Below are 102252 nucleotides of genomic sequence, written 5' to 3'. Positions count from 1 at the left end.
AATAAAGATTAGAACCCTTCCTTCTTGAGCTGTCTAAACTGGTTGACCAAAATCAAAATAATTTCAACTCGGCATTCCTGGTAAGGGTTCGAAAATGGTTGATTGAAATCCAATTATGGACAACCAGCAAAAGGAAAAGTTCAATATTGGTTGACGAAAATCAAAACAAGGGCAAACGGAGAAGGAAGGATTCGCAACTGGAAGATTTAAATCAAAATAAGAACAACTGGAGGAGGTTTCGTAAATCGGTTTATTAAAGAATATAACTGGTGGAAGAAGGGTTCGAAACTGGTTGACGAAAATCAAAATAAGGACAACTGGAGAAGGATGGGTTAGAAATTTGTTGACGAAATTCAATATTCAGGAGGTGGACGACAATTTATACACTTTTTTACGAAAACAAAAGAAAAAATGGCTTTTGCACAAATACTTATAAACTTTCCTGTTATAGTCGGATGATAATATCTATTCAAAATGAGATTGCCGATTAATATTGCTTATCTATGTTTAGGATTAAGCCGTACTTTGGCGGGTGACCCTAAGCTAATTTGTTAATACATGTAATTAAAGGAAATTAATTAAATCGACCGACAAAGGGCTATGTATTTATGTGTTGTAAAATTCAATGGCGTAACAAAAGATCTATTTATCTTTTTTTTTTAAATATTTATTTGTGACATCTATATAAAAAATCTATACAACTAAAATTTCAAAGTTTGTTCTTATTAGTGCCCGGGGTGTTTGAATGGTAGAAGTCGGGGACGCCTGAGGAATACTTAACACAATATCTCTGCACTCGAATGAGATACGGAGTGGAATTAAAGTCGATGTAATGTAGTTTTTTAACAGTAACATTGTGGTATACAGTAGTGGATGGTGAAAGAAGTCGGAGACGCCAGAGAAAGACATTAGCAAAAGCGAAGAATTGTGGGGTCGACTAATCTCCAAATAGTATAAAGTAAAGTCGCCATCCAAGTCCGCCTATTTGTGCGCTCAGTTCTTCTAAACTACGCAACCGATTTTGATAGGGTTTTCACTATCATTTAGAGAATTTTTATAGGAAGGTTTTTATATATAAAAAAATATAGAAAGTTGAGAACAGTCGATGTTTTTGTAAATTTATTTATTCGTAAAAAAATATTTTCGGACGCTTACATTGGCTAACGTTGGCTAAACCTTATGTGATACAATAATGTACTACGGAATTGTATATCTCAAAAAGGTCTACAGAAATGTCCACGGTTGTATTTGTATTCACAACCTCAAAACTTTACTCCAAATCAGACTCAAACAAAATCTTCAAAACACTAGACGTCATGTCAATAAGACAACTTTACGCCAAAACTGCTCTCCTACACCTCATCCATAATAATCTTCATATTACAAATCAAGCAAAAGCCGTAATAAAAACCAGGTCCTCAACAAATAAAACACTGAACATTCCGATAACGTACACTACACACGGACAAAGACACTTTCAATACTAGGTAACCAAATTCTTTAACAGTAGGCCCATTACTTTGAAACAATTAATGACTACAAATACATCTACAAACTTTCTCAAAAAACATATCGTAACCTGGATAAAAAATCAAGATATTGACTTTATTCAAAAGATTATAATTCTAAACCAAACATAAACAAAATATAATAAGGAAAATTAAATTTTATACACGTTCTTCAATAATTTTCAAAAAATACATACACTCACATATAAATGTGTGTTTTCATGTTTCAATATATGTCTATGAAAAAATAAATTAACTTTCTACTGCAACACATAAATACCTGTCACACTTAATCACAAACACGTTAATACCTCAGCACAGGTTCTCCCAGTGAGGTGTTCACGTTACATACAATATCACCCACACACAGTTTTACCTATGTTCTTTATTTTTTATACTTTTTTATGTACTTCAATATAAACCACTGTAATCATTTGTAAAATGTGTATTTAAGAATAGACATAAATAAATAAAAAAATAAAAAAATCATTCACAATCCCGAGTAATGCCGGGTACAAGTTAATGTGTAAATGTGAATATCACAGAGGAGTTGCAACTGCTCCCAACTGTTAAGGAGGCTAGCCCAATGAAGCAAGAGCGTCGTTCCGTCTTGCCATGCTTGCTACGAAAAAATCGGTTTTACCACTCTAGGCGCGACAAAAATAGTTTTAAATTATTCCGGACATTGCATAATAGACCAGTGTAATTGGTATGGCCAAATTGCAGAAAAAAATGTGGATACCGTTTAGGTTATGTAGTTTAATTCTTATTACCATTGTACGCCAATGCTATTTTTAACCGTGTAAAATTGGGGTTATGAGTGTTGCCAGGCAACAAAATAACACATTTTCCAAAACTACGCAGCAACATAATAAAGTGCTTTTAAATTATGAAGGGTGAATAATTTATCTATCACTGAGTAGATACCTTTGTAGGTAACACAATACTTGGGAAACCTGCTAACATCAAGCTTCCTGATTTTTGCGATGCATTTTCAGAAAACTAATTTATCGGGAACACAAAATAATATTTATTGTTAGTATTTTAAAATTTTCAACTAACTCCCTTTGACCCTTTCAGGCTGTTACAATTCTTAAAGATGCTATCAGAAAGTCTGAGAACTTGTGTGTATTTCCACTTCGCAATAAAATCCAAATAAATGGATTATTTCTGAACGTATCCGAAAACTAAAAGCTGTTTTTGAAAGGTGATGAAATACGCCTTCGTATTTTATTATTAGAAATAAACATATAATTTATAAAATATTACAATTTTGAAATCAAACATAAGAAGTTTTTAAAATGGCTCACGTTTCGTTATTTCGTCTAAACACTGAACCAAAATTAATTAGAACGAAAAAAAACATTTACATTAGATAAATGTATTATAAACATAACTGGTTTCTCATTTTTAGTCGTTGCATATTAAAATAATTAGTTAAAAAATCACAAAGATTCATAAATTTTTCTCAAATTGTGGTCGGAACTTGATCCTTTCGTTCATTTTAATTATGTTGTAGGTACGGATAATAGCTGTTTGTTAAAATAAATCAAACAAATTAGCCTGATGTGTTAAATGTACAGAAAGCTAAAAATATCTTCAAATTTTCTTGCAATTGACAGACAATTGTTCTTAATGTTGCGAAGTCCAAATTTTAGTACACCTCTTGTATATATCTATTTGTCTAATGTTGCGAAGTCCAACTTTTAGTACACCGCTCGTATATATCTATTTATCTGTGAAGAAAAATGTTTTTTTTATATCTTTTGTTTATATTGAAATATTCCCATCTCCTAAAGCAGAATTTTGATGCTTTTTGATGAAATTTTGCACACTTCACGTTCAAAATAATAGGAAAAGTATTGTCTTCATCTGATTTCGAAAAACTCTACTCCGGGAAGCCAGTATGAAATAAAACGAAATGGGGCAAGAAAAGTAAAATTAATATTTGTATGAGACGATGCTCTACCATATCCACTATTTTTGTAAAACCCTTGAAGCCAAATTTTTAGAGAATGTTATTTTCAGTGTTTTCATTTAAAATCGTCTTCAAAGTACGATATGGTAAAGAAATAGTTAGCTAAATTTATTTGTAATTTATTTTATTAGATGAAATTACTCAACCATCAAATAACCCATATTTATAAATAGTATTGTAATTATATTACATCATTTTTTTGAAAATAAATTGCCACAATGGATTGATTTTTAATTATACGTATCTGTAAATAACGGTTTTTATCGTCTCATGTAAAATTATCATGTTATGGCTTGAAGGGTTTTACCAAACCAAAGTGTATTTTTTTAGTTTTTTTTTAAATGTGAAACCGCATAAGAGTCCCAACTGCTCCCAATCGTCCGGAGCCAGTGAGACTATAACATCCCCAATTAGGGTATGTTGTGAGGCTGAATGTTAATGATATGGGGAAAATGAAGGTGGGGAAGTACCCGGATATTCAGATCTGGTCACCAAACACGGCTAAAGCCATTTCAAGCAATGTTTAAAATTCTGAAAAGTGGTCCTACAACAGGGTGATACTGAGCGTAGCTTCCACTCTGCAACGAGCCGCAAATATGCAATACATAATTTTAAATGATTAATTTGTGAAATAAAAAAAAATCAAATAAAATTCACTTGCGCACGCCGGTACTTGAACCCGCGACCGCCAGCTTGCTAGTCGAAAGCCTTACTTGAAATGTCATATTGCCTCTTCTTGAACGATGGTTGTTCTAAGAACGAACAGGGGTTGGAATAGCCGCCCTTTACAGGGCTATTCCACACAGATAAAGTATAAATTAATTATATAGCTTGTGACAGGCGATGCGAAAACACAATGCATAACGTTAATTCACAATCAACTTACCGGGAGGAGATGGTGAAATCTGCATAGTGAGCATCATCTGTCAGCACTGGAACATTTAGCGTGGTTGTTAGCACTCGTTATTTTAGATTAAATTGCGATAAAAAATACGTAAGATAATTATTTCGATAAGGAACCGGCAATGTTGTTATGACGGGACGAACGGTTTTTGTGCGACTGCTCGGCCCACGGCCTCCGTGGATCCAGCTGACATGTGCGAAATTTAAACTATACAGTTTAAATTCTGACGGTACGATTGGCTAGTACACAGCCTGTCAAAAGCAATCAGCGTTACGGAACAATGGTGTTTTTTTCTGATAGTTCAGATTAGTGTGATTTTCCGATATTCGAGGTACGCCTGTACTAAACTTACTTATATCAGGTTGGTAGGTATATAATATGACTTGGTTCCGCTTCGTACCAGCCGGCACAACCCACTCTTCGAGCTGACTTCAATAAATAACCCAACAAGGTCACGCCAAGGTCACACTTAAAGGTCATAGGTTACAGGTCACGCCATAGCACACTTTACTTAGGTACGTTAATCTCTCTATCAAACTTTAAAAATAAAGTTTAGAACGGTAAATTTTCTAAAAATATTCGTTTTATTGGCGATGGCAGGTTTATTGCCGTTTCTACCCCAATGCGTGTCTGTTGTTATTCTTGGATTTAGAGTATAATTAATAATATTAATAATTTATGTTTTCTGGGTAGGTTTGGATAGCCCGGTTTATCCCCTAAAAAGTAAATAACCAATGATATATTTCATCGTGGATCTAATTAAAAGATTCTCAATTTATGAGAAAAAAATAAATTAACAAAAGATTTAAATTTTGATATTATCCTCTCCAAAACATGTAACTTTGAATTAAAATGTAATAATTCAATCAGATCAGTTTAATATAACAACAACAGTATAACATACATTATTACATTTATTAATCATTAAAAACTTAATTAATAGCCCTGCTATCGTCGCCACCAAAGATACCAATAAGGGTGAGAGAAGAGAAATAATATAATAACATAACACAAAAATGTAACACCACTTTTGCTCAACAGCATTACATATATTTAGGGAAAAAATACTTCAACACTACCTCCTCCTTTAGCCAACGTTTCGGACAGCATTACAGTGTCCTACATCCGAGCAGATGTGTCAGATGATGTGGCACATCTGCCCTGATGACGGATACTGTAATGCTGTCCGAAAAATTGGCTAAAGAAGGGGGTAACTCAACACGGCATAATAACCCAAAAATAAATCACTACAATACTTTTGGCCGTATTCTCAAATCATATAAAAAAAACACGTTTTAAAATATAAAATTATTAGTTAATACAAAAAAAAAATCTGATTAAAGGTGTACCTACCCACTTTATTTTTGATTATTTTTTTATTTTTTTTTTTTTAAATACATAAACGGCTATACTGCCATTTATAAATAAACATATAATAGAGTACAAAAGTAAGAAAAATAATATCATTACATAAAAGTTAGTAGTTTTAAACTTAAAAATAACATACAATTATTTTGTGTATCACAACCAAAAATAACAATAAAGTCCATAATGCGTATTTAAAGTTACATTATGGAAAAATAATTTTTGAGTGCATGTTTATATTGTGCTAATTTTAAGAAATAAATGTCGCCGATGTTGGCATGTTCATTTCCCAAAATGTGTAATCGACTGATTGGTGAGTAATAATGTGATAATGTATGTGTGTTATTATAGTAGAACGGTAGAGTCAGTCTATTGTTAGCGCGACCAGGGCAATGAAATCGTATTAGTTCTATTAAATCAGGGGTATCCAGGACCGAGTTAATTATTTTATATACTATTAATAGATCACAGATTTTTCTGCGATCTGATAAATTTACGAGATTAGTCCAGTTTAATAACATATTATAGTCCACGGATTCTCTTGGAATACCTAATTTAAAATTTATATATCTAAGGAATCTATGCTGGACTTTTTCAATCGCTTGAATATGGATATTGTAATGTGGAGCCCAAATCGTAGAGTTATATTCCAAAATGCTTCTCACTAGCGTTATGTATAAAATTCGAATAGCATCAATGTTACAAAATTGTTTGGTTATTCTAATAATAAATCCTAAAATCTTCATTGCTCTATTAATAATATTAGTTAAATGGCTAATAAATGTAAGTTTTGAGTTAAAAATAATACCTACATCATTTATTGTTTCTACTGAGTTTAATATAATTTTGTCAAGATTGTATTCATAAATTGTCGGTTTTTTTTATTTTATAAAATCTTATTATTTGACATTTACTAATGTTAAGAATCACTTTATTGCATATACACCAATTAAACAAGTTGTTTATATTTTTTTGTAAAATTATGCAACAAGAAATATTTTTAATTTATTTGTATAATTTTAAATCATCAGCAAATAACAGGATATCAACATCGGAAAAAACGTCTACAGTGTCATTAATAAATAAAATAAACAGTATTAGTCCTAAATGGGAGCCCTGTGGCACACCACTAGTGGCAGAAAAGGCATTCGATATTACGTCATTTAACTTTACAAACAGTTGCCTATTTGTTAAATAACTCTCTACCCATTTAAGAAAATTCCCGGTTATACCCATACTCCTTAATTTATTTATCAATATTTTATGACAAACTTTATCGAACGCCTTGCTGAAGTCAGTATATATCGAATCTACCTGACATTTATCTGCAAAGGCATTCGCTATAAAGTTTTCATATATTAGTAGATTTGTCAGAGTTGATCTATTCTTCACGAAACCGTGTTGAAACCTTGTTATAATCCCATTTAATTTAAAAATAATTTTATCCAAAATAATTTTTTCAAATAATTTTGGAATAGTTGACTGTATACACACAGGTCTATAGTTGCGTATATCGCATTTGTCACCTTTTTTTAAATATGGGTGTGATGTAACTATTTTTCCATGCAATTGGAAAATATCCCGATGACAATGACATATTAAAAATTAAATAGAGGGGATACGACAAGGCATGTATACAGTGTTTCAATAGAATTGGTGGTATTTTGTCAGGACCCGAACTTTTTTTTATACCTAATTTGTTAATATGGGTTTTAATTTCATTTATATCTATGTGAATGTTAGAAATTTGTAAATTGATGATCATTTTTATCGCTTGTCTGAATTCACACAATAAATTTTGAAAATTTGCATGCAAATATCACAGAGGAATATTTAACTTTACCCAATGATATCGAAATAAGTATTTTTATTACTGCCAAAAATCATGCTCAAAATCATCTTTGGTTCTCCCCCTTATCGTTGCAATGCGTAATTTTGCATTTAAACATGGATGCTAAATTTAGAATGTATCTGAAATCACAGACAAGTGACACGCTTATCTAATGACGGAGAGATAAATATCATATTATATTCAATTTTCTCAGAATATACATTATACTATATAACTCGTAAGGCTTGGTGAATGTACGTACATCACTTTTGGAGTTGATTTTGTGGAAATTACAACTTTTTTATTTGAGTTTTCGTTTTCGAGTAAATCAAGTTCGTAGTTGGAATTTTGTATGTCAAATTTTAAAAGCAATCGCTCGCCAGGGTGTTAATAATATCAGCTGTTTAGTATGTTTTAAAATGCGTCGAAGCGCAGAACCATCTAGAAAAGTTTCAGGTAGCCGGTAATGAAATGAAAAAATATATACATACAAGGCGTCTGGGAACTAGTGTTATAAATTATTTTTTTTTCAATTTGAAAATTACGAATTTTAAAGTTTTAAAAAAATGTTGGAGACAAATAGTTAAAGCGAAGCTTAATGCTAAATCACTATTTTGATTAATATTTATAACGAATTGGTGTACATTATGAATACCAAAACATATGCTTTAGATAAATTGAAGGTTTTCCTATCGTTTCGCTTTAGTAGAATACAAGTAAAATAAAAAACTCAATTAAAATATAAATGTAAACTACTAAAAAATATATTTTTTCAATAGAAACGTATGAACTCATAAAGGAAACAACTTTAAAAAATACAGTATTATAGCTAAGATTATCTGTGACAGTTTCACTTGATTAATTTTTTTGCTTTCTTATAAAATTATTTACAAAATAAATAAAAACCAGTTTTGTGCTTGAAATCGAACGTTTCTAGACTCCGTTTGTCAAGCGTTTTTAATGCATATTACCTACAATATAAGGTATACCAAGAATAAACACATGTTTGGCTTGTAGCTTTCTCTTAAATGTAAAATTAAGTTGAATTTTTGGAAGTGGAAATTAACCCACTTCCCGACATCCGATCGAGCTGAAACTCGGCAGATAGACTCGTATCTAGATGACAATGCATTCTAGTCAAATTTGGTGACACTCAATTATTTTTAATAAATAAATTTTACAGCAGTTAAACCTGAAAAAATCTCTGTAGTATCCGATTGGAATTTGGCTTAGTTGTTAGCGTTGTTGACTCCAATCTCTGGGGAGGAAGGTTCAATCCTCAGTCAACCCAAACTTTTTTTTTTTTAAATTTGACTTAAAAAATTCCTTCTTCGGATTTAATTTACTCGATTCAAATCAAAAATGTTATTTCATGACATCGACATCAAATGCGATATAGGTTCACCATTGTCACGCTTCTACCAACAGTTTCCGGACATCATGTATAAAAATTTTCACCAAAATTACTGTTTTACTGTATGATTTTCTCATTAGGGAATAATAATACTAATAATTTTATTTTAAACGCGTTAGTCTAGTAGTCATATTAAATAGACTAATCTATAAGCCACATTTGTTGCTGCAAGACCACTCTAGTACAACCTTCAATGCCACAGACATATCCGGACTATACCTAACTGAACTTATGGATGCACGTTTTTAATATCGATCAAACAAGATCAAATATTGCAAAGCACGAAAAATAGGGTGACCATGATAACATAATCAACCGATACACTATCCGGAATATACAGAATATTGTGAGACTGAAAGGACTAGAGATGGAAAGGAGATGAAGAAGAGGAAGCTTAGGTTTGTCTGTATTTAGCACATTTCCAATCTTATTTGAGAATACAATAAAAGGCAAATTATTTTACGGAGCGCATGTCTGAATGTATTTGTGAACACCGATAACGGCTCAAATTGGTTCTAAATAGTATTAAATGCTCGCCGCAGTCCCCTCTTACCCCGCAGTAGTCCTACGATATACGATGATTTTTTAAGAAATGATTACATATTTTTTGTATCTTCTATTTTCAATAAAAAAAATGTTTACACTATTTGAATATATTATGAATTATAATATCCATACTACTAAATTTTAATCTAATGTAAATGAAATCCTCAGCACGGGAGATCCCAGTGAGGATATCATTATATCTATTTGTTACGAAAAAAGAAGATAGAAAGACATATTATAATCATTATTAAAATTAAACTTGAACAAACGCATCACATTATAATTGAAATCTCAGTGCGTATTTAATTATAATAATGAATTTTTCGGAAATTCTAGATACTTTTAGTATCACCCTGGTGAAATAATTGAAAATTTAACAAATATTTAGAGATATGTTTAGTGATAAAATGTATGTTACCAGGTGCTGAAATTTACTGTTTTTTTGTTTCTTCTCCGTGTCATTTTTCCCTTCCGCCACATAACATCCCTGGCTATTGCAACAAACCACAAGTGCATTGCATAGTGGAAACCTTTTTGTCTTCTATACATAAAGATATAACAATTTCATAAATAGGACCCGATTCAAGAACGTGTGGTATTCCGGTGAAAGAATGATAATTCACCTGACATTGGCTTCAGTAGAATTCTAAACGTTCGGCTATCAACATTCTACTCAAAATTACTCAAACAAATACACGATAAACGAAAAAGGCTAATAAAAAGTGAAAAATATAAAAAAATATATATTTTACTATGTTCAGTTATAAAGTGGAGTAAGAAAAATTAAGTGTTGAAAATTTATAATGTAAGTAGTTTTAAAACATTTTTGTCTGTATATCTTTTTTTATTCGTCTTTATCGTTAAACTTTCTTTTTTCCTGGAATATTCGGAAACCAATTGCTTGTTCTTTAACATATATTTTGTTTTATATTGGTTATGTGGTTATATAAATTGGGAATATTTGGCTGATTCGGTGACCTTGGTTTATTGTGGGTTCAGTCCCTGTTTTAACAGCATCTCTGTCTGTTTTCTACAATTTTTACTTTTCTCTTTAAATTCCTCTCTCAATTTACATTAATTTGGTATTTTTTGTTATGTTCTTTATATTTAAATTATTCGGTGACCTTGCTTCACTGTTGGTTCAGTCCCCCTTTCAATGGCATCTCTGTCTGCTTTCTTTCAGTGTTTAGTTGTATCTTTAAACTGTTTTTAAATTCCTCTCGAAATATAAACAATTTTGTTATATTTATCATAATTCGTCCCTCCTATGTAATAGACCTTGACATTTGATCTTCTACTAAGGGTGGTAAACGTTATTTCATCAGTTTTCAACACCATCTGTTGTTTGATTCTTTTTTGATTTCGTGTTTTTGGATTTTGATTTGAAGATTTTGCTTCAACAGCAACACCCCCATGTTCCCAAGTGATCTTTTTAATAATATTAATTACACCTATTAACTACACCTGGACACTATCATATCAAATATCTCTGAATTCAATAAGTTTTCGTAAACGACGATTTTGAGGATAGTAAGCCTTATTCTAAAACTTTCGACTAATTCTAATTGTTTGGTTTCGGTTGCCTCCTTGTACCTTTTAAAATGTCTGCTCAGAAGATTCTCATTTCTGAGCACAAACTGCCTCCTGTTTTATTTTATGTTTTTAGTTTTAATATTCTTGTTTTGTCCTGTCCTGCTGTTATTGTTATTCTAAGTTTTGTCATCACTTTGTATTAACAGTATATTTAGTGTTATAATATTAGATCTGTATTGGGTAAGGCACACTGTTGGTAATTTTATGAACATGACCACTAATACTAAATTACCGTTTTTAAGTTGCGCACTTGTAGTGAAATGACACTAAACTGCGCCATATAAATGACATGTTATTATTATTGTATTTTAAATGATTTTATGTTCGTCTCCAATCTCTAAATATTATAAAACAAAGTCGCAATCCGCGTCTGTCTGTTTGTGCGCTTCGTTTTTCTAAACTACGCAACGGATTTTGATGGCGTTTTCACTATCATTTAGAGAATTTCTTCAATTTCTTAAAGGTTTATATATTTATAGAAAGTAGAGAAAAGTCGAGTAACGCCGGGTACACGTCAGTTAGTTAATAATATACTTTTGACCACTACCTACGACCTACGTTTCTTTGATATTTGTATTTTTTAAATTTATTTTTATTTTTTTGTAAGATAAGGAATATAGATACATAAATATTTAACAATATTACACTTTAGATCATCATTGGTTATGTATACCTTATCAGAAAAGAGGAGTTCTTGTGTCTGATAAGGGAGCCACGATTCTTACATAAGTTTTATGTTATAATAATATTTTTGTATAGAATATTGATTTTTCAATGTATTGTTTAATTTAATTTTTTTTTTAAATTTTTCTCATTTCATTTATCTGTTCTGATTGGTTGACAATACAGCGCAGTTCAGAAGGGGGATTATTGTAGTTTTTTTATGGCTTGGTAAATATAATGGTTTTGCATTTGTGTTGTTTTAAAATAAGGTGTAATAAATTGATTTCCATTTCTCATTAGTTTGTAAAATTCTTGGTGTTCTTTGTTATATTTTTCTTTACACATTTTTATAATGGAAGCTTGCTTAAATATGTTCTTGACATTTGGTACTGGAAACAATTTAAAAAGTCTCTGCTGAGAAGGTAGAATTTTTTTTAGTATTACTTTTATGATGATTCTTTGTGAAACTTTTACAGAGTTTAGATTGTTTTTATAGGATCCTCCCCCAGCCTATGATTCCGTAGAGAAGCAAAGAGTGGACAAGGGCATAGTACACATTTTTGATTATTTTCACATTTAAAATATTTCTTAACCTAACAAATATATATATACATTTCCTTATTCTCTTGTAGTGTGTAGTCTCTTGTAGCTCTGTAATGTGGCTGTTCACTTTAGATTTTGATCAATGATCACACCGAGATATTTAACTTCAGAAGAAGAGTTGATTACAGTACAAATAGGATCGTATTGTTTACAGTTTACATTATCATATTTTCGTCGTGGATTATAATACTAACTTTCTGATTAGGTATCTTTGTTTTCTTCCATTTCCGTGGATGCTTTTGCTTTTATTGTCATTTTGCATGTTTACTTCTACTTTTAGTTTACCCTTATTTAGGTTTATAGTTTTTATTGCTCTAATTTGTCTTAATTCTGTCTTTTTCAAATATCTATAAAATTAAAACGTTTACAGTTTGTAGTTTTCTCGGTTCGGAGCTTAACATTTCCGAAGTGGTTTTAGAGCGTCTTATGTTTGTCTGCTCTTCGGCAGTATTTGAGCTAGTATGAATGTCATCAAAAAAATTATCATCGATGATATAACCCCTGGAGAGTCCTTTTACTGATTTAAGTCCAATTACCGCTTTTGGGAAACATTTCCACTCTTGTTGATTTCTCGCTGCCTTTTTCTAGTTCCATATACCCAAGTATTGACTTCCATACTGTCATGCCATCCAGTTCTCCTAAATCTGTATCAACCATATCACTTTTACAAAATCTCTGGGGTTCAGCGATCTATTGAGATGCATATTGTTCCCTTGTGCTCAAATACCTACGGATACTTTATTGTAATTAGCAATTGTTACTGATTTATATTTTGATTGTATTTTTTGAAGACTCGAGAAGGGCAAAAATAAGCAGCCGCCATGGACGACCGAACAATTGACCAGATTTTTGCCGGCTCCCTTAAATCCCTTCCACCAGTTAGCTCTAAGATAGTGCGGATATTCACTAGCTCGACCTTCACGGGTGAGTCTAAACTTCGTCCAAACCTCGTTCAAACCTCGTTCAAGCTTTGTCCAAACTTCTTTGTCCAACTCGCAACCAAACCTTGTCCAAATCTCATCCAAACCTAAACCAAATCTCGTCCTAATTTATATATTATCCAAGCCTCGTCCAAACCATAAATGTTCGCGATTATAATAATTCTCTCTCAAAATTTGCTAAAAAAATATTAGAAGCAAACAATTCTGTTAAAGTTTAGGGTATGGCAGCAGATCGATTGCCATCTCTGATGCACAAACAATACGTTGAATCTATTTTGCTGGAGTTTCAATAGAGCCTGTTCAGATGAACTTTCAGAATGAATCCCTTGCACACTATTGCACCAGCGAAAAACTCATCGGATAAGAGCCTTTCACAAAATATATGAGTGTCACAATTGGTACATTTTTATCACTCTTTATCATTTTGCAATAATGCACAACCAGATTTGTTTGTTCATTATGTAGGTACATTTATTGCGGCCCAATTTGATAAAAAATATCGGTAGGTATGGAAAAGTTAGCAACATATCGTTCGGGTGATGATTCTCAAGTAGGCTAAGAGATGTAGGCTTGGTATATATTTTTTATTTAATACGTTTTACACCCTGAAAGACATGCAACTGAAATTGTTTTGTACTTATTGGAGAGATGCCATCTATTTTTCTTAGATTTATCCTGTAAGCTCGATGTTTCTAAAATAATATTGCGAAAAATATTAGTATACCTACAGAAAATATAAATTACAACGCTTAATGAAACAATAAAAATTATAAAACCTTGACTTAAATTATGAAGACTTGTTCTAGGCATGAATTTTATTTTTAAACTTATTAATAGAATTATAGACAGTCCTGATTTACTAAGCCTAATCTCCTTTAACATACCAACTAGAACTACTCGGTCGAAAATTCTTTTTAATTGCAACAACAATAGCAGGACTGAGTCATTTAGATTCTCGCTTGTACCTAGATTGCATGCAGTTGGCAATAATTTAGCTGAAATTGTAGATATGTTCAACAAGAAGGCAATATATAAACCCAAATAATAATTACGGTTAGCGTAATACTATTCTTCTGCATGGGTTCTAAATAAGAAAAACTGTTCCTCTAAATTATTATGTAAATCACGTGTTTTTAAGGGTACCTAAACGCGAACCGTACCACGAATTACGGGAATTGAACGAATCAACTGCAAGCGGGGTTGCTTCGTTTCTTTCTCATAAGTTGAGGTTCAGTTCTGCAGTTCGGCTCGCAGATGTATACGTAGCATAAAAGCCCGTATGGGCGTATAATATGAATACATTATCGAACGAATATTTTAATGCAATGATTTGTGTTATAGATACAACTATGGAAAGAAACACATTGATGGCAAAATGTTATCCAAGACTAAAGGATTACTGTAGAGAGAAGCACGGACTGGAATTTCAGGTAAGTAAAATTAGGTCAGCCATTGAGACAATGGCATCTCCAATTGGGGTATGTTATGAGGCTGACGGTAGTGGAGAGGGGAAGGTGGTGGGAAAGTACCTGGTTATACAAATCTGGTCACCAAACCGGGTAAAGCCATTTCAAGCTACGTTTTGATTTTGTTTGGTGATCTTTCACCAGGGTGATACTGAGAGTATCTTCCAGTCCGGAACGTGCCGCCAATACACTAGACTAGCTTTTACCCGCGGCTTTACTTGCGTGGTTTTGGTGAGAAATTACTGTACAAAGAACGAAAAGTTTTTTTGGGACGAAAAGTAACTTATATCACTTTACAGTCCTGCAACTACTTCTATGCAAAAAATCACGCTGATTGGTCGCTCCGTTGCGACACTGGGCGTTTTGACTGGGTTTGTTGATGTTGACCGTAAAGTTTGAGGAACAGCTTTGATTTTGTTTTGCAGCCATCAAACGAGTAATTAATTAAATAATTGACGATTGATTGCAGGTGGTGGACATGAGATGGGGAGTGAGGGACGAAGCGACAGACGATCATATGACCACAGAACTGTGTATGAAAGAGATTGAGAATTGTCAGAGATTGTCGATGGGTCCCAACTTTGTGGTGTTCCTGGGACAAAAGTATGGATACAGGTAAGTCTGACGGTGAAGGTAGTTCCACCAATTCAATCTTTTAGCGATTTTGAAAGATGAAAAGAAATTTGGAAGATAAAATATTTGCCCCACGTTAAGCGCCATTTGTTAAAATTATTTTCTTCTGCAGGCCAATCCCGACCTACGTGCTAAGCTCCGAACTTCAGCTTTTGAGGGACGAACTTGCATCTGGAGGTACAGATGTTATCTTGCTGGATACTTGGTACCGTAAGGACGCCAATGCCGTGCCTCCTATATCGGTTCTTCAGCCCATCTCTTCGATTCTGGTCAATTTCAACAACAAGGTAACCTAGAAAAAAAATCTTACATATAATTTCTCTCTTCCAGACTAAGATCAAATCGTGGTCAAAATCCCACAGTCCTTAAAAAGGACCTCGCGCAAAAATCCTAAAGATGTTATAAACCGCATCTACACCAAGTTCGGTCTTTAATAAAGTGGTTAAAAACAGTAATGCTTTACGGAAATCATTTTACTGTTATAAGATTAAAAACTAGTCCCATTTAAAAATTTCGTTTAAAAGTTATATCCACTTCTGGCTTCTGATCAAATATTAAAACAGTCCATATTTTTCTAGAGGGTCCCAAAGCTTCAAGCAGAAGACCAAGCCGTTTGGTGGGACACCTTGAACAAAATGCAAAAGCTCTTTAGGAAGGCATCGCTGTCACTCTTCAACGCGGGAAAAATATCCAGAGACACAATGCATAACTATTTCATGTCAGGTAAGTTTACTGCAGAAATAAAGAAATCTAAACAGAAAAAGTCCATGTCTCCATCTCTTTGAACCTCGAAAGACAAATAATCTCTTCAGCGAAGTGATTACATGACTTCCTAAAAATAATTTTCAGTTACGGAGCGAGAGGTGATAAACGGAGTTTTGAGCGTGAAGAACACGAAGAACCATTGCTTGGCATACGTCCGGTATATAAACAACATCAATCTGCAGAATTTGAAGAAGGCCTCGCTGTTCGTTGATATACTGAACAGGAGTTTGGACACCGAGTCTTCTAAACTCTTGGCGAATCTCAGAGATGAAAGACTGCCAGCCAAAATAGAGACCACAAATATGCAAAAGTATGTAACTGTCTGCATTTCTTATACAAATATTACATTGAGTATCATATAAAACATTATCGTATACGAGCAGTGGCCGTTTTCTCTAAGGTGCTTGTGTGAAGTGAACTCCCATACAATTGATAAGAAAGTAAGATATATTTGTATAACAGCGCGCCATTCCAATTCAGTGTAAAAAAATCTACCCAATATATTGCCCAATAGCGAGTCCGAAATGAATACCATTTTTGTGCATTCTTGTGACTTCTGTTATAATAAATAGTTCATACAAAACACTAGTGGCGCCAGAGCGGTAGACGTTCAAACATTGAAGTTATTTAACACCAAATTTGTACGGAATCGTATTTTGCGAGATTCAACAGATGTTACCTTTTTATATAAAAATACAGTTTCTTGTGTAAATTGTGACTCTCGTATTAAAAACCATTTTTGTTACCTTCGACATTATATTCCTTAGCCACAGACATCTCCAAAATGTGTTTTGTTATGATGATATTCCTTCCTTTCTTTAGGACCTCCGGGGTTAATGTAAAAAAAGATTTGGGAAATATACATATATAAAATCGAAAAGACCAACATAGGATTTTTTCATATATTTGAGGGTTTTTTTTTCTCCTTCTTTCGCCGATTGAACTCCCAATCAAATAGGCCATGAAGCGCAACTGTAGGCACAGGAGTAGCTCCCGTTTTAAGCATGCCTGTGAGAATCTGAAAATTTTTTCTTTTTAATCTGCTCGTCTTTCCAATCTCGTATCTGACTCTTACTTTCATTGAAAGTTGAGTTCGCGTTATAAAATGATACCACTCGATGCAATAGCATTCCTCTCTATATTAACTACAAATTGTAGAGTATAATTGGTTATATAAGCCTTCTTGTTTCCAGCTTGGGATGGGTCTAACATCTCCCATGATTCTTGTCGGCTCTCATAATTCAATGCCGACAGTTCTTTTAATGTAGTCAATCCATCTCATCTTTGGGTCACTTCTGTCTTTAGCACAAACAAGCACGTAAGTACTCTCCGAACTCAATATCAAACGTGTTAGTCAATTTTGCTACAGCGTTCATCTATATGTTTATTTTTCACTAGCTGTACCCCGCGACGCATTGCTGTGGCTCAGTCTGTCTGTGCAGATAGAGTGGAGTGGTTGACGATGCATGAGCATTGACTGGCTGTCAGTTGGTTGATGATTCATGAACATTGACTGGCTGTCAGTTGGTTGATGATGCATGAGCATTGACTGGCTGTCAGTTGGTTGATGATTCATGAGCATTGACTGGCTGTCAGTTAGTTAATGATGCACGAGCATCGACTGGCTGTCAGTTGGTTAATGATGCATGAGCTTGACTGTCTGTCAGTTGGTTGATGATTGACCTTATTCCAGATACACAGTGGAGTGGATCGGCCGTGAAGGTCTGGACCCGGACACCCACGGAGAATACCTGAACCACTTCATAGCACATTTCTACCGAGGTATAGTGAAGCTGGTGGACCGCGCCATGAGGAGGGAGGACGGTAGCGCCCAGGGACAAATTGTTACGGAGCTTTTGCAGCATCTGCACGCGTGTAACAATTCCGTTAAAGTAAGAATTTTTCCCTAAAATAAGGTTATGTTATTTAGGCAGATACTAAAAATGTTAAAATATTCTTGACCAATAGCTTTCTTGCATACCTAGTAAACTAAATCACATCACGAGTGGCGTCAAATTAATACAAGAGCATCCATGATTGGATGAAAAAAGGAAGAATTTTTATTCTTTAAGAAGAACAAGACAATCAATTGTTATATCTCTGCCTTTACTTGCAGGTTTCTGTGTTGGTAACTCTTGATAGAGTAAAAGGTTCTTTACAATAATTGCGTTTATTAACGTTACAATAAATTAGTCTGGATTTAGCTACACTGTTCATTACCCGAGGGTTGATAATTCTCCGTTTCTAAAAGCTTGAAGTCTGACAAGGATACCCCACAGGCAATTGCTACACTCTAGCGACATCTGTCGGACTCTGGAGTAAGATTTATGACTAGTGTCATCTATTGCTTGAATACCCAACTTATTACCATTCATCACAGTGATTAACACCGCTGGTGAAAGACTGCAGGAGACTAGCAGAGGTACATGCGTTTCATGTAGGCGATCAGGATAGATCTAGGATCTCTAGGATCTAGAAATGTCGTGTTTTTTCAATACTATCCAGTCACCGAAACATTCATAGGTCTCTCAACTCCTTATTGTACTAGAGTTTTTTTTTTAAACAAGCTTAGCTTTCTTCCTTTCATGCCATGTGTCCCATTGAAACATCACAGTTTTTAAATCTTGCGGTAAACGCCTTTAAAACCTACCCCTTAAAACGTCTGTATACCATTATCTCAGGTTTTCTACGGCCGCGAGCCCACTCTGCAGCAGATCAAGGACTACATGCTGGGTCCTTCCTACCAGCCGCTCGTGTTTTACGGCGAGGGGGGATGCGGCAAGACCAGTCTCTTGTCCAAGAGCGCCGCGCTGTCAGCCGAGGACTGGTTCGCGGGCAGGCGGCCTGTGAGCATTATAAGGTTCCTCGGGACCACTCCAGATTCAAGTGCTCTGACGCCTACTCTGATTTCGATCTGCCAACAGGTAATGCTAATATTTTGGAAATTAATTTTGTTTACGTTTAGGGTCGCAATCGAATCAAGGAAGCTTCTTTAATTTTTGTGAGTTTTAAATCTTGGGTGTGCAATTTAATCCAATTTTATGTTGTGTGTACAACAATTGGCATCAATTATGTCACAATAACCACCATGATGCGAGACGGCAGACCAACCTTTGGTATCTCCTGCTGATGTTTTCCCCCGACAATTGGTGTCTAGCCATTCGTCTCCATGGAGAAGATTTTACTGAAATACTAAATAGACTAAAATATTGCGAATTTATTAAGAATCTCTTAATTTTTTTCGTAATCCGGTTAAAAACGGGACTGCAGGGCCCTTAACGGATGAATAGATAGGTTTCCTGAAAACTTTTATTAAAAAAATAATGTACTAAGTATCGCGATGTTGGAACACATGTTCACAAAAATCATTATGTTTTCGCATTCCATCATTATCATTATCATCATTATCATTATCAGGGCAAATGCAGGTGCATGAAAACGTGTTACGAAGTATTAGGAATGCACTAAAAGTTAAATAGGAAACGTGATGCCTGCAATCCCGTTTTTAACCGGATTTTAATAAATCAGTAATACTCATTTATCTCCGTGCAGTGCTCCTAAGTTGCTCCATCCTTATTCCACTCAATCAGTTGATCTTTTCGTCGAACTGCCTATCTAGATCATTTCGACTAGTGCACCCACTTGGTTTTTCACAATTTTCGGTATCCCGACATTTGGCGTTCTACATGGCAGTTCATCGAAGTCTCTGTTAATTTTGAAGATTATTTTATCCAGTAAATGTCCAAGAATATTGCCGTTTTGGTCACAACGTTATTGGTGAGAGTGCAAATTCATGCTGCAAACGTTGTAAGTACTGATATTATACATTTATTGAAAAGCGTTTTCAATGATTTTTTTTCGGGAAATAAAGGAAGTTACGTAATATTATTTATATCGTTTTCTTTTAGATATCCTACAATTTCTCTCTCCCCTTCGAGAACATCCCCGACGACCTGGTGCCTCTGACGGCACATTTCAAGCAGCTGCTCTGCTGCGCCAACCAGGAGCAACCGCTGCTCCTCTTCCTGGACTCTGTGGACCAGCTCACGGGGGCGCAGGACGCCAGCAAGGTGTCGTGGCTGCCCACCAGACTCCCAGCGTTCTGCAAGGTACATAACTTTACCTACAGTAAAGTAGACTAACCTAAAATCCATCAGACTAACCTAACCTAACCAATTGTTTGAGGCCCAGTTAAAAATAGAATTTGGAAACAGGAAAGCGAATACATTGTATACGGTGGATGGCAAATAAAAAATCGATTTCCAAGCCAAAATGAAACAAAAATTCTAAGGCACCGTAGTAAATTTTATAGGATGTGTTTTAATAGGTCGTTAATTAGAGGGTTTCCTGTACCCCGTTGACCACATTCGGTCTTTTTGTAACATTTGTGATATTTTCAGGTTTTGGTGACATGCGCTTGTGAAGAATCGAACCCAGTAGTATCAAGGGAGTACAATCTGTTGAGGAGGATGATTGACAATGACAATAACTTCATAGAGGTCAGCGCTCTTGGCGAGGATTTGGCTATGCAGGTCACTAAGTAAGATATCAAAATTTAAGATATATTCCACATCGTTAGATTTTTCTAGATATAAATACAAACACTGCCAATATCATAATATGTCGTGAATAAATAAATTTTAGGCCAACTTTCTTAAAAATCTTTGTTCTACTCGAATGTGAGCCTTATTATTTTGCTGGTTCGTTGCCGTGTTCAACAACTCTTGTATTTTTTTGTTTGACTAATTATTGGTAAAGACCTTGGGTCTTTTGAGATTTGAGATTTTCAGGGCCAAAAGTAGTATAGTGTTTTGTTTTTGGGTATTATACCGTGTTGCGCTACCTCCTTCTTTAGCCAACGTTTCGGACAGGATTGCAGTGTCCATCATCAGGGCAGATGTGCCAGATTACACTGCAATGCTGTCCGAAACGTTGGCTAAAGAAGGAGGTAGTGCAACATGGCATAATACCCCAAAAACAAATCACTATAGTAGAGACTTTGTTTTTTTTTTGTGATTCGTTATTTTTTCGCGTAACTCGCAATTTTCGGGCAAATAATGCCAACATTCGTATTTTTCAAGAATTTCAAAACGAGAAAGTAATATTTATTTGTCTATGTTTTTTTTAAATTTGGCCAAAAATATCGCAATTTTCGATGAAACATAACGCGGAAATATCAGATTATTTTGCCCTCCCCTCTCTTTTTAACATATCACATTTTTACAAGCAGATTTCAGTACGTTGTCGAATGTCTTCAATGTCTTTAATTTTTTCCAGGATATGGTACCAAATGACCTGAACCAACCTGTTTTCCTCCTTCTGTCACAAATCACCTTTTAATTTCCAAGTATCGCTGCCATTCAATAAGTGTAGAGAATATTGTTTTGTCTGTTTCCAGGATGTGGTGCAGCAACCAATTTGTAGTATTTATTCCCATCTCTTTCAGGTTTTGAGCGCTGTTCAATAATCTTTGTATTTGGTTGTTTGTCGGTGTACAGGATGTGGTGTCGCACCGCCTGCCGCGACCTGAATAACTACCAGTGGCGCCTGGTTTCCAACGCCATCACCTCCTGCTCATTGCCCATCTTCGTGAAGCTCGTATTCGCTGAGGTCTGCCGCTGGAGGAGCTACACGAGGCCGCAGGAGACCAAGCTGGCTGCCACTGTTATGGACTCCATCATGATGCTGTTTGAGCGGATTGAGAAGCAGGTAAGTGTTTTACTTCCCGACTGTAACATTTGTAAGATTTTAAAGATTTTGTAGTATTTTGTACGATTTGTAAGATTTGAAGATTTACAAGATTTGTAAGATTTTATAATATTTTATGGGATTTGAAGATTTATAAGATTTGTAAAATTTATAAGATTTGTAAGATTTTGTAAGAGTTGTAAGATTATATAAGATTTTTAAGTTAGATATATTTGGAAAATTTATAAGATATCTGCGATTTATAAAACTTGGAAGAATTGTAAGATTTTGTAAGATTTTGTTAGGTTTGTAAGATTTGTAAGATTTAGAAGGTTTATAAGATTTATAAGATGTCATCAGATTTTGTAAGGTTTTACATACACACATTCCATACTTTCTAGCATGGTCGCATCCTCGTATTCCACGCTCTCGCCTACATCACAGCAGCCAAGAGCGGTCTCTCGGAGAGCGAGTTGGAGGACTTGATCTCTTTGGATGACAAGGTTTTAGACGATGTGTACCAATACCATCTTCCTCCCACCAGGAGAATTCCGCCACTGCTTTGGACCAGGTAAAACTTCATCTTTTTGGAGCGAAGTCAAGTATTTATGAGGGTGGTGTAGTGCAATATCGGCGAAGATATTTTATGGTCTCCTGTCGCTAGAGAGCCATAATGACAAACATAATTGACAAAACACATAACTACTTCTATGCCTTCTAGGCAACCATATTTGTGAAATGAGTGAATATACAGTCTACTTTCACTGCGATGGAAAGTTTCCTGAAAGAGAACCCTTGTTCCATCACAACGATAACAGAGATGTGCTGTGTGTTGAACAGTATACTCTTTTGACATTGAGATCAGTGTTGCAAACTGTAAACTGTGCGGATGAAGATAATACGGAACATTGACACCAGTTGCAAAATATCTGCTTTGGTCATACTTTTTTTCCCTTGTTCTCTATGATAATCTTTCATTTATGATTTCTGATTTTGTAATTAATTTGGTTATATTCCTCCCCCTTTTACTATCTCTTGAGGGCATTTAATTTCTTTATCTACGACTTTCCTTTTCAAATTTCCAGGATAAGAAACGATCTTCCTAATTACTTGTCGGAAAGGGAGGCCGATGGAGTGAGCGTCATGAGCTGGTACCATCGGCAGTTCAGGGACGCGGCCAGAGAGAGATACTTCAAGAACATGAACATGGCCACTTACTTCCATTCCAGTATTGCAGACTACTACCTTGGTAAATATTACAGAAAAAAACCATGTTCCCCTCCCTAACAAAGAAAATAGTGTAGTCCTAAATCAACGGAATTAACAGGTAAAAATGCCATGGAGAACACACAACTCCCCGAGAGTGATAGAAGACCAAAATACATGGAAGACATGTTATTCTAAAGCAATGCAGAGATGTGTCGATCTGTAGTCATGAGGATTTAAAGGATTTTTGGGATACTTCGTGGTCCTCTTATTTCTTTTGGCAACATTTCAGAGAGCCTCAATCGATATGACCATCAATGTGTTATCATAGATTCTTCCTCCTTTAATACAGGAATTTGGGGTGGAGGCGTACCCAAGCCTTTCAAATACACCGAGATTCAACGTCATCGCTTTGGTCTCACGGATAAGGAAGGCGTTGCCGACAGGAAGGTTCCCCTTCAGCCTCTGGCCTTCGTGTCGGCTGATGGCTGTGCATCGAGATACAACCTGCGAAAGGTAAGAAACAACCTTTACAACAGCTGATACACCATTCTTGTCATGTCAATCAACAAAACACTATATGGCGTCTCCTTTTCTTATGCTCGTAATAACGTTGTGAGTTGAAAATAATTGGGTTTACGTAGAAATTCGAGACCGAAAAATTTATGCGAAATTCATGTCGTCAAAAGAAATCGTTCGAGAGGTGTGACTGTTTCAATCTACAATTGATTCACACGATTCCAACAAGGTGGGGTACTTAGTAACAGTCTATAGTAGATGAACTCTTCACATGAACTCTTCTGCGATGCTCATCCATAATTTTTACAGTATAGATTGATTTTTAATTCATCCTTTTCTTATTACTCTAGTTTGGCGAGCTACCATTTCACCTGATTCGATCTCGCCGTTTCAAGGATCTTTACGAGCACGTTCTTTTCAACTACGATTGGCTTCACGCCAAACTCAAGTCCTGTCCCCTGCAAGCCTTGCTCGCAGATTTCGAGGATGCCTGCTTACACATTGAGAACAAGGAGGCCACCAGGTGAGCCTATGTCTTTACCATTACCACTTGCTACGGCTGTAAAGGTTATTTCATGATAAATCTAATGAACAATCAATCACATTGTTAGTGCCTATCTATTGTGAGATGAGTTGAGAAAGGAACTGCCAGAAGGATGGTTTTTGAACTACGCGGATTAAGCCAGGAAAGAAATACAAATGCAGGCGACATCGGTTATTCTGCTCTTATCCGTCAAGTTAACCCAACTCTTTACCATTCCAGGGAGTTGGTTCTGGTTGCAGACGCCCTGCGTCTCGGAGGCGCGGTCCTAGGCATACACCCAGACATGTTGGCTCCGCAGCTACTGGGGCGCCTTTTGCCTGAGGCGGGGGCGCACGCGGGACTGCGCTCGCTGCTCGCACAGTGCGACGGGCCCGGCCGGGCTCACTGCGCCTTGCTGCCGCTACACCATTGCTTACATACTCCTGGTGGGCCTCTCAAGGTAAGTTTCTTTATTTTTTAATAAGCGTAACGTGTGGTGTGTGAGAGGAATTATAGCTGTTGTTTTTATCATCGCACAAGGGTTCCAATTGCCTGAAGCCAATGGGATTATGGCGTCACCAGTTTGGGGTGTGTTGTGTAAGGTGAAAGAAAGACAAAAGGAAAGGAAATGAGAAACAAGATGGGTGGAAAGTAATTAGCTATTCATATCTGCTCACTAAACACGGCCAATGTCATTTTAAGCAAAGTATAGATTTTGAAATGTGGCCTTAATTAATATACTCTGGGTATCTGCCACTGTATGTAATCGACCAATTTAACTCTGTGAGATAAGAGCTTGTTCTGTCTTACTGCCAGCATTCTACCAATGGCACTTTTAGATATAAAAATGTGCTTTTCACTGTGGTTACACTAGTTTAACGAGTTCTCTCTCTCGGAAAACACGAATAATATTGAAATTAGTTCTCCAGGGCATATCGATGCTGAAATAATGCAACTTTAAATCTTATTGACCGATGAATGCATCCAATTGTAGTATCCGTTACAAAACAAAGATGAACAAGCAGTCTCGAACTTGTTCTCGGTGCATATAAATCTTGAGAGTAGTGTAAGGTCCTCATACTATCCATAATCTTCAATCGTCTTTTCAGTACTCCCTAGAAGGCCACCAGTTCGCCGTGTTCTCGTTCCGCCTGACTTCCGACTACCGCTACATCGTGTCCATATCCAATAAGCTCATCACCTGGGACCTCTCCACGAGCGACCTGGCCAGGGACATCTGCCCTCAGCTGGAAGGTATAATGCAACAGCTGGCGATCAGTCCAGATAACAAATGGGCATCTGCTTTCACGAATAATAATCAGGTATGGTTGAAGTGTTCCACAGCTGGTGCTTGTAATTTTTCTTATCAGTACGACATAATATAATCGTGACTTAATATATTTCAATCGCCCATTTTTTATCATTACATTATTTTACCAAAATATCCCCTACTTCTACCAGAAAGCTACCCGAACCAGGATGATAGGTTTATTTTAAGTCGAATCACGCGCTTTATGAGGAACTTAAAACATAAATTTGGATCTGAGTCCAACATACGCAACCAAACTATATACGTTGGGGCACTCGTATGTCGAGGTACCACTGTAATTGTATACTAAAGTATGGAAAATATCTAGTAGATACGGATATGTGATATTTTATTTAATTGTTTTTTAAAATTATGATATAATGGCCATTAAAGAATTCGGTTTTTTCATTACTTTGGAGGCAACATTAGAATTTTTGTGAGTTAACTAACTAACTAACTAACTGAACTAAGCAATTGTGCATTTTCAATTTTTGACACAAAACCCGCTCCTGAGTAGCAAGTGATCCTCAGTATGCTGCCAAGCAAGTTCACTACCCTATTTATTTTGCATTTTCTGCGTAACCCTCAAGTAATTTTCCGTTCCCCGGGTCATTTACTTTGCACATTAATCTCTTAACTTGTGATTGTATGCCCTTGACCAAAGATATATCAATCTCACTCCAGGTGGTGATCCTCAATATGTTGTCCAGCGAGTTTGTGACCCTGGATTGTCCCTTCACGGAACAGGACGAGAAAGTGAGCGGCGTAGCGCTGCTCGACCACAGGCTGATTCTGCATGGTACCAGGCACTGGGGTCTCTGGACTTTGCAAGGGGAGCCTGTGAACATCTCAAGAGCGCCCGACACACAAAACGAAGATGGCGTGGATAGTCAGTGGGAGATTTTAAGTAAGGAGGTTTAAAATGCCATAAAATAATGCTTTTTCCTCTCAAGCTATCGCCTTTACCGGGGGCGTGTATCGTACAGTCCTTGGAGGCTCTAAAGCTGTGAATACGATAAGAATATTTAAAAGGAATGTTGATATTTTTTACTTTATGAAAACATATTGACGGTTTTTGTAAAGGAGCTTTGCCAACCTCCTAAAGAAATCTGTGAACCTTAAGAGACTTTTGGAGTCCCCATGCCTAAGATTGTATTACACATCCTTGTAGATCGTTAGTTTTTATGGCTTTTTTAGTCGAGTTTGTACTTTAATGGAAGACTTGTTGGTAAGATATCTTTTGTTGATTCGTTCCAGATCGGAAAATCTTTTCAATCCCAATTACGTAAGTAAACTCAAACCTCTTAGTTTTTTATGATAATTATATGTTTCATTTACAGCTATTGAGCTATCAGACCTGGACAACTACCACATAGTCCTGTGGACCGGTAAACTGGAGGAGACAGCTCTTAAATTGCACGCTTTCTGGGAGGGCAAGCCGGTGAAACCCATCGATATCAAGTCTGCGATGGTGATGGGAAAAGCCAGAGACCTGTTTTATTGCTGTGATGAGGTTGGAGTTGCCAGGTAACCTGACTCAATATTGCGGTATCACACCAAAATTTGATGTAATTAAATTGAAATTATTATTTTATATTTACATTATTATTTTTTTTTAAGTGTTTAAACAAGCAAGTCGTTGATATTTCAATAACTACAATTTTAATAACTTGCTGTGTTGGTTTAAATTGTAATCTGATTTTTTAAAGCTATTATAATCAACAACTTTCATAAAAAAATAACTAATATAAAAATAATATCCAGGTATCGGTTGGACAAAGAAGATGTGGAATGGAAAAAGGAATTGGAACTGCTCTATGAACTTCCAGAAACTGCTGATATGATGCTGCAACTGAAATTAGCATGGGATGAACAGATTTTATTGGGTATGAAATTTTTTGAATAAATATAAAAACTTTCAGATCATTGGGTGATAATGATAATGGGCGCACCACTTTCCAGACTGTGTTTTCCATGGGGTCTTCGGATACTGTCCCCCCTTTTCCTAGATACATAAGTCTTCTCAGGGAAAAACAGTTCATCAGCACCCTTATGCCCTTGGAAGAGTGTCGAAGACTGGAAAACTTGCATTGCACTGATCCGGGTGGCCCGCCTGGGGGAGGGGCGGACGCCTGTCCTGGAACAAACTAACATTCATTTTTTTAATCTTTTTTTCTCTATGATTAGGTTTTATATGCTCCTGCATCTTGAATTGGGTTCTGCTGGATTATATTCACTCGACACTATCGTAAGCAATGAAAGAGAACGTACCCATATTATTGATTAGTTCTTCATTTTTTATTACAAATATTTTGTGGAGCGTTGCAATTGTTATTTTGTATTCAGGGACTTCCACCTACAGCTTCACTGTGTGGGACTTCAACGATCTGATCCAGTTCTCACAGCAGCCTGAAGATCTGGACTCTGATCCAAACCCCTCGACGATTGGTGCTGACAACATCAGAGAGGCTCTGGTGCTTCAACTCCCCCACACCATCAGGAACATCTCCACCAAGCTGATGCAGAGTAACTCTGCGATGGTCAGTTCGGATAAGAAATATGCCGTAGCAGGCGTTAGGTAACGATATATTTCATATTCTGTCAACAAACATTCCTGGTCTATGAATAACTTGACGATATTTAAATCCTCCATACCCTATTATCATCATCGGTCGCGCAAAAAAGCGAATAGACGCCCCCAATTGTCTTCCTCAGGCGCCCTCGAAATCTTCTGCCATTGAAATTCGCGCAATACACGTACGTATATTCTTTTACGCGTTCATTCGCTCTACATTCCCAAACTATCTCAAGTCATCCATCATGCATGGTTTTACATGAGATCATATTTATGAAGCAATCACTCTAAATTCATCCTTCCTCTGCCAGTTTCTTGTCTCACTGCATTACATCAGGGTATGTATCAGCTCTCCACTGTGGACTGCTAGCTTTGCTTCTTTGGACAACTTTTATTATCGCCAACCGCGTTCGGTCCACTATATCAGCCAAAGAGTCTCAAATCACGATTTTCTCAAAGTCATAATAAGCATGATGCAATCCAATTATTCCCTTTTCTTACTCATTTTTCCACTTTCTTACAGAAAGAATCTCTACGTCTGGAGCCTTCTTTCAAAGCAGCTAATCAAGATACTTGATGCTCACTTCGGCAGAATTGTTCAGTTGGAACCACTGACGGTGGGCCGTTGGAACTCAGTAATCACCTCTTCTATAGATAGATCCGTCAAGGTGTGGAACATAGACAATATATTCGAGCAGGTGCACGTAATTGACAGGCAAGAGTTGCCCATCGATTCAATCAGGTAAAAGAAGAATACAAGCGTAATATTATAAAACTTACTTGCTTATGGTCGTGAGAAGTGGTGACTAAAGAAAATAAATTAGCAGCAAAATTGTCTCCCCGCCCAACGCCTTGCACCATAGTAGGAGAGGTGGATTCGTACGTCTGTCACTCCTGGACACACTGACCCTCAGATTCCTACTCTCTCCTCATACCTTTTCCACCACAGAAACTCCTCGTCTTGATTTCAATAAAAGACCCTCCACAGAGCATCAACAAATTGTAAGAATGGAAACTGATAACAATTTAAGATTGAAAAATTTGTAAGGTTGTAAGAATTCATGGATGTAAGAATTTAAGATTGTAAAATTGTAGAAATGTAAGATTGCAAAATTAAAAGATTACAATAATTAAGGACTGTAAAATTTTAAGATTTTAATATTACAAGATTGTTAAATTATAAGATTTTGTGGGTCACAAGATTTGGATGGGCTGTTCACGTAAAAAATAATGGCAGACGATAGAAAACCATAGATCCCGAAAGACACCCCACGGGGAACTACTTTGAAGCAAACCAAGACTAACTGTGTGGAAAAAGAATGACGCATGGTGATGAGGAAAGATTTTTATTTGAGTATTTTTTTGCAGCTTGTGCAAAGAGCAACCCCTAGCCGTCACAGTGACCAGGGGATGTTTCGGAATCTGGGATCTGAAGAAAGGGAAACTTCTTGCCCAGCTTTCAGACAGCCCGCTAGGTGCCATTGTAACGCACGCCGAAATAACGCCCGATGGAACTTATATCGTCTCAGCTGAATCGGGGAACTTCGTCATTTGGGAAACTAAGGAACAGAAGGTAAAATAAAAAAAAAACACACTGGCATTCTTTCTTCTTCTTGACTTTCTTCTATCCCTCCTTAGAGAGGAATCCGAAGGAAAAGGCACCACTTAAAAACAATTATATAAAATGTACACTCTTTAAAAAATATAAATATAATCGTATTGTTTTCTGACATGTCGCAGTCACAGTCGCTGAACTTTATATCTACTTCGCCAATACGGGCACCTTTGAAGTTCACAGGTGAATGTGTCTTTTAAAATTTAATATCAAAATATCTAAATATTAAATAGCAGGTAATCCTGCTTATTTCTTCATATTTACTATTCTGAACTCCAAATTTCTAAACACTTCTCTATGTCATATGCATTTTCCTTACATCATATTTTTGAAGGGAACCCTCTACCTTACAACTTCAATAAGAGTCATCCTCACGATTACTATTTCGAGTCTTTGATCTTGTCTAAAACAGTTATTTTTTTAATGTCTTCGGCATTAAATACGTAAGAATTTCCAGACATTTTGTTTTTGAGGAGTTTTTTTTTATAGTGTACCTACACTTGTTACAAGAAATAATCATAAATAAAACACTTAAACTGAAGGCAGAATATGATAAAGAAAGTAGGTATCACGAAACTAAAGCGTCTTGTATAATTTCAGGTGCTATTCCGAGAGGAACAGGTGGGCATTAAACAGGTCATTTTGATGGAACAAGGAGCGCAATGCCTGACTATATCCAAGCCGCACAATGCCATCGACGGCAATGATGGTGGAAAACTGACTGGAGTTGCTGTTCTTCGAACTGTACCAGGTAACAAAACACTTCATATTATATGGAATACTATCCAAAATATTCACAGAAAGAACCCATCAATTTTAATTAAATTCTGGTTGGTAATAAGCTTAACAGCATCTATAAATATGACGAGATGCCTCCTAGACGTTCTGCTTCACCTTGGCTCTTTCAACTCTTCCAGCCAAAATGTTTATATATTTTAAATGCTTGATAATTTCTAAAAACGCTCCTTTTTTATGTGACACCTCACAAGAGTGTCCCTGCCTGTGCAGTGTACAGACAGGGGAACTATGTCACCACCCGGTTCGGCGGCGTTGTGAGGCGGAATAAGGTAGGGGCTGTAGGAAGGGGTTTGTTAATGCGGGCCTTGAAGAGGCTCGGATTATAGGAGGGAGGAAAAACAGGGTAGCTCGTTCCACATACGAGCCGACTTACACAAAAACGAGTCGTAAAAACGGCCCGTTCTCATGAAGCCAACGTCAACCGTGAACGGGTGTTCAGCTCGTGTCCGTCGAGTTTCGCGCACGTGCACCAGTGCATCAGGAATCAATGCTTCTAGCTCCTTGGAGCAGGCTCCATTGAAATACCTGTAGAACAGACACAGCATGCCTACATTGCGTCTATGCATTAGAGAAGGCAATCGGTCTGTTAACAACGGATTGTCAATCAGACGGATCGCTCTCCTTTGCACAGATTCAAGCAGGTTTATCAAGTATTTTGGGGCACCAGCCCAAAGGTGGCTCCCAAATTCAATAGTTGGGCGGACTTGAGACTTGTACAGGGTCAGCAGCTGGTCTCTGTTGAAGAATCTCCTAGCCCTGTACAAGACGCCCAACTTTTTGGAGGCCTGATTTACTCGGGCTTCTATGGATCCCCGATCAACCTTTCCCTGTCCAACCTTTGTGAATATATCTCTAACTACTTAATAATTAAATTTACCTTCCTCAAAATCGCAAGTAACTGTATCGCTTTTGATATTCCTATCCAAGAGGAATCTTCCGTCAAAGTTTATGCTTGCGTTAGCTTTTTCATGTGACTTTAAATATTTCACAAATGGTCTAAGTTTCCAACGCCCTTTCCCAGACGGCGATACCATCTTCAAGGTGGAATACCCCATTAAGTGTCCTGCTGGAGTGGTGTTCCGAAGTGCGGCGGTGACTGCGGATGAGCTGCACGTGGTGGCTCCCAGCGTGGACAAGACGGGCAGGGAGTGTTTGAACATCTACCACGCCAAGACGGGCACATTTGTTCACAGGTGAGTTGTGAAAAAAGTTAATATTTTTATTTAATTAGCTCCACACTAGAGGCCCTAAAGAAAATAATTTCACTCAAGGCCTATGTCACCTTTGGGGATGCAGCGTAGAGGGATTTTTAAGGAAAGGTAGGGAAGGGAAAGGTATGAGGGGTGGGCAGGAATCTGGGGGTCAGTGTGTCCAGGAGTGACAGGCTTTGAATTCATTACTCCCACTGCGGTGCAAGGCGATGGGTCCAGAGTCTTGCTGGAGAGGTAAAAAGCTCTCCCTCAATCAATCTCTCCAAATACGGTCCGCCATATAGTAGTATCCGCCGCCAAGACCTGAACAACCCTCACTCCAAGTCACCAAACGTAGCGAACCACTTGGGGCGACATATGGCAGAGAAGTGAAAAGTGAAAACGCCTTGACAGCATACCTGGTCTAATGGATATTGCTCTTCTTTGTCTTTACATATCCTCGATGTCTTTCAGGTTGTCTATGATAATATGTCCCAGGTATTTAAGCTTCACATAGATTCCTTTTGTTTCAATAGGTCCTGGAAAATGAAATTTTGGGCCGCGAAATTTTGTCTTTGATAACGGAAATTGGTACATTTGAGTGGATGCCACCAGATTATCGAAAGGCCAACCTTGTGATGGAATCCCCTTGTTCCTTCATTTACCGCATTGTTTCCCCTTTGCGCGCATTTTGCCCTTGTTTCGCATTTGCTTGTTGTTGAACGGTCGAAATTGTATTAAGGTTCTACTCCTTCCCCAGCAGACAAAAGGATCGGAAAGGTGAATGTTGGGAGGATGTAGGTATTTATCCAAGAATAAACGTTGCCCGAACACCTTTTATTATTGTTTTGTTTGTTTTAGAATTCCGATGAGGAATTGTGGCATCAAGGACATGACTTCTCTAGTGGCAATGCCGCACAAGCCACACTGGGTGGCTGTCATAGGCGCCGACAGAGGAAGCATCCTGGATATTAAAACCAAAAGACACGTCAGGTGAGATGTCATTTTTCATTTGCCAATTTGTTTATACAACAGATACGTTATTTACCCTTCCATTCTCAAATACCTAGCTAACATAGCTTTATAAACGAACATTTTGAGTAACGTATCTAGAGATGTGTACGTTACTGAAAACGTATGAGGTTACTCTAGACGGTAAGTTGGGCCTTTTAGCACCCCCACGAGCATGAGTAGCACACCACCTTATGCCAAACTTCTATTTTCAGGTTCATCCCTCGCTGGGGCGGCCAGGTCACAATGGATGGCAAGTCAGGCCTGTTCGCACCCCCTCGAGGTGGACTGGAGCTGCTCGAGCTGAAGCGCGGCCAGACCGTGAAGACATTCATCCCTCGGGTGGCGGAGGGGGTGTTTAGCGTGCTGTCCACCTTCTCGGCCACCAATGAATATGTGCTCTACTACCATAGCGGGAGAAAGACGTTGAGGGTATTTAGGTATAAACATACTGTATAATGTATAACATGTGGATGAAGAGATGGGATGCGTTTAGGACGAGAATTTGACCAATTCATCAAATTTCAAGTTCTGTTATTATATTACTAGCCAGATGTTTCACAAAACTGAAATATTAACAGAACTTCATTTGAACCTTCACGTAACTTGAAAATATATTTCAAAGTTAATTTGGTAGTTCTGTGAAAGTTATTTTGAGGTTCTGTTATTATTCCAGTTCTCTCAAGTAACTGGCCTATAGTGATATAATATCACAACTTGAATAGGTCTTTCACGGAACCCGAAAATGAACGTTGATATTTGATGAATTGTTCAAATTCTATGAGACAACCCATACTAGAGTCATTGAATCAGAGTAAAATCGTTACTTAGTTTCAGATGCCAGGTGTGCGGCTCCTGCAGGGACTAGTAGAGAATTAGAAATGTTTTCACTATCTTTTGAATCGTACAATTTATGCTATGTAGCTTTTAATTTGACTTACTTTGCTTCAGTTGTTGTACTAACTGCATATTGTATAAATGTTTTTAAATAGGTTATATCTTAATAAACTGCTTTGCTTTGACTGGCTAGAATTGTACTGCTTCTTCGTCTGTACTGTTACACCCTCTCCATAATGGGGTGGAATAGCCCTTGTCCCTGTCTGGCAAAGGTGGTGCCTTCATTTTCTCTATTTTGTAAGCGCTTAGTTTCCTGCCACTGCGCCACCTCTCATGTAGCGGTAGTACTGAATAGGAAGGTTCCCTTCGCCCCTGATCTCCAGTTTTCTTGTGGTCCTGTTAGCTCGATTAAGTTACTTAGTCCTCAAGGTTCGTCAGAAATCTTTTCTCTACTATACCATCATCTTCACATCTGGCCACTGTGCTGATGGGGATGGTGCAAGGTGTTCGAAGGACCACCTCCCATCCCAGTGCTCACTGTCTTGTTAAGTGTATGGTCATTTGTCAATTGTATGGTCACTTGTCAATTGTATAGTTACATTTCAGGATGGAGGACGCAGTGCAAGTGGCCGAATACCGCGTGCCCGCCGAACTGACGGCGCTGGGCAGCACTGTGGGAGGGCACGTGACGCTGGGCACGCTAGATGGTGCGCTGGCCGTGCTTGTGCTGGCAGACCCGGATCTGCCCGTGCCTGAGGACCTGGTCGGCAGGCACGAAAAGAAGGGGGACAAACATTGAACATGATATTCAAAAGATTTCTAGAAAACTACTCTTATATTTTTTACTGTTGCATTGTCAAATATTTACTTTCCGTTTTTATTTGTTTATCATAGTTTTATTACCAGATTTTTCAGTCTCGGTTAGGGGTAAATTAGGTAATGATTGCCCGCTTAAGGAAATTTTCATTTTGAATTAGTTTAGGTTTGCTCCTAACCACCATATTACAAAACAATAAATAGTTGCAAAATATTTAATTGATTTTATACCAAATCGTTCCATCCATAACCAAATTATGTTTTTTTTTTAACTGATCAATAGAACAGCAAAATTTTCAGTAATTGCCCACTTGTTCATAGTGATTTCCACAATAATGAGAGTGATTGCCCTCTTGTTCATAGTGATTCCCACAATAATGTCAGCGATTGCCTACTTTTTCATTGTGATTCCCACATAAATGACAGTAATTGCCCACTTGTTCATAGTGATTCCTACAATAATGACACTGATCGCCCACTTTAGTGATTCGATAAAAATCGTTATTAAAGAACCTGAAAATGGTGCACACTTATTTATTTTTTTATAATTATTAATCGGTGAAAAATTAAGATAATGTAAGAAATACCCGCAACATTGAAAAAACTTCCAAGTGCTTCACAAAACCTGATTTCATTTTTCAACAATGTAGTTGTGCCTTGTTGAAAGTTGTCGATTCGCATTAAACTTTTTTATTTTAAAATGATTACACTACCCATACTACCCGTACTACCCATTTTGAGAGCAACGCTTGTGTAAAAAGACGGAAAAATGAATGAAAACAAAGTTTTTATAATAAAGTTTTCAGAAATTAACTTATATTCATATAGAGAAAGAGAGCAAAGAAGACAACAAATTTCGATTTAAAATAATATGAAATTGCGAATAATATTTCGATGAAATTTTTACAAATCACTATTTTGTTTAATCTTTAAAACGAATTGGTGTGCATTATGAATTCTGAAAAATATGCTTTAGATAAATTGAAGGTTTTCCTATCGCTTCGCTTGAGTAGAATACAAATAAAAAAATAAATGACTTATTAAAATATAAATGTAAACTACTTACTCCAATTGGAGACACGATTGGTTCCGAACAGTTGGGAATATTTTGCTGTATTCACATTGAAAAATGGTATATTAATAAAAAGATAATCTTAGAAAGATTTTTCAAAAAATAAATGTTTACTCCAAGTAGATATTGTACAAAAAATACCCATAAGGCTAAGGACTCACGGAGCGATTTTTACCCGCGCCCGCCGCGGTTGCGGGCCCGCAGCCTCTGTAGAATGCAGATATTCATGTAAAAAATTAAAGCACATTTCACGACGCGTTTTACGCCCGCGGCGTGTGCGATTGTTTGCGGGGCCCGCTGCACCCGCGGTCATCTTGTACCGGCGGCGCGGGCGCGGACCCGCGGCCGCGGCGGGTTGCTCCCGCGCGCTCTGCGATCGGTTGGCGGGCGAGTTGTGGAACTCAAGTCTTGCAACCGCCCGTCTTGCGATAATCAACCGCCAAGATTGCGGGCGATAACCGCGACCGCGGCGGCTGCGTTACCGCAAAAAAGAGCGGTCTCGTGAGTTTTGGAAATAAAACTCCATTCCGCCACCGCAGCGGGCGCGGGTAAAAATCGCTCCGTGAGTCCTTAGCCTTAGTTAGATATTTAAAAATAGGTAGACTTGATGAATCATAATCAATATTATCTAATTATTTATTTGCATAAGTTCTTATAAATGCCTAGAATAGTAAAATGTTGTATAAATAGTATTTAATAGAGCAAGACAAGCAATTACGGCAGCCACCTATGGGCTGGAGTTCCAAAATACCTGAAAAAAACTATTGACTGCAGAAACGGGCGGTTCGTGTGATAGGTTAATCTATCCTGATTGCTAGCGTCCTTGTTCTACTGGTAATTCAATGGAAGGTGCTTTTGCAGCGGAACTTTGGCACCGGTGCATAGTCAGGAAACATTTGTAGGCGATTGACATTGGCAAATGAGAACGGGTCAAAAGACCCTCCACACATCATCCCCAAAGATGACACGAGAGAAATTACTTTCCTATCCTATCCTATTCTATCCAGAACGAAATGGGAATATAAAGGTAATCAAATGCTTGAGTAAGGTCATTAATCAAGAAGTGTGTGTCAGGAGTGATTGGTGTGATTTTCCACCTTCTCTGTCTACCCATGTGGAGAAACGCTATAATGCTTAGGAAGTTATTAGTAAAGTTATAATTCTGGTAACTAATTTTGAAATTGTTCTGATATTGATAATACCGCTGAATAAGTTGACCAAGCAAAATACGTTTAGGATCATTTGTATTGGTGCATATCATTTATGTACTTTTGTACATATACTCTTCCGACAGTAATGCATTTGTGTTTATTGAATGGCAGGTAATCTGGAATGCTCGAATCACCCGTTGTCGCTAGTGTAGCTGGAGGTCATGCTAGCTGTCAATCTTTGTTTATTCCTATGCATCACCATGCAGTGACGAAAGTTTTTTTTTAAATTACGTAATGATTGTAATTGAAATGCTAGAGAACTTCTGGACATTGGTTTCCACGTGATGAACAGTTAAGAAACAACTGGATTTTGCTAAAAAAATCTTCAAATTAATTAATCAATTATCGACTGAAAAATGTAATTTCTGTCGTACGCCGCCAACTCGCTAAAAGAGCCCAGTTGTTTCGCAGAAATCAACGCGTGACAAATTCATCAAATGACCATTGACTTATGAGAGGTCCCCGTTCAACGGATTCTAGGTGTGTTTCAGCTTTCTATCAATTTGTAATACGCTGAAAAGCTTAACGACATGATAGATGCCCTCTTCTACTAATCATAATTATTTCAAAAGCTGAAACGAATTTCCGTGAAACAACCACTTTTAAATTTCAATTCAATTTGGGCGGCGGGTTTGAGTACCGCCGTACCGTGAACCATTTGTTGGATAACCAGCACCTCTGCCATAGGTCACCTCAGGTGGTTCACTACGTTTGGTGATTTAGGTTCATCGGATGAGGTGTGTTCAGGATGCGCCTGCCCACGAACTGGGTGGCTTGCCAGATCGGCAGACGCTGGTTTGGGGAGACCCTTTGACCTCTCCAACTGGTCATAGTCATAAATGATACATTCGTCACTCCTGGATACACTGATCCCTAGATTTCTACCATCCCCCATACCTTTTTATTTTTCAGAACTTTCCCTCCTTTCTTTCCTTAAAAAGACCCTCCACACAGCATTCCTAAAGATGACACTGGCTGTGTGGGGTGAATAAAAAAAAAACTTTTTCTCAATTAACTCTTTGTCATTTATCAACCAATTAAAAAAACCTTAAATCATTTATTACATGTCATGCCATGCAAATGACTTCCGACCAACCAGACCACTCTAGTACCACCTGCTTCGAGATTTCCGAATTACCTGCCATTAAATTAACCTTTTTTCAATTTACAAGTTTGAAATAAGCTTTATGCATGCAATTTATCTGTGTAAGTATCCTGTTCTGGTTAACTTTACCTACGATACCTATGCTCCATATGGATATGAAAAATATAGAAAGAAAAGGAAAATTTTTTATCAAATGGTTTTCAGTTGGACATTTCGATTTAATTCAACTGTTTTATAGTGTGTAGTAACTTGGCGATTACAATACGTACTCAAAAAAAAAAATTACTTTTAATATTTATTTAGATTAGTTAGTAAAATTAATCATGTACCTGTTTAAAATTGTTTTTTTTGCATTTTTGATAGAAAAAAATAATAGCTGGATTTGTCTCGTCTACTGAACAAGTAATCTCTACATCGGTTTGAAAGAAAAGTGATGTTATCAATTTACACAAGATTTTCGACTCCTAGGCGCTAGACAGGCCAATGAAATTGAAAGTCTGTTCAAGAAATAATTTGGTATTTGAAATTTTTTAATAAATTATATCCGAAAGTAAAGAAAAATTGAGCCTACTTTGGGCACACATACACGCCCAAAACTATTTACATCTTCTGTGGTTAAATCCAATCAAATTGTAAGGAAAATGCTATTTTATGTTTTTGAAATAAATCATATGAATAATATGTATTAATTTTTTTCCACCCATTAAAGAAAAAGAAGAAGTTTTCTTCTTCTTCTTGTGTATTCTCCTATCGGAGGATGCAGGATGCACAAGGAACATTTCAATGGAACTGCACTCGTACCAATCTAGTAAGTATTGAATCCACGAATATGTACATAAAAAAAAATTAAATTACTTGTAATAAGCGTCCCTCTCTGTATCATATTAATTATGCATTTATTGGTTTTATTATTGATAACACCTTGTAACACGCTTAATAAAGAAATAATTTAAATTTTAACTCAATTGCCCTGTCATTAAAAGGTTAACATTCCAATTTGGGCCATAAATTTTAATTTGTACCAGTCATGTCTTGAATACACACAATGACCATTCCCATCGACCAATTCATAGATTTAAGTGTGAAACGGACGATTGGAATGCGAACAATTCGAAATCTAATTTTCTTGCTGGAGTCGAAAAAAACCATTCCAATCCCGCGTTTATAATAATCTATACTGAAGATACGTTTGGAATGTTACCAATCATCGTGACAAATCAGTCGTTTCGATGCACTGAGTTCGCACACTCTAAACGAAAATTTGATTCATTTTATTATGAGGGTAACGCTTGGAATGTGACTGTCGACTTGATTCTTACAAAGTTTAGAATAAACCCATTCCGATGCGGATTTTAGTTAGAGAGCGATGCTTATTCACATTTGATGCAGGAAATTCACACATTCCAACCGATAATGTGTTAGTTATTAGTTAGATATTAACGTTTAGAATGTGAGGAATAACAAAAAACTCTTGTCGGTATTAAATGGCAGCACCCATTCCAAACGTCATTACTACGGATTTTAGGGCTGTTGTTACGATTGGATTGTGAAGAATGAATGCCAACAAAACATTCCAAGCTACAGAATCATTATTCTTTGTGAGAAAATAGCATTTGGAATGTGAACCATGCAACTGATAGGGGGTTTATTAAATTCAATTAACCTTTTAAGGTGATGCTCCACGTCATGTAACATTTGGAATCGGGCCGCTAGCAATAACAGTACTTATGTAAATGGAGATAAGGTTTAAAATCCCGCAACACCAGTCACCTGTTTTCATTTATGCAAGAAAAAAACATCGCCAAAATGTTTTTTTTTTTTTTATATTTGACATAATGTGGACTTACATGCGTTTTCAGTATTAATTTGGTTCACCAAGGTGATACTAAAAGTATCATATTGTTATCTCTAGACAATAGAGAACGGTCCTGAATCGTCTCCAGTTCTTGGGTTTTTATCACTGTGTCAATTTGTTTTGCGTCCACGAAATGGCAACTGTATTAGGGGGGTTCAAAACGTCCAAGTCGTCTCAAACATTTCTTCTTCAAGGTCGTTTAAGACAACACCCTAAAATAAAGTTGAAGTCTTAGCGACGTAAGTGACGAAGTCGTGTACAAAAATATTCACCGCGCGGCCCGGCGCATTGGAGGGACATACGGTCTAATTTACTCTAGCAGACTTAGAAAAATAATATATTATCTCCATATATAGTTGGTAATAACATAGATCATTGTAGAAATGTATTATATATTTGTACAGCGCCCTCGAGGTGATTTTGCACAAAAATGGCGCCATACAATTCATCCAAAAATTATTATTATTATAAACGTATTACTAAAAACTTAGATGTTTATAACATAATACCTAGGGAAGTGCATAGTGTAGAAAAATAAAATCTCGTACTTGCCACTAATTTTATAATTGAAAAAAGTTTTACAAAAATTTTCTAACCGTTTTATATAAAATATTTTTAAAATTAGGCACTGTTTTTATTAAACTAAAATATAAATAACTTAAATCCGCAGGTAAAAAAAATATCTTTGACAAAATTAGCAATAAATTATTATTAGTTTTTCCATAGAAAGCCGACAAGTTTTTTATAAAAAACATATTTGCCTCAGGATCCTTTCAAAAAAAATTAAAATTTATGACTTTTGTCAAACATTCGAACAAAAGAAACACACATTTCAAATAAAGAATTTGCTAATTAATAAAATAATTTTGGATCCTAATTTATGGCCTGTCTGATATAATGATTTATACTTATCAGTTCCAATTTCAAAAATTAAAAGATCAAGAATTTGAACGATTTTACGCACTGCGCAGAATTAAGTATCACTTCAAACATGCACCCATGCACTGAGAACCAAAATTTCCCGCCTTTCAAAATAAGAAATTTACCTTTCAAATTTAAGTAAATTTGAAAAATTACGACATCTCTCAAACATTTAAACTAAAGGTATACACATTTCAAATAAAGAATTATTAATTAATACAATAATTTTTACGCATTACGCTAGAATACAATCACTTCACGCATGCACCCATTCACCGACAACCGAAATTATTTAATTATTAATAATTCATTTTTAATATTTATTTTGACAATTTTTATTACTTTGCCAAACATATTTACATTCTCACTTTTTGGAAAATCCTAATTTATTTATTTTTTCCACTAATAATTCTGGTTGGATAGTTGGACGAAATTGCCATCTGGTAATAAGTTCACATTTTTTTCATATTAATTTGTAGTAAAATATAATTAATCAACAAAACAACAATTAATATTATTATTTATTCGTCATTTGAAATTTGAACCACCCTCGTAAGAAATTCCCGCCACTGCTTCAGTAGCGCTCAGAACTTCGAGGTGCAAGTTGTTCAAACGATTTCGCTCTAAATTCAGAAATTCGATTCGAATTTAAAGTGGTAAAACCACCATCCTTATTAAAAAAACATTAATTGGGTTTTTATCACAACAGAAGACATTAAAAAGTGACTTTGATACAAAAATAAAATAAAAAAATGTAAAAAAAATATGAAAATTTTGTAAAAAATGTGAAATTTTTCGCAAACTTTTATCACAAATTTAATGAAATTGTGTTTCTTTAAATTATTTTTAAAAGGCGGTTTTCAACAATTATTTGAAAATGTTAGTCAAAAAGTGTCATTTGATAGTACTGTTTGCTGTGGTTCTTGCAATAAATGGAGCGGATGAATCCGAAGGTATGTGGCTTTGTTTATTTAATTGTTAGTATTTTTATCTCCTTTGTTTCTGTTAATAACCTTATCTTTATCTTGTTAGTTACTTCGTGGGGTATTTGAACATGCACATTGTTAAATGATTAATTTTCTGTAAAGAAAGAAGCAGAAATTACTGAATGATATTACCAAATAAAAAAAGTAAAATCATCGAAAATTCAGGTAATTTCTTATATATTTTTTTTGATTTACAAAAATCAGATGAACATTTTTTGAACGCAGAAAACGGAAATGTTACAAAAAATTAAAATCGTGATTTCGTTAATAATAAATTAAACAATTTTGTGTCAGGGTCTATGTCATCCGTGGGGATGCTGTGTAGAGGAATTAAAGTAGCGATCTTGTCTTTTGAAGAGACCTATGTGTTGTAGGGCGAGGGTGGTTACACAAAAGCCGGCAATTCATCAATGAAATGATCATTTATCGTGATTCATATTTGGGTTGTTATGCCTTGTAGGGCTTCCTCTTTCTTTTGCACATAATTAATACTACACCAAAACTAAATTTAGTAAACCACATAAAGAGAATTCAAGTTTGCTACCCGGTATTACCTCTGCCTACATAAACACACAATTCACCATCATCTGATGGACATCTGCCATGATGATAGAAACTGTTACCCTGTCCGTAACGTTGGATAAAGGAGGAAACACAATACTGCATAATAACCCAAAATTATTCACGATTATTCTTTTGGCTTTTAAATTTAACATCATATCCATTCAAAATGACGTTAACTGTGAACACATGTTAGGCACGTGGTGGGCCTATCTACCGGCTGCGCCAATGTTGAAGGGACCAATTTTAGTTCCATTGAAATATCAGTAGAATATACGAAGGATTCTCACATAAATAGTCCTCACTGCTCAAAATCAGTGGAATTATGTCATCCCTAATTTTGTGATATGTTGTGAGGCTAAAGTGGTGATAAAGGGAAGGAGATGGGGCAGAACGAAGGCTGGGAATTACCTGGCTATTCAGATCTGGTCACTAACCAGACCAAGGCCGTTTTAAGCAAAGTGTCGATTCTGAATTATGGTTTTGCACCAGGGTGGGTCTGAGGTTATCTTTCGCAGATACTTTTCCTGTTTAATACGACCTCAATGAAATAACAAGTTGAATATTGTCTTTGGATTTTTCGGGTCAGAATTTTTACGAACCTGATTTTCACTTCTTGACATTTATATATTATACTAGCAAAAGTCCCCTGCGTTGTATGGGCTATATGAAAAGTTTTTTCTAAATGAGATTCAGATAATAATTTTAAATTTTCAATTTTCCTCTTATTTTGAACATCAAGAGTGCAAAATTCATCAAGAATCATAAAAATTCTGCTTTAAGGGGTGGAAAAGAGAAAGGGGTGGGTTTTTGAAAATCTTATGTACACAGTGACCATTCCACTTGTTTTGATCGTCGCGTTGTCACAATTCCATCATTCTTAGGGTAGGTTTGTATAAAAAACAACGCCACCCTACCACAGACTGTCCTCTTTATAATATAATATATAGTGCTTATAGTTTTATTTAATTCCTTAGTAAGGAGTAGACTTGAAAGTGGGTCGGTGATTTGGAGTCCACACCAGGTAAAGTATTCTCTCATGCTGGAGAGAGTTCAGAAGAAATTCTTGAGATTTCTCTACATGAGGGAGTATGGCTACTACCCGTGGCTCTATCCAACTGACTTTATTTTGGGTATGCTCGGAATTAACTATCTACGGGTCAGGAGGGATGTGCGCATTGCTACACATTTCTTTAGACTGATTCGTGGATGGTTTGAAAACTCGGTCATCATGGAGAGCATTCATTTCTATGTTCCCGATGGTTATCTACGTCACCGACAACATAGACTATTTTATCTCCCATCCTGCAGGACTAACTTGCCAATGGTCATGCCTGTGGGGAGAGCAATCTTGCTGTTGAACAGAATCAATTCGGATATCGACATGTTTAGCATCAATGAAGCTTCCTTTAAAAGGCAAGCTCTGTTATTACTGATATAGTTGATATACACACTGTTAATATTAATCTAAGAATTCTTATTACAAAAATATTTTAAAAACGCATTGAAATCAACAATTTTGTAATGTTTTTGAAATGAATAAACAAAATTGAATTGCATTGAATTGAATTGATAATAATACTAACTGAATGGCCCGGCAGAGTTTTTCTTAATCAGAAGACCGTACTTTTCCTCTTATTTTGAATGTCAAGTGTGCAAAAAATCATCAATTATCAACATTTTGCTTTAAGATTGGTGGATGGTTTTTCGAAATCTCACTTATCCAGTGACCTCTAGTTTTGAAGGATATATATGTATATGTGGAACATCAGCTGAAATATTTAAGATAAAAACATATTTATTATATATGTGGAACATCAGATGAAATATTTTAGATAAAAAAATTATTTATTATTTATGTGGAACATCAGCTGAAATATTTTTAGATAATTTTTTTTAAAATTATATATGTGGAACATCAGCTGAAATATTTTAGATAAAAATTTGTTTATTATATATGTGGAACATCAGCTGAAATATTTTAGATAAAAAAATGTTTATTATATATGTGGAACATCAGCTGAAATATTTTAGATAAAAAAAAAATTTATTATACATGTGGAACATCAGCAGAAATATTTTTGATAAAAAAATGTTTATTATAAATGTGGAACATCAGCTGAAATATTTTAGATAACAATTTTTACGTAAAAAAACTGACATTAGTTATTTCTTAGAATCCTTTGGTAGATATTATTGCAAGGGTGATAACGAAATATTCTGAGAATTTCAAGCTCTTCTACAAAAACATGTAAATCTTGTGGTTAGCCCCGACTGTTTAATCTATCCACATCCGTTTTTTTTGTTTTCAGGACAAACTGAAATCATTTTATAGGCAGTTACTTACTCAATTAACTCCTTATTTATTGAATACATTCTCTGGCATAAGAAAGTTTGAGAAGTTTCATTTATATTGTATATTCCGCTTCTCTATAAAATTAAAATATATGGGATTTTTCTGAACGTATCCGAAAAATAAAAAAAAACTGTTGTCGAACGATAGTCGAGAACGATAATGAGAAATTAACATATAATTTATGAAATATTTGAATTTTGAAATTAAAATATATGGGATTTTTCTGAACGTATCCGAAAAATAAAAAACTGTTTTCGAACGATAGACGAGAACGATAATGAGAAATTAACATATAATTTATGAAATATTTGAATTTTGAAATCAAACATATTTTTTATATAAAAACGGCTCACCTTACGTTGTTTCCTATAAATACTGAACTAAAGTTACTGTTAACGAAAAAAAGTAATTTTTACTACACAAATGTATTGTAAACATAACTGTCAACTCACTTTTTGTCGTTTCATATGTATAAGAGTAATTAATAAAAAATTCACAAAATTTTATAATTTTTTTCTCACATTGCAGTCGGAACCTTTAGTTTTATAGTGGTGTACATTGTAATTATTCTGTGTTTAACTTCTAGATTTGAATATAAAGCTTCGTATTTTTTTTCTTTCTAACACAGTTTAGATCATATTTCTAACTATGATGGCAAGTGAAACACGATGATTTCTATGAGATGAACTACGGATGTTAAAAAAAACAAATATAAATGGTTTCCTCGTTAAGGCGATGCCATACGTAGTAATGCAAAATCATGTGTTTTTGGTTTGAAAATTTGTTCGCCTAGAAATGTTTCAGATGCTTTAATTAAATACTGCGAGTAGAACACACCTTTGAAATAATCGAATATTTTTTAAATAAGTCTTTTTATAAGCCCAGAAAAAAATAATGTATGAGGCCTCTGAAAACTGCTTTAAAGTTCAAAATCTCTTACTTACGAACCCATTTTCGATTATGATTTTATTGTATAATGTGGCAAATTAAGTAATTTATAAAATGATCGAAAAAAATTAAATATTTATGACTGAACATCCACAAAATAAAATAAAAGGCTCTTTTTTGCCATGTTTTTTTCTTACATAAATCAAAAGAGGCGGATAGTGTTAAGCGGGAATTTAAACCTTATCGCCATCTACATAAGGGGAGTTATTGATAACGGCTCGATGTAAAATATTACACGACGTAGTGCATCGCCTTAAATGATTTTTAACAACTACTGTCAATCAGCGATAACTGTTTATAATAATAACCAAATGGAAATCCAATCATATTTCTGTGCTCCTTGTATTTTGTTCTTGTCGGAAGGTTCACGTTATGACTTTTGTTATAATTTTGTATATTTTTATATTATGTATAATTGTGACAACAGTGCCATGTCAGAAATTAATACAAATTACCCTATGACTTTTCTGTGCCTCTGGTATTTTGTTCATGAAAAAATTACGAAAAAAATGTCATTAAAATAGTTTTCTGTTAAAATTTTATTATAGCTTATCTGAATTCTCCAAAAAAACAATTCCAATTTTGAAAATGACACTTAAATTCAAAGCAAAAGTTCATTAAACCGGAGTTACAGTAACAACCGAAATTAGTATTTTTAATGAAGAGTAATCAAAAACAAAACTAAAATTTTTCTAAATATTTCGATCAAAATTAATAAAAATTGTTATTTTGGAGTAAGTTGAGTTTGGGCACTTTTTGACATTCTAAAGAAATATAAAAATTCGTTTTTTCAAGAGAACTGGAAAGTTTTTCAGAATTTGCACACGGATGGGTGTTAGGAATAATTACACAGGTAATAGGTACGTGCCTTCAAGAATGGGCGGACAGAATGGAGAATGCAATATAATATTATTTTGTCACAGTGCGTTCCCCGAATAGATCTGATAAGCCAGGTACTTGTGTACATTCTATCTGCTCTTCTAATTCCTTTATTCAGCCGCACAGCATTCCTCTGTATGTCAATGTATTGTGGATGCTAAAGAGTACCATAGACCCACTGGCTCCGGGCAGTTTAGACATATTTGAATTCTTCTTACTACCATAATTATAAACAGTAATGTTGCTAATGCATTGATGGAGAAAACAGGAATAGAAATAGGAGGTGTGGATAGGATCCTAACTAGCTATGGGTTATGACTACAAAGAGTCGACTCAATTGAACAACGGCTCAATTGAACGACGGCTCGGCAATACTTCGATATTTTTAATTTCGTTAGTTTTCTAAAATATCTCCTGATTAAAAGACTACGCAGTACGAATACGGCTCTTCAAAAAGAGCTAGATCAATTGTGATGAACCGCTGATCGATTATCCCTACTCCCGTCGCATTTGTCCTCTCAGTTACTACTAACCTATCAGATACGCATCACGACTTCAGCAGTGTGATGTATTTCATGAAACATATCAGTCCACTTGACCGAGTAACTTATAAGTGACCTTAAAGAGTCCTGTCATAACAAATCATCCACAATGAGGATACATTTTTCGACAAGATGCATAAAATCATATGATTACAGTCAGCTTCAGAACAAAACAAATACCATTATTTATTGTGCATTCTACTATTGTATTTCGTAGCTGGGCATTTTCGCCAAAGTTTGTACATGTTTTTGTGCATCCCATTTCGTTACTTTTAAAATCGCTTAAAAGAAATACGTACAAAAAATTACTAATATTGAATATTGCTAATTTGTTAAAAATCTTTTCAATTTATTCGTAATCGATCCGGTCAAAAATGGGATTGCAGGCCCCTAACGAATGAATTCATAGGTTTACTAATAAACTTTCAGTATAATCTGAATGTATTTTCAGGTGTTCATAAAAATTCAAATATTTTCGCATTTCGTCGTTGAATATTATCAAGGGAAATATAGGTCATGAACAAGTGTTCCCATATAGTAGGAATTTACCAAAATTTTATCAGGAAACGGCCTGCAATCCCGTTTTAAACCGGATTACCAATTATTTGAAGATATTCGCAATACTCATTTTTCTCCGGGTGGACTAACAGATTCTATGTCAAAAATGTTAAACATTTTCAATGTTGCTACAAATTTAACTATATAATGCAAGCTTTTTAAGACTCGACAATTTTAATCTTACACACTACAATTAATTGTTGAAGTATCAGAGAGAGGTAGTACCATCGTACCGTCGTATAATAAGCTTTCTAGAATCTTCGGTCTTTTTTGTTTACGTACAAAACGTGTGAGAAGGAAGAGGACAATTGTCGGTGATGTTCGTGTGATTTCTTTCTGGGACTACTATTCGAAATCAGACGTTAGTTGAATACAAAAGTTGGACATGATAAAAACACACTACCCATTGATCTTAATAATTGATCAAAATATATATAGGTTCGACAATTGTATTTAATTGTAAATACTCTTGATTCTAAATACCTTAAAAATCCACATTTTCTTCTGAACAAAGGCAATCGTCTGATTCTCATATTTAAAAAAAATATTTCTCATTCTTACCCTTACATCATTTTTCATTCTAACATATTCATCTATGTCATCTTTGGAGATGTTTTGTGGAGTATTGAAACTGGGAATTGAAGAGACACAATGTTATGTTGGGAGAGAGGACACACACAATAATTTCACAGTCGAGATGTTGACCGTAAGTACGAGTCGTTAAAACGAGCAGTTTTCATGCTACACATATTAAGGCGAAGCTTAATGCCAAATCACTATTTTGATTAATCTTTATAACGAAAGAAAACCAAAAAATATGCTTTACTTAAATTGAAGGTTTTCCTATCGCTTCGCTTGAGTAGAATACAAATAAAAAAATAAATTACTCAATAAAAAATATAAATGCAAACTACTACAAAAAATATATTTTCAATAGAAACGTATGAACGCATAAAGGAAACAACTTTCAAAAAATACAGTTTTATAGCTAAGATTATCTGTAACAGTTTCACTTGATTAACTTTTTTGCTTTCTTACAAAATTATTTACAGTAAAAAACAGTTTTTTGCTTGAAATCGAACGTTTCTAGACACCGTTTGTCAAGCGATTTGAATGCCTATTACCTACAATATAAGGTATACCAAGAATATACACATTTTTGGCTTGTAGCTTTCTCTTAACCATGTACAAATGTTGGGTAGGCGTTTGGCGTATATCCTGACTACCCCAGTGGTAAAGTTTTCAATGATGGTTCTTGATTCAATAGTTCTTCGGAACACTTTCAATTAAAATATTTGAGCACTACTCTGATGATTATTTTATAAGGAATGTACCTATATGTGTTTTTGTTACATAGTCATTAATTTATGAACATTACTGTTAGAAGTGTATTATTATATAAATATCCGCGTAACACTTAAATATCACCTTGACCAATTTAGTGCTAAATTCATTTTTGTTTCAATACAGGACGCGTGACATGGCCCTAAGACCTAAAAACCTTGGACAGAGCATTAGTGTGATTTTGTATATGCATTGAAGCCAAATCTAGGGTGATGGGATATTGCCAGGGAGCCATCTTGCATGACAAACTTTTGAATGTTTTGTATACAAAGTGGTCCATAATGAACTACAGGGTTTTCCAATATGAGGTGTTATTTTGATATTCAATCGTAAAAGATCTATGGTTTTGTTGCTTGAGCCCCTTGGCAAACGGATCAGTGGTAGGTAACAGGTATGGAGTACCGCAAGGCACGTCGTTAAACCTGAGAAATTGTGGTAAAAACCTATTTTCAAAAATCTTCGTTTTTGGAAGTGTGGCACGTAGCGCCGTCTTGTTGAAAGTAAACGTTGTCCAGATCAATCCATCTAATTCCGGCCATAAAAAATCATTAATCATCTCTCGATAGCGCAATCCATTCACCGTAACTATTGCTCCAGCCTCATTTTCGAAAAAGCAAGGTCCAATGACTCCGCCGGACCATAAACCGCACCAAACAGTCACACGTTGAGGATAGAGAGGCTTTTCAACAACAACTGTTGGGTTTTCCGAGCCCCAGATGCGACAATTTTGCTTGTTGACGAAGCCACCGAGGTGGAAATGGGCCTCATCACTCAAGATGATTTGCATTTGATTCACTCAAGTGAATTTTAATGCGTTGTTGAAGCGTGTATCATTCCATTTTTATTAATGGCGCAGATTCTACTTGTCAAATGTCAAAAAATAACAGCTTCAAAAGTAACATCTACCGAATTAACGGGCTATTCAAAATAACACCTCTTATTGGAAAACCCTGTATTATAATTTTAATTATTGGCGAAAATTTTAAACAAAAAAATCATAAAAAGATACACATCTAGGACCCATGATCCTTGTCTTGCCGGGGCACCGCTCTACCAACTGAGCTAATGTGACCCTATCTCCTTCGGTTATATTTAACAGTATAATACTTCTAATAAGAACTACCAACGTTTTCTTCATTTTCTCCCAGCACATTTTTATTGGCTGCTATAATTATGTATGTCTTATGCTACGTATACATACGCGAGTCGAACTGCCGAACTGAACCTCAGCTTATGAGAAAGGAATGAAGTAACCGCAAAACGCCGCTTGCAGTTACTTAGTTCCTTTCCGTCAAAGATATTAGAAGAACGAGATATGCTATGTTGGCCGCCGGACCGTAGCCGGAGTACTACCTAATTAGGGCACTTTGAACGGTATCGGGACGTGTACGCACAGAAATCTGTTCTATGTATTAGTGCGGATACCTTAGCGATGCCTTAGCGTAAGCGAAGGTGTGCAGTAGTATTGGTGAACAAAACCGGCGACACTCCGCAAAACAATTCCACTCAGTACGAACTGCGCATAGCACATCTCGTTCTTCTAATATCTTTGCTTTCCGTAAATCGTGGCTCGGTACGCGTTTCGGTTCGCAAATGTACCATTAGATGTGACCGTACCTTTTTTGTTTCAAATTTTCGTTTAAGTATCGCTAATATTGTCTTCAATAATTAAATATTACAATTTGATGTTTTACTAATTAAGTGATTATTATTTGATGGGACAATAAGGATATGTCGTTAAAAAAATTTAAGTAGGTTTTGACAATTTTCGTGCATCTTCAAATTGTTCAAATGCATCTAATGAATACAAAAAAAAAGTAATAATACGTAAGTAATAATTAATAAATAATTCTTGTAAACTAAAAATAAAATTAATAAATAAATTGTTCTAATATCGAAACCTTTAATTCATGGTAAAATTTCATTATAATATAACTTTTCAATACGGCCGGCGTCCGGAAACTCGTAGTAGAAGAGTGAAACTTGTGAATCTACATCACATAGACTACATAGAGAACCAAATTTTTTTTATTTTTTAAAAACTTTTTTCATTTATTCGTTTTTAATTTTTTCATAGTGTTCGGCAATTAAAGGGTTTAATTTTATAAAAAAATTAAATTTCGGGCTTTGACGCATTTTAAAATATATCGAACAGCTGATCCTTAGAGAACGATTTTTTTTTCTAATTTCAACTTCAAACTCGATTTACTCGAAGACAACAGCTCAAATCATAAAAAGTTGTACTACAAAATTGACTCAAAAAAAGATTCACTACTACGAATTTCTGGACACACAAGTTATAAAGGTGTATTTTTATCCAAAGAGAAGTTATATAAAAGAGTGCAACTTCGTTTTGCGTACTAGACGCACTGAAGATACCACGAATAGTCGTTAATGGTTTCAGTGTGTACGGTAATTATAGCGATATTAATGAGTGTCCTATTTGACTAAAATAATCTTCAGTGTATTCAATTCTGTTCCTATGGTTACGTCCAGAGTAAATAGACGCACAACGCACTAGAGCCGCACCCAACTAGCAAGCAAACAAATTATTATAAGCAATTGAAAATATCTCCTGAGTAAAAATAAATGCCGCCGACGGGAATTGAACACTTCTAATTGCCGATCAGATGTTCTGAACCATTAATCTACGTCGGCTTATTCCCAACCCTCCAAATAATTCAATATGTACTAGTATTTCAATTAACAATTATTGCTTATCATGTTTTTATTTCTTTATTTTTGTAGGAAAGACTTTGTTAGTGTTGATTTTCCCACTAGATGGCGTCGGGACACATTATATCTACATTTGTTGGTGAAATATTTTGACTTCAAATATTATTATTTTTTTAATGATAAACTAATGTTTATAAGGCAAGGTTTTTTATGCATGGCACAAAGGATAACAAATTATTATAAGCAATAATTACTCGTCCGAAATATCAATGGATTGATTTCATGCACTTTATTTTGCCCCTTTGGGTATAATCAATGTGTGTCTTATTGTAAGGTTTTCATTTACATCATTTTAAAACGCTTTTTAAAAAGCTTCCATACTGATCTCAATCGAGAGTTAGCGATGAAAGATTTTTGCTGTCGCCAAATATTTAAATTTAACTTTGTGGCCCAAGGGTTGTGGCGCCAAGTGCGATTATATTCTAAAATAGACCATTGTCCGTTCCTTGTGTGCTTACATCATCAAGCGGGGAGGGGGGTCTGATAAGAGCGCGTCCAAACAATCAACCATTACTCCGCAACGGAAAGGGTTACTTACTCGAGTTATTCGTACGTCGTCGTGTAGATCTTGAGGTGCTGTAAAAAGTAAGCTGATCAGAAAAACATAAATTATGCTAAGTGACGAAAAAAATACGTTTTAACCCAAAAGACCCTGGGGAGGAAGGTTCAATCCTCAGCCAAACCATTTTTATTAAATACACCAATTAATGAAATCATTTGTATTATAGTAAAAAAAAACTTCGTTTTCAGGGGTTAATTTTTTTATTTATTCAAAATACTCATTTTCACTGGTCTTGCATTCACATTGGGATTTTGAAGGCATGCAGGGTGTATTGGCAAGTACCCGACAAAATTTAACCAGCTATTCCTCAGCACATTTAGAGTAAAAAATGTTATGGGCGCTTTGCTGTCCGGTAACATTTTTTTTCCATTAAAAACAAAAAATAAATAAAAAATCCACACTCCGTCACTATCATTTGCATTGTTTCTCGTGTTCAACAGCTGTTATTAGCAAGTGTGTCAAAAAGTGTCCTCGCTCTTTCGTACACACTAAATAATAATAGTTAAAAATGAGACGAATGGTGCCGTGCCATTTCGTTGTGATTGTAAAAGCGCGCCAACGTAGGTACATTTCAACGAAACTCGAACAAAATATTGCCAGACGGGTTTTCAAACTTTGACAAAGGATAAAACATTGGTGACATGTGGTGAAAATATGAATAGTAAATTTTTATTAAAAAAAATGTTACCGGACAGCAAAGTGCCCATAACATTTTTTACTCCAAATGTGCTAAGGAATAGCTGGTTAAAGTTTGTCGGGTACGTGACGATACATCCTGTATAGTTTGTAGTTATATATTTTTTATTATTTTGTAGTTATAAAACACATATATAGTTGGCACCCGGTTTTACCCGAGTTAATTTTGTTATGTACCTATCGCAAAATAATTTCAGCTGCCCGGAGCCACCTACCTTGTGAGGCTGAAGGTAGTGGGGAGATTGGGAAGAGCAAGGTGGGAATGTATCTGACTATTCAGATCTGGTCATCAGACACGATCAAAGACATTTCAAGCAACATTTCAATTCAGGTCATTCATCGCAGCTTTCTGGAACACCCTTTAAATGCATGTGAAATGGATCCATGTAACAGAGATGTCCATATATCTCAATTGAGTCTACGAATGTCATCCACAATATTCTCCACAATTACAATCGTTCATTTTAACACTTCTCACTCCTATATTGTTTTAACCTCTAATGCACTGAATAGGTTAAAATTATTTTCTAAATGCATTAATTATTATGTACAGCGGTTATAACTACGCATTAAGTTTATTTAAAACAAGTACTACTGTGAACCTTAGACCTCGTGTTCAAATAAGTACGTTTCTATTTTTCTCTTCTCTAAATAGTATAAAACAGTGTCGCTATCCGCGTCCGCTTGTGCGCTTAGTTCTTCTAAAATACGCAACGGATTTTAATGTGGTTTTCACTATCATTTAGAAAAATTTCTTCCGAAAGGTTTACATATACAACACATGCACATTATATTTATAGAAAGTAGAGAAAGGTCGATTTTTTGTAATCAAGTCGGCAAAAAAATATTTTTGGGCGCTTACATTGCTAACGCTGGCTAAACCTTATGAGATACTTTAAAATAATGTACTACGGAATTGTATATCTTGAAAAAGCCTACAGAAAAGTCCTGCATTGTATAAGTCTATCTCCTAAGGATAACCCCCAGTAACGCAGGTTACACCTCAGCTATTATAGTATTTAATATATCAAAGTTTTCTCTGATATCATAAGATTTGTAAGTTGGTAGATACATAATACCTACCTAATTAATTATGAAGCATCGATTTTATTTATCGTGTCTTTAATTTCATTTCTGACGGCCTCCGTTGTCGAGGGTTAGGTTATCGTCTAGTAATCCTAAGGCCGCAAGTTCAAATCCTGGCGTCCGCAAGTAAGTTGTATTCGATGAATTTGTGTTATTTCACAATTTATTAATTAAAAATAATATATATTGTATACTTGCGGCACGTTCCACAGTGGAAGATACCCTGGTGTACCCAATGTTGCTTGCAATGGAATTAGACATGTTTGGTTACCAGATCTGAATAGTCAGGTAATAATAATAATAATAATAAAATGTCATTTATATAGCGCAGTTAAGTGTCATTTCACTTCAAGTGCGCTTAACTATAACAAACTTAAAAATGGTAATTCAGTATTAGTGGTTCGTAAAATTATTCCTAAAGTGTGCCTTACCCAATACAGATCTAATATTATAACACTAAATACACTGTTTATACAAAGTGATGACAAAACTTAGAATAACAATAACAGCAGGAAAGAACAAAACAAGAATATTAAAACTAAAAACATAATATAAAACAGGAGGCAGTTTGTGCTCAGAAATGAGAATCTTCTCAGCAGACATTTTAAATGGTACAATAAGGAGGCAAACGAAACCAAACAATTACCAGAAGTATTAGAATATGGCTTTTTATAAAATATTGAAAATTAGTTAAGATTTACGAATGGTAAGATTTTTTAAATAATTTTGTTTTTTAAATAATTCAGCCAAATTCTGGAGATTAGTAAGAGCTGAGGGAAGTCTATTCCAAATGAGCGGGCCTGTTACACTAAAAGAACGATCATAGTAAACGGCTCGATTTTGACCCATTATCTTCAGCATCACAACATACTCCAATTGAAGATTCCATAGTCTCACTGGCTCCATACGATTGGGACTCTTGTGCGTTGTTCACATAAAAAAGGAATCTATATACTTTGTCACTATCTCAATGACAATTCTTTTTTCCGATAGATATCACAATATTGAAAAAATATGAAAAAGGAAGTCCAAATGAACACGAAGATTTCATACTTGAAAAATAATCTTTATTGAACCATTAAAACGGCCACCATCTTGAAACGGAAATGGAACGTGCAAACAAATTTACAGGCAAATGAACTTCCGCCTAATATACATGACTGTGAGGCGTGGAACTGGCATAGGAAGAATGAAAGTAGACTAATTTCTGTAGAAATGAGATCCCTGAGGCGTATGTGTCCGATTATTATGTATGATGGATACGATTAAGAAAGGGAGGCTTACATGTTTTGGGCACGTAAAACGGATGCACACATAGAGTTAGTGAATCATATACGATGTATGCACGTGAATGAAGCAAGGAGTGTGTGTCAATATAGAGTTATGTATCGGTCTATCCTCTCTGCTTACCCCTGCAGGAGGTGTGATGTCAATTTACTCTGATTTCATAAAATAATAACAGCAATATTTTACATGTGATGTTCAGTAATTAAATATTCATCATAACAGTAATATTTGTTTAGTCACAGAATTCCCAGAAATCTTTATTGATAACCAATAAAAATAATAGCAATACAAGGAAATTATTAAGTGATGCATTTCAAATGCAAGTGTTCCGTTATCCATGGTATAATAATTAATCAATACACTGATTGTTCTTAACCCGCAAAAAATTGGATTACGAGATAAACGGCCACGAATGTTAAAAAAAATGTTGATGTTTTTAAAATTATTATGTTAGTGATTAAAGATTTATGTAAAACCCAATCATGTATTGCATAATGTAAAAATCTCAAGAAAGCCCCAAAATACTTGGTAAATTCAATTTGGGAGGTGGGTTTAGGTACCGCCGCCCAATACCTCTGCCATACGTTTTACATGTTTTGTGATTTAGCAGGGGTGTCCGGTTATCGTGTGAGGTGTGTTCAGCATGCGCCTGCCCACCAACTGCGTGGGGTGTCAGATCGGTAGAGGCTGGTTTGGGGAGACAATTTGACATATAAAACTGGTCTCTCGACTCATCGCTTTGTGCCGCAGTAGGAGGGATATTCGTCCGTCACTACTATATTTATTTATTTATTAGATACAAATAATTACATACATATTAAGGAAGCTTTGGCTGTCCAACTAGGAAATTTTCCCGTTTTAGGACAGCCAAATTGCCTGGTTTAGTTAACATTTGTACACGCTGCTGTTATGAATTATTTTTCCATACTTTACATTAATAGTTACGCTAGTAATATAGTCTATATACATATATATTTATCAAAGTAATAAAAAAAAAACTTTTTCAGACATATTTGTACACCCGCATATTAGTTTTTTTTTTAAGAAAACACCTGATAAATTTTATCAAGGTACATCTAATAATATGCAATTAAGGAACACTGTATCAGGGTACATGATAACATATTGGATTAATTAAAGAAAATATTAGGTGGGTTTCTTAATTTGATCGCTGTTACTGTGCTGTGTATTAATTTACATAATCAAGGTACATATGGCTTAGATGGTTTGGGCATGTAGAGCGAATGAGCGAAGAAAGGAGTGTAAGGAGAATATACGATGCAAATGTGAATGGTAGCAGAAGTCGGGGACGCCCGAGGAAGACATGGCATGACCAAGTGAATCAGATACTTGAATCGGGCTATGTCAAGAGTCAGAACAATAGAAGAGTATGTATGAGACGATGTATGAATGTGAATGAGGCAAGGAGTGTGTGCCAAGACCGAGTTGTTTGGCGGTCCGTCCTCTCTGCCTACCCCTGCGGGGAAACGGCGTGATGGTTAGTTAGTTAGTTAGTTAGTTAAGGTACATATAATATAAAATACATATTCAAGAAAAATATAAACAAGGTACATGAAAACATATTGTATAAACATTATCAATCACAAAAATTATCAATCGCATTGTATAAATCAGATGCATGGTAGGAATTTTTTATTTAACTGCCAATAACAATGAATAAATGTGAGTACAGAACATTTTTGTTTATCTGTTGGTCATCATAAGTTCGCTTTCGACTCTTCCTAAGTCTAGACGCCAATAATAAACTAATTTTCGCAGAATGCTTATGCTTTCCGATTTCCATAAATCGGGTAAGAGGTTGAATAATTTTGGACCAAAGTAATAGAATTGTCTTTGGGCAAAGGATGTCATAGTAATAGGTGGAACAACTGGATTCCTCCTTGAATGTCTAGTGTCGTGATAATGATCAATGGAAGGGTAGTGGTGACGTTGTTTTTGAGTGTGTAATATAATTTTTTTTATGTATAGTTGCCTTACATCAAGAACTCGTATCTCTTCGAATAATACATCACTGGGGTACCTAAATGGTTTTTTTAGGATGACCCTTAGCAGTGATTTCTGTGCTTTTGCTAAGGGATCCAGTATTGTTTGGTACATCCGCCCCATCCCAAAGATGCATATTCAAGTAATGAGTTACACAGAGCATAATATAAACATTTAAGATCTTTTATGCAGAGAATATTTCTAATGCCCAGGAAAAGATGAGTAAGTTTTCTGACTTTTGTGGAAATTGAGTCTATATGTAGGTCGCATCTCAGAAATTTATCTATCATAATTCCTAGATATTTTATACTATCTACGCATTCTAGGGTGTTACTGAACATACTGATCCCTAGATTCCCACCCACACATCATACCCTTTTCCTTCCCAGAACTTCCTCTCCTCCTTTAAAAGACCCTCCAAACAGAATCTAAAAAGATGACATTGGCCTTAAAAGCTAAATCTTTTTCCTCAGGGCTCAAGTTTGGGGTTAAACATAAACCTTGAAGAACATCATATTTCTTCATACAACACGCGAGTCAAAGAACACCTAAGATGCTTAAACAGTAATGGGTTCTCCGAATTTGCAAATCATCTCATAGCAACCAACCATACGTTTGACAAAAATACTGGCGTCAGTCTATTACATAAAAACGGAATAGGTGGTAGGTTGGATAACTTAGAGGCGCTAGAGTTAAGGAAAGCCAAAAACGTCAATAGCAAAGTCATCAACAACCAAATAAACCTAAATAAAAGTCTTATACTCAGATTGTTCCCTATTGACAAAGAGCACTCGCCTCTCAATCTCCCACCTATCCCTACCTCTTCCACTGTAGCTCAGACTGTCCACTCACCGTGATATCAACACATGTTAATTTAGATTTTAGATGTTTAGTATTATACTGCCCTGATGAAGCTACGGTTGTAGCGAAACCCGGTCGGCATTAAGTATTTACCTATAAGTGATGTTTACAAAATTATTGTTTAATTTTAAAATTAGAACATCATATTCCTCAGGGCTCCAGTGTGGGGTTAAAGTTAAAAAAAAATCGACTTGATTCTATGCAAAGGAAGGCGTCCGTTAACAGACCAATTAAAAACGAGCTTCCGGCATCTGTGTTTCCGCTTTTTAATAAATCCCTTCCTAAAGTCCTACCTTAACCCGCCTCACCATTTTGCCCAACCGGGTGGCGACGTATTTCCCCTGTCTTTACACTGTACATACATGGACGATATTTTGAGGTATCACATATATACGTATTGATTTATACATAAAAAAGCAGTAATGACATAATAGCATTTGATAATAATACAAGTACCTTGAACTATGCACATTTTTCATTGGCTATCGACGGACCAATCAGCTTTGGGCTTATCAATCCGCCATCATGGGCCAAGTATTTGACCCCAAAGATCAATTAAGGATTTATTGGTAATTTCTATCACGCCGTTTCACCGGAGTCTGTTGGCACAGATGATGGACCAACACACAATTCTGACTTGGCACACGTTCCTTGCTTCAATCACATGCATTCACCGTCCCAAACACACAGAAGGTGTTTTGGTAAAACTCTTGAAGCCAAATTTTTTTGGGATTGGCACTTTTTAGTGGTTTCATATAGAATTGTTTTCAAAGTACTTCATGTTAAAGCAATTTTTGCAATAATTAAGGCATTTTTAATATTTATTTTTTATGTGAATACCGAGTTCCAACTGCTCCCAACCGTCTGGAACCAGTCAGACTATGGCATCCCCAATTGGGGTATGTTGTAAGGATGATTGTAGTGAGGAGGGGAACGAGATATGAAATAGTGAGGTGGGGAATTCATATCTGGCCACAAAACACGGCTAAAGCCATTTCAAGCAACGTTTCAATTCTGAATGGTGGTCTTACTCCAGGGCGATACTGGGAGTATCTTCCACTCGGGCACGAGCCGCTAGTATACTTTAATAATATTTTAAATGCATAAATTTTGAAATAACACAAATTCATCAAATAAATTTTAAATTATTATAAGCAATAATTAGTCGCATGAAATATTGGGAATTGAACCCGCACCTTCTGATGTCAGATGCTCTGGACCACTGAGCCACGTCGGCGTTTCCAACACGCCAAACAACTCAATATGTACTAGTAATTATTATTTTTTTGGTAAACTAATGTTTAAGACAAGATTTTTTATGCATAGCACAAAGGGTAACAATTATTATGCCATCTAGTGAGAGAGTTAGCACTTACAATGCCTTTCTCATATAAAATAAAGTTGGTTGTTTTCAGGTGAAAAAATGTAGACAATTTGTCTCGACGCCATCTAGTGAGAGAGTTAGCACTTACAATGCCTTTCTCATATAAAATAAAGTTGGTTGTTTTCAGGTGGAAAAATGTAACAAGCAGTAATTGTTGAATGAAACACTAGTATATATTGAATTATTTCGCGGATAAGAGATAAGCCGCCATAGCTCAGTGGTCAGAGCTGTCGACCGGAAATCGAAAGGACACGGGTTCATGTCCCGTTGGCGTCATGTATCTTTTATCAGGAGATTTTTCAATGTGGATGAGTGTTTCAGGCGAATAATTATTGCTTGTAAAATAATTGTTACCCTTTGTTCTAGTACTTCAATCAACAATTACTGCTTATTATATTTTTTTCACCTGTAAACAACCAACTTAATTTTATTATATTTTCAATTTGTATTGATATTTCAGGCGACTAATTATTGCTTAAAATAATTTGTTATCCTTTGTGCTATGCATAAAACCTTGTCTTATAAATATTAGTTTATCATTTAAAAGAATAAAAATACATTTTAATTGCGTTCTGTTATGTACCCCAACATACTAATGTACCTAGCTTACCTAATAATGTGTAATATGGATTGTAATTGAAGTGATGATCTAATTAAATAACTACTAGTTAAGCTACTTGGATATGATGACTATAAAACCACATCCCAGTAAAATATTATATTACTATATTTGCACCACAAATATTCAATGATATTGTGACACGCAATAAAACTGAATAGTATCTATATAAAAAAAAATAACTTTTATCATTGATGTCGCCATACCAAATTCCTGTAATATTCAAAAATCTGTTAGCGAAAAAATAAGAAAATACACAGATTTAGGAAATGAAATAAAAAGAATTTGGCATTCTCAGACTATAAAAATATTACCATTCGTTATTTCGGCTACTGGCATTATACCTATTAATTATATTAGTTATAATTATATTATTAATTTAGGCGTATTAGATCTTTCAAAAAATTTATATATAAAGATGCAAAAGTCGGTCATTTTGAATACATGTAGGATAACAAAAGATTTTTTAAATATTTATGTTGAGGGATCAGTAGGATTTATAGGCCCTGTTAGAAGTTCTACCGAGCCGAACCCTCTGATATGAAAATATCTGGAGTCGGTGAATTATTTTCCCATTTGATCTCTGATGAGTTGACGTGTTGTTCTTGTATTGTTTTATATTTATTTTGCTTATATAACGCACTTACATAATGTTGATTGACTAGATGATCATTTGTGGAAAAGTGTGTGGAAGGGTTAAGTTTTTCCTTTGGGGAAGATTTAACCCGGACAACAAAATCGGAAGTTAGTAAAAAAAAAGCCATACAAATCACAAATCATTGTCATTCGCCTTTTCACTGTTATACCATTGTAACTTTGAAACTTGTCAATTGTAAATTGTTGTAAATTCAATAAACTTGATTACATCTTTTAAAGTACTTACTTATTGTGTATCACATCCCAAAAAGCAGCCTCTTCACACACACTTAACAAATATCAGGAGATATTTGAATAAGGAGCTAATAACTAGATCTCACTTAGCTCGACATCACCAACATCAGTGTCAAAAGTGGGATCACAACAGTTCGCCGGGATTTAAACCCTCGACCTTCGAACTGCTAGTCGAGAGGCTTACCGTTCGACTACGTAAGCCGCCTGTAATACTAAAATCTAAATTTATGCGTAATTTGTTTTTCAAATTATTTAGAGAAAATCATAAATGAAATTACTAAACGATCAAATTTTTCAAAATTATAATTGGATGGATTAGTGTACATCGACAAATCGTTTTACGAATCCGTAAATATTCGTTTTTACGGTCTCCTGTAAAGTTGATAATTCCTGGCTTGAAGGGTTTTACCAAACCACAGTTGACAGTGTTGACACTCTTCTGTTATTCTGACTCTTGACATGGCCCGACTCAAGTATTTGGTTCACTTGATCGTGCCATGTCTTCCTCGGGGTCCCTGACTTTTACCTATCACTTACCTACCTTTGGCATACGATTCTTGCTTCATTCTAATTCTTACATCATTTCATACATATTCATCTGTTATTCTCTTGAAGTTGACTTCACTCAAGAATTTGATTGACTTGATCATGCCAAGTCTTTTTCGGGCATCTCCGATTTCTACCATTTCGCTTTCGCGTCATAATATAATATCCTGGCACTCCTTTCTACGATCATCCGCTCTACATTCCCAATCCATCTAAAAATATATTATGTACCTACCTACAATCAACAAACTATCATACAGAACAAAACGTTGCTTGAAATGGATTTAGCAGTGTTTGGTGAACAGATCTAATCAGCCTCAGCTTGACAAGGATAACTTTGCAGTCCGCACATATATTCGTTTAGCAGGTACAATAAGTTCTAGCGAACTGTACAACTATGTGAACTTTTGAACCCTAAAAATAAATGACAAGACGACTGTCATAAAAGACATAGTTAAATAAATTGTGTTTCCTGTTTTCTTACCATGACAGTTGCAATTTAACATTAATGGCTAAAGCATGCCATTGCATAAATTTAACCCATGTACAGTGTGGGAGAAGAGATATACTTGAATTAACTGAAATGTGGATTTTATTTTGTAAAACAAAAAACACATTTATCACTAAAACTAAAAAGCGAAAAAAAAAATTATGCACGTTTGCTTCTCATCCTTTCCTTGCTTTAAAACTGTATTCAAAGTATGCAGGAAATTGGAACTTCTTTCAAGCCTTTCAAAGGGTTAAGATACCTTTGCACGATGATGCCTTCTCTCACTTTGCACGCCGCAAGTCCCGAAAACCCTTCTGGATTGAAGAAGAGATGATCTTCCGATTACCTCAAGATATGTGGATCACTCTAGAACAGGGGTTACCAACCTTTTTGTACTCTAGAGCACATCCAGGTAGGGTGGCGGGCACCACCTATTTTTAATCGACAAACTCGGGCAGCAATCGCAACCATAATGACAACAACGCGGTTCCAGGCGGGGAATGCTATTTGCACATCACTCCTTGTACACGACGAAAACCCGAAGTGAGCCAATGATCGCCGAACCGATCGGGTCCGGTACGAGCACGTGACTACTGTCAGTTTGGCTGTCGGGGCCATGCTTATTGCTTTCACTGACAGACAGAGCTGGCAGAGTCATGTGCCATGTGTTCTGGCGCCTTCGGCGTTCATCGGCTCAGTTCGTGGCGTTCGTTCACTTCGGGTTTTCTGCGTGTACAAGGAGTGATGTGCAAATAGAACTCTCCGTTCCAGGCTAGCGTGAAGAGTGCAGCCTGGCTCGCCGCTAGACAGGTTGCGACAAGTACTGTCAGCAAAGGAACCACTCATGCATACAATATAGCAAACATACGAACGTATTTAAGAAACCTAATGCCCATCTTGTGCCCGACCCTACTGAGAGACAGCCTGGATTCTCACTGCTTCGTAAACTCTGGTCCGCCATCAATAGGATCAGATCTTCATACAGCCGCTGTGCCCACATGATACACAGGTGGGGCCTTAAAAAGTCGGCGATGCGTGGATGCGGTGCGGTGCAGACAACCGAACATGTGGTTAAAGAATGCCCGCTGAATTAATTCCCCGGCGGGATTGATGAGGTCCACAGGGCAACGCCAGAGGCCCTAGACTGGCTCATTGACCTAGATCTTCCCCTCTGACCTCCCCATCATACGAAAAATTTAGAAAGGGGTAACATCAACATTTCGAAGACATTTAAAACTTATCATTGTTTATTTTAAACAATGGTTTATGTCGATATAATATCTTGGTTTTAAACCATACGTTTTTCGATTTTCGATAGCTTGGGGGTGTAGAAGTCGTTAAGAAAAATGTGAAGAGAAGTGAAATTATGTGAGGAAAATTCTCTGTGATTTTGGAAAGTGGAAAACTTACAGAGAATAGGAATAGTTATAATATCTTTGAATAAAAATAGTTTCAATCGATCTCTTGAATATCTGCTTTTGTAATGTTAGTGGGTATTCCAAGCGTATAAAACGCATGCTGAATTTTGTGTAGACGTTTCAAGTGTCTCTTACCATTTTTGATGTAGCCAAATTAAAATCATTTTCAATGTTGAAAATCACATTTTTAGGTGTTTTTGTGGCACACAGTACTTAGTGCAAATTATGAACTTCCAGACATAATGCTTTCAAATCCGGCCACATATGCTTTTTATAGCTTGTACCAATAAAACAGAACGCACAACTCGCAGGAACTCATGTTGCCAATTCAATTAGACACAGACAAACGCGAAGATGGACATAATCGAGATATCTACTTCGAAATAATCGAGATATCTGTTGTCTCCGGGGTTTCTCACAAACCTCTCATTAAATGAAACTACGGCTTCAACAAAACACTTGGACTACTAATGTGACAGATTGACAATTGGATATCTTAATTATCAGGTGGTTGGAATAATCTGGACCCTGACCTTGAGGTCCTCACTTTATTTATTATCTTATTATTCTCAACAGCTCACGCCGTGATAGATTGCATTGGGTTCTGATATCTTATGGCAGTTGGAATAATATGGACCCCGATATTGAGGTAGCCACCTTATTTATTATCCCCTCGATCTCTACAATTAAACGCCATCTATGGGTAACCTAATAGACTAATCTAGTGCCAACTATGGGTGAGCTCATACACTAATATCAAGGATATCACAATATCCACCACGAAATGATCGATATATCCACTTCGAAATAATCGATTATTCATTAATCGATATAAAACGACTATGTTTATTGAGTTACACTAGCGAATACCCGTGAAAAATCACGGAATATTATAATTGTGGGATTTGTGAAACTTAACGTATTTATAAAACGTTTGAATTAATGATCATACTCTCAGTATCGCCCTAGTGTAAGACCACTATTCAGAATTAAACAGTTCCTTGAAATGGCTTTAGCCGTGTTTGTCTCAAGTAATTTATTTTTATATTTAAGTTCACCTATTTCACTTTGGAAAATATAATAAAACCCAAGAATTTTTTCGTATCTCATTATCAGTGAGATTATGTCACCCCCGACTGGGGTTATGAGGCTGAAGGTTGTGGGGAGGGGAAGAAGATGTGGGAGTACCTGGCTATTCAGTTCTGGTCCCCATACACGGCTAAAGCCATTTCAAGCAACGTCACAAATCTGAATGGTGGTCTTACCCCAGGGCGATACTGAGAGCATCTTCCACTATGGAACGCGCCGCAAGTATACTATATATTATTTTAAATTAATAAATAGTGAAATAACAAAAAAATCATTAAACAAAATTTACTTGCGCACGCCAGGATTCGAGCCCGCAATCTTCGAATTACTAGTCGAGGGCCTAACCCTTCGACTACAGAGGTCGTCAAATCTGGTATCTGGTAAGATGGTAAAATTTACAAAATATCATTTTGCAAAAAAATAAGTAAGTTATCAAGAAAATAGTGTCAGCCATTGGAATTTTTGCGCTGGCGGTCAAGGGGTTAATATTGTCTTCAACATTTAAAAATTACTATTTTAGGTTTTTCTCAATAAGTTATTTATTCCATTATAATTTTTATTCAATATTAGAAAAAATAGTATTGCTGATTTATTATAATCCTGTTAAAAACAGGATTTCAGGCCGTTTCCTATCAAACTTTTAATACATTGCTAATGTATCGGAATACGTGTTCATGCACCTGCATTTGTCCTGATAATATACAATGATGAAATTATAGAATTTTTAAGAACACATGTTCCGACATTGCGTTGTAAATTCAATAAACTTGATTACATCTTTTAAAGTACTTACTTATTGTGTATCACATCCCAAAAAGCAGCCTCTTCACACTTAACAAATATCAGGAGATATTTGAAGAAGGAGCTAAAAACTAGATCTCACTTAGCTCGACATCATCAACATCAGTGTCAAAAGTGGGATCAAAACAGTTCGCCGGGATTTAAACCCTCGACCTTCGAACTGCTAGTCGAGAGGCTTACCGTTCGACTACGGAAGCCGTCTGTAATACTAAAATCTAAATTTATGCGTAATTTTTTTCCAAATTATTTAGAGAAAATCATAGATGAAATTACTAAACGATCAAATTTTTCAAAATTATAATTGGATGGATTAGTGTACATCGACAAATCGTTTTATGAATCCGTAAATATTCGTTTTTACGGTCTCCTGTAAAGTTGATAATTCGTGGCTTGAAGGGTTTTACCAAACCACAGTTGACAGTGTTCTGTTATTCTGACTCTTGACATGGTCCGACTCACATTTTTTTTCACATTTTCGTTTGAGATCAAATAGTAAAATTTGAAAATTTATTCCATAAGTTCTTCCATTATAAAAAAATTGAAAAGTTTTTTTAATTTTGAACTACCTCTGATAAAAAGCCAACAAACTACCTCATGTTAAAAATAGTAGCTACCTGGGAAACCTTACAAATGGCTTGATCTGCGCTTGCCCCATTTCATGAATTCGTTTAGTGCCTACTTGACAGAACAAATCAGTTGTATTAACCTATAGAACTCTGTTTATTAATTCCGATGTACAAAAATTAAATTAATCACCAAGGTTAAATATCGTAAATACTGGAAATACCTAAAAACATCTTTATTTATTTATTCAAACGCCATTAAATGGCTTTTACAATACAGAGATAATCGAGTTACAAGAGTACACTGGTAAACAGGATTGGTGATAATCTGGCTTGTAAGTAGCACAGACCATCAGGGAATATTTTAATTCCCTATAAAAAAATGGATTGATTATTGAATTCACTCTGCAGGAGAAGCAACACTTATAAACCAGCCACCAAAATACAGATAAACAGAAAGACTCACCAGAAAATAGCACTCGCAATTTAGTTCCACTCCTTGATCTTCAAATTCGTCAGCAAAACGGCAGATCAGCACAATAATATATTTGCATTTGCACTAGGAGATTATAATATGTCAACCAACTCTCAAGAGAGTAGAATTTTTAATAATGATGAATTAGCACATTTGCAATTCCACACATTATTGTGACAAAAAAATATTTTAATCATTTTTGTCTTAAATAGACCTCTTTTTACAAATGATCAATCCAAAGGTGACTGGAATTCGTCATCACTCACCTGCAGAGCAAAATCTATCCAAAACTGGCCAGAGATGTCTCTTTCGTCCATTATTTTAAATTTATATTTTAAAAATTAATTCACACTAATTTTAAATCGACTGCTTCTCCAAGAATAATAATAGCAATAAATTAAAGAAAAATTAATGTGTACACAAAACACTATTGCAAGTGATGCACTTATTTAATATAAGTTCAGTAAGACAATGCATAATTCATACAGAAATATATACTAGTGTAACAATATTTGAACTAATTTATACTAGGCTTGTATGAGACCTGTGATAAGTGTAAGTATGAGGTGTATATGATAATAGTCAGTAGTGAGTTTATTGTTACCCACAAAATTAATTGTACTTGGAATAGCTGAATAGGCATCGCAACTTGGCATTAACGATTCAGGGCTGTCAGCGATTCAATGATACTTATGGATAAGAAATAAAATGTTTAGTAAAATAATACATATTTAAGCTTACACTAAAGTAAATAGTTTAGATTTAGTAAAATATGATATAGGAGCCATACAGAAGGATATTATCATTACTGACATTGATTATTGTGTTTGAGGTAGGTATGTTATTATAGCCTTCTTGTAACTATATTCCGTGCAGTTGAACACATCTACTACTTCTGAGAAATCATTGCCAACTGCATGCAATCTAGGTATAAGAGAGTATCTAAATGACTCGGTCCTGATATTTTTGTTGCAATTAAAAAGAATTTTTGATCGACTAGTTCTTATAGGTATATGGAAGGTAATTAGACTTAATAAATCGGGGCTGTCTGTAATACCATTAACCATTTTATAAATAAAAATCAAGTCGGAAATAAGTCTTCTATCTGAGAGTTTTTATAAGTTTATCTTTCATCAAGTGATTGTAATTTATTGTTTCAATTGGTAGACCGAGTTTATAGTTAATGAATCTTAGGAAGTTATGCTGAATTTTTTTAATGGAGTCAGAGTGGATTAATTCACTGGTTGATTCACTGGAAAGAGGAATGATTTTCATGACCATCAAACCCTTCAATACTTTCAACGGATTTGTTCAGTTTGCAATGTTTTCTGTCTATTTCAAATGCTCTATATACATGTTATTTTTACATTTTTTCGTAAAAAAATACTGTTTTAAAAACTAACTAAAATTATCTCTCCGACGTATGCATTTAAAATAAACATGAGTATTTCTTAATAATACAATTTTAATATCAAAAGTAAGAAATGTTGTCAAAAACGCTAACCACATTTTTACTCAATTTTTTACTCCAATCGTAGAAAAATTGAGAGAACTCGATATTTCAAAAACACGTCCGTTTTGTTTGGGAAATTTGTAAAAAAACTGTACCTTCACTTTTATCTCGTTCATATAATAAAAGTTAAACACTAGGTACTTTTTAAAGTTTTTAAAAATATTAAATTATTCACTTTGACTGTTTTTAGGATTTTATTAATGGATTCCAGTATAAATATTTGAGACGAACATTAAAATTTTATCATTAAAATTTTAGCGTTGTGGAAACATGTCGTAATATCATTTTTATAGATAGAGAAAAGCAAGGGACCCAAAATTGACCGCTGAGGCACACCGGAAGTGATAATTTTCCAGATGGAGGAAAATCCACCCATTGTGACAGCCTGAGACCTATTCGTTACGTATGAAGATATCCAACGAAGGAGATCTCCATGAATACCATGATTAACAAGTTTTCTTAGCAGAACGTTGTGGTTGATCTTGTCAAAGGCCTTACTATAATCGGTATAGACTGCACCAACTTGCACACGTTTATCCATGCAGGCAGACAAGAAATTTGTAAATATTATGAGATTTGTAGCAACAAAGCGTCCTGCAAAGAACCCATGCTGAAATTCGTTGATAGAATTCTTTTCGACAGGGAATAACTGGTCATAGACAATGTTTTCGAACACCTTTGAGAAAATGGGTGTATAGTTATCTGCTTCACACTTAGTTCCAGATTTATGGATTGGTGTGATGTAGGCTCTTTTCCATATATCTGGAAATGTACCAGTCTTTAGCGATATATTAAACAGTATTGACAGCGGAATTGACAAATGATTTGCGCACTCGGTAATTAACAGTGGTGGGATACCATCCGATCCAGCTCCGTTGTTAGAATCGAGCCTTTTTAAATATTTAGATACAATGTCAGCATCGATTGAAACTGATCCCACCGCGCCAACCTGCTCAACTACTGAGTTATCGTAGGAAGTCCCCAGTGAGTCGGTCAGTTCGTGGACGGAATGGAAATAATCCGCAAACAAATCACAGTTTATCTTAAAAATTTCGATTATCTATGAAAGAGCTGATTATGAGTTATTTTGTTGTATACAGCTCTAAGTTCCTTCTAGTTTATTGAACATGGCTCTAAATGCTTTCTGGGTTGTTCCACTTTGCCAAATGCATTCTAGTTTATTTTACATAGGTCAGAAAAATGTTTTATCTTAAATAATTCGATTAGCGCCATCTATGAAAGAGCTGATTATGAATTATTTTGAGTATACCCTTAATAAACATTCTTGTTTCTTTTTTTCTAGAAATAGACTCAGAAATGGACATCAACAGCCCTGATGAGGCGGAGATCCCAGAGGACTGTTGCACGGAAGGAGAGGATTGGGCTGAGACGGACTGTTCTCCTCCACCAGACCCTGACAGGACCAAAGAGTGTCTGGACAGCGGTCAGGAATGCTGCAGAAAGCTGCTGCAGTTAGTATTAGAGCACTACATTATTGTAACCCTTTTCAATTCTTATATTCCATAAAAAGAGCCCCGCGCAGCAGTGTTGTGTAGTCTGTTTGAGAGAGAACAAGAATTTACTGACAATGAATCCCGTCTGTCTCTCAGTGGAGTCGGACACGAAATGGGAAAATTGATATTTATATGGACTATTGATAGAATACCAAAATCATTGATGGAGAAATCACGCTCTCTCAGTGGATAGAGCTACCAGAAGGAGTGCCATTCCTCCCATTCAGAAGGGTTTTTGCAAAAATTCCTAGATCCGTGTTATCTGTCTCGGAGGTGCCGGTTTAGAGACTTTAGACGACGTGATATTACCGTGCAACGGTTTTCATATGAAATGGTGGTGACAAAGCTAATTTTATGACCCTGAGTAAGGTACATGGGGTTTCTTTCCATCAATGCGGGAATGTTTCGCCTTATTTTTTTGATAGTACAGCCTCTTATGTTGTCGTTGGGTGATTTACCATGTTTCCTAGTTCCACAAGATGGTATTTACCGTCTCTTTCCATGAAATCGGGACATTGTCACCACTGGTGAATGGGACTTTCGTCATCCTGTTCACATTTTGTAGAGCGATTAGTCTTTGCTCTCCACTTCCGTGACTTGTTAATTAAATGAATAATTTGTTAACTAAATAAATAATAAATTGATCCCAATTATTTACAAGATAATCTTGATTCTGAATTTTTTTTCAGGGAAAAGGGAGAATGTAGTAAGGGCATCCAGATGGCCAAGGACACGAACAACTGTAACGACGCTGAGGGCGGGGCCATCGTAAGTTTGTTTTTGCCTAAATGCCTTCTAGTTTGTTCCACATGGCCCACATTGCCTAGTTTATTTTATGCGGCTCTAAGTACCTTCTAGTTTATTGCACATGGCTCTAAATGCCTTCTAGTTTGCTGTATACGGCTCTAAGTGCCTTCTAGTTTGCTTTACACGGCTCTAAATGCCTTCTAGTTTTTTCTTCCGGTTCTTTCTTCGAATTGAAACGTTACTTTGCTTGTAATGGCAATAGCCATGTTCAGTGAGCAAATCTGAACAGCCAGATACTTTCCAACCTTCCTCTACCCATCTCCTTCCCCTCCACTCCCAACAGCCTAGCAAAATACCTTCCCCAATCATTTGTAATTCCATACTGAGTATACGTAAATATTTGAAACTTTCAAAATCTTCCCATCTCCTGGTTGATTCTAAATAGTGGTCTTTCACCAGGGCAATACTGAGAGTACCTTACACTCTGGATCGTACCTCAAATATACTAAATATTATTTAAATTAATGAATTATGAATTGCGCAATTTCGTATTTGCGGGATTCAAAATCTCTCGTAAAATCCGTATTCGTAGCCAAGGATCTGAGGCCTTTGAGATGAAAATTTAAAAAATGTTCCCTAATATTCAAAAACGTTTGCCTAGTTTTTTATTACATTTTTTTACTGTCGACTGCTGACGATTCCAGACGATTTTTTCCCTAATCAAAAGGATTATTTTTGACATGACGTGATCCGAAGTGGAAGTAACACGTTGATAAGAAGTGATTATCTCACTTCAAACGTCAATATATCAATGAAACAGATGTTCAAATCCATGAATGAATTCGGTTGTAAGGAAAACACACACGAAATCTTGCACATTATCAGGGCTGCGCCGAGTAACACAACATAGTAAAGTAGCATAACACTTCTCGGGCCTCGACAAAATAATTTCATATCATCAAATATTCCCCCCTTAATTCAATTACAAATAGATTCATTGTTTTTTAATGTATTTCAAAAACTGTTTTTAAAAGCAGATAAAAGACTCCCAGATATCGACATAATGCAATTGAAATTTTAAAATTTTGAACACAAACAGAAAGAGAGAACAACTTTTCGTTTCGTTTTCGTCCTGTAAACGGTATATACCACTATGCACAAAACTAACAAACATATTTGATTAGACAAAGGTTTACAAAAGTTATTGTCACTTCACGTTATTTTTCGTTTTTTATAAAAAATATTTATGTATTGTTTATCGTAAACTTTTCAATGCAAAGACAAAGTGTGGTGTTCTCTCTTTCTAACACGGTTAAAATCACATATCTCAAATAATACACTATAAAATAACATGAATTTTATGAGTCCGTATCAGACTGGGAGAAATATCTTCCAAAAAAATCTATAGGTAAATAAAAAAAAATGAAATTGCTTCATGTAAAAATATTAAATTTTAAAGGGAAAATGGGTGGCTGACAGATTTCTGCTAAATTTGAAAAGTTTTTGTCGGCTTTCCCGTCTTTGAGTGTAGAAAAGTCATTTTCAAACTGTCAGTCAAGATGTTTTAACTTTAACTGTCAATCATTCTTATTATTTTTCTGATTTCATTTTTGTTATTTCAAAATATGGAATGTACAAAATTACCTATTTTTAGGTGTTCCATAGGAAAAAAAGTGTTTAAAACACGGGCGAAACCGGGTAGCTAAACTAATTAGGTTAATATTGTTTTCTGCGTACAGTATTTTTTAAAACACAACTAAAACATTATTTTGAACGATTAAAATTTTTCGAAAAACAATTTTTAAAATCCCCAACGATTAACACTTCTTTACTCCGTTTGATGTTTATGTTTATGTTGGCACAGCCCTGTTTCCATTTTATTAGTACTTTCTATTGGTAATCCAATTCTTGCACTTGTGTTCTAATAATTCCCTTTTTTCTATTTCATATCCAATTTAAAAAATATATATAATTAATAATTTTATAATGTTAATTTCTATCCTCTTCCCTCACGTCACATTTTTTTCTTTCTTATCTTCTCGTATTCTATTTACACTTCTTATCTGCTAGTGGCCAATATTTGCTCAGAAATTCTTCCACGCACGCTGCTGTATCTGCTTCCAGATCTCAGACAAGCCTGTCATTGTAATATTTTATTAAAAAGATGTGTGATATTATTATAAAAAAAGTATCATATTGCAGTGGAGAGCAAACTTTCTCAAAGAACTGAAATAATAGTAGAACTTTCACACTCCTTGAAAATTAACTGTGAAATTTGATGAATTGTTAAAATTCTCCGAAAAAACCCTTTTTTAATAATATATTTATTTATTTATTACAAGATAATACATTAAAAAATAATAACAAAGTTATAATGTACTATTCCCAGTGAGTTTACAAAACTCACTTCGGGAAAGACAATATTAGATTAAAGACAAGACAAATAAATACAATTATTTTTATAAGTAATAATTGTTCGCCTGAAACACTCATCCACATTGAAAAAATCTCCTGATAAAAAATACATGACGCCAACGGGACTCGAACCCGTGTGATTTTTTTTATTTTTTATTTTTATTTTTTTTATTTTGATTTTTTTATCAGGAGATTTTTTCAATGTGGATGAGTGTTTCAGGCGAACAATTATTACTCATAAAAATAATTGTTATCCTTTGTGCTATGCATAAATAAAATCTTGTCTTAAAAACATTAATTTATCAAAAAAATAATAATTAATATTTGACAAGTTCAAGTATTTCACCTAAAAATGTAGACAATTTGTCTCAACGCCATCTAGTGAGAGAGTTAGTACTTACAATGCCTTTCTCATATAAAATAAAGTTGGTTGTTCTCAGGTGAAAAAAATGTAACAAGCAGTAATTGTTGAATGAAACACTAGCATATATTGAATAATTTCGCGGGTAAGAGATAAGCCTCCATAGCTCAGTGGTCAGAGCTTTCGACCGGAAATCGAATGGACACGGGTTCGAGTCCCGTTGGCGTCATGTATTTTTTATCAGGAGATTTTTTCAAGGTGGATGAGTGTTTCAGGCGAACAATTATTACTTATAAAAATAATTGTTATCCTTTGTGCTATGCATAAATAAAATCTTGTCTTAAAAACACTAATTTAGCAAAAAAAAAAAAATAATACAAATAAATACATTAAAATAAATAAACGCAGATGTTATTATGGAGTTCCAAAGAAAGAGTGTGTTAGTCATTAATAAAACTGCTGAGGAAATACCTTTTAAGAGCTTTTGCCAATGTTTTTTTGTTCGTTGCCGGAAGTTTTAGATTACTAGTTAATGCGTTATATTGCTTATGTGCAATGTATTGTAAGGAGTTAATTCCAAATTTAGTCGTGTAAGTAGATGAAGATAAGTGTATTTGATTTTGTGATCGTGTTTTGTGGTGGTGTATGTCAGAATTAAAGACTGGTTTAGTGTTGGTGTGTGAGGAGTGTTGAATTATTTGTAGAATGGCAGTTGTGATGTTATACTTTGGCAGGATCGTAAAAGGAAGTATTTGTATCTGTGAGTACATATCTTTGACATGTGTATCCCATGTATAGATTATATATATTCCGTACGGCTAATATTTATTTATTATAATACTACTCTTCCATATTAGCGTTAGCTTGTGTTTGTAAAAGGAGTGCACAATACATTATTGTAGTTATTTATAAGTAATTAATAATATGATAAGCATGACATGTTGCAGTAAGTACATTGCAGTGAGAAAGTAAAAAATAGTTACATATTTAAATAAATAGTTAGTGTTTGGTAGATGTGATATAAGTGCAAGTAAGCAGATAAATAATATACTTTACACAGAAAATGTGGGCTATGTTTTATGATATATTTAAATAGACTTGATCACAGTTTGACAATGGTGATAATGCTTACTCAAATATGTTGTCAATCTTTCTGTCCGATGACGCCCGGACGTACAAATGGCGAGAGTGTTTATTGTATTGAATTCCGTAAGTCTAAGTTTAAATGTTAGTTATTATCTCTAATATCTATATAATCTCTAAATAGTATAAAACAATATCGTTATCTGCGTCTGTCTGTTTGTGAGTTTAGTTCTTCTAAAATACGCAAGGGATTTTGAAAGGTTTTTTCACTATCATTTAGTATCGGTTTACATATACAGGTGTATCGGCAAGTAGGTACCCGACAAACTTTAACCAGCTATTCCTCAGCACATTTGGAGTAAAAAATGTTATGGGCGCTTTGCTGTCCGGTAACATTTTTTTTCCATTAAAAACAAAAAATAAATAAAAAATCCACACTCCGTCACTGTCATTTGCATTGTTTCTCGTGTTCAACAGCTGTTATTAGCAAGTGTGTCAAAAAGTGTCCTCGCTCTTTCATACACACTAAATAATAATAGTTACAAATGAGACGAATGGTGTCGTGCCATTTCGTTGTGATTGTAAAAGCGCGCCAACGTAGGTACGTACGTACATTATTCAACGAAACTCGAACAAAATATTGCCAGACGGGTTTTCAAACTTTGACAAAGGATAAAACATTGGTGATATGTGGTGAAAATATGAATAATAATTTTTTTATTAAAAAAAATGTTACCGGACAGCAAAGTGCCCAAAACATTTTTTACTTCAAATGTGCTAAGAAATAGCTGGTTAAAGTTTGTCGGGTACGTGCCGATACACCCTGTATAAATACATGCATATTATATTTATAGAAAGTAGAGAAAAGTCGATGTTTTATAATCAAGTCGTAAAAATATGTTTTCGGGCACTACATTGTTAACGCTGACTAAACCTTATGAGATACATCAAAATAATGTACTACGGAATTGTATATATTAAAAAGGCCTACAGAAAAGTTTTCCATAAATATATAATTTTTTTTTCAACTAATGACTATATTGTATGGTATTATGATGACAAATTTATTATTTCATGGAAAAAATGGTTTGCCTGTAGAGAAAAGACCAAAAATGGCCCTCCGATCGAAAAAAAACGAAAATTGTAAATAAAAGTTTTTGTATCCCTGTAAAAGTAAACAGCAGTCGGATTTGTTGCAGATTCCTCCGCCTGGCAACACCAACTGTATTTTTATACACGTTTTATAGATGGCAACAGATATTTTTGGTTTTTATTAATATTTTTATGAAAACTTAACCTTCATAAATTAATGTCAACAAAAGAGTTTTAGCATACCAACTCTATTTTGTATGGGATGGTTTGAAAATATCATTAACTAGTGAACCCCGCAATATTAGTGATTCGCTATTGCTAATGCCTGTCGGGTGTCACCGACTTCTTCCTCCATCCATCATTGTATACCCACAATCTTACTGTTAAAAAACTAATTCGACTTCGTATCTCATTCGGGTGCAGATATATTGCGTTAAGTCTTCCTCGGACGTCCCCGATTTCTTCTACCATGCAAACAACTATCTAAACACTCCTGGCACTAATAAGAACAAACTTTGAAATTTTCATCGGTATCGGTGGACTACTTTTCGAGTTTTGCGAGCACAAACATACGTAGGTAGAATTTTTATCCGGCGTTGCTCGGGGTTATACCGACTTTATACCGGGATTATTTACGACTTGATTACAAAATATCGTCTTTTCTCTACATTCTATAAATATTATATTCATGTATTATAAATGTATAAACCTTCCGGAAGAATTTATCTGAATGATAGTGAAAACCCTGTCAAAATCCGTTGTGTAGTTTATAAGAACTAAGCGCACTAACAGACAGACGCGGATAGTAACTATTTTTTATACTACAGGATTTTCCAATAAGAGGTGTTATTTTGATAGACAATCGTAAAATATCAATGGTTTCGTTGCTTGTGTGGCACGTAGCGCTGTCTTGTTGAAAATAAACGTTGTCCAGATCAATACCATCCAATTCCGGCCATAAAAAATCATTAATCATCTCTCGATAGCGCAATCCATTCACCGTAACTGTTGCTCCAGCATCATTTTCGAAAAAGTAAGGTCCAATGACTCCGCCAGACCATAAACCGCACCAAACAGTCACACGTTGAGAATAGAAAGGCTTTTCAACAATAATTCTTGGGTTTTCCGAGCCCCAGATGCGACAATTTTGCTTGTTGACGAAGCCACCGAGGTGGAAATGGGCCTCATCACTCAAGATGATTTGCATTTGATTCACTCAAGTGAATTTTAATAATTTCAATGCGTTGTTGAAGCGTGAGTCGTTCCATTTTTATTAATGGCGTAGTTTCTACTTGTCAAATGTCAAACAATGACAGCTTCAAAAGTAACATCTACCGAAATAGCGGGCTATTCAAAATAACACCTCTTATTGGAAAACCCTGTATTTAGAGAAGATTCAATTAGTTTTTATATTTATTGTTAATTATATTGACGCCTTCGGCAAACTCTGGCTAGTGTTGAGATTGTTTCAGTAGAGATGTACCCTCGTGTGTCGATTGAATAATAATAATAATAACATGGCATTTATATGGCGCAGTTTAGTGTCATTTCACTACAAGTGCGCAACTTAAAAACGGTAATTTAGTATTAGTGGTCATGTTCTTAAAATTATTCCTACAGTGTGCCTTAACCAATACAGATCTAATATTATAACACTAAATATACTGTTTATTCAAAGTGATGACAAAACTTAGAATAACAATAAAAGCAGGACAGGAAAAAACAAGAATATTAAAACTAAAAACATAATATAAAACAGGAGGCAGTTTGTGCTCAGAAATGAGAATCTTCTGAGCAGACATTTTAAAAGGTACAATAAGGAGACAACCGAAACCAAACAATCACCGGAAGTTTTAGAATATGGCTTATTATAAAATATCGGAAAGAAGTTAAGATTTATGAATGGTAAGACTTTTTAAATCATTTTTTTTAAAGCCCGTTAAAATTCAGCCAAATTCTGGAGATGAGTAAGAGCTGAGGGAAGTCTATTCCAGATGAGCGGGCCTGTTACACGAAAAGAGCGATCATAGTATACGACTCGATTTGGCCTAGAAAGTTCGATTAGACGATTACTAACATCTAGATCTGCTGACCTTTGAGTAAGCTGTCTATTGCTTAAGTTTTGTCGGACACTAAACCCATACGTTACAACTGGCTTCGGACAGTTGCAAGTATTTGGGACTCTTGTGGCATCAGACATCTTTCCTGTTTGTTTTCTGTTTCATTTGGTTTGATTATCATAAATATTTAATTATTATTTTATTTCAGGTTTGTTGCGAAGAGTGCAAGATTGGAATCCTTTTAGGAGAATCCAATGGTTGTGGAAAACCTAAAAATGGGACTTTTGATGATTGTTGCGAGGTAAAAAATATTTATTATATATAACTGTTCGGGTTTTATGGAATCATCGAAATTCTCTTTGCGTAATTTCTTTTCGAGGTTCAAATACAAAGAGAAAAAAAATATAGCGCAGAAATAATCGTAATCGAGTTTCTTCTACCTTTCTTTCTAAAACTCTTATCTTATGGAGAGGTATCACGTTTATTTTTGAAAACACTGGATTTGTATCTCTTTAAAGACTTTAGTTTAAAAAACACTTAATTCTCCATGAAATGATTCAAAAAATTTTATTGAAACCATTGTGAACATTTTTTGAGTTAAAATTATTTTCATTATGGATAAATATTTTTAATGATAAAATACTTTTTTAATTTTATCAATGTTAATTTTTTTAAGTTAATCCACCTTAACACTTCTGGAAACTTATTTTCTATTTTAATTTATATATTTTATTTCAGTTTGCATCAAAAAAAGAAAAAGCATCAACTCCAGAAGATAAAGAGGAAGAGGTTGCCGTACCTATACCAGAAGTTACCTCTGCAGAAACTAATGGTATATAATAATGATTTTATTTATCCGAATTTTCCAAAAGCAGATAATTTAATTGTTTAATGGTCCCGCCAATGTCATTAAGGGGCCGTTCAAGTATTATGTAAGCAGATTTATTACAATTATTTACCCCCTCTTCCCCATTCTCACCAAAAGTAAGCAAAGCTCTTACCCCCCCCCCCTCCAATGCTTACGTAAAAATTGGTACCTATATGCATTTTTCTGTTAATGTATTCTGTTTTTTTAAGCGAGTACCTAAACGTATCAATTATTTGTGGGAATCCCCGAATATGTATTCGGTTTTCAAACATAGACAATGTGTGAGTTGCCAATGTGTAAAAAAAAATAACTACTGCTGAGCAGTGCTGACGTAATCACTATCTCCACCCCCCACCCCCCCATGTCATCAAAAATAAGCAAAGCAAAGACCCCCCTGCCCCCCTATAGTGCTTACATAATACTTGAACGGCCCCTAAGAGAAATAGGAAGGGTCCTAAGTACGATCCCTGGCGAAACCCAGATTTTTTTATCACAAAAAATCAACATTCAGATCTTGCAACACTTATAATCCTTTAGTCAGACTTTGTAAAGTGGTACTTATTGTATGCACAGTCCTATTCACTAAGGACTCCTGATTTGAAGCGGACTGTAGGTTGCAGTGTTACTTCATCATTTTTATGATTTCTTCATCTTTATGTCTGTAGATCTCAGACAACACCTTTGCCATAGTGGTTTGCTACCTTTGGTTATTTAGCATGGGTAAGGGTTCATGGGGTGAGGTGTGTTCAGGGTGCGCCTGCCCACCAGCTGGATGGCGTGCCAGATCGAGAGATGCTCGACGCATCACCTTGCGCTGCAGTGGGAGGGATATATGCATATGTCCATCACTCCTGAATACACTAATCCCTAGATTCCTACCAACCCTCGTACATTTTATCTTCCCAGAACTTCCTCTCCGGCCTTTCCTTAAAAAAATACCCTCCCCAAATTATTTTCCTCAGGGCCTCCTGTGTGGGGTTAATGTAAAACATCTTCATCTTCATATTCATTTCCTCATCTTCATGTTTGCAGATCTCATCTTCATGTTTGTTGACTGTAGGTTGTTGTGTTGGTGTTTCTTCATAATTTTTATGATTATCCATCTATTTAATAATAATAATAATAACATTTATAGCATTTATATAGCGCAGTTTAGTGTCTTTTTTCTTCAAGTGCGCTTAATGTTTACATAGCCATATTTCGATGTTGTTCTAAAACTACATCTCCAGGGTATCGTTAATTTAATATGGTAGGGCATTCTTGAGTTTTGTAGCATTGAACTTGATACTTCCAAAATCAAAGTCGAGCGTGTATTCCACCATGCTATGGAGACCATCCAATTGTTTGTCTGTATTGACTTTACCGATAAAGAATTTGGACTCTTTTGTGCCTTTCCCAATATAAAAAAAATCATTAATATGAGTATCTTGTCTCTTTGTGCCTTAATACTCTTACATAATATTATATCTGTTTTCAGATGATCGTGATGGCTGTGAGTTAGAGGGGGATGTCTTGTGCGCCCACAAGTGTGTCCCTGCAGGTAAAAAGTATAGTTGCCAATGCAGGCCGGGTTTCAAACTAATATCTGATAACCATTCCTGCCAGAAGTTGGATATTAACAGGTGAGCCTTAATTGTTAATTTCCTTACCAGTGTTCTCAATATATTGCCTGTTGTATGCTGATAATACGGTGTTGATTGCTAACAGTATGGATGATCTACAGTCTATCGTGTCTAAGATGAACAAAGTATGTACGAAGAATGAGTTAATGATGAATGTAAGTAAGTCTAAAGTCATGGTGTTTGAAAAAGAGACTACGAAAACAGTGTGCAATATAGTTGTGAATGAGGAATACTTGGAGCAGGTGGATGAGTTTGTGTATTTAGGAAGATGTTTACGAGAGATGGGAAGGCTGACAGAGATATTAAAAGAAGGGTAATGGTTAATGCAGGTAACTCCATTAATGGAGGACTGAACGCAGTTGGCGCTAACAAAAAACGGTACAAAGAAGCGAAGCTAGCAGTCCACAATGGAGTGCTGGTAACTATCCTGATATATGTAAGTGAGGCATAGAACTGTCAGAGAAAGGATGAAAGTAGACTGAATGCTGTAGAAATGTGATCCCTGTGGCGTATGTGTAGTAATACGACAACAGAAATTGTTTGTGCATGTAGAGCAAATGAGCGAAGAAAGGAGTGTAAGGAGAATGGTAGCAGAGGTCGAGGATGCCCGAGGAAGACATGGCACGATCAAGTGAATCAGGTACTTGAGTCGGGCCAAGTAAAGAGTCAGAATAATAGAAGATAATGTATGAGACGATGTATGAATGTGAATTAGGCAAAGAGTGTGTACCAAGACTGAGTTTTTATTTTATTTTGCGATCCTACCTCTCTGCCTACCCCTACGGAGAAACGGCATAGTGGTCAGTTAGTGAATTATGTACTTAACAGATTGAATAATTGTGTTATTTAATTTTTTGTATTTCTTTGGCATTCACTATGTAACAATTTCTAGACATTTTTTGTTTTTAATGAGTTTTATTAATTCACAATGTACATTTGTTACGTATAAATTTTTATAAAATTAGCGACCGGTTTCGACACGTCCGTGTCATTAACTAGCTATTTTAAAACTTTATTACTTTATTTTAAAAGTTTTAAAATAGCTAGTTAATGACACGGACGTGTCGAAACCGGTCGCTAATTTTATAAAAATTTATACGTAACAAATGTACATTGTGAATTAATAAAACTCATTAAAAACAAAAAGTGTTATTTAATGTTTCTTTACTAAAAATCTGACTTATCTCGCCAAATATTTATACTATGGCACTCGGCAGATCTTCATATACGAATATACATGTAATTTATTTTGTACATGTTGGTATTATGGCTCCTCCACTCTCCACGGTTCTGTGCCGCATAGAGAGCAGCGTACCTCAAAGTTCCGGACGCTTGTGGTACTTGATCTGTACAAGCCATCAATTCAATTCAATCTACTTATATCATTGAAGAAGATAATTTCAACAATTCTAAACGTTACAAAACTTTACATTCGCAACTGGGAATCCAAACCAAGATCCTCTAATCTTATTGTGACTGGCACTGGCATCATCTGCTCATTCTGGAAGAACTAGGTATCAACTTTACTGTTTACCTACAGCATTATTACGACAATTTGTTAGCTAAACTGAGGTCAACAGGTTTGCAGGCATCTGAAAGCTTGGTTTCTGTGGCTCTCCGTGCGGCACATCCTAGTTCAGTATCCTTGTTCAGCTGTACTATTGGAAGGGGATTTTTTAAAAATCTACAACTTTTTAATTTTGTTTATTTCCAGATGCCAATCGAAGAACCCCTGTGAACAGAAGTGTACAGACACAGGAGATGCCATCGTTTGCTCCTGCAGAAGAGGGTACGAGCTGATGATGGACAATGTCTCCTGCATTGGTAAACACCTTACTAGATAGTCAATTAGGAAAGGACTGCGAATATCTGAAGTTTTTTTTGCATGTTTTATTACTTAGCAGAAACATTTAATTCATTAAGAAAAATAGAGGGCTGCACACTAGTATGGCAAATACTGATAGTGACGCCCTATACAACACCCAAATTGGTTAAAATTGCTTTAGCCGTGTTTGGTGACCATATCTGAATGGCCAGGTACTTCCAAACCTTCGTTTTCCTTAACTCCTTCACAGTTTACAGTTCTAATGGCTAAGAAAGGCTTTTGTTCACACATTTTTTTATTATCAAGTGCATCATCAACAATTATCATAAAAATACATATTTCGGATGTAAACCTTGTAGAAAGAACTCTACAACTTGGATATGCTTTGATTTTCAATATTCATACAGATTGTTGGAACAATTATTTAGAAAAATAATAAAGTAGGTGCCAAAATAGTATAAAATAAAGTCGCTATCCACGTCTGTCTATTTGTGCGCTTAGTTCTTCTAAACTACTCAACGGATTTTGATAGGATTTTCACCATCATTTAGAAAATTTCTTCCGGAAGGTTTACATATATAATACATGCATATTAAACTTATAGAAAGTGGAGAAAAGTCGATGTTTTGTGACCAAGTAAAATAAAATATTTTCGGGCGCTTAAATTGCTAACGTTGGCTAAACCTTATGAGATACATCAACATAATACACTACGGAATTGTATGTCTTAAAAAGGCCTACAGAAATGTAGTTAATTAATAAATTAAAAACCCTAGTTAGTTAATTAATAATTAATTTTTTTTTTGACAAATGTCTTAATTTTTTTACTAACGGTGTTCAATCGGAAGGAAATTTCTGATATCCTTAAATTGTCAATTTTTGTTTGTATATTATTAATCATTTACTGCATCCTTTTGTGTTTCTTTGCTGGCTCCTAAAGCTGGGGGACACGTCATTCACTTTAAGTATAATATTTTGTAATCACGCTTGAAGAATTTATTTTTTCGATTTTCGCAAGCGATTTAAATACTCGATTACTAATTCGATACTAATTTTGTTTTTTAAGATATTATTTTTTCTTTTTGCTTGTTCTTATAAGTAAAAAATTGTATATTTAACTAAAGCTTCTAACAGGAATTCGATCTTAACACTTTTTCCTTCTATATAATAATATGTTCTATAACAATGTAATATGAAATTATGATAAATAAATTTGTCTATTTGGGATCGAAAAACAGGATCCATTCCTAGTTGGCTAGTCAAAGTTTCCGCATATGTTTTATGTGTGAAATATATTATTATTATGTATTAGAAAGGCAATGGTACTGACGATTGTAAAATCCTGATTATATTTGCAGATATTGATGAGTGCGAACTGCAGATCCATGAATGTCGTACAGGGTACACTTGCCACAACACCCCAGGCTCCCACCGCTGTACCCCCCCTCCTGGGGCCAACTCGGACCCCAAGCCCCTGTCCCGCAGCTCCAGTAGTCAGTGCCCCAAGGGCTTCTTGTTCGACAAGCACAGTCAGGTCTGCAATGGTAAGTGCTTTTTATTTATTCAGCAAATATTGTTTATATTTTTATAATCAATTAAACATTAACGTTCTTACTAAAAAAACGTGGTAAATTTTTTATTCTAGTTAATCAATAGAATGATAGAAACTGATATAAAATAGTTTATAGAAAGATGATTTTTGTTCTAATTAATGAATATGATATTTATAAATGTTTTAATCGTGCGATTGCAAAAAACCTCCCCACATTCCGGAATATTATTATGGTTTTCCGTAACTTGGTAATGTTTCAATTTTATTTTTTTTAAATTGTATTCAAATCAATAAAAAATCAAATAAATAAATAACAAAAATGTTTCGGATTCCAGATATAGACGAATGCCTCACCAACCCCTGCCCTGGCGGTCTAGTCTGCGCCAACACAATCGGCTCATTCAACTGCGGAGGGGCCCCTGCGCCCCCCGCACCTCCGCCCCCCAGGCCTGCTCAGGCCCACCGGGCTCTGGACCCCCGTGTCCCTACGGTAGAGGCCCCGCCTATACCTGACGTGTGTCCTGGTGGCTTCCAGATCAACCAAGAGCTTAGGGATTGTACAGGTGAGAATTATCTTCCATATACCTACAAGAACTAGTCGATCAAGAGTGCAACAACAATATCAGGACTGAGTCATATAGATACTACCTTATACCTAGATTGCATGAAGTTGGCAATGTTTTCTCAGAAGTAGTAGTCAGGTCATATCATGAGAGAAAATAAAAGGCACTACGCCTCCAGAGTAGGATATACTCTCAGAATAATAGTCCCATTGAGAAACTATAATTCACCTCTTCCCAGAGTGGGAGATACTCTCAGTATAATAGTCCCGATGAGAAACTATAATTCACCTCGTTCCAGCGTAGGAGATACTCTCAGTATAATAGTCCCGTTGAGAAACTATAATTCACCTCTTCCCAGAGTGGGAGATACTCTCAGTATAATAGTCCCGATGAGAAACTATAATTCGGAATAATTTGAAACTCTTCAATTTCAGTACCTTTTGCATTTGGTGACTTTTTGAATTGACTGAAACGTTCTTTCAAATGGCTCTAGCTGTGATTAGTGACTTAGTGGTTAGCAAAGAATTTCAAAACCCTCCCCTTCCCAATGTATTTCCTCGCTTCAACATGAAACCTTTTTAATTTATTTATTTATTGATACATTTTGAATGTTATTTCAACCGCCATGCTAGGGATGCCCCTGTGTTATGACGGGTGAAGTTTACAGATAATCACTGTTCTTTAATTATTACAGATATTGATGAATGTAAAGAGAGCACGGACGACTGCAATCGACAGAGCCAATTCTGCCTAAACACCCACGGGAGTTTCACCTGCTTGGACAAAGCTTCTAAAACTTCTTGCCCCCCGGGCTTCAAAAAGCGACCAGATTTTGGATGTGAAGGTACGTCATAATATAATTACAGTTTAAATATAATACAAATAACCTAAAAATCAATTAAATAGGTTGAAATACTTGAGCTTATGAATACCTAACAATCACATTTTCTTTCATAGGGAAATACAAAGGTAAAATTAATTTAGGTTGAATAAAATAAATCTGATTCCAGACATTGACGAGTGCGCGGAAAACCACGATATTTGCACCCCTGGAAGCGTTTGCGTGAATGACCCTGGGGGCTATGATTGCAAGCCTCAACCAGTTGGGGGCTACAAACTTCCTGTAGCCACATCCCAGGTCCACGAACCCTCGCCAGTCCGACCCAACCCATCCAAACCCACACGGCCTCCAATACAGAGGTAAATAAGGGTACGCGGTGGAGGCTACGTTGGCAAGCCTCAACCAGTTGGGGGCTACAAACCTCCTGTAATCACATCCCAGGTCCACGAACCCTCGCCAGTCCAACCCAACCCCTTCAAGCCTATACGGCCTCCAACACAGAGGTAAATAGGGGCGCGCAGTGGAGAGATGTTGACAAGCCTCAACCAGTTAGGGGTTACAATCCTCCTGTTGCCACGTCCCAGGTCCACGAACCCTCGCCATCCCGACCCAACCCATCCAAGCTAATTTCCATATGTACGTAAATGGTATTCTTTTGAATGTCTTATAAAATTTGTAACTTCTACAATAATTAGCATCTATAATAAAATAAAACCTGATTTTAAAATCTCCCAAACAGGAAATATATACCTTCTACGAGTTACTGGAAACCTTGTAGGTATTTCACGACACCCGACTTTCAAGGAATAATCCAATAGTCCCAATAAAAACCACGACGTCCCTTGTTCTCGTACTTAGGACCAAAATTATTTAATATCATTCCTAATGCTTGGAAAACGAAAAGTACAAATGTTTTGCGCAAATTGGTCAACGACTGGCTCCTTGATTTAGGGAGGGTAAAAAGTGAAGATATGTTGATCGATAGATAATCTCATTATAAAAAATATATATGTACATTATTGTCAAAACACTGATACATAATTTTTTAAAGTACATACAATACAAAAACACATATTTATCACCTCTGAACACAATTGCCAATTCTGTATTAATCTGTACTTTATTTATCAATGCTATCGATTATTTTCTAATCATCCAACTATATTATAAACTTATAAACTACCCTTCCCATTTTTTCTACCTTACAACTCCTGTGGTGATCTGTCTTTTTATTACTACTATCTGGCTGTTATTTACTTTACCGGTTTTGTTTTATATTAAGTACTAAATTATAATATGAACTAAATTTGTCAATTTGACTGGCCTAAAACAGGATCCATTCCTAGTTGGCTAGTCAAAGTTTCCGCATGTTTTATTGTATGATTTTTATGTGAAATAAATTTATTATTATTATTATTTGCTTTATCTAGTCCTGAAATTTAGACTTGATGACATTTGAATTCACTATTGAAAATAATCTAATAAAAAACAAATTTTGACCCATCCTAACAGTTCTGCCTCAAATTGGCGTGAAAAAATCTAATTAGATTTATAAATTATTATATATACTTGTTATTCTTACAGTGCTCCTAGAAGTCCCACATCTTGTCCTGCAGGGTACAAAAAATCATACAATGGAGGCTGTGATGGTAAGTTATCATTGGAATAATAATTGACTACGTCCACTTTAGGCTGCACCGAGCCGCTCTCAACTAGAAAATAAATAAGTAAGTAGTCAAAGGGGCAAAATAAAGTGTATGATTTTTTTTTCATTGGCTCCACACAGAAACCACTGAGGAAAGTAGTTTCCCTCAAGGACTATCTTTGGGGAATCTGAATGGAGGGTCTTTTAAGGAAATGAATGAGGAGGTTCTGGTAAGGAAAAAGGTAGGAGTGGGTAGGAATTTGGAGATCAGTCACAGAGCTATACAATTAGAGGCACTATTGTGTACGAAGATCTCGTCGAAACGTGTTCTACTATTTGAACTTTTGTGCGTTGGGAGCGTTGGAGGTTTAGAGTTGGCTAATAAAGGAGGAGGAAGTGCAACACAGGTGTTTGGAAGATGATGCACTTTGATGAGGGACTTTGTTCTCGTCTCTGCCTTATTTACATAAAGGAAGTGTGCGGTCTATCCTTCACTCTAGCGGTGTTCCACAATTGTATGCTTGACTTACACAATATAAAAGGTTTATACGTGAGATCAGAGACACAGCGTAAATTTCTAGCGGACGTTTCTTTAGAAAACAACTTAACTTCACACGATTTTGTCGAACTGGGAAAGCTGTCAAGGCACCGCCGTCTTTATTAATACCAGCTCTCTCTCTCTGGTTTCAATCCTGGGATTGGTTTGCAGCAATTTCGTCTAATCTCCTCTTCCATTCTTCCCTGTCTTGTGCGGCTCTTTTGGCTTCTGCATATGATGAGCAGCGCACGTCCACCAGCAGGTCCTCCAGGTACTCTCGGCGTGGGCGTCCCCTAGAGTTGGTCCCCTCGGTCATACCCTCCATTATGACATGCAAGAGGCCTATTCATGTTTTGCTGGTTAATAATATTAATATATTTTATTTAATACCGGCTGTGCTGTAGAAAATGAACTGACAGTAAAAGAGTCCTGTTTTTGGACTTTTGCTCTGGGTTAATATATATAGTTAGTATAGGTTAGTAGCAGGGATTAGTACCAAACCCTAGACCGAAAATAGGTTTCTTTAACAGTCAGTTCATTTTCTATAGCAGGGCCTGAATTAATAAAAGATGGTGGTCGTCAAGATCATCCCAGGGTAAAAGAATATATTCAACTGACTGCAGCCACAGACAATTCATAAGGTATGGATTTGAACATAGGTCAAAATCATTATGTGCTGGTATTGTGATAATGTGCTGATATTGGTGCACAACATTTCATACTCCACCGGGAAACCAATGGCGTAGGCCATCACGAAACACACACACAAATCAACCGGGAGAATATTTATGGCAATTTGAGACCTTGAGAAACTTATTTAATTTTAATATTTCAATGAAATATGGAAAGGTAACTGAGTTATTTATTTGATTTAGACATCAACGAGTGCAGAGAGAGGACCCATTCTTGCGATGAACACCAGATCTGTCACAACACAATGGGCAGTCACCGCTGCGTCTGCAAACCCGGCTTCACCAAGGATCCATTCACCTCTGCTTGCATTGGTAAAATGACACTTTAATCAAACCTATTTAAATGTTATAGAACTTATTGTTGGTCCAAAGTGTACGTAAAAATAATATAGCACTTTTACACGCTAAAACTATATTTTGTATTGATTAGCGTCATTTGAATTTTACAACTCACATTTGTGAGTCCTTGTTCTTGGCCCTGCAAATGTATGGAATAATTTAATTAAAATTACATTTCTTTTTAGTGTATTATCCATTTATTTCCAGATGTGAACGAGTGTCAGAAGGACAGTTTGAACGACTGCACGCAAAACCAGCGTTGCGACAATACTATCGGGTCTTACCATTGTGTACGTTACATCAGCTGTGGAACCGGGTACACACTCAATGCTTTGTCCAGCACTTGTGAAGGTAATTTTTTTTGAACTTCATAGAGCTATACAATTATAGTGCCCTGCTGTATCTCGTCTAAACATGTTCCACCATTAGAACGCGATAAATCATAAGCGTAGACCGGGTTAAATAGTTTTAGTTAGAGCGTTGGGAACGTTGGGAAGTCAGTAGGAGGTAAAGAGTGGAACCGATTTTTTCGTTTGATGCCCAAATTAAAAAGACTGTTTTTGAAAGCAGATGAAAAACTCTTTCAGATTTAAGTGTTGTATGCCATAATTGGACGTATATGCAATTAAGGGCAGAGACGGTTTACACGTAGTTCCCGTGAGCACTTAGGCCATAGGTCCATTGTGCTATCTCCCATTTTACCTCGATCCTTTAACAACAACCCAGTCCCTTTAATAAAGTTCTCCAGGGTTGTTATTGGGTATGTGGCTATGTCTTCTGGTTCTACTGTATGTCTCCCCAGGTATCTGAGCCTAGTTCCCACCAGGGCAGGACATTGGCACCATAAGTGAATGGGAGTCTCTTCAACCTCTTCATATTTCCAGCATCTATTGATGTTTTCCATTCCCAATATCTGCATGTGTGTCCCGTTAGTAGTCCTACCAGTTCCCTCAGTGAGTTTCTGTCCATATCGAGTAGTTTCTTGGTTCGTCTAGGGTCTAGCCCTATTGAAAACTAAAAACACATTTATTTAGACAAACGTAATATAATCAAAGTCACTTAACGCTTTTAGGTTTAATATACTTGAAAATAATTATTTAAAAAACATTGAAAAATCTTGGCCAGGTGAACTGTTTGACGGTTTTCAAATTTTATAGAATTTTTTCAAATTATACTAAAGAGTCTATGGTAAACTTTTAAATGGAAAGAGAAAGTTCAGTGTCCCCTCTTTTTAAATCCACTTGTGTTATATCTCTGACCATAATAGAAAAGGAGATGGAATGAGTTTTATGAGGATGTATCATCGGTAACAGATATATATGTAGTACTATGTGGCCAAGTGCTTTTAAGCAGTTGTTAGGTAGGTGTTTATGATGTCTTTGTCAATACATTTTTACAACTCCAGATGACGATGAATGCATCCTTGGAACTGATGACTGCGCCCAGATGGGACCCTTCGAGTGTCTCAACATGCCCGGCACCTACCGCTGCATCAGGAAGAAGGTCATCATCACCACCACTCCGGCTATCGAATACGACAGCGATGAGTATTACACTGACGAGGAGGTGGCGGACATGTGAGTCACTATTTATATCACTCTTGTAAGGATATCTATACTAATTCAATGATTTTTATACTAATTCAACCATTTTACACTAATTTAACTATTTCAAGGATTTTTTATACGAATTTCACGATTTTTGCACTAACCAACTAACTAACCATCACGCCGTTTACCCGGAGGGGTAGGAAGAGAGGACAGACCGACAAATTGTCGCATACTCTTCCATTATTCTGACTCTTGACATGGCCCGACTCGAGTATCTGATTCACTTGATTGTAATTCATCGATTATTATACTTTGATTTTTATACTAATTCAACGATTTTTATACTAATTGAAAGGTTTTATGCTAATAATACAATGATTTTAATGTTAGAGCAAGATTTTAACACAAAAAGGAAGGATTTTTAGTACTGGTCCAGAGCTTATAAAACTATACCAATAATTTTAGTGCTAATCCAAGACTCAAAAGAAAGAATTTAACGATTTTATTACTAAATAAAATATTTTATTTATGTTTTTGTAAAAAGCGTTAACTTTGTGGATTGTCATAATTTACAATAAAAAAGACATTTATTTGTTTTTCACCGCTTTAATTTTATTTAAACTCTACCGGTTTCGGAAGAACCCTTCATCAAGAGAATAAAAAAAAAACAGTTTTTTTTATAATACTCTCCCGATGAAAGAAGGGTTCTTCCTAAACCCGTAGAGTTTAAATAAAATGAAAGTGGTCGAAAATCAATTTATATGTTTTTTATTGTAGATTTTATTAATATTTTTGTATTTTAATACTATTGCAATGATTTTGCAAAAGCTTTTTTTTTGATAAATCATTGCACTTTAGTATGGGTGTGACCTCCACTTTGCGTAGGAATAATAATATCATTATGTTTCAGGAAAGCAAAAGAAAATGCCAACAAGGCGGTTACCCCAAAATCTTCCGAGTCAAGTGACAATAACATTGTACGGCCATCTTCAACCGAAGCTTCTTCTCCAGAGCCTGAAGATGAAACACCAACCACTCCACCCACAGCCAATCAAGATCCAAGAAATCGTTATCCAGAGTTAACAAAGCCAAGGCAACCTCAGCCTGATCCTCGATACAGCCAACCGAGAAATCCAGATCCTAGATATAATCAACCATCATACGCAGACCCAAGACAGTCTCAACCAGATTCTAGGTACAATCAACCAGCTAGGCCAGACCCGAGGAGTCATCAGGGCAACCAAGATTCAAAAAATAATCAGCCATCGAATCCTGACCCAAGACACAATCAACCAGCAAACCCCGACCCAAGATACAGTCAACCTGCAAATCCCGACCCAAGAAACAATCAACCTGCTAATCCTGATCCAAGATATAATCAACCTGCCAATCCAGACCCAAGGTACAATCAACCGGCTAATCCAGATCCTAGATACAATCAACCGGCTAATCCAGACCCAAGGTACAATCAACCGACTAATCCAGATCCAAGATACAATCAACCGGCCAATCCAGACCCAAGATATAATCAACCAGCTAACCCAGACCCAAGGCATCAAGACCCAAGATATAATCCAGCAGGTAGGGAAGACCCAAGAAGAGTTCCAATTGATCGCCAGCCAGAAGAGAGACAACCAGAACTTAAGAAAGTAGAAGAGCTACCGAAACCTCAACTTTACTACCCAAATCCTTCTAGACCCCGAAGACCGACTGTAGAGTACAGGCCATCGGAGCCGAGAATGGAAGCAGCTGTAGCACCAAGTCAATCAGTCACTTTGGTCGGAAATCCAGATGAAGACGGAAATATTGTTATAAATACAAAAGACGTGAAGGAGAATACTTGGACGAATCTGGTGCCAGGAGAGAAGCATTGCATTTCAGGATTTGTGAAGGATGGAAGAAACGAGTGTGTTGGTAAGGAATACTTATTTTATACTTAAATCATCATGCAAGTAAATACCCTAAGTAGTAAATAGTGGCAATATCAACATCTCAAATCGCTAGAGGCAACAGTGTAGCGTATTGACTTTGACATTCCTTTCAATGGCGGCAAATTGAATTCATTTTGTACTTGGTGGTGGTGTTTTGCGCTTTCTAATTTATATTTTGATCAATATTGATAAAAAATAAATATGAAAATGTCCCAAAAAGTAGGTTCTGTCTATGCAGTTTACGGATGTAATAATTACAAACAACAAAAACACTCCCAAGTCGTTTTCAGGGTGCCAAAAAACGTTGTTAAGTTAGTTGTTGAAATATAATGTGAGTTCATTAAATCATAACAGATAAAATTCTTGCAGCATTATGTGGTCATGTTGAAGATATCGACAACATCGTCAATGTTGTCAATTTTACTAAAATTTTACAAAATAATGTGAAATATAATGATACTCGTAAATAATATTAATATATTTTGTGTATTCATATTATTTGAAAAATAAATAATATAATATTTCACATAAAAGCCATGAAATGAAATGAATTAAGGCGCCCAACTCATACTGCCAGAAGGCGCTAGTGTACCATGTTGCCATCAGAATGTATGGGAAATGTCAGAAGTTGGAGGTATTATTAATATTATAGTGTATTTGGCGAGCAACAGGCTTATTAATAGCGTCACTATATGCTTCATTTCAGACTTGGACGAGTGCAAGACAGGCAAGCACGTCTGCGCCCCCAACAGCGAGATCTGCCGCAACACTCCGGGGGCTTACACGTGCCTGTGTGCCCCAGGGTTCCTCAAGGAAACCAAAACAGGCCTCTGTAGGAGCCGGAATGAACTATTTCCACCAGGTATTCAATTTCATTCGTAGTGTTTTTTAACAAAGTTTCCTGCTCAATTGCCTGATAAATTATACATTAAAATTTTATCTGACAGATCTGTCGAAAAGTGTAGGTGCTCTGGAGTTAAGTAGTTTTACTTTGATTTGTTATTACGCTGTGTTGCCCTTCCTCCTTCTCTTTCAAACATTTCCGACAGTGTTACAGTGTTCATCATCAGGGCGGATCTGGACACATCCGCCTTGATGATGGACACTGTAACGCCGTCCGAAACGTTGGCTAAATAAGGAAGAAGCGCAACATGGCATAATAACCCAAAGATAAATAAATAAAATTATTAGTTCTGTGAACAGTAGACTCCTCGTAATGTTGATTATTCCGACTTGACAGTCGCTCATCTGGTGGAATAAAAAGGTACTAACAAACACGGCTACCATCTTGACACGAATGACCGGATGCGGTAAAACTAACAATTTTACAGTCAGACGAAATTCGAATCTAAACAGGACTCACGCTACGTTCAATCAATAAAAGTCAACTGAAGAAGGTCAGAAGTTTAAAGCGTGTTTTTGTTTCTAGTTCCCATTGTTCCCAAGTGGTCTCCTGCCCCGTCCGTGTGTGATAGTGGCTTCCAAGTGAACCCTTTGACCAGACAGTGTGTTGGTGAGTTTATTAATTTTCCATATTTGCAATACTTGCTGAAACTGGGACTATTTCGTACCCGGATTTATAATTTTATAAATTTTACAAGCCATTACTGTAAGAACACTAAATATTTTTATTTATATATAACTATCTGACGGATACCCCGCGTTGCTTGGGGTTATTCTTAGGATATAAACTTATACCATCGCGGACTTTAATGTAGGCTTTTTTAAGATATACAATTCTCTACTACATTAATTTGATGTATCTCATAATCTAAGCCACCTGAAAACCCTATCAAAATCTGCTGCTTGGTTTAGAAGAACAAAGCGCACCAACAGACAGACGCATTAGAGATAAAAAATAGCAAATCGAAAAACAGTAGGTAAACATTTCTGTTTTCTGATATCTTTTGCCTTTTCTCAGTTATTAATTCAACAGCTTGAACAATCCAGTGATTTGGAGGTAACAAAGTAATCAAGTCGAACTTTGAGGATTGTGTCATTATTTAAGGGTACTAGATAATGAGTAATACATATGATAATAGCTAGGTATATAAGCTCAAGAATAGTTGTTTCTTAAATAATGCAAATATGAAATAGAAAAACATGTAGGTAAGGTTAAGACATAAAATTATGATCAGGGGCGCCAGACAGACAGACGGTTGTCTGCCAATAACGAGAACATGATAATTCAATAATTACAGCTTTGACAAAAATAGGGCACAAAAAATAAAGATAATGTCAAGTAAAGACAGGAACAAGGTTTTGATGGAGTTCACGACTTCTGCAACATCAATACAAAATATTACTTTCACAATGACTGACAAAAATCATTAAGACGTAAAAAAATTCAAGATCCTGACTTGAGTTGACAAGTCTGGCCATTTTGGACATTCGTGAGTGGTATCCTTTAGTTAGAGTTGCAAAATACAATTTTTTTTTGTCCTACAGATATAGACGAATGCGCTGATAGTGATCGCTGCTCCGTTAATGAGGAGTGTTCTAACACAATCGGTGGATTCAGGTGTCAATGTGCTCCCGGTTTTGAACAGATAGAAGATAGATGTGTCAAACCAGTTGTAAAACCACCTTATACCAGATCCAGACCACCGGGTAAGTTGAGAATCCTTGCAATACAATGATCAGTGTCAAAATTACTGTTGATCAATGATAAAAATCATGCATCTTTTGGCTCCAGACTGTGGTCACCTCTGAGTGGCTGCTAAAATCAACAGTGGGGTACATTTACGGTTTGTACAGAGTAAGCAGTTGTGCATTACCATAGTACCCTTGCTTTGATGGAACCCCTTGTTTGAGCAGGTCACTTAAAGTTACACAGAGTTTGACTAAGATAGACTGTACGTCTTTAATAATGCATTTTGTTTGTTGATATTTCAGTGCGAGTGGTTTCTGTGACCAGTGCTCCTCGATACAATTTTTGCTCCTGGGGATATACAATGGATAAAGTCCAAAATCGCTGTGTTGGTAAGTACAAAACCATCTTGCTGTAATTAGAAAAACTGTTAATATCAATCCTCCAATACCTCTGACTCTCTTTTTTCTCTGATTGTTATTGTTATTTCCAATACATAAGGTATATTATTCTTCTTCGTAAGACATTTGAAACCCATTTTTGAACATAAATGTGTCATCTCTTGTCAATTCTTGGCAACAAGCAATTATCTTTCGGTCATCAGCCCATTTTCTGGAAGATCTTTCCATCTTTTCGAACCAACTCCATCTGATAAATTGATTTTGAAAGGAATAGGTTTGGTTAGGTTAGGCTAGGTTTATTTGTTCTTTTTCTTCAATGTTCTATTCTGTGACTGTTACGTTTTGTCATGAATATGTCCACATATGCATACAGGGACACTAAAATAAATAGTAGTGATAATCAGGGCCAGTGCCGACTTGCCAAGGTGTCAAGAAGACAAGAATTCAAGGCGCTGATAATGTAACAACTAATACAGCGCCTTTGAGGATTCTACTAGCGCCAGGCGCTGTTCGGTCCAGAGTCGAGCCTGGTAGTAATGAAATTTAATCTGTTTATTTTACAGATGTGGACGAATGTGCAAGTGATAAGCATTCCTGCCAAGATAACCAGAAGTGTGTGAACATCCCCGGAGGCTACCTATGTCACTGCTCGCCCGGACACCGCATCACCCCCCAGGGGGGCTGCGTGGACATCGACGAGTGCAAGGACAGCCAGGGCAAGGTGGGCTTTAATAAAATCATATTATCACACGTAAAAATCACAAAACTCGTGTGTTAATGGGACAGAGTAAAATATCAACTGAACTATATCAACTCAAATTACGCCTTATATACTACAAGTACATTGTCCCACTCTACAGTTGATGAGGCTGGCCTTTTGCGGTTGAATCTTGCGAAATTCCTACATCCAGGTGATGATCCAGTCGTCGGTCAGCATATTAGTGAACAATTGATTCTCAAATTCGTCACAGGGCCTCATGGAGGGCGCATACTAGTTTATTGACCCCCTCAACTTATATTCGCAGTGTAAATATTACGCAAGGCCAGAATAGTGAAAAAATAGTCAGGTACTTCAGCACCTTCATTTTCTTTCATTCTGCATATCCGCCAGTCTTACGACATACCTAGATTCCAAGTTCCAAGTTGGGATTCTTGTGTTGATATTCGATATTCATAAAACTTGTAGTATTTTCAATAAACTGATTGTTACGCGTTCCAGGTGTGCACTCATTACGCTACGTGCGTCAACACGATAGGCTCATTCCGCTGTGACTGCCACCCCGGATTCACGACCTCCCCAATGTCAAAACAGCTCTGCAATGATATAGACGAGTGCCTGCCCAACGGTGGGCTGGGCAACTGCCACCAGAAGTGTGTCAACGTGTGGGGCTCGTACCGCTGTGCTTGTGATAGTGGCTTCAGATTAGCCAGTGACAACAGGTAACTAGATATATATATTATTCTTCTTCTTTCGTATGATGTCTCTCTCCTTCTATCCAGAATGGTTTTTTAAGAACTTCAGGCGGCAAGCAGGGTGAAAGACGAGTACGTAGTGATATTATCTGTGCATATAGCTGAAAATGAACTAAGGGCGCCATATTTTTTGGTAATCAGCTCGCAAAACGTTTTTAGTTTGGGTTCTTAAAAGGTTTTGTATTAATGATACAAAGCGGATCACGTTAGATTATGGTGACTATTGGGAGTTGAAAAAGTAGAAACGCGCTGATAATACTTATTAGTATACTATGGCAAAAAGAATAGATGGTGATTGAGCCTCATTGATTGGGATGAATTACCACTGCCAGGGGCATGCCATAAGGAATGCCCTCACTTAAGAAGCGAAAGATTTGCACATTGTTCCAGAGTCGTGGATTTGTGGAACGGTCAATGGCTAAGTTGGAATCGTGTTTGGGTCCCACCCAGGCATCGTACATTCAATTTCTCAACTGGCTAAATTCTCCATCACGATAAAGCACTAGCAACATTTTCTGCTTACTGTGCTGGTAGTAGGAGATTTTCAAATATTGTCAGATTATTCGTAACCCGGGATAGTGTGTCTTTCTTAAGAAACAAATTCCTTCAGTTTTGCCACATTGAAACCCATTATTGGATTTAAACATTGTTTGAAATGGCTTAGTTGTGTTTAAAGGACCAGATTTGAATACTATCCAGCCGTCGTAAAATGTATAATTGGTACTCAACGTTGGGTAAAATAGTATCCAAAAGTGTCAGTTTCCTTTGTTCCATCAAATTCTTTTCAGGTTCAAATGGCGATATGTGTATATTTATACTTTTTGCACTCAGTATGCGTGTCTGATTCCAGAACCTGCATAGACAGTAACGAGTGTACCGAGCATAATATCCGTCTGTGCATGGGCGAGTGCCAGAACATCCCCGGCAGCTACCAGTGCACCTGCCCCAGGGGATACCGCATGGGTTCAGACAAGCGCAGTTGTATCGGTAAGATATAATATCATCATTCAAGAATGAGTCTACCCAGATTCAGGTATCCATTCTGGAAGAGCTAGCCATCTAAAACAGGCTGTCAACTCTCCAGAGATTTCCTGGACACACCGCTCACCAAACTGAGCATATTGAACAATTGCTTACCCTGACTTTTAATTTTTACAGATATTGATGAATGCGAGTTGTCAGAGCTCAACTGTAATGAAGACGAAGTTTGCCAGAACACACGAGGAGGGGCGCGGTGCAGTTCCATTGCATGTCCTCCTGGCTACAACAGGGACCCCGGCACCAAACAGTGAGTCCCTTATTTCAAAATACCTTACCCAACTCTTTCCAAGTAAAATTGATCCAGGCAGAGACTGAAGACCAGAAAGAGGTGGACTGTCTGCGTGGAAGGTAATTGGAGCAGAACCTAACCTAATCTAGCCAACTCTTTGCAAGTGAAAGTGATCCAGGCAGACTGGAGACCAGAAAAAAGATGGACTCTGCGTGGAAGGTAACTCGAGCAGACAAGAAGGACAGGAGGCACTTGGACATGCTTTTCGGTATCTTGTTAATGGCATTCTTTCTATAGATTATTTATTGCAGTTCTTCTGGTCTTGATCTGTTTTTATCAGAGATGTGCAAAATGGGTACCCAAAACCATTTGAAATGCAAAATGGAAATGGGTCAAAACTTTTCCATTTGAAAATGCAAAATGCAAAATGGTTTTTAGAAAAGCATTTCAAATGCAAAATGCAAAATACCTATTTTCGAAATGCATTGAAAATGCAAAATGGTTTCTCAGGTCACACAATTAAAATAATTATAGAATTTTTAAACAATTTGGTCATTTAATAATGGACATCAATGTAGAACAAACATATTACATGATGGTAAATCCAAAAACACCACGACTACAAATCATGAAACCACAAAAAATTTGCGCGGGACTAATATTGCCAACGTAAAAACATAGAAACTGCTATCTAACATTTAATATTACAGTGTCATGGCCCCATGTTCAGTATTTGAATCAGTATTTTTTGTAATAGTATCACTCAATTGCCAGGGCTCCTACCAGGGAGCAACTTGACAAATGTAAATTATCTCTCATAGCGAGGTTGAGGACCGACTGATATTTGGGGCTTATGAAAAAAAGATGAGTGGAGATAGTAGGAAGAATGTTGAAAAAAAGCATTTAAAATGGAAAATGCATTGAGAAAAGCATTTAAAATGCAAAATGCAAAATGGTTTTTAGAAAAGCATTCAAAATGCAAAATGGAAAATACCCATTTTGCATTTTGCATTTCCATTTGAAATGGATTTATTTGAAATAAAGCACATCTCTGGTTTTTATGTATGCTTCTATTACTAGTATTTTAGACCCCACCAGTCTCTTACAGGTGTGGAAGCATTTGCTTCCAGCTAGTAAACAGATTGGTGGTCCTATGAAGTGTGTATTTAAATTATTGCTCAAGTACAACATTACATCCTTCTTCCTTTACTTCTATCGTCATTTCTAATGTGATTTTTTTTCTTCCAGTCGCTGCCGTCGCCCTCCAGGAAGTTGCAGAGTAAACGACTATGCTTGCCTCCACCAACCTGAGACTTATTCCTTCAACTTTATCACATTTGTGTCCAAATTGTACATCCCTACTGGACCTCGATCACAGGTATAAACATAATATTACCACGGAGTGAATATTTTTACAGAAAAGTCCAAACGTGACAACACATAATTAATCCCACAGCCTAAAGGCACCAGGTGACGAGACTTTACCTTGAGTTGGAGTTAAGGCAGCAACATAAATACATTATTGCAACAAGATATTGTGATTAACGAAGAGTCAGTTTCAAACTTACTTCGCTTCAATTAGCGTCGTCTCTGCAGTCTTTATAATAAATATATCTCATATATTTCTTAATGTATTATTCGCAAATGTTGTATTGTTATCACATCATTTTAGTAAATTATAATTAAAATCGTACCCAATTCGGATCCTTGAATAACTCCAAGATAGACCTGTACCTGTTAATATAAAACATAAACGTGTTTTTTCTCATAAAAATCAACCTCTCTCATTTACATTTGAGTGAAGCAAACATAGAGTAAACACAAACATAAAGTAATACTACATACAAACACAAAATATTTCAAAAATAATGAAAAAATATGTATTAGATGAGTTACCAAATGGGTAATTTCACAGTATATTGTAACAATATTTGATCATAACTAATCATTAATCATTATTCATTATTCCCAAGAAGAAACAAAGTAGATAATAAAGACAACAAGGGTGACATTTAGTTTTCAGCAAATAGGACTTATATAAAATCTTATTATTTAATAAAGGACAAGGATGGAAGAATATTAAGACAAGCCTGTCAATACAAACATCTTAACTAACTTTTTAAATTTAACTAACGAATTGGTAGACTTGGAAGAATATTAAACAAGTGGTGCCTGATATAAATAGTTTCTTTGACCAAAATAAGTTTTAGTACGTACGGCCACAAAGTTCAAAGTAGAGCCAATTCTAGTTGCACGGGTTTGTTGTGTTCTTTGTGCAAATTTGATATTGATGAAAAATCGACAACGTGTTTGAGTGATATATAACTGTTTTATACACATAACGTTACATTCCTTATAAAGTAGGTTGGATGGATAACAAAACTTTAAGAATCAATTTTTGAGTAATATCAAGTGACTCTACATTGGACTTTAGACAAGATACTATGTTATATAATTGGTTCAGATACTAACTTTTGTTAGTTGTTTTCTTTCCTGGAGTCATTATTTTAGTGGACAGCGACCTTTGTGGCAAACATCAAATTGCAACAAAAACATGAATAGTTTGATGTGAGAAACACAGAGTCAGTCCCAAACTAACTTCTCTTCTTCATACTCTTCCAGATTTTAAAAATCTTGGTGTATTTAGTTGCGCCTAACCGCTACAAAACCAATACATATTGATTAAAGTGGTAATAAGCTGATTTTTGTTTCATTGTTTTCAGGTTGATCTGTTTACAATGCGCGGTCCCAACTGGGCGCAGGCCATGCTACGTTTCCAGCTGAAGCTTGTGGACGCCCGGGCTCCTCAAGGCGTAGAGCTGGCTACCATTGAGTGCTTCAAGTGAGTCAGAGGAAGAGATTTTTACATCTAATTCAAGATACAGCTCCCTTTAACGCAAAAATTTAGACATTATAACACTACACACTGCTCTAATAATGAATTCTAATGGAACTCCATTTAATTATTTTCAAAAATTTAATGTCAATCGAATTAAGTAATGTTATAAGTTCTGCAAGTATTTTAGTTTTTTTTTTATTGAGATAGCCGTTTCGGTATTTAAATTGTGGCTAGGCTGCGTTGAGACAAATTATTTATGTTATTCTAATTACCCTCACCAAAATTCCATTTTTATGATGTCTAAAATGATTTATTATCGTTTAAACCGATTTTCTGAGAAAGTTGTGACAATAGATTCTCTATTCTGTGAGGTACTTTGAAAAATCTGTTTTCCCAGCAATGGTAATCTTTTCTTACTTACATACCGAGAACTGGGGAAAAATTATTTTTTCTTTACTTTCTTATGTTATATTAGGATCATTTGTTTGTTTTATTATCAATTAGTCAATTACCTCACGTCTGTAAAATTATTAAAACCTTTTTTCAAACATCAAAATTGAATTTTTTAGAGACACTCAATTTCATTGGCTATCCGGGACTTAGAAAGATCTTATTAAATTTGCGACATCTTTATTAGATTTTCTGTTCACTGCATCATTTACCGAACGTAAATCAGATGTGGAACTCGTTGGAAAAGGGTATTTACTTTTTGTTGTGCTACGACAGTAAAATCAAACTTCGATTGAATTTTAATAATGTTTATGTACTCAATGCAAGTATTTAGTTGCTATTGTGGAGGCTCATTAATGAATTAACACTTATGACCCTATTCTTTCCAGGTTAACCCCTTCACCGCAACAGGCCTTGGTGTCCCTCGTCAAACCTCTGTTGGGTCCACAAGACATTCATCTGGAACTGTCCATGGAGCTGTACAATTCGGGCAACTTCGAGGGAACAGCAGTCGCTAAAATATTCATATTTGTATCAGAGTTCGAGTTCTAAATAACATAATAATAAGTGTTTTTATGAATAGACGAATAAAAATAAATTCCTAAGAATATTGTAAAAAATCTATCAGCATAATGGTGAGGGACTATCCTGGGCTAGCTACTTTGATGGATTTGATATATTCTCTGATCAAAATTTAATACGTAGATTATTTGTCAGATTCTCACGGTCAAACGTATTGTTGTGATTGATTATTGGGGTAGCCGTGTTGCTCTTCCTCCTCCTTTAGCGAATGTTTCAGACAGCATTGCAGTATCCATTATCAGGGCAAGTCAGATGGCTGGAGAGATGATGGACACTGCAAGTCAGTCTGAAACTTTGAATGAAGGTGGACAATGCGCAAAATGACAGAACTCCACAAAATCAATCACAATAATATTGGATTTTTGGTCCTCAAAAATTGTATTGCTTGGAGGCTTCGTATTGGTGTTTTTCTTGTATTGGTGGTTGAATATTTTACCATTCTTTTATGTTGTGAATACGCTGACTTCTACAAACAGTCGATATCGACAGCTTCAAGCAGTGACCGCATACTGCATATTGATCTGTAATTCTAAAGGTCCATGTATTTCGGATATCGACTGCTTGTGGCAGTTCATGTTCAGTCTTTATTTTTCAATCTTCATTCTTCTTCTGATGCCCCTTCCTTTCGAAATTTACTATCATAATTGTAATCTTCACCTTCTTATAGAAGCTGGATACTTCATTATTTATTCCTTAAATCAGGACTGGCACGCCTGCAAGTGTCTAAGCGGCCGTTTTCATACAAAAACTTTAATTTGGTTTTCACACCAAAATGCTCAACCAAACTGAATAGTTAATTTTTTTAATAAATAAATATAGCAAATATCTTGTACGGATATAAGCTATTTTTATTTATTTGTGTTTTAAATTACAAAATACAGTCCATTAAAAAATAATAGGTTTTAAAAATTAATTTTATCAATATTCTTAACCACATAAACGCCGCCGTAATAAGTTAAGTTTTTCACTATTCCGACCTTACACACCGCTCACTATTTATACCGCGTTTATTAGTAAGGGGGTCAATTTTTAACCAAATTAATCGTATAATATACATATTTTAACTAACCACCAATTTGTTATCACCTTTGCTGATAAATCGAGAGTATACTGTATTTAAAAAAAGAGATCAACGATTTACTTGGGCACAAAAGTTGAATCAAAAAAGAATGATGGACAGCGTCTTTTTATGTCCCTGTTAAGGAAAGAGGAAAGATAGAGTGGATACCACATCTAGCATTGACTACATTTGTACTTTAAGAACCTTATGAACTTATGAACCTTATGATCAACAATCTATAACCATATTTTTATGTTTATCTCAAAAACTTTGTAGTTGTAGAAGAAGATATAATTATGAATACTTACAACATACTTTTATGTCTCACATTAGTTTTTTCAGTATTTTGTCAATAAATTATGTTTTATAAATATATCCCGTGTTTTTATTATTTGTGCAGAATGTATCTGAATAAGAAATACATTGTTGACTCGGTATTCCGAATTTCTAACGATTCACAATGTATTTTTCTCGAACAATGTTGTGTTCCCACATTCGTTGTGGAAGGAGATTATAAATAATTGGTTCTTTCTGATAAATCGGGGATTTATTAATATTTCGCGTATTACAATGGTGACTCGATAGTCGACCTAACTAGAAGCTGGCTAATAGACATCTGGGAACAGTAAGTTTGTCTGGGAGCATTCTCACTGGCCCTGGCGACTACTGGCCACTAGCTGCCATCTTACGGAC

The 102252-nt window shown here is 35.7% G+C and overlaps 2 protein-coding genes across 3 annotated transcripts; both read left to right on the top strand.

The window, feature by feature from the left end:
* The first annotated feature begins 13226 nt into the window (after window positions 1-13226).
* On the top strand, window positions 13227-34280 carry LOC149409765 (NACHT and WD repeat domain-containing protein 2). The gene is made up of 28 exons (XM_089649065.1): window positions 13227-13329; window positions 14688-14776; window positions 15282-15427; window positions 15558-15732; window positions 16024-16168; window positions 16295-16520; window positions 17904-18102; window positions 18892-19134; window positions 20119-20319; window positions 20611-20750; window positions 21709-21919; window positions 22300-22469; window positions 22984-23147; window positions 23457-23620; window positions 23974-24146; window positions 24387-24606; window positions 25256-25468; window positions 26140-26344; window positions 26796-26982; window positions 27220-27341; window positions 27802-28033; window positions 28554-28772; window positions 29399-29603; window positions 30246-30396; window positions 31465-31636; window positions 32495-32626; window positions 32860-33084; window positions 34088-34280. Exons 1-28 carry the CDS (start codon window positions 13227-13229, stop codon window positions 34278-34280), a joined length of 5025 nt encoding a protein of 1674 aa, XP_089505191.1.
* Window positions 34281-41053: 6773 nt separating this feature from the next.
* On the top strand, window positions 41054-101932 carry LOC149409764 (uncharacterized). 2 transcript variants are annotated; one of them, XM_089649209.1, is made up of 27 exons: window positions 41054-41414; window positions 68960-69128; window positions 69860-69938; window positions 77137-77229; window positions 77667-77760; window positions 79274-79418; window positions 81133-81242; window positions 82602-82787; window positions 83131-83358; window positions 84053-84202; window positions 84369-84558; window positions 85784-85848; window positions 87258-87386; window positions 87621-87764; window positions 88819-88990; window positions 89874-90877; window positions 91601-91756; window positions 92324-92407; window positions 93343-93504; window positions 93790-93876; window positions 94449-94606; window positions 95105-95325; window positions 96209-96345; window positions 96517-96646; window positions 97877-98006; window positions 99352-99470; window positions 100307-101932. In XM_089649209.1, exons 1-27 carry the CDS (start codon window positions 41339-41341, stop codon window positions 100467-100469), a joined length of 4581 nt encoding a protein of 1526 aa, XP_089505335.1. In that variant the 5' UTR covers window positions 41054-41338; the 3' UTR covers window positions 100470-101932. The 2 variants fall into 2 exon arrangements, with proteins under 2 accessions (XP_089505335.1, XP_089505336.1); XM_089649210.1 differs by lacking the exons at window positions 84369-84558; window positions 85784-85848.
* The last annotated feature ends 320 nt before the right edge of the window (window positions 101933-102252 follow it).

This window comes from Hesperophylax consimilis, chromosome 29, assembly GCF_061612785.1.
Source record: "Hesperophylax consimilis isolate HC1 chromosome 29, BYU_Hcon_1.0, whole genome shotgun sequence".
Taxonomy (NCBI): Eukaryota; Metazoa; Arthropoda; class Insecta; order Trichoptera; family Limnephilidae; genus Hesperophylax; species Hesperophylax consimilis.
This window is presented reverse-complemented; position numbering and strand designations above follow the sequence as displayed.

What these genes read in the sequence shown, in the direction of transcription:
- LOC149409765 (XM_089649065.1), top strand. Translation starts at nt 13,227, where the DNA reads ATGGACGACCGAACAATTGACCAGATTTTTGCCGGCTCCCTTAAATCC. An exon ending in CTTTCACGAATAATAATCAG is followed by an intron (nt 25,469 to 26,139) that starts GTATGGTTGAAG and finishes ATCTCACTCCAG; the next exon opens with GTGGTGATCCTCAATATGTT. An exon ending in AAACGAAGATGGCGTGGATA is followed by an intron (nt 26,345 to 26,795) that starts GTCAGTGGGAGA and finishes TTTCATTTACAG; the next exon opens with CTATTGAGCTATCAGACCTG.
- LOC149409764 (XM_089649209.1), top strand. Translation starts at nt 41,339, where the DNA reads ATGTTAGTCAAAAAGTGTCATTTGATAGTACTGTTTGCTGTGGTTCTT. An exon ending in TACCTCTGCAGAAACTAATG is followed by an intron (nt 77,761 to 79,273) that starts GTATATAATAAT and finishes ATCTGTTTTCAG; the next exon opens with ATGATCGTGATGGCTGTGAG. An exon ending in AGACAAGCGCAGTTGTATCG is followed by an intron (nt 96,346 to 96,516) that starts GTAAGATATAAT and finishes TAATTTTTACAG; the next exon opens with ATATTGATGAATGCGAGTTG.